This window comes from Canis lupus, chromosome 10 (assembly GCF_011100685.1).
Source record: "Canis lupus familiaris isolate Mischka breed German Shepherd chromosome 10, alternate assembly UU_Cfam_GSD_1.0, whole genome shotgun sequence".
NCBI classification, from domain to species: domain Eukaryota; kingdom Metazoa; phylum Chordata; class Mammalia; order Carnivora; family Canidae; genus Canis; species Canis lupus.
The window spans coordinates 10574520-10686479 of record NC_049231.1 but is presented as its reverse complement, the minus strand read 5'-3'; the positions used below and the strand labels follow the sequence as shown (position 1 = coordinate 10686479).

The 111960-nt window shown below is 39.2% G+C and overlaps 2 long non-coding RNA genes across 2 annotated transcripts; one reads left to right on the top strand and one right to left on the bottom strand.

Moving 5' to 3' along the window:
- Nucleotides 1-8562: 8562 nt before the first annotated feature.
- LOC119873585 lies at nt 8563-19354 on the top strand. Its single transcript, XR_005365376.1, has 3 exons — nt 8563-10591; nt 11622-11804; nt 18241-19354. It is a non-coding gene; the product is annotated as an uncharacterized LOC119873585 (long non-coding RNA).
- LOC111097825 lies at nt 15573-68415 on the bottom strand. Its single transcript, XR_005365375.1, has 10 exons — nt 68249-68415; nt 67030-67194; nt 64877-64957; nt 60917-61045; nt 52143-52325; nt 50767-50941; nt 28725-29633; nt 19702-19737; nt 19240-19343; nt 15573-18233 (listed from the first exon to the last, which is right to left on the bottom strand). It is a non-coding gene; the product is annotated as an uncharacterized LOC111097825 (long non-coding RNA).
- Between the last annotated feature and the right edge of the window lie 43545 nt (nt 68416-111960).

The window sequence follows — 111960 nt, the reverse complement described above, 5'->3', positions numbered from 1 at the left end:
TTTATTAATTTAAGCCTGAATGTACATATGACATGTTCTGGGTAAAAGAGAGGTTTCTTATACTTACCTTGCAGTAGTGACAAGTGAGAAAGCTCACTTGTCCCAGCCCTTATCCTTGGGGTAATGTGATGAAAACCAGGCCAGCCAGGTCAGACTCCTATGAGAGCAGGACGCAGTGAGTTAGCTACACCGATTTTCCTTATTTGTGTATAGAAGGAGAGACAGCCATCCTTCTCCCCTCCTGAAAGGAGAGAGAGGAAACAAAAACCCTTTGCTCCTTCTGGAAGGTATGGAAAGAGTCCTGAGTGCTTACTCTAATCTTCTGGAATTTAAATATGTCTTCTAAAGGAGCACAGAAGTGGTGGATGTCTGCATCTTTTACAAGCTAGGTAATGTGTTTAAAGTCTGGGCTTCATCCTTTTTAGAATGTAATTACCTAGGGAAATAGAGCTCCCATTTTCCTGACCCCTTGAAGGCTTGCCTGGGTACCTATCCCAGGCTTTAACCATTTGATCCTCTTGGATTAGAGCAATTCACTAGACAAATGGCTACATATCTAATTTTCATGGTAAATATGGAGCAAAATCCTTCCAGGGGAAGTGAAAAAAACCATACAGTAGAGAATATTTTTCTGAACAGAACACAAAAGCCAGAGAACCCCACCCTCCCAAAAAAATTTTGACAGATTTGACTAGGTAATTAAAAAATGTTGAGAAACTGATGATGACTTGTAAAAAAACCTCCACATTTACAGCATATATGCTAGGCAAATATTTAATATCTCTTGACTCTGAGAAAGGCAAACAAAAAAGACCTTTAAAAATTGTGCAGGGCAGCCTGGGTGGCTCAGTAGTTTAGCGCCACCTTCAGCCCAGCGTGTGATCCTGGAGATATGGGATCGAGTCCCACGTCGGGCTCCCTGTGTGGAGCCTGCTTCTCCTTCTGCCTGTGTCTGCTGTGCCTCTCTCTCTCTCTCTCTCTCTCTGTCTCTCATGAATAAATAAATAAAATCTTTTAAAAAATATATAAAAATAAAAATTGTGCAAAGGGGGCAGATTTTCTTCACAGAAGAATAAAAGTTCATCTATATGCTTATACTCCTTAATAATCGAGTAGGTTAAAAAATAATAATCAAGTAGGTACAAGTAAAACCATATGTGATATCATCGTCCACTGAAGAATTAGCAAAATGAAAAAAACAAAACACCCAGCAATGCCTAGAGCTAGCAAGGTAGTGGTGAAGATCCCTTTTCAAACTAGATTGGAGTGTGACGCTTCTCCAGGATACCTTGGCGTTATGCATTCTGGGAGGCAGAATGATAAACCCACAAATGTCCACATCCTAATGTCCAGTACCTATAAATATGCTGTTACAGGGCAAAAGGGGATTGTGGTTGCACATGGAGTTGAGGTTTCTAGTCAGCTGACCTTCCAATAAAGGGAGTACCCAGGTGGGCCCATGTCATCACAGGGTCCTTAAAAGTAGAAGAAGGAGTTGGAAGAAGAGGAAGGTTTTATCTGTGTTGCTTGTTCTGAAGATGGAGGAAAGAGGTCTCCAGAAACTGGAAAAGGTAAGAAAACAGACTCTTGCTCTGAGCCTCCATAAAGAGACATGATGTCGCCGACACAGTGATGTTATCCCAGTGAGACCCGTGCCAGGCTTCCAGCTTGTTGAACGATAAGGTCATACATTTGTATTGGTTTAAGCCACTAAACTCATGGTGGTTGGTTCTAGCAGTGATGGGACGCTTGCACAGCTAGACTTTGGGAGGCCTTTAAAGAGTGTGTGGGCTGAGAGCTGGCCATGAGCCACCATTTAAAGTCTCTCTTTAGCATCCCCACTCCACTCTCCTGGTTCTTGCTGGCCTTGTCATATCCATCTGGAAAACCCAAGTCCTCTAAAATCCTATTCTCTCGTGCTTCACTCCTTCACCAGCATAGCTGGACATTGCTGAAGAAAAGCCTGCAACTGCACTGGCTGGGCTCACTTTATGCCCGGGATCATAAAATTGCAAAAGGCATCTGAGGACTGCCCGGCAGCCATACTGCATTTGTCTAGTCCATTATTTCCCCAGACTCTCAGATAGCCAGGTGCTTTTTGCCCTCTCTCCAGTTACCTCCAACAGCTCCTCCTTGGGCCCCACTCTCAACCATGAACCTGCTTGCTTTTCACTGGGGAAGCTGAATTATTGGAAGTGACCCCCCCCCCCCGGCTCCCACACCCCATCTTCCCACCATCTGCCTCTGTGCTCATATACCCCACCCCATGCACTGAACCCTTTTCTGTCTTGCTGACTCAGGGATCTGCTCTAGTCCTTGTCCCATCCTGCTCCTTTATCCACAACCTTTTTCTTTAATAATGACTTATTCTTGCTAGCAAATAAATATATTTTCACCATCTTAAAAAAAGTTTTAACCCCGCTTCTTTGTTCAGCTCTATCCCCAATTTTTGTTCACCTTGAGAATGAAACGTAGCAAAGGAATTAGCTATACTGACTGTCCCAAGTCTTCTCATTCTCTCTTGAACCTGTTCTAATTCGGCCTTTCTCCCCACTGTACTACACCACAAGGGTCACTGATAAGTGCCAGGTTCTTCACATTCAATGGTCCTCTCTCCACCCTCTTCCTATCAGCAGCATTTAACATAATTTCATCACTCCTTGCTTCTTGAATTTTCTTCACTGCCTTAGCATTATTCCCTGGTTTTCTTCCTACCTCAGTGACCACCATTGACTCTTTTGCTTGGTCCTCTGTATTTCCCCAATCTCTGAGTCTCCATATATTTGAATCCTTTCATGAATTAAAACTGCATGGGAGTCTAAATTGAATCTCAAATTAACATGTTCAAAACAGATCTATTCTAACTTGCTTCTCTCCTGGTCTTCCCCATTTGCTCGGGGAAAGATTTGACTCTTATATGCCACGTGCAGTTCCTTAACAGATCCTGAAAGCTCTAATTTCAAAATATGCACAGAAGCTGCCCAAGCTCTTCCTCTCTAAAGCCTTTTAACTCTTCATGGCTACTTTCCTAGTGCCTAGAAAAGAGCCAGCTACATAGTAGATACAAAAAACGATTTATTGAATGAATAAATAAGTTAAATGAGCCCGATGTTAGGAATATAAGGATATTATCAGGTATATTATCAGGTAAAATGTGTGAGAATGTTCATAGTAGTTTAAAGTATTCACTGAGCATTATTTATAGTAATTAAAAATTGTAAGCCTTTTATATGTCCATTAATGGAATTTGATTAAGTGAAAGATGATGAACATCTGTGATTTCGTCTGCTCAGAAGCTCTGTTCTCAGAGGACCTGCCTTTGTTCATCCAAATGGCTGCTATGGGAGATGCCATATTCTAGTAGCTAACTGACACAGGGGTGGATGGAAATTAAGTAATGAGCATCTTCCCCGAGATTGAACGTTGTACCCTGAAAATTATAGTTGGTACATTTGGAGCAATGTTTCTTGCTATGTGGAGAAATCCATGCAAGAGTGAAAGAGCATGAAGTAGACCCAAGAAAGAAAATGGAGCAGGAGATCAGAAGTCTCAATGCTGTTGGGGTCCCTGGTTCTAGTTTTTCCTGAAGTTCCATTGCATCTTTGCTCTTTACTCAATGCTCTTTACTCAATTATTCAACCTTTCCTTAGTTCCCATAATCTGATTAGCTTCCTCTTTTGTTCAAGTCCAATTATATTTGGGTTTTGTCACTTGAAACCAAAAGCACAACATAGTACAATGTAGGTATTGGAAAGGATGATCATAGCAATATTCACGGATGTAGGAAAGACTCCATGATAAAATAGAAAGCAAGTTGTAAATAAAGATGACCCTATTAATAAAAGAGTATATATTTTCAGATACAAATATGCATTTAGAATAGAAGGGAAGGATGTATGTATGCTAAACTATAGTTATCTTTGGGTGGTGAGATTTCTGAGGACTCCAGTTGGTTTTTTTTTTTTTAATGACTTCTGTAGTTTTAAAAATTTTCTACAGTGAACATTATAATGGCCATAGATCTTTTACATACAAAAAATAAGCAACACTTCCTCTTAATTTATTAACCCGGTATTTTCACTCAAAATATATGAGTAGGAGAGAAAATGGGGAAATCATGCAAAAATTTTTCTGAGACTTGACCCATTTACCCTCTTGAATGCTTTAGTTAGTTGATACCCATCACACCCCTCCCCCAGCACCACCACCAATTTACTAATGAAAAACTCAATTGAAAATGCAATTAGAACATATATCTTCTGTGACACTTGGGTGGCTCAGTAGTTGAGCATCTGCCTTTGGCTCAGGGCATGATCCCCAGGGTCCTGGGATAGAGTCCCACACTGGGCTCCCCAAAGGGAGCCTGCTTCTCCCTCTGCCTGTCTCTGCCTCTCATGAATGAACAAATATTAAAAAAGAAAACATATATCCTCTGAAATGTTCTACTTTTTTACTCATTTCATTTTGGGATGGAAGTCTACATATAATTCAAGAGATGATTATTGTTTTTTAATGTTTCACGTTGGGTATCAAGTGCAGGAAAAATCAATGAACAGTTATTCATTGAGCATCTACAATGTGAGAGGTCATGCTAGTTTTGTAGGGAATTTAAAGAAGTTCAGTTTTGCCCTCAAGAAGCTTAAAGACCACATGGATTATAATACAGAAATACTTAAAAATACAACTACCCATGCCAGCCAGTGAGTGCCAAATAACCTGTAAATATCAGGCCTTCAGAAGTGGGGACATGGTAGTTCTGGGCAGGAATGGTCAGAAAAGCTTTACAGAAGTTAGATTCAAGCAGGACATAGACAAAAGAAAGGACATTCCAAGTTGGCACATGTGAGTGTGTGGGTGTGTAGGGAGCACTTTGAGTGAGCACAAATAAGCATGTGTTAATAGAACATTTTGGGGAGGCAGAGAGTAGACCAAACGGAGTGAAGGGATTTTGCGTAGTTTGGGGTCAGATTGTAGAAGGCCTTTTATGGCTATATATGTGTGTATATATAAATATATAAATATAAATATATATATAAGTAATATATATATTATTATATATAAATATAAATATATATATTTATATATACACACACACGTATATGTGCTCTAGGTTATATATATATTTATATATATAAATATATATATATTTAATTTTAGCTGTTCAGAATTACAGACAATTGAGTTCACATGCCAACTCAGTTAGTAGTGGCTATCTGGAATGCTTTGACAGGGATTGTGAGGCAGTTCTTGGAAAAAAACACTGTCATTGATGAATGGTGTCTGTCCTGGATGTGAGAAGCAAAAGTAGCAAGTGTGATATATTGGACCCCACTGAAGACTGTGGGAAGCCAACACTTGACTTTCTTTTATTCCCATTTTGCTCAATTCTTTAATGTTGATAAATGCTCAGAGAGTGAACTTTTGATTCCCATGTGGGTTTGCCGACGCAGATATAAATATGAAGCTAGATTTTTTTGTATTAAGTTTCTAAGGCATTCATATTCTTTGTAGCTGCAGTTCATTTTCACAGTTGCATGATCAGTTGCTAAATCAGTGAACAAAAATTCTTCCGAACAAAAATTCTTATGGAAAGTCAATAACTTGACTACCTATGCAATTTGACTACAGCTATAGGATATGCTAATCATGCTAGATGAGTATGTTCAGTTATGTGAGTTTTTTTTTAAATTATAAACATGTATATTGATTGACATTTTGATGTCTTCCTCTGGTTCATGCGTGTTTTATCGAGCATGAGTAAATCTCCTGTGACTAGTCAAGACAGGTCTCCAATGCCTGGAAGTGAAAGGCCAGATCCAGCCAGCCTTCCCTGGGAGGACATAGAATCTTTGCAATTTCCAGAAGGTTGTCTGTTCCTACTGATTTTAATGAACTACTCTGGCTTTATTGGTCACCCTTTAAATATTTTTATTATGTAATGTTTGGCATATACAAAAGAATGCAGTAACATAAAAAAAAAAAAAACCCGGGATCCCTGGGTGGCACAGCGGTTTGGCACCTGCCTTTGGCCCAGGGCGCCATCCTGGAGACCCGGGATCGAATCCCATGTCGGGCTCCTGGTGCATGGAGCCTGCTTCTCCCTCTGCCTGTGTCTCTGCCTCTCTCTCTCTCTCTCTGTATGTGACTATCATAAATAAAAATTAAAAAAAAAAAAAACCATGACCCTTCTTTCCAATTAAAAAAATAACGGATTAATGCATTACTTATATCATGTGCTTTTCTTCTCCTGCCTCTCCCCAAGAGGCAACTATTTCCCTGTAAGTTGTGGTTATCATTCTGTTGATAATTTTAGCACACATACATATATAACAGTGTAGTTCTGCTTGTTTTGAGCTGTATTGAAATGGCGTCCTACTGTTTGTCACCTTTTGGAACTTGCTTTTCTCATATACCTTTTTAAGATACTGTCATGTTGTCCATGTAGCTCCAGTGTATTTTGACCATTGTATGATACATCCTTTTGTGACTATTCCATTTTTTATTCTATTGAGGTTTTTTTGTTTTTGTTTTTTTTACAGTACAAAAACACTCTCACAGGAGCATTTTCTGTTGTGTCCTCTCTCCTGTACCCTGTGTAAGAGTTCTCCAGGGTATACATCTGAGAGTGGAAATTCTGGGTCACATATAGGGTATGTGGATATTCACTTTTTATGAGATAATGCAAAATTGTTCTCCAAAGTGGGTTGTCACCATTTTATAGTCCCACCACTGTTTATAGAACTTTGTCTTCCTTAAGGTTTTAGGGCAAGGATTAAATTGGAAGTTGAATAAGAAAGCTATTGAAATAGTCCAAATTTGAATTGATTCCAATTTAGAGGTTAAGCAATGGGCCTGGTTGACAAATTATTTTGGTCATTGTATTTGGTTATTAGGTGGGAAAAAAAACATTAAAAATAATTCCAGCATCATTTGCTTGGGACAGAATTCATTATTCAAACAGTAAAAATATATTGAGAACCAAGTACATGTCAGGTGATAAGTTAAGCAACAGGAACATAAAGATGAAATACAGACTCCGTTTCTTCAATTAAGAGAGAAATATCAAGTTATATCAGTTACAGTATAGAGTCATCACCATGATTATGAGAATTAGAACAAAGGGATCTTAGAAGTGCAGAGAAGGGTCATCTAATCCAGTCTGGTGGGAGTCTTCTGGAAGAGGGGATCTCTGAACATCTCAATTTTGAGAAGCAGGAATTATAGAAAGTCTTTGGGCCAAGCACAGCAGAAAAGGTCTTTGTGAGCCAAGAGTACAAACTATGGAAAGGCAGGGACGAGCCTGTTGCTGCATTTGAGACACTGCAATTCTTTCTTTGTGGCCAATGCTTGGTTGGTGTATAGGGGAACTTCTACTCATCTTACAGAAAGATTGTAGTGGTAGGCAGGAGCCAAATCACGCTGTGTGCTAAGGAGTTTGGACTTTATGATAAGGCAGTGCGAGGCCTTCAGATTTCTAGCCTTGTACTTGTACCCGGCTCCCCAGGGATTTGGTCCATCCTCTACTTTTGACTGTGGCTCATCAGCTTACACTTGTGATGGTATCATCTAGTTCCTTCTACTGAAGGAATCCTATAAGAGCCTTCCTGGGTGAGGCAATAAGGTCTTTATACTTCCAGTAGCTTAGTACCCCTGGCCTCAGCTACTTCCCTGCCTGGTTTCCAACCCACTTCCCTAACCAGATCATCTGTGTGCTCCCTGAGCCTGCCTGCATTATGACTCAATGACCATACAATTCCTCATCCAAACTAGGCCTCTGTGGAGAGTGAAACAAGGAGCTATTGGTAGTTATTCTGGGCAATAGGATAAACAAGGATTCTCTCTGGGGAAAGTGGTGACCTATTGTCACCCCAGATTCATCTATAATGCTTTATCTTGTTCTTGTGTGTTTGTGTTCTACAAGCAATTTACCAAGCTTCTGATCCCCCAGCTCTGTCTTAATGGCTACATTTTGTGCATTTCCTCAGTTGAGCAAACTTCCTCATTTAGACTCTTCTTTTTGGATTTGCATTAGATCTTCTTAATGTAATGTCTTTGAAAGTGTCTGGAATCTGTTATCACCTGGTCCTGGCTGTCAGACTGAGAGACCAAGGCAATGAGAATGCCAAACCTGGATGGTGAGTGTGTTCCTGAGAGTGTAAATGCCCTCACAAAAGTGGGTAATGTTTTTGTATAACTTAACTGTATCACCCCTGTAGGGTCCAGGGCTCCCTGTTACTTCAGACACCTGATCTCATAACAAAGTTAGGTTATTATATCCATTTGGATGCTCACAGAGGTTAAGCAGCTATCCAAAAACCCCATAGCTAGCAAGGGTATGAGCCCCAAATTTCTCCCGTGCTCATCCCTTTCCATTCTAATACGCACAGGGATGTATTTTAAATCTTTTTTTTTTAAGATTTTATTTATTTATTCATGATAGTCACACAGAGAGAGACAGAGAGGCAGAGACACAGGCAGAGAGAGAAGCAGGCTCCATGCAGGGGGCCCGACGTGGGATTCGATCCCGGGTCTCCAGGATCGCGCCCCGGGCCAAAGGCAGGCGCCAAACCGCTGCGCCACCCAGGGATCCCAGGGATGTATTTTAAAAAGGCAGTCAAGGTGATGTAAGGGCATCCAATCCAGCAGGCAAAGACTGAATCAGGAGAATGTGGTGCCAAGAAATGCCTGGGGCTCTGAGAAATGTCAGAAGTCCTCGCAGTAGAGTGGATGGAAGGGCATGGATGACCCTTGAAGATCCAGGCAGAGAGGAATCCTGGTTAACGTAAGTTGCTCTCTCACAAGGCTGAGTTTACAACAGAAATTAATGAACAAGTTGACTAAGGTTTAAGGCAACTTACCTTGAACGTGCATAATGTACCAGGAATAAGACACAGCTGACTAAAAAGGTGTGCAACCAGAATTTCTCCAGGCTTCCTTATTAGATTGCATCAGAAAAGATACTAATTGTGTAATATTCAAATCCCGCTGGTTAATTGTTCCCAGTTTCTGAACCAAGACCTGAAGTCCCTGCTAAGTTTCCTCCTCACCAGCCTTCTGGGAGCCATCGGAGAATGTGTTCAAAGATAAGTGTGCTCACCCGGGACCTGCGGCCTTTCTGGCATGCACCTGCCAAGTCCTCTCAGGGGATTCTCTGTGGTCTCCTGGCTGGCACAGACTCAGCGGGCCTCCCTGTCGGGCACCATCACTGAGTCCTACAGATTGACCTCAAAGTGGGCACAGAGATCTACAAGTGCCCTCAGCGAGCTCCAAATCCCACTTCAACCGAGGCAGTCCTCTTTTATCCAGTTCATAAGGGGTCTCTTTCTGTGTTGACTTCACTAAAGAATTTGAACTTCTAACAGGTGTTTGAAGACCATTTCCCCAGAGCCTCCCTGGTGCCAGGACTCTGCTGCATTCCGGGGAAAAGTGGGCAAGTGCTCATTTTCCTGCTCAGCGTAGAACTTTGTTACGTGGGGAACAAAGTCCTGCTGTTCAGACCCTAAATGCCACAAAATTGCTTATTAAAATAATTTCTGCCATTTGGGCTTTCAGTGCCTTTCTCCAGAGATGTCAGACCCGATCTGTGGGGCAGGCTGGGAATAAACAGGCTGCTTGTCTCTGTCAGAGTCCTCAGTTGTTACTAATTGAAATGTTCTGTGAGCAGAAAAGGAATTTATTGAAGAATATAAGATTTCCCAGAAGGCCAGCAACCAAGCTGGGAGGCCCGGGACAGGACCAATGCCCAGAATCACCCTGAAGAACCGCTTTGGTAGAAGGAGCACTGTTGCTCCTGCCAGGCACACACACGTTGCTGGTGCTGGGTCTTGGCTGGTGCACGACCTTGGCCACCCCTCCTTCTGGAAACTGATTTACCTGCAGCCATTCTCACCCGAATGGACCCCAGATGGCACTTGTTTCTCTGCCAACACCTGCTTCTGGGTCACAACCTTGCTCAGGTGTGTGTGGTTGTCAGGGCCTGTGTTCCAGTGTGTTCTAGCTGCAGGGGAGGTGGGCGGTTCTCCAACTGGGGGAAGCATGTCCAGTTGCACTGAAAAGCTCAAAAACAGTGGGCCTCAGTGGAGCTCCCAGCGAACAGCCAGCAGCCAGCCTCCACCTGCTGGCTGTGTGAGTGGGCCATTTGGAGACACTTGATGGGATGAGCACTGGGTGTTATGCTATATGTTGGCAAATTGAACTCCAATTAAAAAAAAAAAAAAAGGAAGTGTGTTTGCACAGGACTTCCTGGATCCTTCTCATTACCAGGCTGGCCCCAGTGACTGCTTTTATCTCTACTGAGATCTTTATTAGCCAGAACAGACAGCAGGCTATCCATGACCCTGAGCTCAGCCTCTGCCTTGCGTGGCTCAGAGAAGGCTTCTCCCTGGGTTTTTCTAGCCAGATGGTCCAGTTACCTTGCTAACTAAGGTGCATCTGGCACTTGGCGCTTCCACTTCTGTTCTTTTTCCTCTGCTGCCCTCTAGGGGACCCATTTAGGTCCTTCACGTGCCAGGCAAAAAATCTCCCTGACTGGTGGGAACTATTCCAGACATCTCACATACACCTTCTCCTCTATTCCTGACGACTTTCTGAGGTGGGTGCTACTTTCAGTCTCCTACGAAAGCAGAAACATAAGAATCCAGTAACTGGGCCCAACCCTGGCGTTTGAACCAACGCCGTCTTGTCCTGCAGTCTATGCACCGCCCTGGTCCCTTTCTCTCCTGGCGTGGCAAAGTAGATCCGTCCAGGCATCTACGTGACACTTGTTTATCCCCATAAACTTTGCTTTGCAAGGTGGGTGTTTACCTCTGTTTTGGATTATGGCACAAGAGGCCTTACTGGTTTCCCTGTTGTCTTTTCCCCACCTAATAATCTATTCTCCAGACAGAAGCCTGGAGGATCTTTTAAAAAATGATGTTACTCTTTAACTCATACATTCATTTCCTTTTACCTCCTTTCTATACAGGAAAAATAGAAGCATCTGTCTTACCAAAGGGGCAGATTAGCCAACCAAGCAAATGGGGTTCAAATCTGCTAACACCCTGAAAACCACAATCTAAAATGGAATCTATTGATGTGTGGTTATAACACTTAATGCACATGGTTTATTTCTGAGTAATTTTAGCATCTATCTTGTTCACCATCACACTTATCCTACAAGGAAGAGAGCACACCTCCTCTCTTTTATGAGACAATGTTAGCAGGGCTCTGGCTTAGACAGAGCGGCATGATCCGTGTGGTACAGAGTTGGCCCTGTTACTTAGAATAGACCTGTGACTCCTGACACCTAAAGGGTTTTCAAAACTTGAATGAGGTGTGTACAGGAGAGCCCTTTAAGTATGATCTGAGATAGCAGGTTACTATGTAAAAACAGATAAAGCTGCTCAAGTGGAACGGGGGAGGGGGGCAGTAAACTGTAGGGGGTATGTGTTTGGGCCATTTGCAAAGACTTTGGAAGCATAACAGAAACTTCTTGAGCTGAGCTTCAGAAACTCCTGGAAAGCATGTACAGTAAAGAGCCATTATCAGCAATAGGGGTGGAGATCCAGAAGTTGCCAACCCCAAACCCATAGTCAATATTTGTACTCTTTCCAGCGTCTCAGTTCCTTTCTCTCTCTCTCCAGGCATCCTAGTTTTCCATGGCACCGGAACGAGAAAGAGAAACGTTGACATTCACACAGTCACCCTTCTGACCTCACTTCAGAGCTGTGGCACCTCCCGGCCAAGACTTCCAGCTTTGTTCCTCCCATTTTCCACTTCATGTTGAGCACGATGAGACTTGACTGAGACTTAAACTCCCTTGCCTGGTGGGTGGGAATGGGGAGAGGGGATGCAATAAGGAGGTGGCTTATCATGTTTGTGCTCTGGGGGAGGGGGGGTTCTGGGATCAGAGCTGCACACCTGCTGACTTGTCAGCTGATACGTGAAAAGTAAAGAGCCGTTACAAGAGGCAGCAAGATGGGGATCCCTGGGTGGCGCAGCGGTTTGGCGCCTGCCTTTGGCCCAGGGCGCGATCCTGGAGACCCAGGATCGAGTCCCACATCAGGCTCCCGGTGCATGGAGCCTGCTTCTCCCTCTGCCTGTGTCTCTGCCTCCCTCTCTCTCTCTGTGTGACTATCATAAATAAATAAAAATTAAAAAAAAGGGGGGCAGCAAGATACTCAGGGTTCTTAGACAAAAATACCATTTCTCAAGCCCCTGTCTTTCCAGTCCAGTTGCTGAGAGCAAAATCACCATTTTCAACTTCAGTGTGAATTTAGATCACCGGGGGAGATGATCCGTAGATGGAGATTCCCTTATGGTTAAGGAGATTTTCTTCTGCTTGTTTTCATTGTTTTAAGAAGCAAGTGTCTGATGCAAGCAACACTGGCCTATGAGTTTAGCAGGGAAATTGAAATTAAGTAGTATTAACATTATTTCCCATATTATTCTTTTAATGTGGGTCATTTGGATTCTTCCCAAATTTTGTTTGGCTTTGCTTTCTGAAGCAAACAAACAAACAAAACAAGAGACCTGCAGGGGAAAAAAAAAATTGCTATGGTCACATTGGCCCTGAGGATTGAACGATTTCTAGATCCATCTAGCCTGACAGACATAGTAATTTATTCTTGTTCTGTTGTGCATTCACCTGCCATGCCACGTCTCCCTCTTCATTTTCAACTAGGAGCTTTAAAAACCTGTAGTTGTAAATCTTCTATCGTGTAGACCGATGCCATGGCTCATTCCTGCCTCTGCCTTCCATCATTGGAAGAAAAAAGTGATTATCTTTGTGACAATAGGATTACTCCCACCTCTGACATCCCTGCTCCGTGGTGACATCAGTAGGGAAATAACTTGAAAGGGGCAAAAATACACATGTTCTGATTAAAGGCATAGCAGGCATGTACTGAAAGTCTCAGAAAATTTGAAATGTTGAATCAGCTGAAGACAAGATCTTACGAATGTAGTATCATGAGGAATTTTCGAAAGTCTTAACAAAACAATTATTTTCAGTGTTTCACTACATTTATGAATCTGTAGCTCACCAATGGAAAATATGATGCTGTGAGAGGCAGCTATGAGCGCTACCTGGAGTAGAGTATTGGGTTATCTCAAAAGACACTTGTCCTGTACTCATAAATGTACTTCCCAGCTATTACACGTCACTGTTTTAGACCATAGGGCTTCTAGACACCGAGTGTGATTTAAAGGCAATCCTTCAAGGGGTCATTGAGGCTTAGGAAGTTCGAATGGTAAGACCAAACTGGGTAGCTTTATACAGAGCTCAGATTTAGTTGTCAACATTAATAGGCAGATCCTTTCATCAATGTCAGACAACCAGTGGATTGTAACACACCACGGTCCAAACTTTGAAAATTTTACTTTGTGCTCACTTAAGTTTTCTTCCACCCGGTCAAGCATGACATTGTTTTCCATTCTTGCTGTTCTTAGTCAAATGAAGGCTAAACCACTCAGTTTAGCATCAGATTTCCAGGCATGTTTATGAATCTGACCCACCCAGTTGGAAGAGGAGCTAGAAATGTTATCAGCATTCAGGTCAACATGCTCACTACAGGGACCAAAATTCAAGCTCTGTGGAAGGCACAAATAATTGAGACTCCAAACCCAAGGTGGGAGAAATTAAATTCCTACTTAGATCGTGGAGTTCTCAGACATGCATTAATTTGAAAAATATTTAGTATGTTCTTCGTGCCAGAGATTAGAAATGAGTAAGATTAATTTTGTTTTTTTTTTTTTTTTTTTTTTTTTTTTTTACCTGGTTTTTATTTTTTTTTTTTATTTTTTATTTATTTATTTATTTTTTTATTTTTTATTTTTTTATTGGTGTTCAATTTACTAACATACAGAATAACACCCAGTGCCCGTCACCCATTCACTCCCACCCCCCGCCCTCCTCCCCTTCTACCACCCCTAGTTCGTTTCCCAGAGTTAGCAGTCTTTACGTTCTGTCTCCCTTTCTGATATTTCCCACACATTTCTTCCCCCTTCCCTTCTTTTCCCTTTCACTATTATTTATATTCCCCAAATGAATGAGAACATATAATGTTTGTCCTTCTCCGACTGACTTACTTCACTCAGCATAATACCCTCCAGTTCCATCCACGTTGAAGCAAATGGTGGGTATTTGTCATTTCTAATAGCTGAGTAATATTCCATTGTATACATAAACCACATCTTCTTTATCCATTCATCTTTCGTTGGACACCGAGGCTCCTTCCACAGTTTGGCTATCGTGGCCATTGCTGCTAGAAACATCGGGGTGCAGGTGTCCCGGCGTTTCATTGCATTTGTATCTTTGGGGTAAATCCCCAACAGTGCAATTGCTGGGTCGTAGGGCAGGTATATTTTTAACTGTTTGAGGAACCTCCACACAGTTTTCCAGAGTGGCTGCACCAGTTCACATTCCCACCAACAGTGTAAGAGGGTTCCCTTTTCTCCGCATCCTCTCCAACATTTGTTGTTTCCTGCCTTGTTAATTTTCCCCATTCTCACTGGTGTGAGGTGGTATCTCATTGTGGTTTTGATTTGTATTTCCCTGATGGCAAGTGATGCAGAGCATTTTCTCATATGCATGTTGGCCATGTCTATGTCTTCCTCTGTGAGATTTCTGTTCATGTCTTTTGCCCATTTCATGATTGGATTGTTTGTTTCTTTGGTGTTGAGTTTAATAAGTTCTTTATAGATCTTGGAAACTAGCCCTTTATCTGATATGTCATTTGCAAATATCTTCTCCCATTCTGTAGGTTGTCTTTGAGTTTTGTTGACTGTATCCTTTGCTGTGCAAAAGCTTCTTATCTTGATGAAGTCCCAATAGTTCATTTTTGCTTTTGTTTCTTTTGCCTTCGTGGATGTATCTTGCAAGAAGTTACTATGGCCGAGTTCAAAAAGGGTGTTGCCTGTGTTCTTCTCTAGGATTTTGATGGAATCTTGTCTCACATTTAGATCTTTCATCCATTTTGAGTTTATCTTTGTGTATGGTGAAAGAGAGTGGTCTAGTTTCATTCTTCTGCATGTGGATGTCCAATTTTCCCAGCACCATTTATTGAAGAGACTGTCTTTCTTCCAATGGATAGTCTTTCCTCCTTTATCGAATATTAGTTGCCCATAAAGTTCAGGGTCCACTTCTGGATTCTCTATTCTGTTCCACTGATCTATGTGTCTGTTTTTGTGCCAGTACCACACTGTCTTGATGACCACAGCTTTGTAATACAACCTGAAATCTGGCATTGTGATGCCCCCAGATATGGTTTTCTTTTTTAAAATTCCCCTGGCTATTCGGGGTCTTTTCTGATTCCACACAAATCTTAAAATAATTTGTTCTAACTCTCTGAAGAAAGTCCATGGTATTTTGATAGGGATTGCATTAAACGTGTATATTGCCCTGGGTAACATTGACATTTTCACAATATTAATTCTGCCAATCCATGAGCATGGAATATTTTTCCATCTCTTTGTGTCTTCCTCAATTTCTTTCAGAAGTGTTCTATAGTTTTGAGGGTATAGATCCTTTACATCTTTGGTGAGGTTTATTCCTAGGTATCTTATGCTTTTGGGTGCAATTGTAAATGGGATTGACTCCTTAATTTCTCTTTCTTCAGTCTCATTGTTAGTGTATAGAAATGCCACTGACTTCTGGGCATTGATTTTGTATCCTGCCACGCTACCGAATTGCTGTATGAGTTCTAGCAATAAGATTAATTTTGAAGCTTTAGAACACTGACTTTATAACATCGATTGAAAAATCTACATCTTGTGTCCTCATGTACAACTTTTCTCTGAATGGGTAAATTTGTAGAAAGTTAGAATGAATGGCCCCAGAGTGGGAGAGCCAGATACCTCCCTCTTAAAGGCAGCCTTTGGTGGTTTCTTTTGGGAAACTATTTAAGCAGTTGATTTCTGTTCTCTCTGGGATCTATCTGCCTCTTTGCTGACTCTGGCTCAGTGGGCCAATCTTAATGTATCAATTCATACAATTGGAATAATAGCACCTACTTTGTAGAGTCATTGTGAGGATTAGAACTTGTCAGGTGTGATAAATGGAAATATGACCAGAATCCCAGATGCCCTTTGTCTTAAGTTGGGTTCTCTAGAAGCAGAGCCAGAGACAGATTCAAGCCAAGTGACTTACTGAGAGAGTGCTCTTTAGGAAAAACCTGAGAAAGGGAGGTGACACTGGTATAGTCAAATTGCTCATCAAGGATATAGTCACAGGTAAATTCTGTTGTTGACCTGAACAATGAGGGACTCTGAGGCATAAATGTACAGCAGAATTACCATGATTTGAGGCAGACTGGCTCTTCATATTCCATACAGTCAGACATTGGCTGAAGCGGAGCAGTGGAGGCAGGTGGTGGTTGTGTTAGTGGTAGGGTAACTTCCCAGGCATATGCAAGTATGGGAAATAAGAGGACTTCTATCAGCCGAGGGCCATGTACTTTTAACCTCTGCTCCTCAAATGGAAATTTCTTAGGACTTAGGTCCCTGAGGACCCCATTCAGTCCTTAGTACTTCCTCCTCTGGTATCCAAATAGAAGGTATCTTTGAGCCCGCCTTGGAGTATTCTGTGTGAAACAAACACTGTGCTTCAAGGTTCTTTCACGGTGCTAGGCAGACAGGGGATCTAGAGATGCCAACTTTTCTTTTATGCTCTTTTTGTCCCTAGAACTGTCTCTCATTTTAGATACTCACTGCTAAAGTATCCTCCTTCAAAGTCATGCCAGAGGTGAAAAAAAAAAAAAATAGAAGAGACTCTCATCAAGGCAATGGCACATGGTACATGTTAAATAAGTGTTGGGTACATTCCCTTCCTTCCCTTTAATTAGCCTTGTCTCACGATCATTTATGTGATTTGAACTTTTGTAAGGTACAGCAGAAGTTGTGTAGTTGGTCAGTTCTCATGGACATTATCAATCACCATAAAGACTAAGATCCAAATGGATTTGGAGTTATAACCATTTGGGGGGAATGTATTTGCAGAAAATAGCCAAATTTTATCTTTTTAAAACCTTTCTTTTATCTCTGATTCTTTAAAACACATGACACTATCACCCAGTTTGGTACTTAAGTATCTAAAAAATTTTCTTTTTTTTTTTAAAACAGTCTTAAGGGTAACTTTGTATTGTATCCATTGACCATCCAATGCCTTCTCCCTAGCCCTTAGTTAACTGTCAGAAGCAAAGAAAATGCTTAATTAATTAATACTTGTTATCTTGATCAAGTAGATTAGTGGGCAAATTAAGACATCCATAAGTCAACTGAAAATAATCCCTTAGAAAAGAAACCACATGAGGAATTCCTTCTAAAATTTTGTGCCAGAAATTTAGCAATAACTAGTAATATTTTATATGCTCACGTCTTTTTGCCTAATGATTATGCTTCTATGACTGTATCCTTAAAAATATGGAACCAATCCCTATGTCCATTAAAATAATTAAATCATCACAGTCAAAAGCCATTAAGCAAGAATGAGATAAATGTATGTACTGATGACAAAAGTCCAAGGTGCAAGTAAAAGAAACAGTTGCATATATATTTTTATGTATACATATATATGATATATATAGAAAATTTTTGTATTGAGCTGTGAGGTAGAGATTAAAAAATTAAACTTTGTTTTCTTTTAGCTGGGTCAGCAATCCAGCAGTCTATTTGTTAAATAGATGAAATTTTCCCAACTAAATTGAAAATACTAATTTTGCCATATATTGCCTTATATCTAAGTTAGCATAGATAACTGGATCTTTTTCTGGATGCTACTGGTTTGTCTTTTCAGTGATATCACCATAATCTGGTCACAGTACCTTTTTAGACTATCTTAATAGTTATGTAGCAAATGTCCCACCCTGTCTGGTTCAACTTATGGGTAATCTTCCTCACCTACTTTTGTATTAACTTACAACTTTTATCTGGTTTTTAAAAAGCTAAAAATATTTTAGTGGGATTGAAATTGCATTAAGATGAATTTGGAAAGAATTGATAACTTTATAAAAATGTCTTTCTGTTCATTGTCCCTCAGTATAATCTAACAGGTTTCTTATACTCCCACCCTATTTGGGGAAGAGGGGAATAGGCTATTTCTCCTTTTATTTTCTGACTAGTTAATGCTACTATAAAGAAAAGGTATTGATTTTCATTTATTTTACATCAAGTCACTTAAACTTGTATTCTGATTTTTTTTTTTAAGTGTTGATTCTTCTTCAGCTTTGTTGGAAAAATGTTTGTGGTTTCTTTTAACCCTGTCAGATACAGAAAGGATACAGTAAATGAAAAACCTTCCTACAATCAAGTTCAAATTAGTTTCACTCTTATTCTTTATTAATCACCATTCCTAAAGCACCTTTCCACCCTCTGAGGGAAGAAGAGAGGAAAGCAACATATAAGCACTGTGTGATCAGGTCCTCCTGCCCTCACTCTGTCTAGGACAGGGTGACCACCAAACTCCTGAACTGGAAACTCCCATGGTCAGTGGAGGAAAAATCCAGCAGCTGATACATGAGGACCCACAGTCTGCAAGTTCCCTGTGTATCCTATCAGGTGGATAGAAGCCAAGGAAGGTAGGTTCATTTCATTTTTATAGGACTGATTTGCCTGGTCAGATTAGGTACCCAGAGGCTAGCCTCAACCATCCCCATTCTCCTTTCTCCTGGGTTAAAAAATGAGGATTATAGTGGCCTGGTCCTGATGATGGTTCTACATTTTACAAAACAGCTTCACAAGATAATAGTTTCTAAATAGGTCTTGCAGAAAGAGAAATGTAAATTTATTCACTGTAGCTGGTTCAACAATTTTATGAACTAATTTTAAAAGAAGGGCCTTGACTTTCTTACATGTTTTATACAAGGTAGAAGGACAAGGGGGAAACTCAGTAAATGGTTTCTGGCTCGAGGAATGAATGAGCATGTGGAGATTTCTGTGACCCTTCATGACACTTCTCTCCCTCTAACCTCTGTGTTGAACTTCTTGGCCCTTTGTCCCATCAGCACATTGTAGTTCCCATCTATTGTTCTATTCATTCATCACACGGATTTCAGTGAGCTGTCAAGAATCACCCTCACGCCACACCTCTACGACTGCTACTAGCACCACCAACAAATAGTGTTGAGGTAGAGTGATTTTATAAGTATTTAAAACTATATTGAAATAAACTCAGATGCCTCCATCAACGTTGGGGTTTTTTTTTTGTTGTTGTTGTTGTTGTTTTAAGAAAAGAGAAATAGGTGATAAAATTTTTGCAGCACTTACACAAATGAGCCCTCTCTAGGCAAAGTTCCTAGTGATTCAGTCACACTGTTCACAGCATATATCTCTGCTGGATACACAAGTTTTAGTTATTTGTATGTTGTTTTCTAAAAGTAAATAAATAAATAAATTTTTAAAATTCTGGCTTTGACTCATAATGGCTCTATAGAAACACTTATTCTGTTATTAAACACTTGGAACAGATAGACTACTGGTATTTCTCTACTGTGCTGCCTCAGCATATGCAGGCAGATGAAATCACCCTTCCTTACTGAGAGACCTGTTGCTGTCCAGCAGACAGTGGGAATTCTGAATGTATAGGATTATGTTTTAGCAATTTGGATAAGATCTTTTTCTTAATTATTATAGACATGTGCTACTTTTTATTTTTTATTATAAATATAATACATTATTAAAGACATTTTTAAAAAATCAAGAAGATAAAAGTAGTGACAGTGCCCTTACCAAGCATCAGGATTCTCCACTGTACCATCTCTGCATCTGTGTTAAATATGATTAGTTACAAAAAATACTATTGAATAGTATCAGCAAAACAGTGATATCTGTGCTGTTTTATTTTGTTGCTATTATGAATGATGAATATAAGTTGTATACGTTTATTGATTAGTTATAATTAAATAATATAATTGTTTTCAATTTCCCTTTCACTTTTACTTAATTTTGCATTTATTTGTATCTCCCTCCCCCTTTTACTTCTGTGGAGTTTTTGGTCAAGTAATATAAGCTCCTGATACATTTACATTTATTTGTATCTCCCTCCTCCCTTTACTTCTGTGGAATTTTTGGTCAAGTAATATAAGCTCCTGATACAGTAAGATATTAATGTTTTAATATTTTTCAGCAGACGTTCCTATAATTTGATCCTAATCTCATGATTTTTCTGTTTCTGTATTGAAGTTTTATATTTTCATATAGTGTGATCTTTCATTTTTCCCCTTATGTCTTTAATCATTTCTAAACTTAGTAAATCCTTTTTTGCTTCCAGACATTTGATATTCATTTTACTTTTTTTCAACTAATTTCTGTTGATTTTTCATGTTTACTTAATTTATCTAAAATTTGTTGTAGGGATCCCTGGGTGGCGCAGCGGTTTAGCGCCTGCCTTTGGCCCAGGGCGCGATCCTGGAGACCTGGGATCGAATCCCACGTCGGGCTCCCAGTACATGGAGCCTGCTTCTCCCTCTGCCTATGTCTCTGCCTCTCTCTGTCTCTCTGTGTGACTATCATAAATAAATAAAAATTAAAAAAAAATAAAATTTGTTGTGGTGTGTGAGATGAAATGAGGTTCTAAACAGATTTTTTCTCTCAAATTGCTAACTGATCACTCAGACAGCACTATTGACTAAAGCTTCACTTGCTCATTGAATAATGGTGTCTCCTTTATCGAATACCATGGTGCTATATATAATAGGTTCTAGTTCTGAGCCATACATTCTGCTTACACTTAACCCAGTAATGCATATTTTTTCAGAGGCTATACTACATATTGTAATAGATTATATCTGACAAGATTAGTCCAATCTTAGTTTTTGTACTAGTTTTATTATCTCATTTCTATTACTTTCCAGATTTATTTTAGTATAATTTAGTTGTGTGTGTGTGCATGTATTATCGGAATTTTGACAGAAATTATTTAGAATATGCAGATTTATTTTGGAAGGGCTAGTGTCTTTATAATAGTCAAAGAATAAAAGTTTTAATCTTTCAGACTCAACAAATAACCATAATCCATGTTAGTACTTATCAGAGTATAATGAAAGATTTAGAAATGGAAAATGCAAGCAGGTTTATTACTATGGTAAGTAATTGGTTAGCACAACCACATGGACACTTTGGTCGGGCTCCATAGCAAGATCCTATTTTGTCATTATTAGTATTATCATCACTATCATGATTTCATAATAAGCATAAAATGAATACATCATTTTCAGCCACAGCCACAAGGTCTACAGGTTACAATTCATTACTGGTTAGGTGCTAGATACTGAGGGAACCAAAAGGTAGAAGACCTCTTCAAGGTGGCAGAAGGCTTACTGTGATCTTAAATACCTCCAGGCTTTGTCCCTTCTGTTGCTCTTTCTGTTTCTCCCTTTCATAAAATCTTTCCAATCCATCAAGATCCAGGTCATTAGGTAACTCTGTATAGGTCTTCTAAGACACTGGCAGTTAGTCACTTCCTTCTCTTTAACCTTAAGGTACTCGTTTATATTTCTCTGATCAGCTTGTCTCCTTGAGTTGTAGCTACTTGCATACTCTTCTGTCCTTCACTAAACCGAAGTCCTTGAGTTTAGGAACCTTTGCTTTTCATCATTATAAACGGAGTGCTAACTCTTGAGGATGGACTTCAATGTGTGTTTATTGAATGAGTATATAAATGAATAAAAAAAAAATATTTGTCGGAAAAATATTGAAATAAAGATTTCTCAGAAATTTTTGATAAGTTTCAAACATTCTGAAGCCATTTAATAGAGCTTGGTGAAACTCAAATATTAAAAACTGGTGTGTGTCTATGTATGTGTCTTGTAGGCAGAATTTCCTCCTAAGATTTCAATATGACATATGTGGGTTAGTTGGCTCATCACTTTTGTTTTCCAAATAATTCTTAGCTTTAGAAAACATCGCTATAAAGCACACAGCAGCCAATAGGTAAACTTTGTGAGCTGGACCGAAATGTCATCGCCAAGCTGGACTTCCCCAGGTGGAAGGCCCATGTGCTAAATAGAAACTGCAGTGTCTACCTGTGAAAAACATTTATGTGTCAGCAGAATTGACTTTATATGTGGATGGGGTTGGTAATTCTCTACAGGGTACTTATTTTCCTCCCAAAAAATCATCCCTGTCCACCCACCAAGGAGCCAGATACTCTTGTCATTGCATTGTCTTTTAAGAGTGTTAAATTAAATCATTATGTTGTAGAGCACTAAATTAGGCATGTGTTGGATTATATACATTTTTTAGCCACTTGGTACAAATGACCCCCCCCCCACCCTCAAACCTATTCCAGATTCTTTGTAAAAGAAACTGTTGCATATTCCATATTCACAACCTTACCCATGAACACAATCCTGGTTCCAACTTCTCCTCGACATGAGCTTGTTACCCACTGGTGCTTCAGGTCTTGAACTTGATTTCTGGTTCCAGTTACCTGGTTGTAGCCTTGGCTCTATTTTCTTAGTCTTTCTGGTTCTCTACTTCCTGAAAGGTTTAAATTATCTCTGGCCATTGTAGATAAATATCATATCCAATATCTTTAGGCCCTGGGAGCTTTTGTAGATGTAGATGGAGCCTCTTCTGGATTATTCTGGCACAAGTTGGAATTAAATCCTACAAGGGGTCTCTGATCATCAGTCAGAGGAACAATGACTGTAGGTAGGTGGTTTAAGGGAGACTAGTTCTTTGGAATAATGTTAAATATTGTGTATTTCTGGCATCATAAGCCAAGACCAAGCACCTCACATTAAAAAAATAACAATTTATTCTAGGGTCCTATCAGTAAGCATGACGTTTTGTTTTGATTAGCTCCATTGTACTTCAGTACACATCCAAGCAGCATTCCCCACATTTTTCTGAGAGCCCTCCCTGCCAAAATGTATTTTATCAAAAGACTTATTTGTAAGAGGCCTGTGTAGAGTATCTTATCAGAAATGGCATACTAAGAAAATGACTCTTATTGCAGTACTGATTATTCATATTGACTTGTTTATAATTTACAAAATACTTTGCTTTCCATATTATTATTTGGTCTCCCTGATTCTTACCTTATTTTATTAAAATATGTTCTCATCAAAATAGACTGTTAAAACACAGTCAATGATGGTGTATCACTCTTCTGCTCAAAACCCTGCGATGGCCTCTTCTCTCATTGGAATTGAAAATTCACCAGTGAATTTTCTTTGTGGAAAGGATTTTCATTCAACTTCTTTAACAGATTGCAGTTTAAAAGTAGATTTAATTTCTTAATAGATAGAGGAATATTCAAAATCTACCTCTTCCCTTCAGAATGAGCTAAAGTAGCTCATGCTATTCAGCACCTTTTTGCATTTTATTAAAGTTGTTGAGTGTATTGGCATAAAGTTATTAATAATCTTTCTTTCTTTCAAGCGTGTGGATGTGTAAGCAGGAGAGGGAAGAGAGAGAGGAAGAGAGGCAATTTTAAGCGGGCTTCACGGCCAGTGAGGAGCCCGATGCTGGACTCCATCTCACGACCCTGAGATCATGACCTGAGCTGAAAGCAAGAGTCAGACACTTAACTGCCTGAGCCACCCAGGCGCCCCTATTTTTCTCTTTATTAGTAGAATTTGTATTGTCACTTCTCTTATTCCTGATGTTGGTAGTTTGTATCTGTCCTCTTTTTATGATCTTTCTTATGAGGGGTTTATCAGTTTTATTGATTTTTCTCAAGAGCCATTTTTTTATTTAATTGATTTTTCTCTATTTTTCTGTTTTCTCTTTCATTATTTTTTGCTCTGATCTTTATCATTTACTTTCTTCTCCTTGTCTTGGGTTTTATTTGCTCTTTGTTTTCCAGTTTCTTAAGATAGAAGCTGAAATTGTTAATTTCAAAACTTTGTTCTTCTCTGATATACATATTTTAGTTCTCTAAACTTAACTGCATCTTACAAATTTTGGTATTTTGTATTTTCAGTTTCATTCCATTTAAAATACTTTCTAAATTCCATTTTGATTTCTTCTTTGATTTATGGGTTGTTTAGAAGTATTAGTTTTCAAATACTTAGGGATTATCCACAGATACTTTCTGTTATTTATCTTTATTTATTAAATTTATTTATTCCCATTATGGTCTAAGAGTATACTTTGTACAATTTGAATCCTTTTAAATTTACTGAGACTTATTTTTATGACCCAAAATATCAGAATATGGCCTTACACACTATAGACGTGCTTTTGCCTCAGGGCCTTTGTACTTGTAACCTCTCACGGAAATGTTCTTCCCCCAGATAGCCACATGGCTTGTTCCTTCAACCCCTCTGAGTCTGTTCACATCTCATCGTCTCCATGAGGCTTTGTCTGACTACGAAATACAAGATGTTCGTATGAACCAGATACTCTTCACCATCTTTTGTTGATTTAGTTCTCTCAATTGTACTTAATATGTGTTTCTGTATTTAGTTAAACGTCTTTAATATAGCATGAGTTCCACGAAGGCTGGAATCATCACTAATGTATTCCTAGCACATGGGAGAGTGCCAAGAACATAGTAATCGCTTTATAAATATTAACTTAATTTGATTAAAAATATAAACCTGTAAGATAGGTAGGGCTGATTTTATTGCCACCATTTTATCAACATAGTAACCAACTAGTAAAATCAAGACTTTCTATGCACTCTGATTTATATAGTAATTCCTGACACTTGATTGCTTTGTAGCCATTTTGTGCCTGGTACCCTGCTGGAGACCAAGGATTCCAAAATAAACAGGCACAATTCTGGCCTTTGAAATTTGTTAAGAGCAGTTGAGAGTAACTAGAAGTGCACCTGAAAGGGCCTTATACACCATGCAGGATACTTGGATTTTACCCAGAGAGCAATAAGAAGTCACTGGAGGGCTTAAGAAAGGAAGTGGCATGACAAAAATTTCAAAGTAGAAAGATTTAAATTGCATAAATTATTATTGCTGAACTAATATTTGCTGAGTGTTCATTTTATGTCTAAGACTCTTCTCAGTGCTGGTGGTATAGCAGAGAAAAAGAATCCATCATGAAGCTAGTCTAGTAGAAAAGACTAACAATAAAAAAAATAAATAAAAATACAATATAGTTTCAGACTGTTGTAAATGCTTTGAAGAAAAGTAAAGGAGGGTAAGGGAGTCATTAGGATGGAGGTGGGTGTATTTTAAATAGGAAGGTCAGGGAAGATTTTATGAAGGAAGTCATATTTGAGCAGAGACATACATAAAATAAAAAGAGTTCTACAGAGTTTCAAGCAGAAGGACTAGCACCACTGTGGATGTTGGTTATGACACAGAATTGAGCTTTGCCTGGTTTGAGAAAATCAAGGAAGCCAAAATGACTGGAGTTAAGTGAATGACAAGGGCATGGTGATCTGCAATAAGGACAGAGAGGTTAGCAGGGGGTGATGATGGTGGGTCATAAACTGCAGTTGGGTTTTGTTCTAAATATAATGAGAAGCCATTTGGGTGTGTTGAAATCAGGGAGGTAATGATATCTAACTTACTTTTAAACCTACTTCTGGTGGATATATGGAAGACAGACTGTAGCAGAGCAAGAAAGGAAGCAATAAAACCAGTTAGAAGACTGTTGCAGTAAAGCAGGCATAAAATGATGGTTGAACCTGACAGTTTGTAGTGGAAGTGGTGGGATGTGGAATTGGTAGAGTTGCCATAACTTGCTAATGACCTGGGTGTAGGGTATGAGGGGAGGAGATATCCTACATGATTCTTTAGGTTTTGGCCGAAGCAACTGGTCAATGGTGGTGCCACTTCCTGAAATGGAAGGCACTGTGGAACGATCAGTCACGGGCTGAGTTGTATCTTTCCTCAACCCCACTTCTTGTGTTGAAACCCAAATCCCAATTTGACTGCGTTTGGAGACAGGGGCTTGAAGGAGGAAGTTAAGGTTAAATTAAGTCAAAAAAGTGGGGCTGGGATACCTGAGTGGCTCAGCGGTTAAACGCCTGCCTTCGGCTCAGGGCGTGATCCTGAAGTCCCAGGTTGGAGTCCCACATCAGGCTCCCTGTGTGGAGCCTGCTTCTCTCCCCGTGTGTGTCTCTCATGAATAAATAAGTAAAATCTTAAAAAAAAAAATAAAAATAAGGCTGTAATCCAACAGGTCTTGTGTCCTTATAAGGGGAGGAAGATGAAGGATGTATGTACATAGAGAAAAAGGTGTGTAAGACAACAGCAAGAAGGTGGTCACTTAAAAGCCAAGATGGATCTCAGGAGAAACCAACCATACTGGCACTTTGATCTTAGACTGCTAGTCTCCAGAACTGTGAGAAAACAAATTTCTGTTGTTTAAGCCTCCCGGCCTGTGGTATTTCACTGGGGCAGCAACGTTACTCTAGAAAACCTAGCAAACAATACAGAAATGAGGAAGATAGTGGGGGGGGGGAATCAAATTCTCTACTAGATATGTTGAGTTTGAAATGTCTATTAGACTTCCAAGCAGAGAAGCTGAAGAGGCAGGTGGATATATAAGCTCAGGGGAGAGATGGAAGCTGGAGATATAATGGAAAGGTATTAGCACAAACATATTTATTATAGGAAGAACACATTCCCCAATGTCTATGTTCCTATGAGGAGCCTCCATCAGTGTTACAGTCCTGACTTTTCACTGTTTTCGGAGTCCCTCTTCCCCAGGAGGAGGTTTGACATAACTGGTGAGTTTGGGAGAAAGAACCAAGTTTCACTAATTTTCTTGTATCTGTTTGGGATGTCTGCCTTCAGAGAATATAAATTTTCTAATCTTCCATGCTGTGAGTTTTTCAAGATGTAGTTTGCACTGGGAGAGGCCTGTGGTTATCCAAATGTTCCTACGACTGAGTGAGATAGCAAAATATTAGCAAGTCTAGTTACCCTGTGACTCAGGGCAAAAATAGTTCTACGGAGTTCCAGGCAGAAGGACAAGGACTACCATATGCAATGGTTGTAACACAGAATTGATCTTTCTTTCCTTTATGTTCTGCAATATAAAATATTTCAAAAACTAATAACAGAGGTGACATTTTGATCTTTCTTTGACTCTATATCTACCCTGAAATTGATTGTGAACTTGAAGGTTCACTAGATAAGGTCACCTATCTGATAGATACCAATAGAGAAAATCATAGGGCCAAACTTAGAAACTTGGGGCTTTCCAGAGTAAGATAGTGGGAGAGGAATCATTAAAGGAGATTAAGAAGTTAAGCTAGAAGAAACTAGGAGAGTCCTCTCACACTCTCTCCTCTTGCTTTCACTGGAAACCAAGTGAAGAAAATATTTTAAGAAGGAAGGGACAGTCCTCTGTTTCAAAAGCTGTTGGTTTGTTGATCTAAATGAGAGTTTATGAAATTGGTGGTATGATCATCTCCTGTCTTTCTGGTTAATTTTGTGAAAAGAAGAGAAAAGCTGTGACTCTAGCTGGCTTCACTGGAAACGATGTAAGCATAGCCTCCTCTATTCAATCACTTAGTTAAACAGCTCCCTCAAGAAGGGTGACCAGTTGTTCTGGTTTGCACACTAGGGAACGAACAGTTTCCTGAGATGTTGGATTTCCAGTGCTAAAATAGGAAAAGTCTGGGGCTAACTGGAATGAGTTGGTTACCCTGTCTTCAAGTAATACCTCCTGCAAACACACAGTTACACACATAATCATACCACTGTGGCTCATTATCTTGCACCTCTCAAGGTAGGCTACCCCTCTGAATGTATATTCTTAGTAGTGATGTAGACATGGATTGGTGGAAAAGAAAAAGGAAAAGGAAGAATGGCTCACCCATCCAATCACAGGTAAGGATGCGAGCAACAAGACTATTTGCATTTGTGTAAGATCAAGGCCATGGTCTCCTGGTGGAAGGTGATGATGGTAAGGAGATGGATAAGAAAGCATGATTCCATACAATGTGGTTTCTTCTCAAAAATGGGGGAGGTTTCTTTGGGCATGTAAGTAAATGGTAATCCTTATCAAAGTAGGGAATATGAAGAATATGGGGTCTGTGAGAGAAGAGTGATTTTTGTTTTGAACATGTAAGGCTTGGAGTGCCTGGGGGCCACTAGAAAGTGTAGTGCAGCACAGTGTAGATCTTAAGAGCATTGACTTGGGCCTTCCTACCTGGATTCAAATCTTAGCTCCTTACCTGTGATTAGCTCTGTGTGACTTTGAGGAGACTTAACCTACTGGCTCTCAGCTTTCTCATATATAAAATGAGCAGAATAATGATGGCTGTGCCTGGTAATGTGATGGTGAAGAACAGTTTCTGATACATAGTATACGATAGGTACTCTTCATAGACTGGAGGATCTGAATCTATGGGAATATGGATAATTTAAAAAAACTGAGCTGGCAATACAGAAACACGGACACTGGGAAATGAAATGCCCAAAAGAGTATATGAACAGGGCAGGTGGGAGATTGAAGTGTGTGTGTGTGTGTGTGTGTGTGTGTGTTGTGTGTAGGGGGAGTAATAGTGGGAGGGTAGTTAGACAATATACAAAACTTTAGTGGTGATTGTTTAAAAGATAGTATGCTGTATCATGGTAATATAAGAGGTATTTGTTTCTTGTCTCAATTTTCATTTCGAGTTTTTATCAATTAGCCGTTCCTTCATAGCAAACTTTGCCAAAACTTATTTTTTCTGCCCATAAATTGCTGTGTTCTAGAAGTTTGGGCAGGGCTCAGCTTGGTGACTCTTTTGCTGGCCTGCCTGGGGTCCCTGATCTGGCCACAGGCATCTAGCAGCACAAGAGAGGCTGGAAGGCCTCCTTCCCATGCCTTGAGGTTGGGTTTACCTGCCGGCTGGGATTGGTGTCTTCTCATGGAGGCTGGCCCAGGATTCCTTACGTGGTGCTCTTAGGGCAGCAAGGGCCTGAGAGCAAAAGCTGAAAGGCCTTTTAAAGCCTGAAGTCATCTGATGCCCCTTCTGTTTAAGTGAAGTTGCGGGGCTGGCATAGAGTCTAGGGGAGGGGAAATAGCCTCTGTGTCTTGATGGGAGTAGTGACAAGATTACATCACAAAGGGGCAGGTGCATAAGAATTGGAAGAATTGTTGTAGCCATCTTTGAAGACTGTCAATGATCTGGTGTGACATTTTTCATGTCATTACCGAAGGCCTACTGGAGAGGACATCAGATGCATAACAATCTTCCTACCCCCAGTCATGCCCAGAATAAGCCTTGCATGTGATACAGTATGTGATGGGTATGGGAAGGGTAAGAATGAGTTAAAGGTCCAGTTTGTACCAGGTTTGTAGTCTGATGTGATATTACCTACTGTGACACTCTCCTTTCATGACAATATGGGTAGCTGGCCAAGTGGACAGCAAGTGATCATAGGAATAGAACTAAAGAAGAGAGCATTCTGAGAGCTGGAGAGAAGCCAATATAATATATCTTCAATATTGGAGAAATCAAAGTGGAAACCAACGAGTAGACCCCATAGAAACACAAAGTCTAAAAGAACCAGCATAGAATGGAGACAGTACCAATAGCACTCACAGCTCAGCCCTACTTTCCAGCGGGGTTTACTGTGTGGGCTAATAGGGCCCAAAGGCAGACGAGTACTTACTGCAGTGGTTGACGGGGGCACTTGGTACCAAAGAACAAAGCCAGACTGCTGCTGTTCTCTGCTCTGGAATCTTCTGGGGTCATTGAAGTCATTACTCCTCCCTCTTCTCAATGGCCAATCACAGCTATCAGCTAACTAGAAAGTAAGAGAAGAGGTCACTGTTTCAGTAAGGAATGGATATGTTTTCTTTTGGGATGCTGCTTTTTTGCCCACTAACACTGTCTCTAATTGATTCACATTTATCTTTAGATCCCAGTAAGTGGCAGCACATGAGGATAGAGGCATCGCCGTGGAGGCAGAGCTCTGAGGAATCACGTTGCCTTTAGTTTTGATGTCAAAGATGACCCTGTATCAGAATGGGCCACAAAATCCTGCATAGAAAGATCGTTTCCCACATTTAAAAAAAGCCAGCCCTTACTTGATCCTCCCGTCTTATCTGTAGTTCCTAGCTAGGACCTCTGATTTTCATTTTTTTTCCTGTTTTCCTTTTTGAATTTAAATTTAAAAAAGTATTGTAGGGTATGTTGAAGCACAGTTCCGGTGTCTGACTGCCTGGGATCATACATTTACTGGCTATGGGAGTGTGATAAAGATAATTAACCTTCTCATGGCTCAGGTTTTTCAGGTGTAAATTGGGGGCAGTGACAGTATCTACTTCAGGTACTTGTTGTGATGATTAAGTGAGTTAATACATGAACAGCTCCAGCAACAATGCTGAGCACATGGTTAGCGTTCAACAGGTCTTAGCTATTGTTGCGAATATTGTTCTCTTGTTTGTTTTTACATTCCATGCAAGCCATGATGATAAAATTACAGAAAGCTACCCAAATACTCCCATATTAAAAATGTTTGCAGTTAAATTGATAAAATAAAGTATGCATACATAAAATATTTAAAGAAGGGTTAAAAGGCCATGTTTGAGAAAAAACATTTAGACTAATTACCCACACAAGTAGTGAGGATGATGAATTTGGGGAAAGACATTTAATAGGGAGCCTATCGCTTAAAAAGGGGAGGACCTTGAAGAAATAGTATTTAAGTTTGGGATTTTGTGGGAGGACGATTGGCCAGTGTGGACAACCGCATTCGACGGCCCAGCACCCATCCCCGCATGCCCTTTTCTACTACTCTCACTCTCACTTGACTCTTCTGAAACATTCTTTCAGTCTACTTTTTTTGGGTGTGTGGGTCAAAAGTTCAAGAACCTGTCGCTCTGACATAGTACCAGGTTGCTCATGTCGAGTTGCAGTTTTCATCGTGATTTCAGAAGTCGAGTTTTCCACAGCACTCTATCAGCTTCTCTTCAAGGCATATGAAAGCTGATTTCAAAGAAAACAACATTGGCCCTACTTGGTGAAAAATAAAGCACTTCTTGAGCTTTGAACATTTTGTTTACTACTTTGCTTACTTCACATGCTCTGTCCAGGTTCCGTTCTCCGGTGGAAATATGTGCGTAATTCTACAATGGCATGTCTTCGCACATCTGCAATTTTATGTGGTAGTTTCTAACAACTACAATTTTTTTGGTTTGATCTTCCTTAGTGGCTGTAATGGCGTATTTCTATTTTCAGTCCAGTGGCAAATAACTTTTGGCCCTTCCCTTTTAAAGATTTTAATATATTGATGTATTTTGGTGTGTATCTTGATTATGTTGGTGAAAAAGAAAACCAAATGTTCCCCTATACTCTCTCCCTCAAAATTGGTCTCCCTGAATACCTAGGCTCTTCACTTTAATCCACACACAGAACAGCACACAAATTGTCTCGCACTAAAGCACAGGTCCAAGGATGTCCTTTCCTTTTAAATGTGACATTCAAGGCCTGCAGAGCTTCTTCTTAGACAGCTTCCCACACCTCCTTCAGTCTTGCTGTTGTTCAGAGCCCGCTCCCCTTTCACTAACCCTGTGTGAAGGGAGTTCTCACGCCTCGGTGCCTTTGATCATGCAAATTCCTCTCTTGACATTGGCCTTTCCTCTTCTCTTTCTGGAAATGTTCTGATCATGCTTCAAGGACTTTTCTCAGTGCTCTCCCCCCGCCCAGCCAAGTAATTGGTCTCCTCTGGGCTCATCAAACTTTTGACTTGTACCCCCTGCTGGTCGTTACCTATTGGTGGGCTTCTGTCAGTAAAAGCCACAGTTCATTTACACATAGTGAGACAGCCCCTGGCTTCAGGGGCTCACTGCCTTTTGAAGCAATTTGAGTTTGGGGAAACTCGAATTTTAAGCCTCCAATCTGTCCATTCCAGCCATTACACTTGGTGTCCATAGGCTCTCTAGATGCTGAATTTTATTAGAATTTACCTAAAATTCTGATAACACACTATGAACCAGTTGGAAATGAAAGGCACTTGACCTAGTATGGGTGACCCTTTGGTGTCTAGGGTTCTACTTACCTTGTCTTAGGCCTCACTGAGGTTGGCTCATAGGACCAACTTTTACAGATGAGGAAACTCAGATTCTGAGAGTCAGATGATGTGTGCCTGAGGCACATGAAGGCAGGTGAAGACAGTGGATATAGGCCTAGGTATCTGGAGCCAGACTCCATGGGCTTAGAGCTACACTGCCTGGGTTTGAATCTTTGGCTCTGCTGTTAACCAGCTTGTACTTGTTAACTAAACCTTTCTGTGCCTCAGTTTCCTTCACTGGAAAATATGATAGTAGTGTCTTCCTCGTGGGTTTTATTTTTCTTAAGATTAAGTCACTGTATATAAAGCACAGAACACTGTGTGTGATGTGGCAAACACATTCAAGTGTAAGTATTAGTCTTAGTATTAACCACTCTACCGAACACAAAACTAAAAAGTGAATGAGTCAGGATTTGGACACAGGTCTGTTTGGCTCCCAGAACTGGCGGCTCGTACATGTCAAACTGCCTCCTGCTTTGCCCATTTGCCTTGAGACTGCAAGGTAGAGTGAAACGCTCTTTCATCTTTTCCCTTAGGAATTCAAACCCTCCATCAAATTATTGTGGTTTGAAAGGCATGACTAGTACCTCCCCCAGGCTTTCTGGAGATAGAAGGCTTTAGCAACCTTAGCATGAGAGAAACCAGATTCTGAAATTGTTTTGGTTTAAAATGCACAACCAGTATGTCACACCTACTCTCTGGGGCATGAAGACTCCAGAAGCATTAACGTGAAAGAGCCCAAGCTGTGCTTCCCAACAAGAGCATGGCAAAAACCACAGATCCTACCCTGAAGGTTGTTCCAGGGTCGTTTGCTACTCTACTAACGTTGCTATCTGCCCACTGATGTGTGGACTGTCTACACCAGACCACCCGGGAAGAAAGGACTCAAAGGCCCCTGAGTGCGCCTGTTCTGGTGCATACAGTAGCAGCTTGCTCTACCTTCTTTTCCTCATTAAGGGGTGAAGGAAAGTTTTGTCAAGTTGTAGGAGTGTGTCTTCCTCCGCACTCCCCTTCCCCTTTCTTCTGTTCCACAGAAAGGCATGGGCCCCACATTGCTCAGGAAGAACAAAGCAGAGGTGAGAGGTAGATAAGAAAGGTGTTATGTTTGGCATGACTGGTTTAAGCTCAAGGCTGGGCCTAAATAGACACTTAGGGTGAATTTTTTATATCCTTTGGGTGTAACTTGCTGTGTCTGCATCCATATGATACCCTACAATTAAATAAGAGACTTGGTTTGTGAGATGCATTTCCTAAGACTATCCTGCTTTTTTTTTTTTTTTTTATCCTGCTTTTAATTTAGCTAAAATCATTTAAATCCAGCTAACTCATTCTGGGCTTCGAGCCATGACATCAGACTAATTTCTATGGATATTAATGTGTGTAAGCTAAGGCCAGCTACTTCCAGGATTCCTAAGTCTTATTCAGAAGACAAAGAAGTATAACTCTAATGTGTGTTAAGGCCTACAATTGTGCAAGCAGGAGAAATGGCCTAGATGATCAGCTGGGGTCAGGGGTGGTAGGAGGAGGAGTCAAGGGAAACTATCCATTAGGGAGGGATATAGGAAATCATCACATGGAAAAAGAGGTGAATCCATCAAGCAAAGGGCAGGGCAATACATACCTGATTTATTCAACCAATTTAAAAATGGTAGCTCCAAAGTGTTGCAAATGTTTTATAGGATAACCATTTTTATGGCACCTTTGAGGCAGGTTCTATTATTATTTTCATTTTATATGTGAAGAAATCAGCTTTCCCAGCAATATAGCTGGGGAGTGACAAGACTCGAACAAGACAAACCACCTCCAAAGAAAGATATGATTGTGAACCATTACACCTGACTGCCATTCTCTATAGGGCTTCTCTGGGTTGCCTCCTCTCAACAAGGGCTAGCCGTCAGAATCACACCGGAGATTTCTACAAAGGTACAGATCCTGGTGCTTCCCCCAGGGGGTGATTTCATGCCTCTTCTTGGTAAATCGGCTCTACGATTCTGACAGTTGTTCAACCTTGAGCTTCAGAAGAGTTCATGGCGCCTCTTCCTTTTTTATTTTCCACATTCAATCCAGCATCAGATTTTCTGAATTTTCCACTGAAAATCTATCTTAAATTCTCCCATTTGTGTGTCTATCTCCACTCTCAGCACCCAAATCCACGCTGTCCAAACCAACTGTTCTTTCATCTTCTCTTCTGTCCCCTATCTAACCCATCCACATCATAGCCTCAGTGATTATATCCTCCTCTGGCTCAAAGTCTTCCAATGGCCTCAAGTTGCCCTGGGGATTCAGCTCACTCCTTCATGATGGTTTACAGGGTGAGCCCATCCCTGTTCACCTGGTTTACCTCATATTGCCCTTCTTCTCCAGCCACATGGGTGTTCTTTTACTTCCTCAGGGTCTTCCCACATGCTGCTGTTCCTTCTGTGAGAATATTTATTTATTTATTTATTTATTTATTTATTTATTTATTATTATTTTTTTTTAGAAAGAGCATTCAGGAGGGAGGGGCAGAGGGAATGAGAGAAAGAGAATCTTAAGCAGGGTCCCCACCCAGCATGAAGCCAAACATGGGACTCCATTTAGGACCCTAAGATCATGACCTAAGCCTAAATCAAGAGTCAGATGCTTAATAGACTGAGCCGTCCAGGCGCCCTGAGCACTATTATTTTCATACATGGCTCCTTCTCAGGTTTCAGACCTTCCCTGACCCTCTTTGACAAAATATCCCTTCTGTCATTTTCTTTTAGGACAAGCTGTACTTTTATAGCACCATAGGATTACTTACTGAAGTCAGTGTTTCCAGCACAGGCTTGAAGGGTCTATGAGGGTAGATATGGCACCTGTTATATCCATTGTTGTATACTTTCTACTTGGCCCAGTGTCTGGCCCAGAACAGATGTATAGTACAATTTTAATAAATAAATAATGGACAAAATGAATTCAAAGATGCATGAAATTGGAAAAGAGGTCACTGCATTTAGCAAAGGAGGCCACTGGTAATATTTACTTGGCTTGTTTCAGTTAAGAGATGGGGAAGAAATAAAAACTAATGAATCCTGAAGTTGAATGAGGAAGCAGAAAATAAATCAAATTAATGTTATGTGGAGGAAAAATAATTACCATGTTCTAAACCTTAAACTTGGCACGAAGCATTCGTTCATCATCATCATCATTTAACCCCTCCCTCCCACTTTTTAAAAGATTTTGTTTATTTGAGAGAGAGAGAGAGAGAGAGAGACCGAGCAAGAATACAAGCAGGGGTGTGTGTGGTTGGGGCAGAGGGAGAAGGTGAAGTGGACTCCCCGCTGAGCAGGGAGCCTGTCACAGAGCTTGATCCCAGGACCCTGGGATTATGACCTGAGCCAAAGACACCCGCTTAACCGACTGAGCCACCCAGGCCCCCCTCATTGCAGTAACTTTATGAACTTCTACTATCTCCATGTTTTGAACGAGGTAAAAAAAAAAAATCTCAGAAAGGTTAAGCAATATGCCCAAGGTCACATATCTAGAACAGAGCAAAACCAGGACCAGGCCTAATTTCAGAGTCCGTGTTCCTGACCAATAAACCAATGGCTCTTGAGTGTGCAGGACAATCACGGCAGTGGGTGGCTTATTAAAAACCACTGTCATCAAGAAATTCTGCTACTATCAAGAGAGTGAAATTAAGCAGGTCTCAGGGAAGAGTCTAGGAAGAAGCATTTTGAGGGATTCTAAAGCAGGTTGATGTGGGGATCCTACTCTGTAGAGCATCAGTCTGTGCTATGCTTCATAAGAGTAGATTTTAGGTCACTTGAAGCTTCTGATCGAAGTTCTGGGATCTCTAAGACTTCATCTTTATACTGGTAAAAATGTTTTTTGGGGCACCTGGGTGGCACAGTCAATTGAGTGACCAACTCTTGATTTTGGCTCATGTCCTGATCTCAGTATTGTGAGATCGAGCCCTGTATTGGGTTCCACGCTCAGCAGGGAGTTTGCTTGAGATTCTCTCTCCTTCTCCCTCTGCCCCTCCCACATGTGCTCACTGTCAATCAATCACTCCCTCTCTAAAATAAATAAATCTTAAAATGTTTTCTCACAAGCTTTAGTGGTTAAATGAGCTGCCTTGTAGAATACTAACATATAGTAGGTGCATAATAAGTGTTGGCCCTCTCCTCTCTCTCAGACTTTTCTTTCAGGAACTTTTACTAGGTTAGGAGTGAAAGAAATAGGCATAATTTGAAGTTGTACTAATTTCTGGGAAAGTTTTATCCTCCTCCCCCCTACTCACTGGTATCTCCATTTTTTAGATAGAGAAGTATAGTCATGGAGAGTTAACTAACTGTGCCCAAAGTCACAGCAGGTAAATGGCAGCCTTCTTAATATCTGTCCAATGCTGGTGAAGAAATTAGATTTGGAGATAATCTGCAGTAAATGTTTATTGAATTGAATTTCAAATTTAGTTATTCTTTCTATCGCTTTTCTCTTAGAACATAATCTTCCCTTTCTCCTTTATTTGTTGACTACTGTCTTTCACTCTCTTTTTTTTTTTTAAGTTTGTGTCTTTGTGCTTTTGTTATAAACATCAAATTCTTTTTAGGAGACCACATAGTACTGAAATAAAATAAGTCAGTCAGTGTGTCAGGTAATAGGTGGACCATAAGCACAGTTAAGGAGGATCGTGGTGTGGTTACTTAGAAATCGTTAATGAAGCTACAGAAACTCTAGAGGCTTCAAAGTCACATGGGCAAGAATAAGGTAAAGCCTTTGCTCAAAAGCGTGGAATGACTTGCTCCTGGCTCTTTGCCTCGTGCTGGGTAAGGTCAGTAAGGACCCTGGGACCTTGTCTTGTGCCTTTTCCACCCAAATCTTACATCAGTTCTATGCCTCGGCTTTTCTTCAGTTTTTCTCTGGCTGTGCCTTTATCATGCAGAAGCTTGTGACCCCACATCTCTTCTTCTGTGGCTTTGCTTTTAGAGCATGAACACATAAGCCAGACTGAGTTGGTGCCTCTGCCTGCAAGTCAGCTAAAAGCTTTAGGTCTGTCTGGCTTACCTTAGATAAGACCTCAGTAAGAGACCAGGATTTTTTTTTTTTCATTTGATGTTTTTATCTCTTTGTTCTTTTATTGGTGCTTTTGTTTTTAAGATTCATTTTGTTTGTTCTGACATGTTTTGTATTTGGCCTCAGTGCCTGGGTTTTTAGCCACCCTTTATCTCAAAAATCTGTATGGTGCATCAGAAATATGTTCGTTCCTCTCTCTCTCTCTCTCTCTCTCTCTTTTTTTTTTTTAAGCATGAATGGCAATTAATCTACTACCTGGAAATAGACTCCAGTCTATTTTCCAAATTTACTGTAATTTAGTGTGTGAGTCAGTGTTCTCCAGAAAAACAGAGCCAATAGGATATATAGATACAGAAATTAGATACAGATTCATTTTAAGAAATTGGATCATGTGATTGTGGAGGCTTTGGGAGTTGAAAATCTGAGGGGGAAAGTTGACAAACTGAAGACTCGGGGGGAAAGGTTGCAGCTCGGGTGCAAAGGAGCCTGCTGGCAAGCCAGGAAGAACCAGTACTGAAGACGGAATCTAAAAGGCATTCTCCCGGCAGTTTGTTCTTGCCTTTTGTTCTATCAACTGATTGGATGAGGCCCACCTACATTATGGAGGGCAATCTGTTTTACTAGAAGTCTACTGATTTAAATGTAAATCTCTTCCACACATCCTCACAAAAACATCCAGAATTATGTTTTTGACTAAATACTTGGGCACTGTGTGGCCAGCCAAGTCCATACATCAAATCAATCAACTTGCTTATTGTTTTTCAAATTGGAGTCAACAAACCCTATCACAGATACTAATAGATTGGCATGAAAAATAAAGGAGTTCAGTGGTTAAATAGACTTGTGACATGTCGCCCACTGTGACCTCCTTCTTGGAGGACGCGTCGCCTACGGTGACCTCCATCTTGGAGGACGTGTCGCCTACTGTGACCTCTGTCTTGGAGGACATGTCACATACTGTAACTTCCCTTTTGGAGGCCATGTTGCCTACTATAACCTCCCTCTTGGAGTGTCCTATTGCACGTTCAACTGTTAAAGACTTTGGGGATTCCTGAGGTCAAGAACATGACTTACTTTCTGTAACTACTGCCCAAGGAAGGCTGGACAGCCCTAACTCTGTGGTGCTTTACTTGGCAGCTGCCACCTTCGCCAACACATTTGAAGGACGTTGTCTCCCTAAAAGTCCAGACTTTGAACCCTGGTGCTCAGAACTAAATTGCACAGAAATATTTGTCTAGGTGTTAAAAATATCTGCTACCAACTAGTCCAGTAAAACAGGACAACCATTTTATGTTCTGCTGTCCATGGGCTTTCCAGTAAATCCCAGGCAAATGCTTACCATGTCTATGCTGTGGTGAGGCTGAGCTGTCAGGAGCAGCACCTGTTTGTTCCAGTTCTACAGTTGTTTTCTCCTTTGATAGCACCTTTCCATTTTGTTTGCACTCTTCTGTCCCATGCCACTTCACCTCTCTCTTTTGCCACTGCGTGTTTCTTCCTTATACCTGAGGGAGCTCTAACCCAGATGAGCTCAAAAAAAGCAGAACTTCCATCGTTTTTATTCATGTGTGCTGTTTTCCTTCTGTACTTGGTGGCAAAGTCTTTTATACCCTGTACTGCATGCCAGTAATTGTCTTTCCCTAATTAAATCACCCACATGCTGGAATTGTATTGTGCACATGAAGTGATAAGAATAGGTATTGTTAGTGATGTAGTTAAACATATCATGCTTGAGTTTGATGGGGTTTGTAGAAGTTATACCAACTTAGGGAATCTAGACTTTCTACCTCCTCAAACCATGGGCCTAGGTTAGGTCCATGGCTTTGACATGACTCACCTTGAAATACTTTCTGGAGGAAGCTAGTTGCACATGTTCTTCTCATTCCTTCCCTTTCCTTTATTTTAGGGAGAAGTGGAAGCAGCATTTCCTTCATTTAGCATAGCCTCTTCTACCCCAAATAATCTTTTCTGTCGAGATGGATACATCTACATATACACCTTTCCTCTACCTGTCCAATGGCTGTCGTGTACTGAACTCAAGGTGGACCCCTCTGATTGTAGAGCACCTTGATGTCTGTCTTGTGAATAACCCTCTATCCCAGCTCTGTCTATTGGCCTGGATGCTTCATTATGCATTGAGGATAAGTCACTCAGCCCTGTGGTTCCTGCTGGCTCCCATCTGTACACCATAGCAGCCCACTCCTGTGATCAGACCCTTTGCAAACTACTTGGAACTCTTCTATCTCAGAAATTTAAAATCACTCTCACTTATTATAGATTGTTTTTCTTGTATTTATTTTTCTCTTAAGAAGGTAGATACTCCTAAGTGGTTTAAAACCTCAAGCTGTTCCCAGAGGGTCATTACTAGTCTTTCATTCTCCCTAATTCCAACCTTCTCCAGAGTAGGTGAAGGAAGAACCGTTGAAGACTTACAGTGGAGACATTGGAATGAAAATCCTCTATGTGGTGGAAACCATCACTGACGGCAGGCTAAGAAGACCAGACTCATGCCTTCTCTTGCTCTGCCTCATTTCTATCCCCAGGCTAGAAAGGGGATGGTGTAGTTGCAGCTGTTTAGAGGATGGGAGTTAAATAATACATAATAGAAGGGGGAAGTCTCCTGAGGGGTGAAGAGATCCTTTGGGGAACTGGTTTGGGCCAGATCTAGGGCTGGTGCTGGCTGGTGCCAGGGCTAAGAGCAGGACACCCCAACACCAGAGCTTGAGAATATGGCACTAAAAGGAGGAAGTAGAGGGCTTGTGGCTTGTTAGGTTTTTGGATCAGGACTTTCAGGGAGAGCTAGAGGCAAAGTATGTTTCCTTCTGGGTCATTCCATATAGTTCACTAGAGTTGAACAAAAGGCAAGGATTCAAGACTTGATGTCCAGCCCTAGAATTGAGAGTATGTTAACTTTGGGAGATTCTGGGGGGCAATCTAGCATGTGTTATGGTGTGGAGTCTGGAGCCAGACAGTCCTGTGTGACTCTGGGTAAAGCTCTTTGCCTTTCCTGGCCTCAGTTCCCTCCTTTGTAATATGGGAAGACTTAAGATGTGTCAAGTGCCTTGGCCATTGTCACTCTGCATTCTTTTTATTCTCTTATGGTGATGATGCATCCAAAGCAAATAGGTGATATATGCTAAATGAGTCAAGCAAAGTTATTTGATTGAGAAGACTGAAACAGACACAGAAAAGTGTGTGTGTGTGTGTGTGTGTGTGTGTGTTTGTTTAAACAAACATTGACATTCGACATCTAACATTTCCAAAAATACCAATTTCTCTTACCCCTTTAGTGGTCATGCAAACTGCTTTGGGTCCCAGGTAGAGGTAATTGCCAGGAGACATGGCCAGAGTTGAAGCTCAAAGCCTCGTATGCCAGCTGCTCCCAGGATAGTCACTGTAGCTAGGGTCAGAAAAGAGAAGTCTGGGAAATCTGAGGAGGTGTCAAGCTTTCTCTGAGAGGTAAATAGGTAGCAGTGGATTTAACCCTCTGTGATTAGGGGATGAAAGCCATGGAGGTATGGGACAGCGCTGTCAAAACCCACCATTCCAGGAGTATCAGCAAGAGGGCCTCACCCAGGCCCTTATAAATCCATCTGTCCATCCTGGCAGGAGGCTGCTACCAGCTTTCCTTGTTACTTCAAAAACATTACATCTTTAGTTAATGTGACTTAAGACACTTGGCATGAAGAGTAAAACCAATTAGAAAGAAATAAAAAGCAAAACAGCCTGGAAACCACAATCTAGCGACTGGGGCTCAGGAGGAAGAAAAGAAATGTCAGAGTAGGATGTGCTACATTTCCACACTTCACTGCTGAAAGCAGGAGGCTAGCTTTTTTTTTTCTTTTCTGATAAGTGAACACCCCCACATAAAGGAGCATCGGACCTTTCCAAACTCAAAACAGATTACGTGTTCTAACATTCCAGAATAGCTGAAGGAGGCCTGTGACCCAAACAGGAAACAGGAAAGCAACGGCTCACCCTTGCGTTGGAATCTGGTGTGTAATCCGTGTCTGTGGTTCAGAACACCTCTTGCCTTGTAGACTGAGCAAGGGGTGTGGCCAGCAAGGCCGGGGTGAATCTTGGCTACCACAAGGTTGGGCCAAGTCCGATCGTCTCACTTCAGCCTCTGATAGTGGGCTGTGGTGGAAGGAACCACAGCCACCGGGTGTCAGCTTGCTGTGGTCGGCCTGTCCCTTTGACACCAGCACTCCTAGTTGAGTTCGCCTTCCTCTCCACTTCAGTCTGTCTACTTCTTCAGTGGGAAGTAAACAATAGAGATTATTATTGAGGAAACTAAAGGCTCCAAAGCTACGGCCACTATACTAAGGACACTAAATGTAAAGGGCTAATATTTGGGACTTGTCAGTGGAATGTCATCTCAATATCTGTCCCATGATGCCTCTTTAAATCCATACCTTGACATATGGGGTCCGTGGGGAGGCAGCTCCCTCTGCATTTAGTGTCTCAGTTACCGGGGAGGAATTACAGGGTATATGTGGCAGTGAGAAATGGCAACCTTAGTTTCTGAGAGAGACCGCAAGAGAAAGACTGCATTTATAGTGGTGGTTAGACACTTTAAATTCTTAGTAACCAATTGTCAAATAATCGAACCACAACCCACATTTTGATTAAACTAGGTCAAATTTAAGTTTGTGTTGCTTGACTTTTGGTAAAGTGGGCTGATGTGGCAAAGCACCACCACAGAAGTGCTGCTCAAGTGAGCACACAGTGTGACTATGGTATTTATTGTAAATGTGCCTCTAGTCATAACAGTTTCTGTTGTTACTGTACTTCAGGAAGCAAGTAAAGGAACTGGGTTGATGTCATCTGGAAACCCGAAGGCTCCAAGGGCTATTCCGAAATTGATTGAGCTGCTTTACTTTCCTTTGTCTCAATTTCTTTGTCTAAAAATGTGGGCATGATATTAGGAACATACCTCCCAGGGATGGTATAAGGATTAAATGAGATAACACATTTAACACTTGACAGAGAACCAGGCGCATGGTAAGAACCCAAATCAAAGGTGGCTGTTGTCTGAGGCTGGGAAAGTGTTACCATCCCTACATTGCAGAGGTGGGAGCAGAAGCTGAAACGCTCCAGGAATTTCCTGAGGGCACCAGGGTAAGAAATGATGCTGTGAGGCTTGGTGCATGGACGGTACCCCAGGTGTCCTTCCTCCCTCTTCCCTAATGTATATGTGGTCCAGCCAAGGTCAGCACTCAGAAGCAGAGAAACCTACTGAAGTGAGAACATTGCCTACCATATTGTGAATGAAGCACATGGGATGGAGAGCGCAGGTTTGGATAGGGTTTTCAGGTCAGCAGGAAGTTCATCAAACTAGAACAAGGCCTAAGGGGTAGAACCAGGCAGGCAGACAAGGCGGATGTGTTCTAAGATGCTTCTTAGAGAGGACAGCACAAAAAAAGTGTGTGATTGTGCAAAAGGGGGACAGGGAGTGGGATTTGAAGTCAGGGAAGTTGGAATATGATGGAGAAACCAAGAAGATGAAGCATGCAGGGCTATATTTTGCTCTTAGTTGTTTTGATTAAGGATGTATTCCCCAAACTGGAATCTGAAGACTAGAAGACTTGGTTTCTGGTTATATTCTTGGGGCCTAGTGAAAATTAGTTTTCTGTAAACAATGTCTGTGCATAACTCAACCTTGAGAAATGCTGTACAAGGGTTGTTCCCTCCTCTCTGTGTTGAGGCAGCATCCTCCCCATAATCCAGACTTCAGGACCACTCTATAAATTAATCCTTTCAATTATACAGAATTCAGCTTATCAGTGATAGGGTCACTTGCTTCAGATGATAAGCAGTGCATAGCCCAGGTCCAGTTCCAGACTGGTGTTCATGGCATTCCTTAGGTTTAAATGTGGCAAAAGTTAAATCTAAAAATATCTCAAACAACCTGAATCATAATATGTGATAACCAGATTATTGTGAATCTCAGCCCTAGAGTTACACTACCAACATTTTTCAGTTCCTTAATATTTTAAGATTGCTTTCATTTTATTTTTATTTTTTTTAAGATTTTATTTATTTATTCACGAGAGACACAGAGGGAGAGGCAGAGACACAGGCAGAGGAAGAAGCAGGCTCCCTGCAGGGAGCCCAATGAGGGACTCGATCCCAGGATCCTGGGATCATGACCTGAGTCAAAGGCAGACGCTTAACTACTGAGCCACCCAGGCGTCCCTCATTTTATTTTTATTTTTTTTCCTCATTTTATTTTTAAATTAGAAGAGTTTTCTCTCTGTGAGCTTCAAATATTCTAATACTGAAACCCCTAATTCTTAGCTCAAACTACATCCCATATTGCTTCTGCATTGCATCTCTATACATTGGAAAAATTATGATAAAGCCCTTGGGACTGGGGAAGCCTCCAGATGGACGAAGATCGGATCTCTGAATGACTGCATGGGAGGTGGTTCCTAACGTGAACATCTGCACAGGAACTTTTATAAGAGCAAGAAATGAATTTCTATTCTGTGAAGATTCTCCCTTTTAAAACTTTCTCAGTCCAGTAATTCAGCTGGAATAATATATTCTGATGTAGTGCATTTGATTTCTTAGCTCAAATAGTAGAGCCTCTTGCTTCTTTGTCTTCCCAAACCAACAGTACAGTTAGAATGAAATATTTGTACCTATTGAATAAATGTCAATCATTATTCAAATGAGTTTAGGCATTTTATCTCATTTCAATCTCATAAGAATCTTAAACTGTAGGATTTTCAAATCCTCATTTAAAAGCTGAAGAACTGATAAGATTAAGGCACAGAGAAGGGAAATATTTTGCTAAGATCAGACAACTGTCAAGTGGCTAAGTTTAGAAACTAGATTTTTTCTTTTCTTTTTTTTTTTTTTTTTAAGAGAGAGAGTGGAGTGGTGCCTGGCTCAGTCAGTTAAGTGCCTGCCTTTGGCTCAGGTCATGATCTCAGGGTCTTGGGATTGAGCCCAGGTAGGACTCCCTGCTCAGTGGGGAGTCTCCTTCTCCTTCTCTCTCTCCCCCTCCTCTCTCCTTATGCATGCATGCTCTCTCTTAAATAAATAAAATATTTTTAAAAAATGCATGTGAGGGTGGGGGGATGGGGGCAGAGGGAGAGAGGGAATCTTAAGCAGGCCCCCTGCTGAGCATGGAGCCTGACAAGGGGCTCAATCTCAGGACCCTGAGATCATGACCTGAACTGAAATCAAGAGTCTGATGCTTAAAGGACTAACCCACCCAGGCCCCTGGAAACTAGATTATCTTGACTCAAAAGTTATGTTTTCGCCTGTAAATTTTCAACCATGTGCCAGTTGCACATCCGGACCGCATGTTGTTTATGGCAGAGACTGCTTCCTGTTCACTGAAATCCATTTTGTCCAACTGGCACAAGAGCCCCACTGTGTTTCCCTTTCTCCTTTGCAGTTACATATGGCCATGTGACTGAGTGGTCCTTAATAAAATGAGAGCAAAGGGAAAATTCATTCTACTTTTCAGTCTGGTCCATTACAACTTCCCACATGTGCTCTTCTATGTTATTTCTACTCTGTCAGGTGGAAGCAAATAGCAATGAAACCATAGGATACAGAGTCGCCTACAAGATGGAGAGAGTCTTGGTTAGTGAGTGATTGCATGGAAAGGAATTTCCCTGTCGACCTCACTTTAAACCATCTGTGAGCAAGAAATTAGTTTCTATTGCGTTAATCTGCTGACATTTTTGATGTTTTCTTTAAAATTAAATCAATTCAACCCAGGGAATTCAAGATATATCTTCTCATGATCATGATTCCAAGTAATCTATTTCCTCCCTCCCTCCCTCCCTCCCTCCCTCCCTCCCTTCCATCTACCTACCTACCTTTTATTCTACCTACTGTAGCTAAATAGCTTTCCCCAAAGTATTTTGTTCAATTATATTGTATAGATGTGGAATATTTGCATTGTATAATTCCTTGGAAATAACATATAGCAATTATAACACAAGAATTTAGCAGCTGTTCATGTGTTTTAGTGATTACTTTGGAACTGTGACTGATTTCCAAATCTTAGGAGAGCATAAAGAGTTCCAGATATAGTAAGCCCCCACACACACCTATTTTTGTAGTTTGAAATTGAGATCACGTTTTCTTCTGTTATCCTTTATTTAACTTTTTTTCTGACTGAAATTGACTATGGAAACTCAACACAGTGATAAGTTTGATCTTTTCATCAGGATGCCTTGAATGTTTTTAATAGGGTGATACTCTTATTTATTAAGAGGGGTATTTGAAGAAAGCCTTTGATGTATCTTGATCCATTGATAATTAGTAGAGAAGCATCATGTAAAGATAGCTAACGTTTTATAGTGTGCTTACTGTGTGCCAGGTGCCCTTGTAGGGACTTTGCATAAATTAAATCCTTTAATCCTCAAAATGGTTGTATGAGGTTAAGCCTTATTTTTATCCTTCTTTCATAATGAGGACATCAAGGTATGGAAGCATGGAGATACACAAATTACATGGCAAGTACGTGGTAGTGTTGGAATATGAACCCATGTAGCCTTTAATCATAACCACGCTGCCTATTTTAATAGGTAAGTATTGATTCTGTGTGATTTCCCTTACCATTCTAAAGGCATATTAATTTTCTATTGCTTTATAAAAAATTTCCAGAAATTTTAACTTAAAACACTATATACTTATATCTCACAGTTTCCATGGGTCAGGCTTCCAGACTTAGCTTAGGTGAGTCTTTGTTTAGGATATCACAGATCTCATCTGAGTTTCAAATTCCTTTTCCCAGCTCACATAATTATTGGTGGAATTTATTTCCGTGTAGCTGTAGAACTTATTACAGCAGCTTGCTTCTTCAAAGCCAAGAAAAGAATGTCTTTGTGACCTCCTTAAAGTCTAAAATGTTTTTAAAGGGCTTCCAACTGATTAAGTCAGGTTCAGTCAGGATAACCTCCTTTTTGATGAATTTGTCAACTAATTTGGGATCTTAATTATACCTGCAAAATCCTTCAATTCTTGATATGTAAGGTAACCTAATCAAATATGTAACCGAATCATGCACGTAAACCAGGGGCATTGATCATGGGGCCATTTTAGGATTCTCTTTACCACAGTGGTGCAATGTCTGATCCCTTCTTCTGTGGGTGAAGGAGATGGATAAGCACTATCATACAATGAGATGATATGTTCATTAGAACTGACTTATCAACTTCAGTTTATAAAAACATCAGAAGTTTGTTAAAAGTTCTTTACATAAAATTTTCCTTCTTTAATCCCCTTCTAGAAGAACTCTATTCACACTGAAGGAAGGTTGATGGTATACATAAATAAGTTTTTTGAGTTTATTATTAATTTATTTTGACTAGTTTTCCAGGGCATTTCTTAAAACTACCTAGTTACTTTTGTACTAGGATCACCCACTGGATAAAAATGAAACTACATAGTGTGGCAAACTAAGATCTTTCTTACTAACCAAACATACCACATTGCCATCAACTCTTCTCACTGCCGTCTCCTCCCATCATTCCACTCCCAAGTCCTTTTTGTGCCTCTGGATCTCCACACATGATGTACCTGCATAAATGCTCAGTTTTATCTGGGGTACTTTTTATATCTCATTCCCACTCCATCCTCTACCACCTGTCAACTGGTAGATTCTCTGATTCTTCAAGACCTGGCTCAGATGTTATTTCTTCTGTAAAGCTTTTCCCAATTTCCAAGCTGAAAGATAAGAGTAAAAGCTGCAGAAAAAGGATTTGAGTTCTAGGTTCAGCTGGAGGGTAAAAATGGGGGATAATACTGATATGAACCCCTTTTGAAGGGTCCTGTCTCAATCTGGATTTAATTATGTCATAGAGAAGAACAATATTTAGGAGAAAATAAAATGGATCTAGGAAATCAAAGCTAAACTAAAAATAAACACGTGGATTCTTAGTATGTTCTCTCACTAAAGAGGTTGAGAAATAAAATGTCAAATGTGCTCTCTAGTGTCTGGAACTTCATTCTTTTCTAACTCTCCACTAAAATGAACCTGAGCAAATTAAAGATTAGGGGGACCTTTTTCCTCTTGTCTGAATGCAGAGCTGCTTTAAAAATACCTGGAGTAATGCTGACAATAGTCAGCTTTGAGGGATTTCCACTATCCAACTCAAAACCACTTCAGCATAAAAAAATAATTATTCATAAACAAATTGAGTTCTTGATTTGACAAATCTGTGATGATAACCAAATAGGAAAAGGTGAAATTCAAAACAGAACTTTGTGATGCGAAGAAGGTTAAACATAATAGGTATGCTTAATTTGTATTAATTTTAAGAGAAAGGTGGTGTTGACATATGTGAGTGTTCTGTTTCTTTTATTGGATATATGGCCCTTTATTAAACATAGATACATACTTTTCCTGTATGTAGGTAAGGTGAAGAGAATTATGAGTAATTCCAGGAGTTCTGAAAAAGTAAGAAGCATACCAAGACTAAGAAAGATTGTGACCAGCCGTGTCGGAATACATGTGGGGTTGAAATACATTGAGGGTTGAAAGAAGATAGATTCACCACATTACCCAGAGTAAGCTCAATCTCTCATCTTCTCAGAAACAAAACCTCTCGGATGATTGGTCTAATTATCAAGAGGTGCTGATGAGGCATCATAAGTTGATCATAGTGCTAACAAATCCTGCCAAAATTGTTTATAATACTGAAAGGACAACAGCATGTCTTGCCAGTCATAAGTTAAGAACGTATCATTTCAGGAAAACATGACAGGTTGCCAGAAATGAAAACTGATCTTGAAAAGACCCACTGACATGATAAGTGCCCTGTGACTCTAGAAAGAGGAAGGAGGCAGGCAAGGGGGGAGGGCAAACATGGCCACTGGATTAAGTCTGAATCACTCTGGAAATGTCACTCAGGGCTCAGGTCCTGACTAAGGATCATAACATGCAAACTGCAACGTTTGCTGGTCAGAGGCAATATTTCTTCCCCTGTTGGTTAAAGGTTTCTTTAACACTGGAAGATATAAACTAATTGAGAGATATGAATAAGTGAGTCAGTTTTTAATATGCTAAATGAGGGTACAACAATAGCTACTTTAATCATTGTAATAATTTGTGTTCTTTTTATATTAATCTACTTGTCTGCTCCTAACGTACAATATTATTTATTTATATATATGTATACTTTAAGTATATTGCTTATCTTCTGCCTCCCTTTTTCTCACCTTTTTCTGTTCTTGTCAAATATGAGGGCAAAGGTCATAGTCCTCTTTTTAAACCTCTATATTGATAGATGTTTGACATACAAAAAACCATAGGAGTTTAGTATATACAACTTGATGTATTTGGAGATAAGTACACACCAATGAAACCATGGCCACAATTGATGCCATAAACTCCTATATCATCTCCAAAAGTTTCCCCCTGCCTCCTATGTTTTGTTGTGAGTTTTGGGGTCTTTTTTGACCACTGATGCATCCAAGAACCCGACACAATGCTTGTCACATAGTAGATGCTCAGAAAATATTTATTGAATGAATAAGTAATTGTCTCTTAAAGGCTTTTGTGTTTGTGTTTGTAAATTGTGTTTTTAAGGTTTTTGAATCATTTAAGAAAAGGCAACACATTAGACTTGTAACTATATTGAAGTTTTAACAGCCTCTTGCTGTTTAAGCCTAACACAGATTGAAGGACATTTCCAAAGAGGGGGATACGAGTGGAGAATGATTCCATGTGCACATGTGTGTGCATCACATGCTATTTTATGGCTAATCTAGCAGGATTATATGCTAGCATAGACTTTCTGAGAGGGCAAACCTTCTATTAAATAGACATCTATACAATTCCACTTTCTAGAGATTTTATCCAGAAAGATTTCAAGAGAGCTCCTCATCCTGGGAGTTGGGTCCAGATATTATTTTCTCCATTTTTTGGCTGAGGAAACTGAAATTTATACACAAGTTCGGTGTGTCAGAGAATGTTTTTGGGATCTTTCCAGCTGCATTTTTCTTTAGGAATGAATTAGCTTGTCTCTCTGCAGCCTGTCTACTGCTATGACTTTAGAAAAAGAGACAAATACCATCTCAGAAAGGACATAAAAAGAGAGGGCATGCAAAGAAATCATAAAAAGAAGTTTCTTACAGGTAATGGGATGTTTTCCCTTCCATGCTGTGGAGTGCTGAGGAAGAAAGGAAGGAGAATCAGGGATGTAGTTTTTTCAGTATATGCAACCTGCTTAGAAAGTTCAAAGAAGAATCCAATTTCTCCCCCATCACTGCTTGAAACTCTGGAGGAAAGAGCCTTGCAGACATGTGAAGTGATTGAGTGTGGCATTGGCAAATGACTAGATGGATGAGACATAACTGACTGCTGGGGATTCTGGAAGGTCCCTTAGGCCTCAATGAGTAGATGTGTTGGTGCTTAGAAGACCAGAGAATTGGCAGAGAGAGGCCTGAGAATGCACGATCTGCTGCAGTGTGAGAAGACACACCAGAGGCAAATAGGGCCAGAGTATGTGCCAGCAAAGTGTTCCAAACACCAGTGTGGACCCTGTGACGCATCAGCTGGGAGGGGACCAGACCATTCACTGGGAATCAGGAGAGCCCTGTCATGCCTTGACCTTGCTGCCATGTGAGTATATCAGCCCCATCCTCCCCATCGTTGGAAAGAGCAAAGGAAGAGAGAGAAAGGTGGAAAGATTCGACATGTATCCAAAAGAAAATGCATCATAGAAAAATCCATTTAAAAGAGAAGTGACAATAATACCTAATTTTAGTAAGTTTGAAAGAGTGTTTTCCATCCCCTGGTACCCAGTGAGGTGGGTGTTTATGAGGAAGAGTAAATCTATGATATATAATAAATAAGCCACATATTCTTCATATATCTAGGTAGTGTTTGGAGTTTCCATCCCTGCTACCTGAGGAACATATTGAAGCCTACCCAGGTGTGCGGAGTATAACCTCAGTCTCAACCTGGATCCTTAGGACAAGGTTCTCTCCAGTATATTCTAACATCCCATTCTCAGATGTCAGCAAAATCTGGCTGCCCTATAAAGAGTCACTATATATAAACTAACTTAGCCTTGGGTATTCTCTGAATCAGTATAATTCTATGAGCATTGAAGCAAAGGAGGCATTCAAGTTTGATAAAGGAAGAACTCCATCTGACCTGAGTCCAGGAAGGGAAGAATGTGATTTGGAATCCCCGAGGGGCCCATGGGCCCACGAAGGAGGGGCTGGGGAAGGGAAAGTGAACTCTGTTGAGCTCATGGTATCGACTCTTTCTCTGTGTCCTTTCCAATATGGACTCACAGAGGTTGGTCAGATGCTCAAAGCAAAAGAATAGGATCAACTTCCACGGGCTTCACACTGAGCAGGTCCTGGGTGGGCTAAATTGTGATGAAGGCAAGTTTGCTTCTGAAACCCATTCAACTTCATTAAAAAAGAATTTGGTTCCCAAAGGTATCAAACCAGAACAGTCAGAATTGGCAGATTCAAAAGATAGTTTTCATATATTAATTAGAGCTAGGGCTCAGTAACACTCACATCTAAAGAGGAACACTAAATCTTATAATAAAAGACCGATTAAAAGGCTAAAGATGGTAAAGTAGAAATGAATAATGAGCTACATTAGCAAAAAACAGACTTCAGTAAATTTTAGGCAGTGCAGAACATTTATGTAATTATATCTGGGACCATTCTGAGAACATAAAAAGGAAACATTGCAATTATCTCAAACATGATAGAATAATATAAAGCATTCCATATTATGCCCAACCATCCTTCCAGACCCTTAGCCTTTATATCGCAAATACTTAACACAGTTTTTGGCTAAACTGTCAAAATTAGCTCTTTAGTTTGCTTTTACCTGTTTAGAGAGATTTGGAAGCATCATGGGAGAAAAATGTGGTGCACTGGTATTTCCAGTTGTACAGATGCAGTACTAGTCATGACCGTCCTCAAACCAACATGGACTGTTTTTGATTATAGAAATATCCGACTGATTCCAACTAACATGTACAGTTTTCCTCAGAAATGCTTGTCTGTGAAATGAGCACAAGGGATTTTTATGCAAGGTGGAGGAAATGACCCCAGAATAATGAGTGGGTGAGGCGCCATCTCATGAAGAGACCAGTTGGATTCAAGTCCAAGCCTAAGATCAATCACCTGCCCATTCAAACTGTTTCAGCACAACTATTGGCAGAATTGAAGTAAGTTTTAAAACCATTAAAAACAGTAATTCATCACCTTTCCCGTGTTTATACCAATCAAAGAAAAAAATGGGGGAGTTGGGGCTTAGGTGGGAAAGGAAATAGAAATAAAGAAGCGGGGAGATACAGCCATGATGGTGGAGGGACAGGGAAATTTAAATTATTTTACTCCAAGTAATTTCTAACTTCAAGTTCAAAATACCATACACGTGTAAGGAGACCTCATCAACCCAACATCAGCAGGATGAGCGCTCATTTTGATTCAGTTCTCCAGTGTGGGGCTGGCCTGGTTCTTGTACGTACGCTCTCTCTCTGCATCCCCTCTGCGACCCACGATGTGCACCTGCTGGTCACAGTGAGGAGGTGGACCTGATTTACAGAGATGTTCACTGATCCATACACAAATTGAACTCAGAGACCTTGGCCTCATTGATTCTGGACAAGCTCATCCTTCATTTTCTAGATTCGATTGCATCAGCCAGCCAATATTTTTTTTAAACATCACCAGGAGAGGAAATTTATTACTGCCAACCTTTCTCAGTGTTGAATGGAGTGTTTAACCTAAATCAATAACATAATTAACAAATGAATGTAGGTGAGCACTTTTGAGAACAAGGTTGAGGATTACATTCTTGCAAAAAAGTGAGTTTTTCCCTCCGAAGCTCTTCCTGTCCTCCTCTGCACATGCCTCATTTGTCTTCCCAATGAGTTCATTTCTGGAAGTGGCTGACTGCAGATTTCAAACCATAAGAATCAGAGAACCTCACAAGCAAGTGGGCTTTGTTCGCCCTATTTCTTAATGTCTTATGCCCTCTGGTGGTAGAAATTGGGAGACTTGCTGTGTTTTCGTTTGAGTTCTCCAAAACAAAACATTTCATTAAAATGAAATTGAAAAAGTATTCATCCTAATTAGCTGCAGGTTGTAAATAAATATATTTTAAGAAACTAGAAGGCTTCAACATAACTTAAGGCTAAAAATGTGAAGTAAGCACAGAGTAGTGAAGAGTCTTGTAGTTGGCAAAATTGCTCTCACCTTTCTGGAGCAGGGATTCCAGGCCTTTATCCTGTTCTCCATTTCTCCACCTTTCTTTTTGAAATAGAGAAGAAAACTCCATAATCGCACATGAGTACTTGTTACACGTGAGCCAACTCTTTCTTTACTGCTAAATTACATCTGATAGTTTGGGTAGAAAAGGAACTCCCTGAGATCTGTTGGCTAGAACAATATATACGTAAAATTCGACTGTAAGACAAAATGACCATGGAGGTACAATCACTAGGAGTTTATTCATACAAAAATTACATCATTCCTTGGATCATATCCTCTGAAAATGTGAGGAATAGTTGGAAAATTATAAACTAATGAGTCAAAGGGAACATATTAATCTGGGGGAGAATTTACATATAAAAAATCTTTCCATGTATATTTTTTAGCTTTTCATAAAGCAAAATGTTATTAAAATTTTTATTTTGAGAAGGAAATAAAAATGAGAGGGTGTCAAATTTTCCCTTTAAAAACAAAATTGTAAAAAAAAATAAATAAATAAAAACAAAATTGTATGTAATCAGAGATGGCAGGATTTTAAAATGCTTTTTTTTTCTTTTCAGCATATATTTTTAAAATTTTTATTTTCAAATAGTTTCAGGTTAATAAAAACTTGCAACAATGGTACAAAATATAGTATAAAATTTCTATATGCCTTTTATTCAATCTCCATAAATATTGATAATTTAAATACAGTATAATTTTCAAAATCAGGAAATGAACATTGATATTATAGTATTAACTAATCTACAGACGGTATTCCACTTTTGCCAATTATTCCATAAATGCCCATTTTATGGTCCCAGATCTAAATGAAGATTAAATTCATAACGATTAAATTCATATTATACATACATAGTAAGAATACCACAGAAATGACATCATAGTTTTCCTAATTCATTGTATTTGGAGTCTGTGATGTTGATGTAGCTTATTCCTGGTGATGTTAGGTTTGATCACTTGGTTAAGGTAGTGTCTGATGGATTTCTCTACTATAAAGTAACTGTTTTTCCCTTTTTACTTAGTATCTTATAAAGAAATGCTTTAAAACTATCTAAATACCTGTACCTTATCTTCTCTTAAGCCACTAATTGCCAACTGAATTTTTTATTTCCATAATTTTTTGACACTTATTAATTAAAATTCTGTAAAGAAGAGAAGGTTTTCCTTTTTTTCTCATTTATTGGTTAACTCAATTATGTATATATATTGGCATGGAGTCATAGGTATTTATTTTATTCTATATGTTCTAATCCATTACTATCACCATTTATTTTATTCTCCACATTGGCCTGTATTTGACCATTGGGAGCCTCTTCAAGTTGATTTCTGTGTCCTTTCAACATTCCCTGCTATTTTTTTGAGCACTTCTTTTTCCTGCACCACAAGATGTTCCAGGCTAATTTTATGCTTTCCCTGCTCCAAACCTGGGGTCATTTTTCCAAGGATAACTCTAAAAATTAAAATAGTTACTTATGGTTTTTCTTATTTGCAACTCCTTTCTCCGACAGTAAGAATCTGCTTCTTATATAAGTTTATTTACTTATTTGCACAGTCCTATAAGATACACAAGCTAGTTTCAGAATTACTAACTCATGCCTCTTTCGGAGGTTGGAGGAAGTTACTAACTCATATACAATGGTTGTGTACATTTCCTTTTGTCTTTAGTCTTAAGAGACATAGTCAATATACTGTTTTCAAACTTATTTAGGTTTACTCTTGTCTTCCCCACTCCCTTCAGAGTGGTATAGTTTGTAATTGAGTTAGGCTCATTTGTTATTATTTGTATGAATTTTGGGTTCTCCTCTCATCCTGCTTGATTTGAATCACTTATTTGTATTTTTGGTCTATGACATATCATCATGGTTTCAAAGAGTCAGAACTGTACAAACAATTATACTCAGGGAGCTGTTTCTTCTCCTGTCCCATCATCCTTCCCACCTCATGCCCCTGCCTCTTACTTCTTTAAGTAAGTAATCTTTAGTTTCAGGTTATACTTTTTTGGGGTGGGGGCAGAAATGGGTAGAAACATGTATATTTTATTTCTCTTTCTTTTATAAAAGATGGCATATAAATAGGTACTCCCTTGCACTTTGTCTTGTTTTTACTTGATGTATCCTGGAAAAGAGTCCATATTAGTTCATAGAAATACTCTTTAGTTTTTTCCTCTTATAGCTGTGTAGATGTACATTTGCAATGCTGTGATTAATAACCCATGCAAATGTATTTTTTGTATTATTGGAAGGGTATTTTCTGGATAAATTCTTAAAAGTGGACTTGCTATGGATAAAAAAGTAAGAGTCATCTATATGCTGGCTACAAGAGAATCATTTCAGACCTAAAGACACATGCATGTTGAAAGTGAAGGGATGAAAAAGCATTTATTATACAAATAAAAGTGAAAAGAAAGCCAGGGTAGCAATACTTATGTTGGACAAAATAGACTTTAAAACAAAAACTGTAATGAGACTAAGAAGGACATTATATATTCATAAAGGGAACAATCCAACAAAAAGACATAACAATTGTGAATATGTATAAACTCATGATGGGGGCACCCAATGCATAAAGCAGCTAATAACAAATAAAGTAATTGATACTAATACAATAGCAAAAGGGCACTTTAATACCCCACTTACATCAATGGAGAGATCATCCCAACAGAAAATCAATAAACAATGGCTTTCAGGGTATCTTCAGTTCAGGTCATGACCCCAGGGTCCTGGGATTGAGCTCCCCATTGGGCTCCCTGCTCAGTGGGGAGTCCGCTTCTCCCTCTGCCCCTTCCCTTGCTTATGTGTGTGTGTGTTCCCTCTCTCTCTCTTTCTCTCAAGTATATAAATAAAATCTTAAAAAAAGAAACAGTGGCTTTCAATGGCACATTGGGCCAGATGGCTCTAACAGATATATTCAGAACATTCCATCTTAACACAGCAGTATACACAGGTGCACATGGAACATTCTCCAGAATAGATCACATATTAGTCCACAACACAATTCTCACCAAAATCAGAAAGATTGAAGTCATCCCGTGTATCTTTTTCAACCACAATAGTTTGAAACTAGAAATCAACCACAAGAAAAAAAATCTGGGAAAACATAAATACATGGAGGTTAAATAAATAACATGCTACTAAACAATGAAAGGGTCAAACAAGAAATAAAAGTGGAAATTTAAAAATACATAAAGAGAAATGAAAAAGAAAGAACAATGACCTAAAATCTTAGGGATGCAGCAAAAGGTGTTCTAAGCGGGAAGCTTATAGCAATATAGGCCTACCTCAGGAAGCAAAAAGAATCCCAAATAACTTAAACTTACATCTAAAGAAGGTAGGAAAAGAAGAACAAACAAAACCCCAAATGAGCAGAAGGAAGGAAATAAAAAATTTTAGAGCAGAGATAAATGGTATAGGAAAAAAAATAAAATAAAAATAGAACAGATGAAACCAGGAGCTGGTTCTTTGAAAAGATCAACAAAATTGATAAACAATTAGCCAGACTCATGAGAGACAGACAGAGAGAGAGAACTCAAAATCAGAAATGAAAGAGGAGAAATAATAACTGGCATCACAGAAATACAAAGGATTAAAAGAGAATACTCTGAAAAATTATATGCCAACAAATTGGATAACCTAGAAGAAATGAATAATTTCCTAGAAACCTACAGCCTCCCAAAACTGAATCAGGAAGAAATAGAAAATTTGAACAGACTAATTACCAGCAATGAAACTGAAATAGTAATCAAAAAACTTCCAACAAATAAAAGTCTAGGACCAGATGTTTTCACGGGTAAATTCTACCAAACTATAAAGAGTTAATACCTATTCTTTTCAAACTATTCCAAAGAATAGAAAAGGGAAGAAACTTCCACATTCATTCCATAAGGACAGCATTATCCTGATACCAAAGCCAGATAAAGACACTACAAAAAAAAAAAAAAAAGAGAACTATAGGCCAAATCCCTGATTAACATAAATGCAAATACCCTCAAGAAAATAGTAGCAAACTGAATCCAACAATACATTAAAAAAAATCATTCGCCATGATCAAGTGGGATTTATTCCTAGGATGCAAGAGAGTGGTTCAATATTCGCAAATCAATCGATGTGATACATCAACAAGAGAAAGGTTAAAAACCTTATGATCATCTGAGAAAGGTTAAAAACCTTATGATCATCTCAGTAGATGCAGAAAATGCATTTGACAATGTGCAACATCCATTCATGATAAAAACCCTCAACACAATGGTTTTAGAGGGAACATACTTCAATATAACAAAGGCCACTTATGAAAAATTCACAGCAAATATCATAATGGTGAAAAACTAAGAGGTTTCCCCCCAAGGTCTAGAATAAGACAAGGATATCCACTCATCACCTTTATTCTACATAGTACTGGAAGTCCTAGACACAGCAATCAGACACAAAAAGAAATAAAAGACATCCAAATTGGTAAGGAAAAAGTAAAACTTTGACTATTTCCAAATGACATGATGCTATAAATAGAAAACGCTGAAGAAAAAAAAAAAAAGAAAAAGAAAACGCTGAAGACTCCACCAAATAACTTCTAGAACTGATAAATGAATTCAGTAAAGTCACAGGATATAAAATCAATATGTAGAAATCTGCATTTCTATATATTATTAATGAAGCCGATAATATGGCCAATCTTCAACAAAGGAGGCAAGAATATGCAATGGAAAGAAGACAGTCTATCTTCAACAAATAGTGTTGGGGAAATTGGACAGCCACATGCAAAGAATTAAACTGGACCACTTTCTTACACCACATGAAAAAATAAACACGCGGGGATTCCTGGGTGGCTCAGTGGTTTAGCACCGGCCTTCGACCTAGGACCTGATTCTGAAGACTCGGGATCGAGTCCCGGGTTGGACTCCCTGCATGGAGCCTGCTTCTCCCTCTGCCTGTGTCTCTGCCTCTTTCTCTCTCTGTGTTTCTCATGAATAAATAAATAAAATCTTAAAAAAAAAAATAAACTCGAAATGGGCTAAGGACCTGTATGTGAGACCTAAAACCATAAAAATCCTAGAAGAGTGGACAAGCAGTAATTTTTCTGACTTCAAACATATGAACAGTTTTCTAGATATGTCTCCTGAGGCAAGGGAAACAAACACAAAAACTATTGGAACTACCTCAAAAAGCTTCTGCAGAGCAAAGGAAACAATCAACAAAACTAAAAGACAACCTATAAATGGGAGAAGTTATTTGTAAGTGACAAGTCCAGTTAAGGGTTAGATTTCAAAATATATAAAGAACTTATAAAGTCAACATTGGAAACACAAAGAAGCTAATGAAAAAAAAAATGAGAAGACATGAACAGACATTTCTCCAAAGAAGACAATACAGATCACCAACAGACACATGAGAAGGTGCTCAACAGCACTAATCATCAGGGAAATACAAATCTAACCACAATAGGATATCACCTCACGCCTATCAGAATGGCTAAGATAAAAAAAAAAAAACACACAAGAAACAACAAGGGTTTGCAAAAAATGTGGAGAAAAAGGAACCTTTGTGCACACTGGTACAGCCGCTGTGGAAAACAGTATGGAGTTTCCTCAAAAAAATTAAGAATAGAACTACCCTATGATTCAGTAATTCCACTGAGTATTTACCGTAAGAATACAAAAACACTAATTGAAAAAGTCATCCTTATGTTTATTATAGCGTTCTAATATGCTGTATCTATTAAAGCCAAATTATGGAAGCAGCCCAAGTGTCCACCAATAGATGAATGGATAAAGAAGATGTGGTGTATATGCAAACAGCAGAACATAACTCAGCCATAAAAAAAAAAAAAGAATGAAATCTTCCATTTGCAACAACGCGTGTGGATCTAAAGTGTATTATGCTAAGTGAAGTAAGTGAGAGAAAGATGAATACCATATGAATTCATTCGTATGTGGAATTTAAGAAACAAAAGAAACAGAGACCAACCCAAACCAGATTCTTAACTCTAGAGAAGAAACCGATGGTTATCAGAGGAGAGGAGGCCGGGCAGATGGGGAAAATAGGTGAAGGAGATTGGTAACAGAACACTCACCATGATGAGCACTGAGTAATGTACAGAATTGTTGAATCACTATATTGCACAACGACTAATATAACATTGTATGTTAACTATATGGGAATTAAATTAAAAAGTGGCCTTGCTGAGTCAGAGGGTAAGTGCAGATGTAGTTTCTCAGGTTATTGCCAAATTTCCTTCTAAAAAACTTGTACCACTTTGCATTCCTACTAGTAATGTATGAGCCTGCCTATTTCTCTGCAGGACGTGTTGTCATATTTTTGTTGTTGTTGTTGTCATATTTTTAAATTGTTGCCAATCTGATCATTATATACCGGGATAGTTTTACTTAATATTTCTTTAATTATGAGTGAGGTTAAATACCGTTTCGTATATTCAAAGTTCATTTTTACAAGTTGTTTGTTAATTGCCTTCTCTTGCCTTTTCTGCATTTTAATGAGTTTATAAAAATTATTTCCCCCCTCAATTTTTAACAGTTCTTGATATATTAGCGGTATTTGTATTCTATCTGTAGTTAGAGCTATGCTGTAAACACTTTTTCAAAGTCTTTGATGTCTTTGACTTTATGATTTCTTTTGTCATACGGAAAAATTTTTATTTTTATATAGCCAGTTTCCAATTTTAAAAAAATTGCCCCTGGGTTTGAGTCCTAGTTAGGAAATCTTACCAAGGTTAAGGAGGAATTCACCTGTTCATCTGTGTTTTCTTCTAATACATTACAGGTTTTTTTTTTTTAATATTTAGATCCCTGTTACAATTGGAATTTTTGCTCATGTATGGTGTGAAGAGTGGATCTAATTTTATTTTATTCCAAATGGCCATCCTGCTGTCTCAGAAGAATCTATTAAAATTATAGCATTTTTCTTAGTAATTTGTGATACCACCTATATCATATACTCTATTTACGTATGTACTTGGGTCCATGTCTGGACTTTCTTAACCTATTATCTTTGTCTGTTGGTCTACTCACACACCAGCATCTCACCATTTTAATTATGAAGATCATATAGCATATTTTATGTTGATTAGAGCTATTCCTTCTTCCCAGCCTTTCCTTTTCAGTGTATTCTTGGATTTTCTTGTATGTTTGTCTTTCCACATGGTTTTTTAATATCAACTTGTCTACCTCCATAAGAAAGCTTATTTGTGTCTTTTTTGGGATGGTGTTACATTTTACATTAACTTGGAAAGAACTGACAATTTATGATTCAGAGTCATGCTATCCAAACACTGGGGGTGTCAGGGTGCCTGGGTGGGTGAGTTGGTTAAGCGTCCAACTTCTGATTTTGGCTCAGATCATGATCACAGGGTCATGAGACTGGGCCCCCCGTATTGGGCTCTGCACTGGGCGTGGAGCCTGCTTAAGATTCTTTTTTCCCCTCTTCCTCTGTCCCTCCTCCCCCAGCTTGCACACTCTCCTCTTAAAAAACAAAAACAGACTGTCTTTCCATTTGTCCAGCTTTCCTTCTATAGCTTTCAGGGGTGTTTTCCTTGCAGCTTTCCTTTTATATTTATTCCAAAGTACTTAATCTTTGTTAACGTAAATGAAGTTTTTCAATGACGATATCTTCTATTTGGTTATTCTATGTATATATGAAAAGTAATTTCTATATCCATCGCTTTTATCCTGCTACCTTTAACTTATTTTATCATCTGAGTTCATGCCTTTTCTTGACTTCAGCCAGAAATAAAATTTTATTGTGATAAGCCTTTGAGATTTGGTTTATTTCTTATAGTAGTTAGCCAGTTTTTAATACAAGGCAGGAGTGATTTTAGTCCTATCTTGTAATAGAGAAGCTGGGACCAGAGATATTGACAAATTTGCCCAAGTTCACAGAAAGAACAAGGGGCAGAACTGGCCTTTTAATCAAGATCCTGTACTATTAACTATCGCGTGATACTCTCTCCTCAAGTTATGGCTCCCCGAGTGTCTGCTGATTTCCATTTGAAAAAGAGAAAAAGCAAGTTCATACCTCATCCTCCTCTTCTTCATCTACTGTGGCAGCTGTATTATTAATTATTGGGAACTGATTGGGAGTGTGAGGAGGATTGATGAATGGGTAATAGCCCTGGCCTGCATCAGCAAGCCACACAGATTTAAGAGAAAGTGAGTTTCATTGCACTTTGCAGACTTCATGTAGATAGAAAACTATACAGGATTTTTGGCTATAAAATTCATGATAGCTCAATCCTGGTCCACTTTCCAATTTGTTTCCACTGTGCAACCAGTGTGATCTTACAAAAATGAAAATAGTTGAATATCATTTCCATTCCTTAAGTCTTTCAATGGATTCACTTTGGTCTCAGAATGAAGGCGGAACTTCACATGACTCCTGCTTCCATCTCCAGGCTCAGCTACGTGCCCTACTTTACCACCCTGGTACTCTGGCCATAGTGAAGTCCTTACAGTACTTCATTCTTCTGCATGCATCCAGACAGCATGTTCTCCAGGGGGCCTTTCCTGATCCCTGCCTTCTATCTCCCTTGCATGCCTTCTGTAGGGACTTGTTCTAAGCTTTGTCACATTGCATTGTACCACTTAATTGTCTATCACAAACTCTTGAGGGTACAGGCTACTTTAATTTTAGATTCTAGATCCTAGTACCATGTCTTACGTAGTAGGCACTTAATATGTTTGTTGACTGAAGAAAATAACTTTTCATTACCAAGAACCTCTTTCCTTCATGAATGAATAAATATTATTTTCTTACCTTTTTGATTTCATGGCACACTCTTATCTCTTCTTTAGAATATTTTCTTCTTCCTGCATGGGAAATGCTTTTCGTATATCCTCAGGATTGTCCCCATCATGAGCTGTGGTCTGTCATAAACTTTTCAAACTTTAAAGAGAAACCTCAAATCAGTGATCTAAGATTTTTTTTAAGGAAAATAATCAACTGACATATTTTTTCCACTTTCTTTTCTGTCTGGGAATGATTTATAGCTGTCATTGGGATGAATAATCCCTGGCCTTTTATAAAATGCAAACCTAAAAATGTTCTTTGAAATCTGATCATGCCATTTCTAAGAGGCATCACTTTCTGTCAAAAGCTTGGTCCAACTCTGGCAACTGATATTTTACAAGTATCAGATGCATTCTCTGAACTATTTTTCTTTACCTATGGCAAAGATAAGAGCCAGTTTTTATTGAGCTCCATCTATGTGTTAGACACTCTTCTAAACATATGGCCTAAGATTATTTTATGCAGCAGATTTAATTCTTTACCAGTTTATAGATGAAGAACTAAGGCATGCAGAGATTAAGAAACTTGCCCAATAATAATTAAAAGGAACTGAGATTAGATTTTCAGGGGAACCAAATCCAGAGTTCATACTCTAAAATTGCAGTAGACCATTTCATCTATACTTCACCCTACTATGCCCCCTGGAATATTTAATGTTGTTTGTGTGCTACATGTGTGTCTCTTGTTATCTCCCCAATAAGATATTTCTTTAGAAGGAGTGTCTTATCTCTCTAGCTTCTACAAAATGTTGTATAGTGCTAGATACATTGTGTGACCATTACACAAACACATCCTCAGTTGCTTTGAAAAATTTATTTAAATTCACCCCCAGTCTTAGGAAATTGTATACAGGGATTTTAACAAGCTAGGATAAGATAGAGTATTTTTTAAATCTCTCAATTTGTTGATCTAAGAGATGAGTTTATGATTATTATTATAATAGATGCAATAGCAATTGAAGAAGGAGAGAAGACCCTCATGAAATCACCCATTGACTGTCTCTCGTCCCTATCTGGCTTCTACATGAGTGTAATGATACTTTGATGCATATTAATGAAACTGAGTGCCTTGTGACTGATTTACTTTGTACCAACACTGATTAATAAAGCATTAATTTAACTCATTCTCTTTCAGTTTCCTCTTTTGAGGGTCACAACTGCTCTCTGAAGGAATAGGAAGCTTGTTGTTACTGTAGGCAGGTCTAACTAAATTCTTCTTTGCCCCAAGGACACCCTCAACTAAGCTTGTGTACTCCAGCTCTCCAGTAATGATGAGTGACTTCCTCAACTGGAATGCCACCCAATGCTTGGGAGGTTAAAATATCCCCCCATGCTATAGTGGATTGGGTTTTGGGAGGACATAGATCTACAGAATAGATCTAGTTAGTTATAATTCCATTATTCTCTTACACCAATGTCAAACTCAAGGAAGCAAAAGGGAAAATAAATGTATATATTATGGCCTCAAAGCTTTTACATTACAAGCCTAAGTCTTCCCAGAACTTTTGCTACATTATCCTTTTTATTAATAAGTACTTCTTATTCTAATTATTTTGGGTTACATGGAATACATGTTTTTGGTAGAACTATTGAAAATCAGAAGTGCATTTTTAAGTGTTTACTAATTCATGATCTCTTCACTTAACCATACCCACTGCTAATATTTGGTATATATCTCTATAAATTATTACATATTATGTATAAGTTTCCACTAACTCAATCTTATATCATGGACATTTTTTAGATCACTTCAGATTCTTCAATGACCCTTTAAAAAGGCTTTCTAATGTCTATTGATAACTCTATAGTGTTCTGTTTAATGATCTGACATTGCTGGCTATTTTGATACTTTCGCTGAGTTGAACACCAGCTTGTGCTTCCAAATCCTGCCTGAGTAAGAGTGGAAAGTCCATTATAAGCTGCATAAACACAGAGGGAGATTTTCTAAAGGAAACAGCCTTCATCTGCCCAATAAAATCCTGAAATTAAAACAAAGAAAAAGAAGTTGTTTTTTGTTTTTTTTTTTTTGTTTTGTTTTTGTTTTTGTAAAGGGCCCCAGAACTCAGATGCTTATCTGAGGGTTTTTCAAAGTGAGTTAAGTCCAGTGGAGCTCTGTTCATGTCTGAAATCCCTCACCACCGTGCAAGGATAGAAAAGTGACAAGACTCTGGGAAACGAATAAGGGGTGGTGGAAAGAGAGGTAGGCGGGGGGTGGGGGTGACTGGGTGACAGGCACTGAGGGGGGCACTTGATGGGATGAGTACTGGGTGTTATGCTATATGTTGGCAAATTGAACTCCAATTTTAAAAATATGTAAATACATACATATATATATATATATATATGAAAAATGACAAGAGCACATCTTTATCAGATTTACAGTAACTTCATTTTAGTAAGCCAAGCTGCAAATAACACAAATGCAACCTTACATGCAGTGCTTTGGCTGCTCCTGTGGTTACCAACCTGTGGGAGGACTTAAGGGAACAAAAATCAAGAGACATTTTCTGAACCTTCGAACTGACCCAGCCGTATTACCTCTACTTCTGTGAATAATTTACCTTTTCTGTTACTAGGTGAAGTAAACACCTGCTTTGAGATATATTTACCCAGAAAAAAGCTGGTGACTAATTTGTCAGCTAAAAGATCACAAACTAATCCTTTTAGGATTAGTCCTAAAAGAAATTGGATTGTGGGAGGTAGCAAGAGAAATAAAAGAAAAAACTTCTCTTCAATATTCTGTACAATGAAGCACACAAGGCTTTTAGAACATGGGAGTACAAATTAAAATATATGCTATTTTATGACTGTTAAACTGAAAAGGATTAAAATAATGAGTGTGAGCAAGGATGTGAAGCAATGGAAACTCTCACACAGTGCTGGGAAATCACAGAGCAGTTATGTACCATCTTGTGAAGCTAAAAGTATATATGCCCTTCAGTGGAACTTAGGGAAAGCCAGAGAAAAATTAGGGTGTTTTTTGGTCTTGTCTTTTAACATAATGAGGTACAAATGAAGATGAAACTTCAAAGTCAGGTGTCTTGCATCCTTGCTAAGGCTCAGAGGAAAGATTCTGGAGCACTGGTAATACGAGGACAGAGCAGCAGGGGCATCTTTCTCTGGTACAGGTAATGAGGCGTGCATGGTCTATAGAGAACGTGAAAACAGAAATATAACCAACTAAAAGCCCGCTTTCCTAGTGTCACCCTATGCCAACCTCCTAAACAATATTCCTCCCTGAATAGAAGTCTAAGTTTTTTTTACAATTATTGTGGCTATTGTATATTTTTTAAATTACTTCATCCTTTCGTTATCATTATTTTCTACATGGAAGTTAATTCAGAGACCTTTCGGTGATGCAGGCAATCCCTACTCCCCATGGACTCAGCTACCTCATACCTCAGGGGATAATGGGATTGAAGGGAGGTTCTTCTAGAACAGGGTTTGTTCTATCAAACTGGTAGATAAGGGAAGGGGTCAGTGGAAAGGGTGGGATGAAAGAGAAGGGGTAGTGTATAATTGATGCATCAGAGTCTGAAGGCTTTTTGTAGTTGTGTCTCCCTTTGGTGGCTCTAGGCCTGACCTTGACTTTGTCTAATGAGATGATAATGCATGTGATGCAAACAGACTTGTAAAGTGCTTGCTTGCACACAGAGAGCTGTTCTCTTTTGGCCTTTGTGGGAGGGTGTGTGTGGGGGGATCCAGCAATCACTGACTAATATGTGAACAGGCTTTGGATGTTTTGGATGATGAGTGACACGTGGCCTAGCCACTTTTGTCTCCCCAGCTGACATCAGGTCGATTTCCAGACATGTGAGTAAGGCTATTCTAGACCGTCCAGTCCCAGGCAGGCCTCCAGCTGGTCATGGGAGTAAGTACAGCTACATTTAGCCAAACCCACCCGTGTGAGCAGAAACATCCAGCTTACCTTTACACTTGTGGGCAGTGCTGTGCAATTGTTTTAGGCCGCCAGATTTGGAGGTGATTTGTTATACAGCAGATACAAAGTCTTTGAGTAAGGATGGGATAGAGGGCAGAAGAGACAAAGTAGTCTTGGATATGACGTAACATATATATACCTATGTTCAAATCCTGCCCCCCCAACCCAAACACATACACCCCTTTCTCTCCACTTCCTCTCAGGGTGAGGGAAAAGAATGCAGGCTCTGAGCTGAAACTGCCTGAATTTAAATCCTGTCTTTGTTTTTTACTGGCTGAGTGATCTTGGGTGCACATCTTATTCCTCTGTAAAATAGAGTTGATCTCACAATGTTGTCGAAAAGATGAGGTGATACTATATAGATAAGATTTTACTTATTTGATGTTAGCTAAGTAGGTCCCTGGGTGAAGATATGGCATAAACTGGAGATACAATGACAGGGAGAGTTGAGGAAGTATCAGGCAACATCAACATTCTCAAGACAGGCTGTGAGATACCCTCAGGAAGTAAAAGCACAGTAAGGATCTGAGGATAAAGAAAATGAAAGGCAGTGAAAATTTTAAGACGGTGATTATGGAGGGATTTGTAAAAATGGTTGAATATAGTGTTTACAAGAACACATACATGGAAGCCGCACGCAGCACGGTTCAGATTTTCTACAACAGTGCTCAGGCGCTTAGGAGTAGAATTGGGGAGAGCAAGTAAGGGGATTGTTGGATGGCAGATGAACAAAGAAAGGGGATCAGGAGAACCAATACCTGTTGGCCATACAGCCTGAGTTGTCCTGGAAGCAAGGAAGATCATAGAGGAACTGATTGAGAGAACAGAATGGGGTCAGAGGGCAAAGAGCAGAAGTCACGTGGTCCCATTTGAATGTAGGAAGCTGCCACTTTCTTAGTTGGTGGATAGTATCATTTTCACCCTGAGTGACCTGCTCCCTTCCCTAGAGCCAGTGGGCCTGTTAGCCTATGATTTTGTATAGTTTCTGTTCGGGAAGACATATTTTCTGAGCTTCTTTAAGGAACTCTAAACTATTTAAAAGAGAGCTCTGGTGTTAGAACCCAGCCAGTCTTGAGGAATGTTGCTATGGCTGACGTCAGAGTCCTTAGTGCCTGAGCTCTCTTCCAGGATTTTTTTTTTTTTTAATGGTTTCAGGTCTCACATGTAGGTCTTTAACCCATTTTGAGTTTATGTCTGTGCGGGGTGTAAGGAAGTGGTCCAGTTTCCTTCTTTTGCATGTAGCTGACCCGTTTTGGATGGAGCTAGAAAGTACAATGCTGAGCGAAATAAGTCAGTCTGAAAAAGACAGATACCATATGATTTCACTCACATGTGGAATTGAAGAAATAGAACAGATAAGCAAAGGAAAGAGAGAGACAGAGAAACCAAGAAAGAGACTCTTAACTCTAGAGAATACACTAGTGGTGACCAGAGGGGAGGCGGGTGGGGGGATGGGGGAAATAGGCGATGGGGAATAGGAAGTGCACGTGTTGTGATGAACCCTGGGAGATGTATAGAACTGTTGAATCGGTGTGTTGCACACCTGCAAGTGAAATAACTCCGTATGTTAACGATATTGGAATTAAAATAAAATTTAAGAAAATCCAGTCGATCTTCACGGCTGTCTTCTGAGGATGCTTATTTGATCATCTGTCTCAGCTACTAAACCTTTTCTACAAGAGACCTTTATTATCCTTGCACATGAAGGCAGCAAGAAGCAGGACTTTCTATAGTACTCGGGTGTGTGCCTGGCCATATTTGAACATGCCCTAAATCTAGCCATATTCGAGCCTCTGCTCCTCTGCGGAGTGAGCCTAGGGCCTCCTATCTCTCCTCTCTGCCTTCTTAGGTTTGTGCCCTTTTCCAGACACAGCTCATGCTCTTAGTCTGCAGAGTCCGTCTCAGGTTTCCCAGCCCTATGTAATGTCTTCCTTCTCAGAACCAACACAGCACCCCATCTGATACTTAGCATGTGCTATCTTTTATTCCAGGTTTTCTTAAAAACCTAAGGATCAGCACATTTCAAAGGTAGGAAAGATTTCAGAGAATACCCAATCCAATGTTCTCATTTTGCTCATGAGAAAATTGAAACCAGAGACATTTAGTAAATGACAGAACCGAGTCACTAGAATCCTGCCTACCTTTGTCATCATTTGTTATTTTCCACTGTGTTGTATGTATGTCCAGAGAGGAAGTCCGGTTCCTCAGCACAAGGACTTCTTCGGATTGATGGCATTTACAGGTTGGGATCTTCAGTAGAGATTTTCCCACAGTGACGTGTTGCTTTACCAAACTACATGAGATGGCTGAAAGAGTTATACATTCTTGTGTAGAACAGATTTTACAGTCAAAAAAAAAAAATCACAGTTTTTCAAACTCTTAGATGTATAAAGTTTTCCAAATAAAATGTATTTAAGGGTTTTTGTTATATAAGATGTTCAGGTGTTCCCACCTTTGTTATTACAAGGAAAAGGAAGTTAATCCACCTTAGCTTTGTTCCTCTAATTTACTGCTAAGGGTGGTACCTCTAGGTCGGACATGGACCAGTTCTAACCAGTGTAGGTTACAGATAAGTATTTGAATCCCAGCAGAGGAAAATTCTCCCATCTGGCCCTTTTGCCAGTTACCTGGAAGAAGCTTACCTTTGTGGTTACTAATTTTATTTTCATTGTGGGAAAAAAACAAAAGCATCAAAGAGTCCATAAACAAAAACATTTATGCAGTTTAACTTAATTTGATAACATGGATTGGACAAAAATGAAAAAAAATATAAATTGGCAGCTAAATAAATATTGTTACTAGAAATTGCTAATTTCTCCAGTTTTGAATTTTAATTACAAAAAAATCAATCTATTCTCTAAGATTATTCATTACGTATAATATGTGACTTCTCATCTATTGCCTTGAACAACTTCTCTGAACCCATTTGAAAACTGAGTTGGAACCTGCCACTTTCACTCCAAGTCCACTTGTGACCACGTTAAGAAGACATTACCCCGCAAAGTTTAATCACAGCTTACTGTGAACACTATCACAGTTTAATTAACGCTCTACATGCTCATTTCAAGATGATGGCTCTGAAATCTCAGGACAACCTTGTGAGCATCCCAAAATCGAAAAATCCTTCCAGTTATTCTTCCCCTGAGCTTAGCTGGGGGCATTCCAGCCACACAGGTCTCTTTCCTGCTCTGTACTTCACCTTCCTTCTTCTACTCCTTCCCTCACAACAGAGAAATGACAACCACCACCCACTTGCAGTCACTTCGAATTCCACCCGCAGGAGCTCAAAACATAAAACACATGTATTTGTTTAAATATGTAAATTGCAAACAGCATTTTCACAGGAAAAAATATTCTCACCCTCTTGGTGCTAGTCCTCTGTGTATTTTTCTTCCAGACTTGTTCTTGGGCTACAAATGACTACAGTTTTTGCTGGCATTTCTCTGAAAGTAGATTCAAGAGCTCGTTAAGAGTCAGAAAAGCTACCTGAATTTGCAGGCAACTTCCTGTTGGGCTCACGTTTTGCAGAATGCAAACGTGGTGTGCAGAAGGTGGGCAAGGTGTTTGAAAAAACAGGAAGCACCTGTGAACGTGTGACTTTATTCCTGGAAGCAGAAGGCTCCCCTTGAGATGGTTGTAGATGCTTCCTGCCTTTTCACCCACTAGCACTTTTGCAAAGCCCTTAATGTATATTAAAGACCAAGAGTGGGCCTCCAATTGGCAAGATTATTTGGAAAGTCTGGCACATCCATGGGCATGGTAGAAATACAAAGGTTTTCTATTTTTTCTTTTCCTATGCAGATTTCCCTTTTTTGCTGGGGATATCGATATGCCTGGAAATTAAAGTAAGCCTTAAAAGATGATTGTTATTGTGGTAGAAACATAATATGGCATCTGCCCTCTTAACAAAATCTTAAGTGGAGTGTATAGTATTGTTAACTGGATGGCGAAGAGCAGATCTCTAGAACTGTTTCTGTTTGTATGACTGAAACTTTATGCCCATTTAAGAGCTGCTCCCAGTTTCCACTCCCCAGCCCCAGGCAACCACTGTTCTTTCTGCTTCAATGAGTTTGACTCCTTTAGATAACACATATAAATGGAATCGTGCAGTATTTGTCCTTCTGTGGTTGGCTTTTTTCACTTAGCATAATGTCTTCAATGTTCATCCATATAGTAGCAGATAACAGGATTTCCTTCTTTTCTTATGGCTAATATTCCATCATGCCTATATACTATGTTTTCTTTACCCATTTTTCTGCCAATGAACAAATGAATGTTCATTGGGTTGTTTCCACTTCTTGGCTATTGCAAATAATGCTGCAGTACATGGGAGTGCAGGTACTCCTTCAAGATACTGATTTCAGTTCTTTTGGATATGTACTAAGAAGTGGGAGGGCTGATTCATATGGTAGTTCTATTTTCATTTTTTTGAGGAATTTCCATGTTGTTTTCCATTTTGCATTCTCACCAACAGTTGCACAAAGGTTCCAGTTTCTCCATATCCTCACCAACGCTTGTTATTTTCTGTTGTTTGTTTTGATAATGACTATCTTTGACTTATTTCACTCAACATAATACCATCCAGTTGCATCCACATCAACATAAACGTTAGAGAATCATCCTTTCTGATGGGTGAGTAATATTCCATTGTGTATATAGACTACATCTTCTTTATCCATTCATCTGCCGAAGGACGTCTGTTCAAGTCTGTTGCCCAATTTTTAACCATATTATTAGGAGGTTTTTTTGTTTTGTTTTGCTATTCAGTTGTAGGAGTTAATTATATATATAGGAGGATATATATATATATAGAGAGAGAGAGATAGATAATCTTTTCACTTATTGATTTTTCTGTGCAACAGATTTTTAGTTTGATGTAATTCCACTCATCTGCTTTTGCCTTTGTTTTTCATTTCATTTCCAAGAAATCCTTGCCAAAACCAATGTCATGGAGCTTTTCCCCAGGGTTTTCTTCTAAGAGTTTTACAGTTTCGGGTCTAACGTTCAAGACTTTAATCCATTTTGAGTTGACTTTGTGTATGGTATAAGATAGTGGTCCAGTTTCATACTTTTGCATGTGGTTGTCCAATTTTCTCAACACCATTTGTTGAGACTATCTTTCTCTATTGTGTACTCTTGGCACCCGTTGACCACATGCATAGGTTTATTTTTGGGCTCTGTCTTCTGTTCATTTGTTCTATATGTCTGTCTTTATGCCAGGACCATACTGTTTTGATTGCCATGGCTTTATAATATGTTTTGAAATCAGAAAGCATGATGCCATCTTCATTCCTTTTCAAGATTATTTTGACTATTTAGGTTCCTTTTTGGTTCCATATCAATTTTAGGAGTGTTTTTTCTATATCTGTAAAAGATGCCACTGGGATTTTAATAAAGACTGCATTTAATCTGTAGATTGCTTAGAGTAGCATGGCCATTTTGCCAATAAGTCTTCCAGTTCATGAACACAGGATGTTTTGCCATTAATTTATGTCTCTTAAATTTTTATCCAGCAGCATTTTATAGTTTTCAGTGTATAAGCCTTTCACTTCCTTGGTTAAATTTTTTTCCCTAAGTATTTAATTTATGTATTTTTTGATGCTATTGTAAATGGAATTATTTTCTTAATTTCCTTTTTGGATTGTTCATTACTAATGTATAAAAATGCAACCGATTTTTATATGTTAAATTTTTTATCCAGCTTAGCTGAATTTGTTTATTAGTTCTAACAGATTTTTGTGTGTATGTAATCTTTACAATTTTCTACATATAAGATCATGTCATATGCAGAGGTAACTTTCCTTCTTTCTTTCCAATTTAAACGTATCTCATTTCTTTTTCTAGCCTAATTGCTTTGCCTAGGCCTTTTAGGACTATGTTGAATAGAAATGGCAGAAGGGAGCAACCTTGCCTTGAATTTTATCTTAGAAAAAAAAGCTTTCAGTTTTTCACTTATGGGTATGATGATAACTAAGGGCTGTTTATATATGGTGCTTTTATGTTGGCTTTCATGTAATTTCAGTTTTTATTGTGTTTTTATTATAAAAAGGTGTTGAATTAGTCAAATGATTCTTGTCTACTGAGATACTTTGTATTTTTAAAATTTTGTTTTGTTAACGTGGTTCTACATTGATTAGTTTTTGTACATTGAACTAACATCCCAGGGTAAAACCCACTTGGTCATGGTATATGATAGTTTGTGAGTATCGTTGAATTGGATTTACTAATATTTTGTTTAGGATTTTTGCATTTATATTCATCAGGGACATTGGTCTCTACTGGTTTCCTTATATTGTCTTCTGGCTTTAATATCAGAGTAATGCTGGCCTTAGAAAATTAAGGTTGGAAACATTCCACCCTCTTCAGTTTTTTGGAAAACTTTGAGAAGGACTGATGTTAATTCTGTAAATGTTTAGTAGAATTCACCAGTGAATCCACCTGGTCTTAGGGTTTTTCCTTGTTGGATTGTTTTCGATTACTGATTCAATTTCTTTACTAGTTGTAGATCTGTTCAGATAGTTTATTTGCTTGTGATTCAATCTTGGTAGATTATATACCTAGATATTTATCCATTTACCCATTTCTTCTCAATTACCCAATTCTTTGGTATATAATTATTCATAGCAGTCCCTTATAATCCTTTTTTTTTTTAAGGTAGCATCGTTGTAGTGTCTCCTTTTATGTCCAGTTTATTTGTCTTCTCTCTTTGTAGTTAGTTCAGCTCAAGGTTTGTCAATTTTGTTGATGTTTTCAGTAAGCCAACTTTTAACTTTATTGTTCTTTTTTATTTTCTATTTCATTTGTTTCTGCTCTAATCTTGATTATTCCTTCTGCTAACTTTGGGCTTATTTTGTTCTTTTTCTAGTACCTTGAGGTGTAGAGTTATTTATTGTTGTTTATTTGAAATCTTCTTTGTCAATGTAAGTATCAAGGTAAAATTTCCTCTTTTGATGCACCCCATAAGTTTTGATATATTGTGTTTTCTTTTTCATTTGTCTTAAGGTATTTTCTAATTTCCTTTTTTATTTCTTCTTTGACCCAGTGATTGTTTGAGAGAATGTTGTCTAATTTTTGCATATTTATGACTTCTCCAGTGTTCTTTCTGTTATTGATTCGTTTCATTCCACCGTGGTTGGAAAAGATTCTTGGTATAATTTCAATCTTTTTAAGTTTGTTTAGACTTGTTTGGTGACCTAACATGTGATCTATCCTGGAAAATGTTCTATTTGTGCTTGTAATGTGTATTTTGCTTCTGTTGAGTGAAGTGTACTCTATTTGTCTGCTAAATCCATTTGGTCTATAGTGTTGTTCATGTGCTCTGCTTCCTCATTGACCTTCCATATGGATTTCTATCCATTATTGAAAGTAGGGTGTTGAAATTTACTCTTATGGCATTGCTATTTCTCCTTTCACTTTTGTCAAAATTAGCTTTATAGATTTAGGTGCTCTTATGTTGGGTGCATATATATTTATAATTGTTACATCTTCCTTGTGATTTGAGTCTTTTATCATTATATATTTGTCTCTTGTGACAGTTTTTGACTTAAAGTATATTTTGTCGACCACCCCTTCTCTTTTTTGGTTAGTATTTGAATGGAATATCTTTTTCCATTCTTTACTTTCAGCCTTTGTGTGTCCTTAAATCTAAGATGAGTTTCTTATGGATAACAGATAGTTTTGCTTTAAAAAAAAATCCAGCCAGCCACTCTGTCTTTTGATTGGGGAGTTCAATCCATTTACATTTCAAGTAATTGTGGACAGGAATAACTGATTATAGATATTTAAAAAATTATTTTCTGCCCCTCTTCTAGTTTCTGATTAAGGGATGTGATAACTCACTTCTGTACCTAACCTTCAGATCACCAGTCTAGTTCTGGGATTCACATCTTAGGAGAAGCAATTTTGTCAGTGAGGGAAAAAAAAGCTCAATATGATTGAAGAAAGATTTATATAAATCATGATATTATAAGGAAAGGTTGAAACCTGTGAATATTTTGCCTGGAGAAAAAAGTATTTGTAGACCATTATAGTTGTCTTCAAATATATGAAATTTGGGATAGAATTTTAATTTTTCTATGTACAGATCTTTCCTGACTTATGATGAAGTTACATCCCAATAAATCCACTGTAAACTCAATGTACTGTAAGTCAAAAATGCATTTAATGCATCTAAGCTATCAAACACCACAGCTTAGCCTAGCTTACCTCAAACATACTCAGCATGCTTATATTAGTCTACAATTGGGCAAAATAATCTAGCACAAAGCTTATTTTATAATGAAGTGTTGAATATCTCATGTAATATTGAATACTGTGCTGAAAATGAAAAACAGAATGATTGGGTACAGATGGTTTAAGTATGATGGCTGTATACCCTCATGATCACGTGGCTAACTGGGAGCCACCTTGGCACCACTGCCTAGCATCATGAGAGAATATTGTACCCTACATATATTGCTAGCCTGGGAAAAGTTCAAAATTCAAAGTACAGTTTCTATTGAATATATATTGTTTTTCATCATCATAAAGTTGAAAAATTGTAAGTCAAGGACCATCTATAGTTGCAAGTGTGAGTATTCCTGCAAATTGGCTGAATAAATAGAGGAATAGATTTTGGTTTAATATAGGGGAGAACCTTCATTATCTTTCTCTGAAAATGACAGGAACTACTTGAGAGAATATGTGTCTTATCCTTGGATGCTCCAAATATCAAGAGCCACTTATAAGAGATTTTGTAAGAAGGAATCATATATTAGGAAAATATTTAATTAAATGGCTTCTAGAATTCCTTTAGTCTCAGAGATTATGCTTCTAAGAATCATCACCTCAGATTTCTCAGTTTTCTCAATTATGCCTTGCCACACTTTAATTTGTTTAAATCAAGACACACTTGGGATACAGAGCAATATATATGCACTTGCTCCAATTGCAAGTTTTGCAAACCCCCAGCAGATTCAATCTGGATTCAGGTTGACCCCGTGCTCCTCTTCTGCAATCAAATTTATACACAGACCGTGGGGAGCTAACAATGGAGCAGCAAACGGAATTTCAGCTCCTCTTGGGGAATAGAGGACATGCCACCTAACAGGTGGCTTCAATTAATAGAGCTGCTACTGCCAGGGGAAAATAGAGGCTGAATAATCAAACCACCAAGGAAACGACTACAGGTTGATGGGGTCAGTCTTGGAGTCCTCTGGAACATGGCCAGAGAGCACAGTCCCACAAGGCGAGCACACCAAAAATTAATTGAAAAGAAGAGCAGTAAAGCACTGTGTTTTCTGTAGGTATATTTGCGACAAAACTGACTTCCTTTTAAGCTTTAAAGCACAGTTAAAAAAAAAAAAAAAGGAACACAGAGAAAAAGGCTGCTACGTAATGAGATGACAGCAAAGATGTGCTGGAGATAGTGACTTCCAAATGTGAGCTGTAAAATTCTGAGCACAGTCCATCCGACGACAGTCTGTTGCCAGTAAGCTTTGGAGCCTTCCTGTCCCCATGCCTGCTGGAGCCCACATCTGATTCATCTGCTGAAGTTAGCCTCCAACACCACCTCCCTCTCTTCTTAAATACAGCGACAGTGGGAATGTTCTCTTAGCACAGGCCAGGAACAGGCTGTTTTGAAAGCATCATGTGTTGATTTTAAAAGAATGAAAAGGGATGGTCAAGGAGGAGGACACATCAGAACATCTTTGGTTGGCCATTGCTTTAATTCCATTCATATTAATATAATCCTCTTCAGAATCTCTGATCACAGTAGCATTTCCAAAAGTCATTTCTCAGGGCAGATCCTATACAACCAAAGCACACAAAGGCATCGTCTTACTCTGATTGGGCTGTTCTAACAAAGTACCATGGATTGATGAACAATAGAAATTCATTTCTCACTGTGCTGGTGGCCAGAAGTCCAAAATCAAGGTCCCAGCATGGTCGGCTTCTGGTGTCAGCCCTCTTCCTAGTTCCTGGCTGGTGCCCTCTCATCGTGTGGAAAAAGGCTATGGCTCTCTCACGTCGCAGAAAAAGGGTGATGTCTCTGGAGCCTCTTTCATAAGGTGCCAGACTTATTCAGTATCTCTCAAAGGCCCCACTTCCTAATACCATCATGTTGGGGGCTAAGATTTCAACATATGAATTAGCAGGGAACAGAAACATCTAGCTCACAGGAGTGGTGACAGAAGGGCCATGTCAGGTTGTTCTTTCTATATCCCTTGAAAAATGAGAATTAAACCATTAACAAGCCATGACCCCAAAGCCTGTGACACCAAGTTAAGTTCCTTCTCTATTATTAGTGATTAGATTACAAAAAAATCTGTGAACCCATGGGTAAGATGCTTAGTTATCTTCCAAGTCAGATGACTCCTCATGCAGTCTTCGTTGTCAGTAAAGCTTGTGCTGCTGCAGAGGAAGCAGAAGGAGGCCTGGACACCATTTGGTTAGTGTGTCCACGAAGCCATGACGGGGACTCTCATGTTCTCAGAGTGGGGAGTGGGGGGGCTAAGATGCCGTGTTTCATTCCTATCTAATGTTCTTTTCATGGGACTCAGGTGGTTGGCATCATCCCTTTGTAAAATGAATTAGCAAGCACCACAACTTCAGTTCTGGGATACAGAAATTTCCACTCACCTCAGGATACTTAGGAAAAGTAGAAAATAAAGATCGAGAATAGAAAATCTAGAGAAGCAAGAAAGTTTTTGGGAATCAGAAATTTGTGCAGGAGATTTGGGAAGACAAAAAACAAACAAACAAACAAACTAGGGCTGAGTTGCCTATAGCCTGGTATAACCTCACTTCTGTGAGGACAGAGGGAGCATGAAATTTAACCCACAAGATAGCCTCCAAATCAGAGATGACCCCCTTCTGTGAGGTAGAAATGATTTTCCGTATTGTAATCACAATGAAAGGGGAGTTTTATGACACCATGAAACAGCAACTAAAGGATTTGTTTGTTTTTCTGGCTTATTTCCTTGACCATTTATTTATTATAAAAGCAATGCTAAGCTAAAGCCAGATGTTATGCCTCCTGCTTCCATCCCGGTTCAAAGGTGACATCTAACTACTCCCTCTCACCCCCTTTTCCTAACAGAATCACAGGAAGCAAACAAATATAGTCTCCAAAAGGGATCTGCACTAGACACTCTGTCTGAATTTGTTATTTTCTCCTCTCTCGTTATGGTCCGTATTCTCAGAAGAGGCACTCAGATCTTGGGTAATTTCCTTAAGGGTGACAGATGATAGTCAGACCCTGCTAATTTTATGAGCTTCTCAGGAGGAAAAAGAAAAACACTACATGCAGAATATGAGGAGGTCTTTAAGATCATAACATAATTTCCTGTTTTAATTTCCAATGATAAAAACCTATTACATGCCCATAGTGTAATATTTTGAAAATGGAGAAAAGCATAGAAGAGGTAAATAAAAATTACCCATAACTCCATCTATATAAGAGGAGTCAACTGGAGAGTTAAATCCTGCTCAGGGTCTGTTTTTGTATCCCCTTGAATTAAGAATGGTTTTTACATATTTAAAGAGTTGCAAATCACTACCAGCACCATAACACACACACACACACACACACACACACATGCACACACACACACACACACACACACACACAGGAACATGCAGCAGAGGCCTTATGTGGCCCACAAATCCTAAAATATTTACCATTTAGCTCTTTACAGAAAAACTTCTGCTGACCCTTGATCCAGAAGCAATCATTATTTTTTTAGGTATCTTTTTTCCTAATCTCTATTGAGTATCTGTACAAATTTTTAAGAAAAAAAAATCCGTGGTATTATTTTGTATGGTTTTGTATTTTGCTTTTTACCCCACTTTAAGATCACATCGTGAACATTTTCCCATATCATTAATTTTTTAGAAAACCAATTCCATTTTAATTCTACAAGCCAAACGTAAAATATCTACCTTTATGGACCAGGACTCTTTCCCCTAGAGTTCCAAAATTTCAAATAATGAACATCTTTTAATCTTTTAAAAATTATTTTTGGGTTAAAATACATATAAAATTGACCAACTTAACCATTTTTAAGTGTGTATAGCTCAGTGGCACTAGGTACATTCATAATATTATGCAACCATCCCCACCCTCTGTCTCCAGAACTCTTCCTCTTGCAAAACTCAAACGCCGTGTCAACTAAACAATAACTTTTCATTCTCTTCTCTCCTCTGAAAACATTTTTATTTTATTTTATTTTATTTTATTTTATTTTACTTATTCATAAGAAAGACGGGGGGGGGGAGGGAAGCAGAGAGACACAGGCAGAGGGAGAAGCAGGCTCCATGCAGGGAGCCCAATGTGGGACTCGATCCTGGGACTCCAGGATCACACCCTGGGCCAAGGGCAGATGCCAAACCGCTGAGCCACCCAGGGATCCCCTGAAAACACTTTTAATAGCTACATAATATTTATTTTGGTTTCATACCTTCTGGCTCTTTTCACTTGATGTCTCTCTATCAATGTTGGAAATAAGTTATTCTTCTGAGCCTTGCTTTTTGTGGTGACGAAAAGAAAGTAACACAAGTATTATAGAGCTGTCAACAGTGCTTATGACAGCAAACTTAAAAAATCTGATTTATGCTAAACTATCATTCATAATTCAACTAAAGGGTAGTTTAGGATTTCATGGAAAATTTTAGAGATGTTAAAATTCTGGCCTTGTAATATATTGGCTGGAGGTTTAGGAATAGTTAACCACTCTGAGTCTCAATGTTCTTATCTGAAAACCAAGGGCAATAAAATTGATAGGGTTAATGTGATGTTTAAGTGAGATAAAGTATGTAAAAGTCATTTTAAATAATATCATGTGGTGTAAATATTTGTTATGCTCTAAAAACTATTTATATATCAAACAAGGTAATCACTTATCGGAGAAGGAAATATTTTAAATAGATATTTTTTAAGAAACAAGGTCATTACATTCAAATAATAAAGAACAAAGGACAATTTCAGAAATGACTTCTTAGCAGCTCAATTTTTCCCTGGAAATTTACTATTATCCTGGGAATATCACATGGTTCAAAAGCTGAACACTTCTGCATGACATTTAATTAAAATGCAGTCTGAACATGCTACATGAAGAATTTTAAATAGTCTTGCTCAATTCAAAATATGCCCAATGTCAGCATATAATGTCTTTTTTTTTTACTAACAGTTTCCCCATTGGGATGTATTTGACAGTTAGTCTGTTAAAGAGATAGATTAGAATTTTGTAATTTTGAAATGCCTCTTAATATACTATCTTTGTTTTGTGATAAATGTATTGTTACTACTCATCCCATTTGCAATGGTTTAGGAGATAAATACCTCTTTAAAATATTGTCAAACTCTATAAACTTGAGTTCTCAAGTTTTCATGGACCTAAAAAAGAATAAAATAATCTAAAAGGGTTTTTTTTTTTTCCATAGGTGCTCTTCTTTGAAAACTTCCTCTGGATAGACAAAGTAAAGTGAATATATATAAAGAATTTTTGTTAAATATTAAACATTTGCTAGGCTGTTAATTATCCACATCAATTCTCACTGTTAATAAAGTGTACCAGATAATTTTACAACTTAACTGCTTTCTATAGCTTCTTGTTTCTACACAGCAATGTGGAAATTAGAATTGAGGAATCAGATGGTGACAAAGGCCACTCAGAGTTGCTAGGATTCCCCAGTAAAAGAGATGAAGCCAAATTTGTGGGTCATAAATTTATATTATTTCTTTTGGAAAAAAGTAAAGAAAAAGTATTATGAATATAAGCATATGTAAGTCAATATTTATTTATGAAAGTCTCCAAAAATAAGGAGTCATTGAAGCTTCAGCCTCCTGGTAAATCCATCCCTGCCCAGGTAGCCTGAAAGGAGAGCCTTTCTTTTCTTTCTACTTGTCTTCTGCTTGTCTCTTGCACTAATGCAAAAAATCCAGATGGGCAGGGTGTCTGGGTGGCTCAGTCAGTTAAGCATTGACTCTTGATTTTTATTCAGGTCTTGATCTCAGGGTTGTGAGATGGAGCCCTGCAGTGCTGAGTGGGGAGCCTGCTCTCTCTCCCTCTCTCCTTCTGCCCTTTTCCCACTGGCATGTGCACACTCTTTCTTAAAAAAAAAATCCAGATGAGTGATACTGTAGAGACAAATGAATGTCATGTTTATGATCATAAAGCTCAATAGTGCGCACATTGAAGAGCTAGCTGTCCTGATGAAACAAATGTTTCTAAGATTCAGTCTATGGTTGAGGAACAGAAGGCCAACTAAAAATTCACACCAAGTGCACAAATAGAACTTGGATCCAAGAGATGTGTCCATGGTTTCTTTCAAAGCAGAGAGGAGAATCTGTCAGCCCACAGATTTACCACCATTCTTGAGTGAATTTCTTAATATCATGTGCAAATGTGACAGTGCTGGGAAAATATTAAGGCGACTGTTGGTAGCTTGCTGTGTACCTGCTTATGGTCTCTGTTAGGAGCATATCAAGCTGATCTTTTTAGGAAAATGATGTCTGGCTTGTTGGGTGGATTAACTTCCACTCTCACACTGAAGCAAAGGAGTTTCAGAGAGCTATTTGGGTGACAAATTGTACAGATAAGATGGCATTTCTTTTCTGTCTGGGTGACAATGTGCTGAGTGGCAGTCTCATTGCGTGATGATGGCTGGGCGGCTCTAAATAGCAGGCTATTCTCTTTCAGGCACAGATAGCTGGTTTAGACAGAAAGTGACCAGAGTTTTGGAAGAAAAAAAGAGGAGTTATATAAGCAAATGAAAGAACTTGTTAGTAACTTTTAAAACTAATAAATATGTATAATTTTTGTGGAAAACTTAATTTTTTAAAAAAGTCATTTATCTGCTATTAAATTTTGGTAGTACATACCCAGAATATGGATGTAAACCCATTCAGTATAAAAGTAAGATTGCATTTGGGGGAAGAATTTATTTTTAGTTTGATTCAACTTCATAGTTCTTTCCAAGTAAATTCTGGCCTTCATAAATACCATTGTCTAAAAGTGTCATGTCATCATTCCATCAAAATCACCTTTCCAAACAGGACTTGGAGCTATGCTGGGCATTGTGGAAAGGAGGTGTCAGGGGGAAAAAAACCCCAGTAAATTAAGCAGTTTGTCTTCCCACATCCTCCATCAGCCTCATTATTTCTTTCTTTCTCCTGGTGTTCATATTCCTCTGGTCCTTTCCCTGTCATCACTTTTCCCACTCCACCATGTTCTGCTATAGTGTCAGCAGATAAGGTGTTCTGTCATTAAAGAGTAAGCCTAATTCTCCAATGTGATATTTAGTAAAATTGGCTAAGACTTTGCAATGTGAAAAATTAAAATATACTGGAATGACAGGTAGTAGGATTTGAACTTGAGGCAAAGATTCCTTTAGTTTTCTCTTAATGGAACCATGGGATTAGCTTCCTGCTTCACTCTCTAGTGAATCCAACTCTATAGAGATCCTTTTAGGAGGGAAAAATCTAAGATACAAAATAAAATAGACTCTGTATTGACAGAGACAGCCAGGCTCCAAGTCAACAGAAGAATTAGGCTTTCAGAATTTGACCTTAGGGTCAAAACCTGAATTTTCTTCATCATAAAATGGAGCCTAAGAGAAGGTAAGTGAATTGCATATGATCACTCAACTCACATTTTGGTAAATCTGGTACTGGAATTCAGGTCTCATAAAATTTCTAGTCCAATGTTCTTTTTATTAGCCATGTATATCATGCCACCTCCAAAAATATGTAAATCCAATGAAGCATAAGTGAAGTAGAGTATATCAGAATGTTTTTATTTTTAGTATGTAATGATGATGAGACAGGAGATTCAAGTTTTATGAATGTACTGGGGAGAGGTGGAGGGACAGAGACAAAAGAGAAATGCATAAACTTTAAAAACAGAATAGAGTGGTCCTTCCTGAAACCAGGGTGGGAAGTGTATGTAGGGAACATGAGAGTGGATACAGATGGAGGATGAAATTGTCTCTTCGCCTGTCACTCAAATCTCCATCCTCTTTCCTACCTTTATCAAGGTAAGTCAAGCTCATAACCAAAGGTCATGTTGAATACCTGTCTTTTCCATTCTATCATCAGCCTAAGTGAAGGAAGACAATAATCAATGTCTTTTAGTTGAGGCACATTTATGAGCTTTTATCGGAGAAGGAGAAGTTTGACTAGACCTAGACTTGGTATTGGTAAGGAGACAATTTGTCAGGTGCATCTAAAATGTTCTTTATAGAGACCAATGCAGTGACTGTAACCCATTAACTCAATACTTATTTGCCTAAAACAGCAGCTCGAACTTAGAGCAGATGCCGTTGGTGCCCCATCCATCCATATCTCCTAGACCTTCAGTGCATGCTAGCTGGACCTCCAACCGCCACCTCCCGCAGGTCTATTCCTGAGGGCTTTTTCTGACTGCTAAAGCTTCATTTGCCTCCATATGGCAGACACATATACCAGGGAATTACTGCTCCCCGGGAACTGCCATCAACGAATGAACAATAAGAGTTGATGTATAAATACCCTAGCCTCATTATCTTTGAGGCATATGTTTTCTTTTGTTTTGTAAAGTTTCCCACTATGGTAACTGGCTTGATAATGCACCCTTTATGGGCTGTCTTCCATTCTTGTTCTCTGTCTCACTTCCCTAACCTTACTGATGTTTCTTTCAGCTCTGAAATGAACTACTTGCACCCTAACCCTTGTCCTAGAGTCTACTTTTGAGAAAGCCCAAAGGGAAACATCAGAATGCTCACTAAATTAGCAATAGAGTCTCACAACAACCTTCAGGAGAATCCACCTACATCAGACATACAGTTGCTTTAAGAAACAGCAAACCTAGTTTCAGTAACTTTAAAAACTTGGGGTTTACCTTATTGAGGGTATTTTAAAATCATGAATAGATGTTGTACTTTGTCAAATGCTTTTTTTGCGTCTATTTAAAGGATCATGTGGTTATCATTTAAATAAATTAATATCATGTATCATGTTGATTGATTTGCAAATATGGAATCACCCTTGTAGCCCAGGAATAAATCCCACTTGATCGTGGGGAATGATCCTTTTACTATATTGTTGGATTCAATATATTCAATATGCTAGTATTTTATTGACAATTTTTGCTCCCATCTTCATTAGGGATATTGCCCTGTAGTTCTCTTTTTTTAGTGGAGTCTGTCTGGTTTTGGTATCAGCGTAATGCTTTTCTATACATCAATAATGAAGTAGCAGAAAGAGAAATGAAGGAATGAATCCCATTTACAATTGCACCAAAAACCATAATATACCTAGAAATAGACCTAACCAAAGAGGTAAAAGATCTGTACTCTGAAAACTATAAAATACTAATGAAAAAATTGGAGATGACAAAGACATGGAAAAACACTCCATGCTCATGGATTGGAAGAACAAATATTGTTAAAATGTCTATATTGCCCAAAAAAATCTACATATTGGATGTAGTTTCTATCAAATTAGTACTAGCATTTTTCACAGAGCTAGAACAAACGATCTTAAAATTTATGTGGAACCAGAAAAGACCCTGAATAGCCAAAGCCATCTTGAAAAAGAAGAGGAAAGCTAGAGGCATCATAATTCTGAACTTAAAGTTATATTACAAAGCTGTGTGATTAAGGCAGTATGGTCCTGGCACAAAAATAGCCACATAGATCAATAGAGCAAATAGAAAATCCAGAAATGAACCCATAACTATATGGTCAACTAATCTTCAACAAAGCAGGAAAGAACATCCAATGGAAAAAAGACAGTTTCTTCAACAAATGGTGTTGGGAGAACTGGACAGCCACATGGGGAAGAATGAAACTGCATCACTTTCTTATACCACACACAAAAATAAATTCAAAAGTGGATTAAAGACTTAAATGTGAGATAGGAAACCATTAAAATCCTAGAGAACATTGGCAGAAACCTCTTTCGCATCAACTGTAGCAACTTCCTATGAGACATGTCTCCTGAGGCAAGGGAAACAGAAGCAAAAATAAACTATTAAGATTTTATCAAAATAGAAAGGTACTGCAAGCAAAGGAAACAACAAAACTAAAATGCAATCTCAAAATGGGAGACGATATTTGCAAATGACATATCTGATATAGAGTCAGTATCCAAAATATATAAAGAACTTCTAAAACTAAAAACCCCCCAAAACAAACAATCCAGTTAAAAGGTGGGCAGAAGACACAAATAGACATTCTTCCAAAGAAGACATACAGATGGCATATAAAACGATGCTCAACATCACTCATCAGGGAAATACAAATCAAAACTATAATGAGATATCACCCCATACCAGTCAGAATGGCTAAGATTAATAACGCAGGAAACAACATCTGTTGGTGAGGATGCAGACAATGGGGAGCTCTCTTACTTGTTGGCGGGAATGTGAAGTAGTGCAGCCACTCTGGAAGACAGTATGGAGGTTCCTCAAAAAGTTAAAAGTAGAACTACCCTACAGTCCAGCAGTTGCATTATTAGATATTTATCCAAAGGACAAAAAAAAAATACTAATTCAGAGGAATATGTGCAACCCGGTGTTTATAGCAGCATTACCAGCGGTAGCCAAACTATGGAAATATCCATCAGCTGATGAATGAATAAATAAGATGTGGTGTGTATACACACACACACACAATTTGATACACATATACACACAGTGGAATATTCGTCAGCCATAAAAAGGAATGAAACCGTGTCATTTGTAAGTGGCATGGATGGAACTAGAATGTATTAGGCTAAGAGAAATAAGTCAGTCAGAGAAAGACAAATACCATATTATTTTGCTCAGGTGGAATTTAAGAAACAAACAAATGGGGGGGGGGAGGAAGAGGCAAACCAAGAAACAGACTCTTATCTATAGAGAACAAACTGATGGCTACCAGAGTGGGCTACATAGAGAGTGATAGGCATTAAGGAGGGCACTTGTTATGATGAGTACCAGGTGTTGTATATAAGTGCCAAATCACTAGATTCTATACCTGAAACTAATATTAACTGGAATTTAATAAAAACTTGGAAGAAAAATAGGGGTTTATTTTTTTTTTCTATTACAAGAATCACCATAGCAGGCAGTACATAGTGTAAGTTTAGCTGTTAAATGATCCCAGCAAGGAACCATATCCCTTCTATCTTTTTGTTTTATCATCTTTAACTATCATCTTTAAGCTTTTTGTTCCTGTGACAAAATAGCTCTGGTACTGCAAGAACCAGAGCCATATTCCAGACAAACAGGAGAGAAAGTCAAAGCTTTCCTTTTCACAGAGCTTTATCTTTTTAGTCAGGTAAAGAATTTCTCTCTAGGCTGCTTCACATCTCATTAGCTGAACAACATCATATGCGCATTGCAACCAATCACATCCCAAAGGAATAAGATTAGAATGCTTGGTTTAGATCAATCATGGTTCATCCCTGGGAAGGTCTCTATCTGCATAAACAGAGGGGTCTGTTACCTGGGAAGATGAGAGCTGATACCTGGCTTAGGAAGGCAATGGGCAACATCTCTCACATCACCCCCAGAATCACTGTCAGCACCATGGTAAATATTTCAGGTTCCCATTTCCATATCATCTGTTTCCAGCCCAATGGCAAGTCAACAGACACACCCAATGTGTCTTTCTTAAAGTCTGTTTCCTATTCTTCTTTATTGATTCTTAGATAACTTTAGGAACCATATTTCTAAATCAATCTAGGCAAATTCTTTCCTTATCCTGAAAACTACAAGCTATAGTAATTAACAATTGCTTGTAAAAGGGACTCTGCTCAGATCAGAGATTTTTTTTTTTTCAGATATGAGAAGGGGACAGAATTCTAAACAATAAAGCTACTTAGAAGAAACTTGTTAAATGAAATTGAAGATGGAAAACATTCAAAAGAACAAAATTTGGGTCTCTGTTTAGTTACCATGAAAGTGTCCTTGCAAAGATGTCTGTAAGAAGGCCCATTGGGTAAAGGAGAGTCTCATCAACCAAGTGTTGGGAAAACTGGATAACCTCATGTAAAAGAACGAAATTGAACCCTTATCTTACACTATACACTAAAACTAACTCAAAATGGATTAAAGACTTCAATGTTAGATCTGAAACTATAAAACTCCTAGAAGAAAACAGGAAGATTTATGGCATTGATCTTGGGAATATTTTCATGAGTATGACACTAAAAGCACAAACTGCAAAAACAGAAGTAGACAAGTGGGACATCAAACTAAAAGGCTGCTTCACAGCAAAGGAAACAATCAATAGAATGAAAAGAAATAGAATGAAAATGAAAGAATAGAATGCAATCTACAGAATAGAAGAAAATATTTCCAAACCATTTATCTCCTAAGGAGTTAATTTCCAAAATATGTAAGGAACCCTTACAACTCAACAGCAACAGCAACAAACAAACAAAACAACCCCTCCCCTCTCCACTCATGGAATTAAAAATTTGGCTAAAAACTTGAATAGACACTTCCTCACAAAAGACATAAAAATAGCCAACAGGTGTATGAAAAGATGCCCAACATCACTAATAATCTGGTGGAAAATGCAAGTCAGAACCACAATGAGGTATCACACTGCACATATTAAGATGACTATCTTTAAAAAGATATTTATGTACGTATGTATGTATGTATGTATGTATGTATGTATTTAGCATGTGTAGAGGGAGGGGCAGAAGGAAAGAGAGATTCCCAAGAAGACTCCATGCTGAGCGTGGAGCCCAATGCAGAGCTTGATCCCAGAGCCCTGAAATGATGACTTGAGCCAAAATTAAGAGTCAGATGCTTAACCAACTGAGCCACCCAGGTGTCCCCATATTTAGGTAGCTATTATGAAAAAAATCAAAAGACAAGTGTTGTCAAGGATGTGGACAAATGAAAACTGCACACAATATTGGTGGGAACGCAAAATGATTCAGCTGCTATGGAAAAATGTATAGAGGTTCTTTAAAACATTAGAACTGCCCCATGGTTCAGTCATCCTTCTCAGGGTATTTGTCCAAAAGAATTGAAATCGGTTGTTGAGATCAGCATTCTGGATGCATATTGCAGCATTATTCACAAGAACTAAGATGTGAAACAACCTATAAATGTCCATTGACAGATGAATGGATAAAGAAAATGTGGTATATACTTAGGATGAAATATTATTTAGCCTTAAGAAAGAAGGACATGGTATGTGTTATGTGACAACATATGTGGTATGTGTTATGTGACAATGGACCTTGGGGACATTTTGCTAACTGAAATAAACCAGACTCTGAAAGAGAAATACTACATGATTTCACTTATTTAAAGTATCTAAAATAGATTCATAATCAAAGACTAGCATGGTGATTACCAGAGACTGGGAAGCAAGGAAAATGGGAGTTATTACTCAACAAGCATAAGGTTGTAGTTAAGTAAGATGGATAAATTGCAGATCTGCTCTACAACATTGTAGCTTTAGACAACAATGATGTATCTATCCTTAACATATGTGAGGAGGGCAGATCTCACCTTCTATATTTTTGCCACAATAAAATTTTTAAAAATTAAAAAAAAAGAGAAGCTTCCTTTGAAATAGCTGGACATAACATTGGACCCTGTCTCCTGTGGAATATAAGCATTAATCTTAAAACATTGCATGCTAATTTGTTGTTGGAAGACAGTGTATTCAAATTGGCATCTGAGAGTTCTAGAGAAATATAATTGGCATCTGAAAGTTTTTAAAGAAATATAAAATATGTATTGTTTTTGGGAGGCAAGAGTCCCAGACTTTACCTCTTTCTTTCCACCAGCCAAGGAGAAATGAACAAATCAATGACTCTGTTAGGCATCTAATCTTAAAATAAACTTCACAAGATGTTTTCTTTCTATGGAAACAAAACATCCTTGTCCTCAGCAGAATGTACTCCACCAAGGGTCAGAATCTGGGGACTTTTGCCAATCAAATGGTGAATTGGAAGAGTCATTCCTGCTTTCTAGAGAATCCTACAGAACAATTTAAGTAATTAAATGTAAATGGAAAGTCACAAAAGCCAGTTAACCTAAGCTTGAATCTATTCTGCTCCACGAAACTTTATAAAGCAGACACCGTTAATTCTGATAATCCCATACCTTATAGCTTTGAAAGCCTTTTGATTCCTCTTGGGAAATCAAAAGTAATCCAGAAAAATCCTATGCTCTATTCTTATAGACCAGGCGTTGTCAAGGGTGCCTCAGATGAATTAACTCTTAACGTTCTCAACAATCCAAATAGGTGAGTGCTCTTATTATCATCCCTATTTACAGATGAGGCAACGAAAGTACAGAAAGGTTGAGGCACATGCCCAAGATTGCACAGCTACTACACGGCAGAGGCAGGATTCAATCCCAGGCCCTCTAATTCTGAAACTGACATTTTTAACCACTTTCACTACATGGAAGATTACTGGTCAGCATCCTTAATTTATAAACTAACCTGGTGTGTCATTTACCCACAAATACATGAAGAATTGGAAGGGAGAGGCTTTCAAAAATAAACTTGACAGGGACGCCTGGGTGGCTCAGTGGTTGAGTTGAGCATCTGTCTTTGACTCAAGTCGTGATCCCAGGGTGCTGGGATCAAGTCCCACATCAGGGCTCCCTGCATGGAGCCTGCTTCTCCCTCGGCCTGTGTCTCTGCCTCTCTCTCTCTCTCTCTGTGTCTCATGAATAAATAAAAATCTTGAATAAAAAAATTAACTTGACTTAAGTTACTGGTTTTGTAAGAAATCTGTGTCAGTTACTGAGTCTAATGGTAATTGTGTTAGTACAGAAGTGAGACATCTGCATATTTTATTAAATAATGAATGAACCTCCACCAGAATGGTTTAAAAGGCCATCAAAGTAGGACTCTCCTAGAATCCTTATAATCTTACTCCTTCAACCTCACCAATTCCCTGAGACATTCGTGACAAGCTAATGATAAACTAAGCCCTGCTGATGAGCATGTTCTGAAGGGCAGCGTGTGTGTTCAACTGGCCTTACAAGACTTTGATGTCAGCTACTGTTGGATCATCAGAGAAATGTTATCATATTAAAGAAAAAACAGTGCTTTTTAAAAGAATTCTGGAATAAATTATTTTGATATACAATATGGTACATCACAAAAGTTTTTGCCAGGAGAAAATTATAGGTGAAATAGGACAACTTTATTCTTCCCTTTTAGGGTGGTGACATCCAGATGTATCAACTGAGGAATGTCCAATAGCCTGGGATCTCAGAGAAGAAGAAAGAGGAGCAGGAGAAAGGCAAAAAGGATTCTGGTTGGATTGATACTTTCAAGCATATGTTCTGGCCTCTTTTTTTAAACATTGTTTCTTCAGATGAACATGGGGGCGGGGAAGAGAAAGAAAAACCATAAAACAGACTCTTAATGAGAGAGAACAAATTGAGGGTTGCTGGGGGGAAGTGGGTGGGCAGGTGGGTTAAATGGGTGATGGGCATTAAGGAGGGCACTTGCTGGGATGAACACTGGGTGTCGTATGTAAGTGGCAAGTCACTAAATTCTACTCCTGAAACTAATATTACCATGTGTGTTAACTGGGATTTAAAGAAAAACCTAAAAATTACATTAAAAATAATAATAAATATTATTTCTTAAATGTGAACACCTTTCGGATAGTTTGATGCATATTTTCTCTGTCTTTGGGCCCTACTGAACTCAATCAGGGTAAAAATAAGCATTTCCCTTAAAAAACAGAAGACAGAGTCTTTATCTCAGTCCAGCAGTGGGCTTCATCAGTGAAGAATCCTACTCTTTAATCAGTGAAAGAAGGAAATGTTATACATCGAACAGCCCCAAACTGAAATCATTATTTGTGAAGGTGTCATATGGCTTTCTCGTGGCACAGATAACCATCCAGTCAGCCACTGATTCAGCAAATATTCATTAATCATCTGTCATAGCTCTGGTAATGTTTTAGGCACTAGGGAGGTAGCAGAGGATGAAACAAAGTCTCCCTGCTGTCACAGAGCTTATAGTCCAGCAGGGCAGGGATTGCCAGTCCACATATGGACAAGTAAACGTGTGTGCCCAGTGGGGATTACGTGCTAGGAAGGAAGAAAGAGCAGAGTGGAAGTGGAGTATTTGGGAAAGGCCTTTTCGGATAAGATGATGAGGAGCAAATGACGTCATCTGGTTTCTGTGGTGTAAGTAGTCTCAGAGACACTACCAGGAAGTATCACGACTTGATGCTAGGCAACACCGTGGGTGCTTTATTGGGATCTTATCTAGTCAACGTGGCTGTCTACCTCTGTGTCCCTTAAAAGTTTTCCAGGCTAAAATTGTGAACATGATATAAATCTCTATGGCTTTGATTTCTCATCCTCTCTGGCTTACAGTGGACTCAATACATGTTTTCTAGGGCCTGACATGTGGACAGTAACCTCATTCACCTCCCACGACAGTTAAGGAACCACCTGTCTTGGAGGTTGTCCTCGTAAGCACGTCTGCATTTTCAAGAGAGTCTCAGCTTCACCCCCAGCTCCATATTCTAGTAAGTTTGATGTAGTTGGCAAACAGGAATAGTTGCATTCTGGATACTCGCCAAGGAATAAAACTTAGGACGATAATAATAATAAAATAAAGATAAGAACTAAAGGTGTTGAATACTTATGGGCAAGGTGATGTGTTACAAATTTTGTGTCTGTTTCTTCCATTGCGTTATTCCAGCCACCCTGTGAGGTCCTTTTAGCAGCCTCTGCAGATGAAGAGATGGAGGTGCAGAGAGGCAGTGCCAATTTCTGAAGGTGAGACAGCCAGCTAGTAGCTGCCAGGGACCCAGACCCGAGCCTACCCGTGTCTACTCCCGGTGCACATTTCTCTTCTTTCCTATTTACATCTAATTATGTGATCCTTATAGAGTTCTCCTCAACTTTTCTTTGGCTAAGGTAGAGAATAAATAAATAAAATGTCATTCTACAGGTTTTTCTTATTTGTTGTCTGGGAGACTTCTTGGTCTGTGGTTGGAATATCCCTCTAATAATAATCTGTTGCTTTGTCTAGTGTCCCTTTCCCAACTCCTTCTGATCCCCGCCTCCCACCCTTCTGCCTGCTGCATATACCTGCCTTATTCTTTATGCCAGTTCCAGCCTATTTTTCTGGAGTAACTCTTGGTGAACCCTGATAGCAGTTCAGAGTTGTCCAGCTTTTGGTGAAGATAGTGACAGTCTCTGACTTTCTGTTCAAGATTTTTTTTAAGGTTTTACTCATCTATTCATGAGAGATCCAGAGAGGGAGGCAGAGACACAGGCAGAGGGAGAAGCAGGCTCCCTGCATGGAGCCCGATGGGGACTTGATCCCGGGACTCTGGGGTCACGCCCCAAGCCAAAGGCAGATGCTCAACCACTGAGCCACCCAGGTGCCCTCCATTCCAAGAATTTTAAGGCCTCAGTCTACCAGCATCTGGAAAATTTTTCCATTTTTACATATCAAGAGATATCTACACCAAAGTTGTAAGGTTATCAAGGAACGGAATGGAGCAAATACCCCCTGAAAGCATAAAGCAATTTTATAGGAGCTTTGTTGGGATTTAATTTTTTTATTTACTGCTTTCTTTATTTTTAACTTGTCCCTTAAAACTATCTTCACTTAAATTGTATATGCCTGGATATGTATATGTATATTTAGGTTTTCATAATTAAAACAATCCAATTGATTAAAATTCTCAAACATGTAAAAAAGCAGTGGGATGTCCTGAGTCATTTGAATAATAGAGGAATGGAAATGTGATGATCTTAGAAGGAAAATATAATGTGAATTTGGCTATGACTACAGAGTCTTATATAACTTGTTTTGAAAATAAGGGCAGGTTCTGGAAACATGATGACCAACCTAAATAACTCTCTCATCTCTTTGTTCCTAGTCCTATCTAACTGTAGTATCTGAGAGGTCTTGGACTCTAGTGAGATGCCCCTCAGGAAGCTTGTGTGGGACTTTCTCCCTGAGATTCAAGCTTGACCTTCTAAATCCCTACTGGGGAGCTCCATGGCAGGAAGAGAGCCAGGATCCCTGAGGAATGAGTGTACCCCACTAGCATTGGCTCCCTACGAGTACATCTGTTGTCAAGAATCCGTAAGAGGTAGGAAGAACACTGAGCAGTTGGGCTGGGTCTGTACTGTATAAGGAGACAATAGAATAGGGAGGCTTCCTTCTAGCTTTTTCCTCTGCTCCCAGGGCCCCCAGAATTAGAAAATGCTTTGCCTTCTTCTTGGTGGACCACCACTACTTATGGTACTAGAGACATCAGACCTGAGTCTCAATGAGCCAACAAGGGAAAAGACAAGAATACAGCTGTGTGGTGCCATTATTCTGAGAAAGACCAAACTGAAGAGAAATAGTACTCCTGAGTGCCTCTGAGGAGACAGCTGTGAGCCCACTCCAGGGATTTTCTGGAATTGAAAAAAACGAACATGATTTTCAAACAAACACAAAAACAAGCCCAATAGGTGGGTTGCAGAAAAAATGAATTCTGTTGATACCTGCATGAATGACAAGAGATGCCAAGTAAAAGAAATCACCCAAAGAACAGAACAAAAATAAAGAGGTGGAAAAATGATGAGAAGACACGAATGGGTCCAGAGATTTAGTGTTTGAATAATAGGTTTTTCCCAAAGAGATAGATGTGTAAAAGATAGGTGAGAGGCAATAATTTCATAGATAATAAATAAAAACTTTCCTAGAGTAAAGGCAAACCTGAGTTTTTAGTTTGAAAGAAGATACTTAATTCCAAACATGCTGGTAAGAAAACAAACAAACAAACAAACAAAACTGTATACCTGGGCATATCATAGTAAAATTCTTGAACTGTAAGCATGAAAAGAAAAATTTTCATGCTTCCAGAGCAAAGAAAACAAAACACTCCCCAAAATAAAAATAAACAGTTTGTAGGGGCACCTGGGTGGCCCAGTGGTTGAGCATCTGCCCTCGGCTCCGGTCCTGATCCTGGAGACCCGGGATCGAGTCCCACATCGGGCTCCCCACAGGGAGCCTGCTTCTCCCTCTGCCTGTGCCTCTGCCTCTCTCTGTGTGTCTCTCATGAATACATACATAAAATCTTTTAAAAAGACAGTTTTTAGTGAAACAGCACATCGTTAAGACACAAAGTCCAGTCCAGTTTTGATTTCTGTTTCTTCCATTTACTGCCTGAGTTGACCTCGAGTAAAGTGCTGAGCTGTATTTCTGTTTGCTCACATGTAGAATAACGATAGTGAGCGGACTACATCCATGACATTCTTATGAGAATTAAATTAACTAATAGTTAATTGACACACGGTGCTTGGTACTGTGCCTGGCACAGAGTAGCAATGCATGTGATTGCTGCTCTTGCTAGATTATGTCAAGGCAGCAAGTCAGAAACAGAAGAAAATCATCTGCGGCAAAAAGAACAGATTTCAGAGGTCCTTAACCCAGTTGGTTCTCTGTCCTAGTGACCAGATATCTGTGACTATGTAAGAGCTGAGGGATTTTGAGAAATGCGTGTTTCTTATCTTAAAGGAACATGACGAAGAGAGGAAATAGAGATCTCCTTCATCTTACACCTAGGTGAGAGGGACCTCCCCTGGCCCCAAGCTTTACTGCATCCCTTAGATCACACACACATATCAAAAATAAATTTAGTGAAGGACATTTGGATACCCCTAAATCTAGATAGCTCTGGATGTCGAGAACTAGTGCTCATAGCTGGCACAGCATAAAGCGTCACTGTAAATATTCACTCATGAGGTGAGCGTTGTCCAGGGAAATGCTTCTCCAGAGCGTTTCCAGTGCATGGAGGATAGAAGCAACACAAGTACTTATTTCAGGAAAGAAAATTTAATTAATTTCTCAGCACCTTCCTCTCAGATAACATGAATGAAATAGTTCTTCCATACTTAAGCGTCCTTTTCCAACTAACACTGAAGGTCTGTTTTTTCTTGTTTCTCTTCCTGTTCCAAATCTTGGCACAAGAAATACTAAAAAATTAGCATGCTATTTGCAACATTTGTATATCGCAGCAGAGATTTATTTTTCATTATTAACAATGCAAATTACTTCTTAATTTACACATATGTAGATTAGACATAACATGAAGGAAGCATATATATATATGTGTGTGTGTATATATATATATATATATATAAAATCATTGATACTAGATGGATACCGAATACTAAAATTGGGAATAGTTTTATTTTTGTAAAAAGATAGAATAAGATTTGTTAAATGTTTAAAATTATATCAAAATTCAGTCCTTTATTTATTTTAAAGATTTTATTTATTTATTCATGAGAGACACAGAGAGAGAGAGAGAGAGAGGCAGAGACACAGGCAGAGGGAGAAGCAGGGTCCATGCACGGATCCTGACATGGGACTCAATCCCGGGTCCCCAGGATCACACCCTGGGCTGAAGGCGGTGCTAAACCACTGAGCAACCCAGGCTGCCCAAAATTCAGCCCTTTAAACATAAAGTTGATTCAAAATTTCCATTTATTATTATAAATTGTATTTTATTTTCATTTTAATAGATAAATATATTTGAAAAATTTAAAAATATATTTTAGATTATTTTCCATTTATTTTATTTTTTTAATTTTAATTTTATTTTATTTATGATAGTCACACACAGAGAGAGAAAGAGAGAGGCAGAGACACAGGCAGAGGGAGAAGCAGGCTCCGTGCACCGGGAGCCCGACGTGGGATTCGATTCCGGGTCTCCAGGATCACGCCCTGGGCCAAAGGCAGGCGCCAAACCGCTGCGCCACCCAGGGATCCCTTATTTTAATTTTTAATGAAATTCAACCTTTATGATTAAAGTACATCTGATTTTTGATCACTTAGGTTCCTGCATTATTATAAAAACATAAGAATTCTGCTTAAATAAAGGCAAGAAAATAAATTTTATAGAATAAATATAATTTTATGAGCATGGTAATTTTTATTTCATAACATTACTGATTCATCAACAAAACACTTAGATGCAATAATTGGATTCAGTTGCTTTTTATAGAAAGTATGTTAACTTTTATCATTTAAAAAACCATAGATTTACCCATACTTTTGATTTTGTCATTTTGCAGGCATATATTTCCAACACTGGAACAAACGGCATATTTTGTTCAACAATTTGTTGACTTGATTTATAACTTTCACATATTTATTCATAAGATGTATTGGGCATCCATTTGTCCTCTTGTCCTGATGTCTCAAAATATTTAGAATAGGCCTAGTAGTGAACAATGAAACTCAGTTAAATCTACATCGATGATAGACTACCTGCGAGTGTAATGTTAGTGGCATGAACTCTTAAATTTAGAAGGGAAAGCTTCAAGGAAAGTTCCAATTAGAGCATAGACCTATAACAAACCCAGAAGTTGGTCACTGGGGAAGAAAGAAAAAATGAAATTATCCTATGAAAGGTTTCACATTATAAGAGTGTTGAAGGACAAGCAAGGAATAGTATTCGGTATCTTATTTTCAAACATGTAGGGAAATTTGAATCTGATTATGAAAGATGGGGATGGAAATATTTATATAATTAAAGATAGAATTTATGCAAACACACACACACAAGGGAGAGCATTTTAAAAAGTACACCTGTGAAGAACATGAACTGTTCATCAAATTTTATGCCATAGTCAATCTAACAGTTAAATATATACAGAAGAAAAATTACAAATGCAAGGAGCACATGGCAAAGACACAATTATAACAGCAGTCTTCAACATATCTTATTGGGAACTAGCTCTAATAGCTCCAACCAAATAAGTAACAATATATTGATTTATCAAGAAACTCAGATATGTGATATTTGTTACTGTGTTCATGAAACTTCACTAAAAATTGTACATTCACTTGACCATTAAGAAAATCTTATTGTAAGTATGAACGTATGTGTTATTGGCCACAGTTTTGATTAGGTTGGAAATAAAGATTTAAAAGGTTACCCAAAAAATCTCTAGTATTTGGACATAAGCATATTCCTGGATAACCTTGATATAAAAGAAGAAGTCAAAAATAAAGTTAAAGTCTATATATATAGCAATTAGTTAAAAAAAGAAGGATTCTATAATAACCTAAGAATGTAGATGGTAGAATCATTAAAATGATTCCAGATTTATGATACTTTCTGGCTCCTAGCAGAAATAAACACACTCTCTGGGGAAAAAATATCCACTTTAGGCCTGCAGGGTTCCTACATGATAAGACAAATAGGAGATGGCAATAAAGGATCTCCAAGCTCACAGGTAGCAAGGCACCGTAAAAGATATTTAATGGAAACTGCAAATAACAGATTTAGGCCTCTGACAACGTCACATTTTGAAGCTTATGGAATACTTAAGAAAATAAAAATAGAATCACAAAAACAAGCAGCCAGAATACTTTTTTGTAGCAAAATAGTAGGGTATAAATGAATTATTTGTTAAACAAATAATTTAACAAATGAATTATTTGTTAAAATAAAATAACACAGGGAAAAAGTTAACCTACAAATGAGATACAATTGAAAAATTGAACTAAAAAATCAGAATAAATTATTCAGAATACAACAGAATGAGACAAAGATATGAAACATAATAAAAAAAGGTAAGAGCTATGGGATATAGAATGATAAGTTCTAACATACCTAATCACAGTCTCAGAGGAAAAGACTAAAATAGAGAAGAGGAATATTTAAAGAGAACATGGCTATTCAGAGATTTACTCAGGATAAGTAAGAAATGTACATCCAGACATATCATAATGAGACAGATTATTATCAAAACTAGAGAACAGAGAGAAAAACTAAAGAACAAGAATTAGACCAACAGCCGGGAGCCAATTGAATCATGTCTTTAAAATGTTGAGAGGAAATAACTGTCAACCTAGAATAGTATACTCATCAAAACTCACTCACTGCTGGCTCAGTCAGTGGAATATGCAACTCTTCACCTTGGGGTCATGAGTTCGAGCCCCGTATTGGCTGTTGAGATTACTTAAAAATGAAATCTTAAAGAATAAAGGTGAAATAAATGTATGATTAGATAACAAAACTGAGTTTTATCATCAGCAGACCTTTATGAAAACCTCCTATAAAATATATACTCTAGAAAGAAAATGATCTCAGAGGGAATGTCTGCAATGGAAGGAAAAAGGATGAACAAAGAACATGATAAATATAGGTATAAATCTACAATAGATTTGCATGCTATTTTGACAGGCTAACATGCAAACCTCAAGTACTGGACAGGAACAGTAAAGTGGAGGGTGAAGATTGAAGTGTTTCAAGATTCTTGCCTTACTTAGGAAGCAGAATAAAGTAGTGCTTAATTTTAGACCTGAGATTAAATATGCATTTGGTGACCCACTGGAACCATAAAGTGAAACAAATGGAAATAGACTGTACAATTTCCTGATCATACACAGAGAATGGGAGCAAAAACAGGTAGGAGGAGAGTAGCACAGGGTGGGAACGCAAATCCTACAAAAACCAGGATGCATAGAAATCAATTGCAAAAGGATAGAAACAAGTCCAACTGCATGAATTATGATAAAGTATTATAAAACGTGATGGTCTGTTTTAAGAAAAGCTACATTGGATTTAAAAATTCAGCTGCAAATTATAAGGGACACAGCATGTTCTTACAGTGTCAATTGAATTTCCTGAGGAGTGCATACGAGGAAGGGGTAAGATGTGCAGAGATTTACTGGGGGGAAATGCCTATGAAAGATTTAGAGAGAAGGAGTAGAAACATGAGGAGAGAGCCTTCAGAGAGCGAGGCAGGTTTGACACATGTCACAGGGAAGAGGGGGAAAGAGGAGAGTTGGGTAGGAAGAGCCTCAGACAACAGCACAGCTCTTAGAAAACTTCAACCGGACCAAGGCAGGGCATGGCAAAGAGGGACCATTGGAATGTGCCCGGTGGGCCTCAATGGCCAATCTCTGCGCCCCCTGCTGTTCTCATCATTGGCTGAGGGCATCACTGGTGAAGCCTGTCCCCTGTGGGAATGCTGTGGTGGGTCTGACAGTCTGGCAAGCGGAGCTCTCCTGTAGGGAGAGTGAGCAGAGCACCATCGTGGTTGCCTTATACAAAAATGTGAGACTAGAATGTTGGGAAAAGATACACAGAGCGAAGACTAACAACAAAAATGAGGTGAGGTATCTATCTTAAGAATAAAAAAAATAGACTTTAAGACAAAAGATGATCTTTATGAAACTTAATCAGTCTCATTACTCTTCTTGCTTACCTTACCCTTCCTATATTTCTCTTTGCCGATACATGTATCTGTGCTTTTCGATATGGCAACTAATATTTTATCTTTTACAGAAAAGATTGATTAATCATTTTTGTATCCTCAAGCAAAGTATTACAGGTTTATGTTGTTAGAGCAATAGGGATCAGAAAATTACAGAAAAGAAAATGATAAGTACTGGTGTAAATTTTCTATGATTAATCCATGAGAAAAATGAGGTGTACTTATCTGTCTAGCACCCTCGCAAAAGACATTAGTTTATGATCTACAGATACCACAATTTGAGCAACACTTTAAGCGGAAGACTGTGAAAACAAAAGAGAGGATAGTAAGAAATCCTCTAGCTTTCTGAAGTAAAAAAAAATAATAAAATATTTATTTTTAAGAGCAGTAAATTTTCCTACGCCTACACTATTAAATGTTGAGCTTTGCTTCCTGCATTTTTAAAAAAGATTTTATTTATTTATTTATGAGAGACATAGGCAGAAAGAGAAGCAGGCACCCTGCAGGGAGCCCGATGTGGGACTCAATCCCAGGACCCTAGGATTACGAGCTGGGCCAAAGGCAGACGCTCAACCACTGAGCCACCCAGGTGCCCCTGCTTCTTGCATTTAATGCTGCTATAGGTTAAAAAAAAATGTCAGTGTAGTTGACGTACAGTGTTACACTGTGACATTAGTTTCAGGGGTAACGTAATGATCCTACAAGTCTATATGTCATGCTGTGCCCACCACAAGTGTAGTTACCATCTGTCACCATACGTTGCTATCAGAATGCCATTAACTATATTTCCTATGCTCTACCTGTTATTCCTGTGGCTTGTTCATCCCCTAATGGGAAGCCTGAGATCTTCTGCTCCCCTTCACCCATTTTGCCCTTCCTCTCACCTCTCCCCTCTGGAAACCATCAGTTTTTTCTGATACATGTTGAATAAACTATGGTATATGCATGCAGCTGAGGATGATGGATGTTAAGAAATAATGAGGACTATTTCTAAGAGCCGAAATGGAAACCTCCATGGCATATTCTGAAATGAAGATGCAAAGTGCAAAACTATAAGAGTTCTTAATAAGATAATAAAAGATAGTATGTATGCATCTTTTTTATGTGTATTTTATGTGTATTTTTATTTCCCTTACATAAAAGCCAGCGTACTACCTCATATTATTAGGGGAACATGCTTTTATTCAAAACGGAATATAACAGCAGCATATGAATTTGACTTTACTTCAAATTAATAACAAAACCACACTGAAGGGAGAAAATGAATAACCAAGTAAATTTGAATACAGCACATTGACATTATACTTTTGATTTGAAGATAAAAAGAACTGTTTAAAAAAATATGAGTTCTAGTTAGTTTGTTTTCCCAAGTAGTATGAGTTAGCAATTTGAAACTTTTGGTGTAAAATAGAGATTGAACATATATATTAAGGAAATGGAAGCCAGTTTTTGCACTTTTGAATAAGAGCTACAATATGGATAGAGGAATGACCAAACCATCTGGAGTTGGACTGTGTTGGAGGTATCAACATAAACTTTGGATAAATGACATTTAGATGATAGAAACATAGAGATAAATAGCTGTATGTGTATGTCCCACCATCTTGGCATTCCACCTTGTTGGCAGAAAGGGCCGAGAAATAAAGGCAGCACAATAGCCACAAGCACACCAAAGATTTTGGTGACTAAATGCCTTTCCACGTGAAGAGAGAGTTGAGCTCCTTGAAACAATACCTGGTCCTAGGGAAAAGTATAAGAGGAGCCACAGAAAGTAGAACATCGTCATCATCATCATAATAATGGGGACAGTGTCAAAAGGATCTAGGACCCAGCTGCACAGGGAGGGGAGTTCCTGCATTATATCCTTAATTCTGCTCTCTGGGAGAAATTCTCAGTTCTCTGTGAAGCCTGGCTCCATTTTCCAAAAAATTCTTTGTATGAAATGATAACTCTCCATGGTCCATCTGAAACGGGCATTAGGAATTATTCAAGGGGTCTGTAGAGGTTTTGCTGCTTATAATTTTGCCCATGGAAGTTTGGGATTCCAAGTCCATTAACCAATCAGTGGGGTATGTGGTTTCCTTGGCAGTAAAGACCCCCCGGTAATAGAATAGATTACGGATCCCTTTGTTTCTAGTCAGTCTATGGATCAAGAATCACACCCCAAACTCACTGTGTAAAGGCAGACTGCTTTTACACATGACTGCTGAATCTGTTTCTTCTCCCCGAGTCCCTACCCTTCAACTTGATGGTGTCAGCTTTGGTGATATTCGAAAGAGTAGGCGTGGGTGGCTTTCAATAGCTTTTGCTTGTTTTTGCCATGGGACTGAATCCTCTGTATCTAACTGAGGAATCTGAATAGCTCCTGTTTCTCAAAGATTTTATTTTTCAGGTTTCACTCCTTAGATTCTAGAGGAGTTCACCTTTTCATCTTTGTGAGTTCCAATTGTGATTTCAAGTCAGCCAATTTTCACGTCAGGTTGTTTCTTGCTTGTTCTGTGATGCCCTGCTCAAAGTAGCAAGAAAAGCCACCACACGTGAATACCATCCCCAGAACAACCATTCTCCTAATGACACAGGCCTAGGAAGCACACAGTTATGACAGGTGGCAATGTCACCAAATATTTACCCTCTGTATAGAATTGGGTTCCACTTTTTTGCCAACCTGTGTTTATCTATTTCTTCACTGCCTACACTTTACCTACACTTGAGATGACCTCTGAGCTAATGTAACTTGTTTTTGTTGTTGTTGTAGTAGACATTCTATGTCAAGGTGCAACTTTCAGTATTAATTAGAATAGCACTACTTACTGTGGCACGTAGACCCTAGCCTGTTAGTTAGACCTGCCTAACAATGGTTCAGTGAGCGCCTGGTTGGTAGGCAGTGTTCCTTTACATAGTAATTCAGGGCCTCAGATTCCTTCCATCTTATGCCTGGAGAGTCTTGGTGTCCTCACCTCCAACCAATGCAAGGGAAATGAGATCACGAAACCTAGGAGAGACACACCTCACTCAGTTCACATTCCATTGAAGAGAAGAGGTCACATAATCCATAATCCCTGGGTGAGCAACAACTCCACACTCTGAAAGAAGCATCACAGATTGTGTGTGGAGAGCTGGCTTTCTCTACCAATAAATAAATAACATTTATTGTAGTTTACAATAAATACTACAAACCCTTTGGTTAAACTTAGACAATCAGCTGCACAAATCCTGACTTGCTTCTCCGCTTTTGCTCCCAACGTTGGTCAAATTATCCTTGTTTTTTGTATACTGAAGTCAAATCTTGAAGGTAAAAAACTCAACATTTTCAAGTGTAAAGCTGTGCTTCTGTTAAACTTCATCGTGGCAGCAGCATCTCTATTAAGAAGGAAATGGTTTCAGGAATATATTTTATTGGATAAAACTCCATGACAGCAAGTAGAGATAAGGCAATTGGTAATTAGCTGTGCTCTTTAGGATTATTTTTCCATTTTATTGTGTTGTTCTGTTGTGCCTCTTCAGAACAATTTCCTCTCTGTGCTCTCAAGACTTAAAACACTCCCCCATTTCTCAGAGAGGCAGCGTAACAGTGAGTAGGCACGTTGTGGGTTGGATTGGATTCACCAAAAAGATATGTTGAAGTCCTAACACCATCTTCTCAAAATGTGACCTTATTTAGAAGTAAGGTCATCTCAGATGGAAATAGTCAAGAAGAGATCATTCAGGCAGGCCCTACTCCAATTTTGGTGTCTTTACCAAAAAAGCTTTCTCCTTTAAGAGCTTTACCCAAAGAGCTTTTTCTCTTCATAATGTGAAGACAGACAAGGTAACAGCCAAGTGATGTTGGAGCGAGGCCACTGCAAGCCCAGGAATCTCCAGAAGCTAGGAAGAGGGAAGGAAGGATTCCCCCCAAAGTCTCAGTGGGAGCATGGCCAACATGGCCCTGCTGACACCTTCATTTGGGAATTGTAGCATCCAGCCCTGTGAGAGGATAGGTTTCTGTCTTTGCGAGCCTCTGCTGTGGTGTCTTGTTGAGGCAGCCCTGGAGAACCGGTGCAGGTACCAGGGTGCGGGTTAAGCAGATCTGGGGTTGAATAACACTTTTCTCACTTGCCATCTCCCTGGTTCTGGGCAAGATGTTTTACCTCTCAGACACGATTCTCTCAACTATAACATGGGGGAGAATGATATCTGCCCCTTGGAACTGTTAGGAGGGTCTTAAAAATCTTTTGTATTAGTCCTGATGCACTGAATTCTGAGTTAAGGAGAAGTTATTGTTGTTTGTTGGCATGTTTGACGGCATCTTGCTTGGCCTTAGTATTTGGACATCCTTCTAGATATCACTGCTGCAACTCTGAAGCTAACAAAGAATTTTTTTCTTTTCTTTTACAGCATGTATTTGTATATCCAGATAACTCTGTGTTTTATCATTCAGACGACAGGAGCTCCATGCACGGACAACATGATCTATTTATCTTTGGCCCCAGAACAGGTACAATTTCCATGTGAAAGGATCAAGAGAAAAGAGAGAGAGAGAGAAAAGAAAAATAAATAAAAAAAGAAAAAAAAGGATCAAGAAGGATATAGTTGATGCCTTAATTGTAGAAATACTTATTGAGTACTTAGCCGATTCCTTGGCTCTCTGTCAAGTCCAAGTAATGCAGCAGGGGAAAAGGTAACATCTTATAGATAGTCTACAGGAAAGGTCAGGTGTTGGGTCTCTTGAGGACAGTACAATGAGAGTGAGGTCAGGGAACTCATACCAGGAATGTCCAAACTAGTCTTGGGAACGAAGGAAGGCTTCCTGGAGAAGATAGTCCCTCAGCTGAGCCTCCAGCTGTGAGCATTAATTATTCAGATGAATGGGGATGTGTGGAGGGCCTAGGTACTCCAAAAAGAGGGAGCAAACCACCCTCAAAAGTCCCGAAATGGGTTAGCTTCCTGGAGATTTCTCACCAGTACCTATGAATAGTTCTGTGGCCATATCTGTATGTTCTTGTGTATTTGAGGATATAATTCCCTTAGACTTGGAAACTTTCATTCCTCTAAGGCAACTGAGTGTTCCCTTACAAGCTTGTCATCTATTCTGGTCTTTCATTTGCTCCTAAAAATACTTTTACTACAGTTTTTCAGTTGAAAAAGCATTCTTCTGAATAAAATAAAATAAGCAGTACAGTCCTTTCGCTTTTACTTGGTTATTGGTTAACAGGATTCTCTCTTGCCTAAGCAGTGGACTTATTCTTCCTTTGTTTCTTTTATTTTCTAAATATAGCCTTTAAAAATCAACCCTCTTTTTTTTCTTTTGCATTTTTCTTAAACCTTGATTCATGATGTGCCTCAATTTTCTGAAAGCTACTTTTTTTATTTTTATTTAATTTTTTTTAATTTTTATTTATTTATGATAGTCACAGAGAGAGAGAGAGAGAGAGGCAGAGACACAGGCAGAGGGAGAAGCAGGCTCCATGCACCGGGAGCCTGATGTGGGATTCGATCCCGGGTCTCCAGGATCGCGCCCTGGGCCAAAGGCAGGCGCCAAACCGCTGCGCCACCCAGGGATCCCCTGAAAGCTACTTTTTAAAAAAGATTTATTTATTTATTTATTTGAGAGAAAGAGAGAGGAAAGGAGGGGCAAAGGCAGAGAATCTCAAGTGGACTCTGCACTGAGTGTGGACCTGACACAGGGCTTGATCTCACCACGCATGAGATCATGACCTGAGCTGAAACCAATAGTTGGACTAACTGACTGAGCCACCCAGGCCCCCTGAAAGCTACTTTGATAGGTTGGTTTTTCTCATTTGCTCTCATGTTTGCTTATCCCCTCCCTCTGTTGTGTATTTATATGAGTAAGGATGTTCTTTTCAAACATGAGTCCATCAGATAAGTCCCCCTGGATGACCATACTGCTCTCTTTAAATGCTCTTCCCAACTGTCTTCACTTTAGTCATCATTGAGACTTGAGATTCAAAATGTCATTTATTTAAGAGCTTAACATGTCCCTTGAGCCATGTCTTCCTTTAAGATGTCTGGCTATGAGATTATATGTATGGTTTTGAAACTTACCCTCCTAAGCCCTAAGCAGCAGGCCTAATAACTCCCAGAATTCTCTTCACTGATTATTGCAGCCACCAAGATATCCTTGAAATATAGACTCTGGGAGAAATTGCTTAGCGTGGGTAAGCAGGGCATGGAGTACAAGTTTTCCTCCTATCTTGGGGTTTCATAGAGGTCCCAAAGCCTGAAAATCCCTGGTGACATGATGCCATGTTCTCCTACCTTCCAAAGAAAGAGCCAGGCACTTATGCTGAACATGCAAAGAACATGGTCCAAAGCGAGTTATGTCACACAAGCTCCCCCCACCCCGCACCTTGTGTAAAGCTTGTAGAAGACAAGATGAAAAACATCATTGAGATGTTGAAGCACTTGTAGAGAGGTTTCCTGGTGAGAGGAATCCGAGTGCTGAAGCAGTGCAGGGACGGGTGAGCTTTCCCTCCCTAAACCAGACAGTGCCTACAAAAAAGCCAAACCACACTGAAACAGAAGAAAATACCTTTTTAATACTTGGCGTCTCTAGCAAGCTGCTTTTTAGAGATGAGGATGGGGCAGTGTCGAGAATGGTCCACATGTCCTGATGCTGGTGACCCTGCCATGGAGCATATGGAAGGGTTTGGATGGTTTGTCTTGAAAAGGACCTTTTCTCAAGATACCGCTGATTGCTGCAAGGTGACCTCAAAAAAAGGACCACCAGCAACCAAGGGCTTAGAGGAATTATAAGATCTAGCAGAGGAGTTGTAGCCCACATCAGGGAAGCTGTAGGCGAGAGATCCCTGGCAATGTGAGCCCTAAAGTACCCACAGAATTACCCTATGGAGAGAAAGTCAGCATTTTGCATTGCCACATCCAGAGAGCACCAATGACAGATTTCACCGGAAGCAATCAAGTACCAAGTTTTTGCCTCATACCTCCTCTCCTTGCTTCAAGGCTAACTCTGGAGAAGATGAGTACAGATGAGTGAGTGGAGGATAAAAAGTGGGAGAACAAGATGAAGACCTGGAGAGGAAGCAGCCAGGTGTGGTAGAGGCAGCTAGCGGTCCCCTGCCAGCAGCATGGCAGGCGGGAAGTGACCAACCACCATGGGGTTAGCTTTTCCAGAGCCAATGCCCTTTGCATGTAGGTGGGGGCATGTGAATGAGTTCTCCCCAGTGCAAAATGCATAAAAATGGTATGCTACATGCTATCCTGTCCCACCTTAACCTTCTGTAGAGTCTTCCTTGTTCCCTCTCCCCCTTTCTATTAGCTGGATACTGATAATCAGGATAAAGCCGACTCTGTAAATGCCTTACTCATGTGCCCTTAGCCTTTAATATCTAAGTGTTTACTGACCTGTATTCCAGTGGTCTGTGCCTAAGTCTCTCAGCCTGAAGGTCTCTAGCTCCTGGAAACTTCTTTGCCCATATGCATATGGAAGCCTGGAAATGCCAGGGAATTGGCACCCCCTTCCTCCAACAATCTGAAACCAAGGACAGTTTGGAGTTGGTGGATAAATACCCCAGCTCCCTTCTCCGTGGCTGAAGTAACACCGAGGCAAATACTCTCCACCGTTTCCCAGCAGGATTCAGCTCTGGTTGCCCCAGTTGTAACTTATGCAACCCTTGTTGTTTTGTTTCCTTTCCCTATCTCACTTCCCTACCCTGTGGTATTGGCTGTGGTTGCCTCTCAAATAAAACCACTTCTATTTCAATCAAATCCTTATTTCAGGATCTGCTTCTGGGGAAACCCAAACTAAGACCAGGGCAACTTTGGAATCCCCATTACCGAAGCTAGCTGAGCCTCAGAGGCCTCGGATCCTTGAATAACTGGGAGGAGCAGACCCCCCCGCCCCAAGGACACCACAGTGCCCCTCCCTACCTCAGCTAACTACTTCTTATGAGCAAAACCTAAATGCTCATTCTGTTAAGCCACTGATGTTTCAGGATCTATCTGTTACAGGATCTCAACCAACACGCTACGTATGCCCCACTTCCCCTTTGGCAGCTTTCCTAACATAAAGCAGATCCAGATCTGGGAAAGGAGGCAGTTTTAAGTTGGAAGAGAGTTTGAAATTTTCATATTACTCTGGCTGGATTTTTTTTTTCATTGTGTTGAAAATTAAACTTAAGATTTATTACCTGAGAGTGGCCAAGGTTTCATCCGGGATTGGGGAAGAACAAATTGAGAGAAAAGATTAAAAAAAAAAAAAAAGTTGCTCTCTGCTTGCATCTCACTAAGTTCGGCTCTTTCAATAAACTGGTTATAAGTCACGTATGTTTATTTGATTCAGTGGAAATAGCAATACTGATAGCTCAGTGTGAGCTAACAATCAATAGAAAGGTATTTTTGCTTGGCGAGTGGAACATTGCCATGTTTAGTCATGTTAGGTGTCCATTTGGCCATTCCTTGAAGGATATACGTACATATCCATAAATAAATAAACTTTACTGCATCTGGATATTAGCCTATTATCTTATTTTACTTATATGGAGAGAAAGAAATATTAGTTTTGAACTTTCAGTTTGGAAAAAAATCTAAGCCTATTTCCTCCTCCTTCCCCCCCCCCTGCCAAGCCTGGTACCTAGATGCTGTGTTTCTAGCTTCTTTGGGCTGAAAGCTTCAGTTGAAACAAGTGCTTTGCTGTCAACCTCCCTTTATCTTCTGGGCACAGTCTCCTGTTTAACACATGGTCCATGGGTTTTTTGTTCCTTCCCCAACCTTTCATCTCATTAAGGCAGGGACCCTGAGGTCATGCCCAGATGTGGCCCTGTGGGGTCCCACTTTCCTGTCAAGGGAATTAAGACAGCAAGTGGCAGCAAGAGGGCAAAGTGGAACAGGTTCTCGGTGCTCATGGAAAAAAAGAAAGAAAGAAAGAAAGAAAGAAAGAAAGAAAGAAAGAAAGAAAGAAAGAAAGAAAGAAAGAAGAAAAAATAGCTATGGTTCATGAATGCAAAATAACAATGGCAAAGTCCAAAATGGAAGCCAACAGTTTCAGCCTTAGTTTTACCCTAAATACTCTTGTATCGCAAAAAGCCACCTTCAAATTAAGTGTGATGTCATTTCATCTACAAGGTGAGATTAAACATCTGAATGTCTTCGGATTAATAAAACTATATTCCATTGGTTGCGTATTTGCTACATGCCAGGTATTGTTCAGAGCACCACGTAGATCCGAACGCATTTTATCCTCCCAACATATTCTGTTAGGCGAGGACTCTGCTTGTATCTGTTTTATCGATGAGAAACTGAGGAATCGAGAGCACAAGAAAATGGTTCCAAGTCACACTGGTCGGAAGTGGGGGGGTCTTGGTTTAAACTGAGACGGGCTGGCTGCTGGGCCTTGGGGTTCAGTCTGGGATTCGCCAGTCCGGCCTGTTGAGCCCACACAGTGCCCGGCTGGGAGCCGGCCCGTCACCCTGGTTTCACCCTCACGACAGTCCCCAGGTGGCCCTCCTGTCAATTTAGGGGGAGGTACAGAGGCTCAGAGGTCCCGAAACCTGCCACGTCTGTGTTTATCCTCTGATCCCCACACACTCTTCCTTAACCTTAAAGTGAACATAGAATTTATTGTGGAAAGTCCAGGGCTCCTTTCAGGGCAAAGAAGGACATTATTAGAGGTGACGCTGGCACAGTGGGCACAGGCCAGGACTCCGCAGGCTCCGTGCGCTGCAAGGCCGCGCAGCCCCCTGCCCCCTGCCCCCTGCCCAGCGGGCGACAGTCTACCTGGAGCCCTGGAAGACGTCTTCAGGATGGAGAGACAGAGACAGAGACAGAGAAACAGAGACAGAGAGAGACACAGAGAGATGGAGAGACAGAGACAGACAGAGACAGAGAGAGACAGAGACAGAGAGACAGAGAGACAGAGACAGAGAGAGAGACAGAGAGAGACAGAGATAGAGAGAGACATAGACAGACAGAGAGACACAGAGACAGAGACAGAGAGACAGAGACAGACAGAGACAGAGAGAGATACAGAGATGAGACAGAGAGACAGAGAGAGAGACAGAGAGACAGAGAGACAGAGACAGAGAGACAAAGAGACAGAGATAGACAGAGAGACAAAGAGACAGAGACAGAGAGAGAGAACTGTTACTTTCCCTGGGGTTTTGAGCACTGGTGTCCCCCTCGCCCTCCCCTCTCTCTAAGTTCGTATCCTCTTTGGAAACCCCGCTCTAACGGCTTCCTCTTCCCTAACTTCAAGTCTTTCAAGAAAAAAAAAAAAAAAGACCACAATGAGGTTTTATAAATGTATTTTCCTCAAGTGCGAAATGACGATTTTTTTTAAGACTTGGGGAAAATAACAACCTTTCAACTAACCGAATAGAGCTGAGCAAGATGGGAGGAGAGCACTGCGAGGACTAATAATTTAAAGAGAAATTTATAGGTCTGCTGATCTCGTGACTAAGAAGTCATTCGCTGTCTGCAGCTTTGGGGGCAAGGAAACGCACTCAATCCAGGGGAGACGGGGCTCTGCTCCATGACAGCAGCAAGGCACTTGCCCAAGTCTCATCCCAGATCCGTTTTAGAGGGTGACCTGGCCAGTGTCTGTCCCTTTATAGAGCCTCCGCAGGGCACCGGATTCCTGGCCAGGAAGGCCAAAGCCCTATTGGATCCCTCTGACACCACAGGCCTTTCTTATAGAAACATGGAGCGGGCGTATTCACACGCATCTTGCACCGTTAGACTCACCGAACGATTCACCCTGGGTTTTCTTCAACATGTCTATCTGTCTGTCTATCTATCTACCTATCATCCATCTATCATCTATCATCCATATATCATCTATCATCTATCTATCTATCATCTATCTAACATCTATCAATCATCTATCATCTGTCTATCTATCATCTATCTATCTATCATCTATCTAACATCTATCAATCATCTATCATCTATCTATCATCTATCTATCTATCATCTATCTATCTAATCTATCATCTATCACCTATCTACTTACTATTTTTCTTCAACATGTTTTAGACAGAATTTTTTGGGTTGTTTTTCCAGTCTAAAATGGTCAGACCTTGTCTTTCAAATCCATTTAAGAAGTGTGTGCAATCTTGCGTGATTCCTTTCTTTTATTTTCCAACCCTCTTCATTCTTTGCATCTTCTAATATGTATGTATGTACACACATGTATATATGCATATGTGTGAAATGATGGTTTATTGGAGCTTTGGTGAAATAACATCCTTTCATCTCATGGAACAGAGCTGAACAAAATGGGAGGATGTATACATATATGAATATACATATATAGAGACAATCCAGGTGAATACATTTTTACGTATATAATTTTATATATAGGCACATATATATACACACAGAGAGAGACCTCTTGAAGTTGTCTTTGATTTTTATTTAAGTATCTGGTAAAACAATTTTGAATAGATCTGTTAATATTTTTTTAACAATAAAACTATTTTGTTTCCCACTGATGCTTTTCCCCACACCACTATGAACATTTTAAAGCATACAACATAGACGGAAGAATTTTAAAGAAGACATACAGGTACCCATCACCTAGATTCTATTCTAGACATTTTACTCTACTGGCAACATTTTATATCTATTCATCTGTCATTCCTCCCATGATTTCCTAATCTACTTTATTTTTGATGCATTTCATGGTATATTTACACATTGACTTTAATAAATACTATTGCTATTACTAATGTTAATGACAACAAAATATTTTAGCTGCATATTGTCATTTGGTCAAGCAAGTCTTCATTCAAAATTACCCGATAGGAAAAGATATCACAGGTCAGATCCCCTTCTGAGGAAAAAATGACAATATTACCATATCTTTTTTGCTGGCAAGGAAATTTAAGGATTGGCATTAAAGCTCTAAAGTAATGTGTATTTTTATTTTAACAATTACTTTTGTAACTATTTGAAAATGTTAACCTTTTGACAAAAAATATTAATAAATGATGACTGCTTACTTGGCCAGTATCATTTAGGATAAGGCATCAGTTGGAAGTAGGACTGGTAAGTATTAGCATGAATCTGATTTTTGTTCTTCTGCCCTTAAATGTTGGAAATATAAGTAACAAATGGTTCTCATTAAATAAGGACCTTTGGTATTTAAAAAAATATTTTATTTATTCATGAGAGACACAGGGAGAGAGACAGACACATAGGCAGAGGGAGAAGAAAGCACCCTGTGGGAACCCAATGCGGTACTCGATCCCGGGACCCCGAGGTCACACCCTGAGCCGAAGGCAGACTCTCAACCCCGGAGCCACCCAGGTGTCCTGGTATTGGTTTTATTTAAGGACACCAGGCAATAGTTTTCTTCTCACTGAGATATCTTCCACACTTGCCTGAAATCCACTGTCATGGCTTTGGGGGAGATCCTATAAAAATGCTGATACTCTTCAATGCTTAGAAATTCTCTGCTTTCCTCAGTCCTTCTGGACAATCTGACCAGTATAGGAAGACCAACAGATGCCACATGCCACCAACAGGTGGAGGGTAGAGTTAATCTTGTTACCTGGTATTTTGGTGTCTTGGAAATACTCCAGTTCACCTAAGTGCCCACTAAATCGGGCTTTTACTAGCTCCTGTGTACTTGGTGTCCATATGGACTGGATTCTCACACTCATTTCCTACTTATTTTCACAGTTTCTTTATTAAATTTTTATTTATTCATGAGAGACACAGAGAGAGGCAGAGACACAGGCAGAGGGAGAAGCAGGCTCCTTGCAGGGAGCCTGATGTGGGACTCGATCCCAGGACCCCAGGATCATGCCCTGAGCCAAAGGCAGATGCTCAACTACTGAGCTACCCAGGTGCCCCATTTTTCCAGATTCTTAAATCCCAAGGTGGCTTGATAATGTGAGGGAGGGCAGGACTGATTCTTGTCTATCCTTCACTTGTTCCTCTCTAACTATTGGCCAAACCCTTGGTTTCATCAACTCAGTTCACTTTGGAGATGCCACTTTACACAGATATATCACTCAAATTGTGACCCAAGTACTACTATGAACCTGAGGTCAGCTTATGTTTGAACTGCCTGCCATCCTGTACCTCCAGCCATTGGATTAGATTCCCCTGTGTATACATGCTGACGCTAGCTTGAATGGGGCCTGTGTCTGGGACAGTAGAGATTAAGCTTCTGGTTGCTGCCCCTTTGAGAGCCAAGCCCCATGTCATAACCTAAATGGTCCTGGTTCCTCCCTTCTGTTTTGATACATATGAAGAACTAGACCAACTTAATCTGTTTGGCACACCCAGGGTGTGAGAACATGGATGCTGCAGTCAAGCAGTGCTGCATTCAGATTTTGGCTTTGTCACTTAAACTGTGGCATTTTGCCAGTGTCTTAATCTCCTTAAACTTCAGTTTCTTCATGTGGAAAATGAGGTTACCACAGCACCTTCCTCATTGCATGTTGATGACTTTTTACTAAAATGTTTGAAAAATACCTCATATGTTATGGTACACAGTGAGTTTAAGAAATGGAAGCTTAAAGCAAAAGTTAAAAGTATCAATATTATTCCAGACACTTAAAGCCATTTCCAAAATAAAGTGAGTTTTAAATAAATAGATACATAAATAACTTTAAAATGTATTTTTATTCACTACTATTTTTGACACTTTGCTACACAAACTTTATTCAGACACCTGACAAATTCTGTGAGGATAATACATGGGAGAGTTATGGACTATAAAAGTAGAATAAGTTTCTTTTATTCCTTCCTGTTCTCTTCCTCCTATAGTACACTAACTATTTGCTCAATTCTTTAGCCATTTATCTGTTTGTCCAAAAATATTTTGTGCTGGGCAGTGTGCCAGGATAGGCAGGAAAGCCAAGGTGAGGCATGATGAGACTCACAGTTTATGTTAAGGAGCGGGGTTTTCCCTGAAGGTGACAGAGAGCCATTGAAGAAACTTGATCACTTCTCATGGTCCTTTCCCACCCTGCCCTCCTCCAGGGAGCCTCCCAAGACTCTTTCATAAGCCAAGAGGTCCTGCTCTGTGCACTCCAGAACTCTATGCTTACCCCAAATTTAGCATTTGCTAGAATAAACTAAAATGATCTATTTTCCTGTTTGATTTTCCCACCAGAGGGTAGGATCTGTATCTTTATTCCTCCTTGTATCCCCAAGGCCCATCTTAGTACACAGTGCATACTAGATGCTCAATCAATATTCAACCAATAGCTGAGTAGGCTTGACTGGTGGGTAAAGGCTACACTGAATGGCTCTACAGGTAGAGGTCATGATGTATAGAAGAGACAGACAATAAATGATAAATATTATAAGTACAGTAACTGAGTTATTATATGAATAAGAATGAATAGCTGGGTAGGAGAAATTAGGGAAGGATTCCCAAAGGAGGTGATAGACTCCTTGCATCTTGAAGGTGAATGGTGCGGTATAAGACTTCAGACAGAAGAAAGAGCACAGACAAGGCACAGAGGAGTGAAGACTGGCCAGTGTCTTGCCTGGAAGTGGGGAGCAAGGGAGGCATGCTCTGCACCACACCATCGCTGGCTTCCACCTTCGAGGGCCAAGTAGTTCTTCAGGTTTCAAACAAATTTCTTATAGGCCCACAGTGTCATTTCTTATAGGACTTAGCTTGCAGGCTGGAAAGGGAGCTGGACCATAAAAAGTGGGGGGAGACCACTGCCCAATTAGCTGCTCTAAAACCACGGTGAGGGTTGAGGGTTCCATGGTTTGCATTCTTAAAAATCTGTTTTTAAGATTGAGTCCAGTCCTTTAGCTTTATTTCTGTTCTCTGTGTTCTCTCAAAGAATTATGGCACTGGTTTGTCATGTGATTTCCTTGAGAACCCTTGGATGAAATTTATCTAGGATTGGCATCATCAACTCAGAGCTGGCACGTGCACTCACACTT